The 138,094-nt window shown below is 58.7% G+C and overlaps 4 protein-coding genes, 1 long non-coding RNA gene and 1 other non-coding gene across 16 annotated transcripts in view; 3 read left to right on the top strand and 3 right to left on the bottom strand.

The window, feature by feature from the left end:
• VAV2 (vav guanine nucleotide exchange factor 2) overlaps positions 1-636 on the bottom strand; it is a 111,207-nt gene extending 110,571 nt beyond the window's left edge. Inside the window, exon 1 of the mRNA XM_066366757.1 lies at positions 1-636. This exon is cut by the window's left edge and continues 118 nt beyond it. Coding sequence (XP_066222854.1) covers positions 1-86 — 86 coding nt within the window. The 5' untranslated portion in view covers positions 87-636.
• A 20,053-nt stretch (positions 637-20,689) lies between these two features.
• On the top strand, positions 20,690-25,064 carry BRD3OS (BRD3 opposite strand). 5 transcript variants are annotated; one of them, XR_010749154.1, is made up of 3 exons: positions 20,690-20,780; positions 22,175-22,315; positions 23,285-23,861. XR_010749154.1 is itself a non-coding variant. In XM_066366755.1 (3 exons), exon 3 carries the CDS (start codon positions 23,857-23,859, stop codon positions 24,109-24,111), a length of 255 nt encoding a protein of 84 aa, XP_066222852.1. In that variant the 5' UTR covers positions 20,707-20,844; positions 22,175-22,267; positions 23,285-23,856; the 3' UTR covers positions 24,112-25,064. The 5 variants fall into 5 exon arrangements, 3 of the variants coding, with proteins under 3 accessions (XP_066222852.1, XP_066222851.1, XP_066222853.1); XR_010749155.1 differs by having other exon boundaries at positions 20,707-20,844; positions 22,175-22,215; XM_066366755.1 differs by having other exon boundaries at positions 20,707-20,844; positions 22,175-22,267; positions 23,285-25,064.
• A 4,069-nt stretch (positions 25,065-29,133) lies between these two features.
• On the bottom strand, positions 29,134-95,058 carry BRD3 (bromodomain containing 3). 6 transcript variants are annotated; one of them, XM_066366747.1, is made up of 13 exons: positions 69,278-69,347; positions 50,350-50,575; positions 49,279-49,602; positions 48,342-48,479; positions 46,724-46,871; positions 45,640-45,854; positions 43,384-43,755; positions 40,639-40,767; positions 38,742-38,933; positions 37,422-37,657; positions 32,969-33,261; positions 31,954-32,079; positions 29,134-30,213 (listed from the first exon to the last, which is right to left on the bottom strand). In XM_066366747.1, the coding sequence occupies exons 3-13, from the start codon at positions 49,489-49,491 to the stop codon at positions 30,098-30,100; spliced, it is 2,178 nt and encodes a 725-aa protein (XP_066222844.1). In that variant the 5' UTR covers positions 49,492-49,602; positions 50,350-50,575; positions 69,278-69,347; the 3' UTR covers positions 29,134-30,097. The 6 variants fall into 6 exon arrangements, with proteins under 6 accessions (XP_066222844.1, XP_066222846.1, XP_066222843.1 ...); XM_066366749.1 differs by lacking the exons at positions 50,350-50,575; positions 69,278-69,347 and adding an exon at positions 94,987-95,058; XM_066366746.1 differs by lacking the exon at positions 50,350-50,575 and having other exon boundaries at positions 69,278-69,395.
• On the top strand, positions 69,539-71,632 carry LOC136392880 (uncharacterized). The gene is made up of 2 exons (XR_010749001.1): positions 69,539-69,774; positions 71,264-71,632. It is a non-coding gene; the product is annotated as an uncharacterized lncRNA (long non-coding RNA).
• On the top strand, positions 95,040-117,254 carry WDR5 (WD repeat domain 5). 2 transcript variants are annotated; one of them, XM_066366752.1, is made up of 14 exons: positions 95,040-95,131; positions 98,455-98,649; positions 99,882-99,990; positions 100,269-100,342; positions 100,888-100,977; positions 101,130-101,219; positions 102,095-102,178; positions 106,008-106,063; positions 107,894-107,940; positions 110,019-110,094; positions 110,811-110,844; positions 111,126-111,200; positions 111,987-112,074; positions 115,468-117,254. In XM_066366752.1, exons 2-14 carry the CDS (start codon positions 98,569-98,571, stop codon positions 115,566-115,568), a joined length of 1,005 nt encoding a protein of 334 aa, XP_066222849.1. In that variant the 5' UTR covers positions 95,040-95,131; positions 98,455-98,568; the 3' UTR covers positions 115,569-117,254. The 2 variants fall into 2 exon arrangements, with proteins under 2 accessions (XP_066222849.1, XP_066222850.1); XM_066366753.1 differs by lacking the exon at positions 95,040-95,131 and adding an exon at positions 95,638-95,745.
• A 2,159-nt stretch (positions 117,255-119,413) lies between these two features.
• Positions 119,414-119,539, bottom strand: LOC136396183 (U6atac minor spliceosomal RNA). Its single transcript, XR_010749585.1, has one exon. It is a non-coding gene; the product is annotated as a U6atac minor spliceosomal RNA (small nuclear RNA).
• Between the last annotated feature and the right edge of the window lie 18,555 nt (positions 119,540-138,094).

The following is a 138,094-nucleotide window of genomic DNA, read 5'->3' as shown; positions in this document are numbered from 1 at the left end:
ACGGCCGAGGGCCACACCACCCGGTGGTTCGGCGGCAGGACCTTGCAGTCGATGAGCCAGCGGCCGCACTGCCGCCACTGCTCCATGGCGCCCGCTGGGCCCGCCGCTCAGCGCAGCGCTCGGGCCAAAGTGCGGCGGCCGCGGGGCATCCCGCCCGGCCGCGCCGGGTCTCGGCGGCCGGGGCGGGGCTTCGCGCGGGCGGCCCCCGGTCCCCGCCGCGCCGCGCCGCAGCGCGCGTCCCCTCCTCTTCCTCCTCGGGCTCCTCGCGGGCCGCCGCTCCCGCCCACGTGCGGCCGTGGGGTACACGCCAGACAGTGCGCGGGGTCCTCGGTTCACACACACAAGTCCTCCCGGGCCCCGGGCCGGGCTCCTTGCCGTCGACCGCCGCAACGCTCCGCGATCAGCCCCGCCGGGCGCCGCATTCTGCGCTCGGGGCGCCCCGTGGCCGCCGCCGTTCCTGCCCCGCCCGAGACAAAGGCCCGGCGGGTCGCTCAGCTCCGCGCGTCCCGGGCCCTCGCCGCCCTCGCCGCCCTCGCCTCCGCCGCTGCTTTGTTCGCCCCGCCTGCGGGATCCACGCGCCCCGACCCGCGTTCCGACTCCGAGGCTCAGCGGCTCCCGGGCGCTGGGGGCGCGGGGGCGCGGGGGGCGCGGCCACAGGCGGGGCGGGGCGGGGGCGGGCGCTCGCTTGGCACCTCCCCGCGACCCAAGCGCCGCCCCCGCTCCGCTCCACTTCCTGTCCCACTGCAGTCCGCAAAAGTTGCGGCGGGCGGGGGTCCAGGACTGCCGGCTTGCTACCAGCGGCACCCGTTCTTGGGGAGCTCTGCGCCCGGGGAAGCAACCTCGCCCGTGGAGTGGTGGCCGGTCGCTGTCTCCGTCCCTCCTGCGTTCTGCTCCTGAAGATCAGGAGGTGGCCCCCTACTGCGCTTGGACCTCCTCATGGCCCTTCGGGAAGTACAGACCCAGAAGGGGCCACGGACTGGCCCGAGGCATCACGCACCCTCTCAGCCCATCAGGTGGCCCCTGAGGGATAACTCGAAGCCCGAGGTGCACGGACTGGGGACACACCCAGAACCCCGTTCCTATTCTCCACCCTGGCCTGGGGACCGGCAGGAAGCCCTCCCCCGCTCCTCCCTGCACAAAGGCAGGGATTCCCCTGCTTTATGATCCAGGGGCCACTCTGGCCACTTGCAAAACTGCCCAGAGGGCAAATCCTGGCATCTGAACTGGAATATGTGAGATACGTAATTGGGGAAGAGGGAAGGAGCGGAGGCCAGACCCGGCCCTGGGTCGTGCCACCCACATGCTGGCTACAGGGTCCACTGACCCTGCCCTGAACTCTTTCCTGGGCCACGCCCCGCCCCGGGGCGGGCAGTGTTCTCTGCAGCTGGCTGTACGTGACGGTGGGAGGGCTTCACAGACATAAAGAGCCCATCTGGCAATGAAATGATGTGGGTTCCGGCTCAGCTGTCAGGAGCCCTGGGTTCTCACGACTGATAGGGTAACCTATCTCAGAAGGGCTGGCCCGCCCTGGACACTTGTGGTTTCAGCCCTGTACCTATGTTAGCTGGGGCAGTACTGGGCAGTTTCCCGCGTGCCCCAGTCCCTCACCTCCTGTGGCATTGTTGGTGCAGGAGCCAGGCAAACCCAGAGAGGGTCCCCTGGGCCGTCTGTTCTGAGAACCGGCCTCCGCAGAGAGTCAGACTTGCCTCTTCCCACATGGAGAAAGCGTGGGGCCCCGGGGAGAGAGGTGGGAGGAGCCGGCCTCCGAAGGCACACATGGCCCTGCTGGAAGTGGGTGGCCCAGGCTGGATGGAGTAAAATCAGTCCAAGTGACCAGTGAGCTCCACACTCTCGTCCAGCACCCTTCCTCTGAGAAAATGGGTGTGGCACCCTAGTGAACATGCACAGGATGAAACCTGCTTCGGGGTGAGGGGGTGAGGAGGGTGAGGGGGTCAGAGGGTCAGAGGGCGCCTGCCTTAGCTGAGACAAAAGTATACAATGTCACAGCAGCCCTGAAGCATCGCCAAGAGGGGAACGGAGAGCCTGAACCCCAGCCGCTCCAGCCTCTGCTGGAAGAGCCAGCACAGGCACCTGCCACCACCCCCACCCCCCAGCAGGGCCCCTCCCCCCTTGGGGAATGAGGAGCACCCGCCCACTCAGAATCACCTGTGAGGAAAGAATAGGACCAATTAACCAAACGCTTGAGGCAGCGGCTCCTCCAGCCCCTCACTTGGGATGCCCCATTCACGGTGCCCCATAAATGGCCCGTGTCTCTCTCTCCCACAGGTAGCTCCAGCAACAAGAAAGGGACCTCTGTCCTCACTGCCCCTTGGCCTTCCTGCTTGGGTGGAGAACCAACCAAGTTGATGAGCCCCGGGGCTGGGACGCAGGCCTCGGTCAGCTAACAAGCGCAGGTGGTCATCTGCTGCCCCCTGGTGGGTGTGCAGAGCACTGCCGCTACCTGGCTGCCCCTTGTTGCCGCCACGGCGCAGCTGCACCCAGAATTGTCAAGTCAGGAGAGCCAGACCTCCCACTGTGTGGTCCTGAGCTAGTCACACTTCCCTGAGTCCCAGTTTTTTTAATCTGGACATTGGGGACATTCACCACTCTCTGTTCCTCCCAGGGTCCTTGGGATGCGGTGCAGGCAGGCTGCATGTGAAGGAATGAACAATGGAAAACTCTCCTCTGAACACTTGGATGTCGGGTAAGGTGCGGTCCAGATGTCTGTCAACTCAGGGCCTACGTCAGAACGAGGGGATGCCGTTCCGGAGAGTCTCCCGTCCATCCTTGTGCTCTCAGAGCTGTTCGCCAGGACGCCGGGTCCTCCTCCCTGGGGGGTACAATTCCCATCACATCCTCTGGAGCAGTGGTCCCCAAACCCCAGGCCGCAGACTGGTACCAGTCCATGGGCCATTTGGTACCGATCCACAGAGAAAGAATAAATAACTTACATTATTTCCGTTATATTTATATTTAAGTCTGAACAATGTTTTATTTTTTAAAAAATGACCAGATTCCACCCCTCCCGCAGCGAGGCTCCATTGGAGCAAAGATGGCCCGGGCGCTGGGGATGGCTCCTTGGCCTCTGCCCCAGGGGCTAGAGTGGCTCTGGTCGCGGCAGAGCGACGCCCCGGAGGGGCAGAGCATCGCCCCCTGGTAGGCAGAGCGTCGCCCCTGGTGGGCGTGCCAGGTGGATCCCAGTCGGGCGCATGCGGGAGTCTGTCTGACTGTCTCTCCCCGTTTCCAGCTTCAGAAAAAATAAAATAATAATAAAAATAAAAATACCACAGTTTTTACGCCAGTCACATAATTATATTTTGTGCATTTATCCGTCCCACCCTAAAGGCCAGTCCGTGAAAATATTTTCTGACATTAAACTGGTCTGTGGCCCTAAAAAGGTTGGGGACCACTGCTCTGGACAACGGAGATGGCTTCCCGGGAGCTGAGCTCACAGATGACAAGTGAGTGGTACCCTCGGGCCCACCCTTAGCAGTTAGCTTAGACACCACTTTAGTTAGTTAGTTATGAATGACAGAGAGAGGGACAGATAGGAACAGACAGACAGGAACGGAGAGAGATGAGAAGCATTAATCATCAGTTTTTCGTTGCGACACCGTAGTTGTTCATTGATTGCTTTCTCATATGTGCCATGACCGCGGGCCTTCAGCAGACTGAGTAACTCCCCGCTCGAGCCAGTGACCTTGGGTCCATGCTAGTGAGCTTTTTTTTTGCTCAAGCCAGATGAGCCCACGCTCAAGCTGGCAACCCCGGGGTCTCGAACCTGGGTCCTCCACATCCCAGTCCGACGCTCTATCCACTGCGCCATCGCCTGGTCAGGCTACACCACTTTCTTGAGACTTGTTTGGAGGTTCTAGCAGGGGAGCGCAGCTACTCGTATACCCTTGACCGAAGAACGGTCCTCTCCTCTAGCGGGGAAGGTCGTCCTCTTCGACCGAGCACGCAGCTTCTGGAGGGATGCACATGGAGCGGTGAGGGAGGAAGGGGACACCTGCCTAGCCAGCCAGATCAGACGAATCAACCCTGGCGATCAATGGGGTGACAGATGTCGCAGCCAGATCGCCCTCACATCCTACACCACTTTCTTTAGTGAAGGAAGTCCCTGTGCTGAGTGCCCGGGAGAGTCCAGAGGAGAGGTGGGGACAGGGAAAAGCCAGGGGCACCAACACCAGCCACACATCCCGCCACTCTCCCTGGGTCCCTCAACAGCCTTCACCTGCACCATCCTCACCACCTCCCCCCCTCCGGCCTGCCCTCCGCAGCCAGCCAGGACCCGGTCAAACCTTGGAGAGGTCCTGGCTCCCCTCCCTCACCAGATGAGCCTCAAGTCGTCCCTGGAAGACCTCATTTCCTGCAGCACCAGCCACAGCCTTGGCCAGCATGCCCTCACCACAGAGGCTCTGCACATGCTCCCAGCAGAGGGCAGGGGCTCACCCCCTCCCTGCTGCTGCAGACCCTCCCCCGCACTCTCCCCACCTCCCCCCACCCGGCCTGGTTGGTTGGTTGGTTGGTTTGCTCAGTCTCATCCCTCTGTCAGCTGAGTTGCAGCAGGGACCATCTCCGCCCTGTCCTGCCCTGTCCTGCAAACTGGGCTCGGCCTGTGGAAGGTGGTCCAAAAGAAAAACAGGTGTTGAATGAAACACCAAATGCAGAGGCAGCCCCTTGGCGGAGCACCGCAACAGTGATTCCAAATCCGATGTATCCTTTCACAGAAGACACAGAAATGCATTACCCTGACTCAAAGGTTTGAAAAATTGGTTATATGGTCTATTTATTGATTTGAAGAGTATTTTAACAAGGTTTGTAGCATATTTGAACTTCACATCTGACTGTATAACATCACACTACATAAGATTTGCATCTCATGTGGCACATTATCACTTACAGCTTGTTTTATTCTAACAGTAGTCTTTTTTCTTTTAACTGAGAAGAGAGGAGATAGTGAGACAGACTCCTACATGCACTTCAGTGGAGATCCACCCGGCACCCACCCCACCCACCCCCACCCCGTCTTGGGCCAACGCTCAAACCAATTGAGACACTGGCTGCGAGAGGGGAAGAGAGAGAGAAGGGGGAGGGGGAGGAGAGAAGCAGATGGTCTCTTGGATGCTGTGACCGGAAATCGAACCCGGGACATCCATACGTCGGGCCAGTGCTCTATCCACTGAGTCAACCCACCAGGGCTCTGACAGTAGTCTAGATGGGAACAGCCACTCCCATTCCTTGAGTGCTAGGTGGTTGGCCCGAGGTGCCAACCTTGGTGAGTTGCCTGTGTCCCCCAGCAGTCCGGTCCAAGTGCCAGGCCTCCCGGGCACCTGTGCAAGCTCCCAAGTGTTGATGCTGCTAGAGGCTTCCTTTGCCTGCCTGGCACTTTCTGTTGTCCTTTGACAGGCTGGTTTGGGTGGGTGGGTGGGTGACCAGAAAGAAGGGAAAATGCCATGATGCCTAAAACAGAGAGCTACAAACTCAGTAGCAGAAGGCAAGGCCTTAAAAGGCCCACACGTGCACGCCCCGCCCACTGCAGGACCGGGCTGGAAACTGGCCGTTAGGGACCGGCCCGTGTCTGAGCTGGAGGAGGGAAGGGGACAGAATTGCATGGTGGCTGTCGGGTCCATGGGGGTCCCAGACAGGAGGTCTCTGGAGGGAGGTCAGACGTGCCTCAATGTCCTGCTTCCCCTTCTCTGTGGACAGTCACCGCTGTGGGGAATGACACCAGGCGGCCACTTCTGAGCCCCGCCTGTCAGGGTTCTGCCCTAAGGGCAGGGGAAACACTGTTACCACATCTGTTTTGCAGGTGAAGGTTTGCAGAGCTGGAGTGACTTGCCCCAGGTCAGGCGGAGCCGGGGTGTGGACCCAGGTGTGAAGAGCAGGGTCACCTCCCGTATGGCGTATGGCGCTCCTGCTGACATAAGAGGTCCCAGGGCAGTGGCACAGAGCAGTGGGAGCCTAAGACGTCCCCAGGGCCTCCCGGGGCTCCCACAGGGTCACCCTCCTCGGCAGCCCAGTCGGCAGTCGGGAGCCCTGATTCCAGAGCACTGAACTTGCTCTGCACGGGAATGCCTGTGTCCTCGTAGGCTGAGCCCGGTTCGTGGGCTGGAGAGCTCTCTCTCTGCCTGTCCAAACATCCAAGACCGTTTCCTCCTACACAGGCCTCCTCAGACCACCCCAGGCAGCCAGATCTGCAGGTGGGGGGGGGGGGCTTTCCTAGCCCCCCTCCTCCCCCCAGCCAATGCCTGGGGCTGCTGCTGCTGCGAGGTCCCAGTGCCCCAGGGGGGGTTGTCCCCACAGCCAGGGTCCCAGGCACATTCTGAGAGCTCCTCTTACAAAGGCCTCCCCTGCACCCTCCTCCCATGCCTCCTACATCCCTCCCCACACCCTTCATCCTTCCCACCCACCCCTCCGTCCCTTGTCCATCCCTCCCACATCCGCAGTCCAGAACGTGTTGTTGACTGGACGCAGCTTTGTTCACGGGACAAAGGGAAGTGAATGTTTTGACTCCTCCCGACAGGACTGGGTGAAGGAATTGTTCTCAAATCCAAGGCCTGGCAAACCCACTCACGGCGCAGGCTCCATCTGCAGCTGCCGCGGTTTCCCGGGAAACCACCGGTGGGGAGAAGGACCCTCCCCTGGGAGTCAGACACCACTGCCCGCCCCGCCCCGCTGCCTCTGCCGCCCTGGGTTGTCGGGTGTGGCCTTCGCACACGTGTTGTTTGAAAAGACAAAGTAAGCCCTTTTCACAGCTTGTTGCTTCTTCAACTTTCAAACTTTGCTCAAAGGCTGTCGTCCGCAGTGTGCGCCCCAAATGGTGACCTCGTCATCCTACCGCCACCCCCACCACGGTCTGGGCCCCCTCCTGACAACTGACTGTTGGGGGCCAGTTTGCTCGGAGCCCGCTCGAGGCTCGACCCCTTCTGAGAGGCACCCGTGAGGTCAGGTGCACGTTACCCAACGCAGCTCTAAGGAACGGAAGGGGGATCCCAGGGCTTAATCCGTCAGGAGGCCAAGGAGTCGGGTGTGAGGTCGACTCCAGGTTTCTGCAGGAGCCCTGCCGTCATGGCACCAACAAGCCACCCCCAACAAAGAACCGAGGCAGGAGCCCCGGCCAGCTGGGGGAAGACACAAGCCCCACAGAGCTGGTTGTGAGTCACGGGACCGAGGGGTGACCAGGGGCACCTGCTGCCCCTGACCGTGTCCTTGGCGGGAGCAGCTTCCCAAAAGGAAGGTCAGAACGCAGAGCCAGGGAGAACGGGTTCCCAGCCCCCGCGGGCCCTCACTGCCCCAGGACCTGGCAGGAGGCAGCCCCACCCAGCCGGGGGCCCTGCACGGAGCAGAAGGTCAGCACCCTGCTCGGCAGAGGAGAGGCGCCTGCTGGCCCTGCTGCCCCGCCCACAGCACCAGGGACGCGAATCCTGGAACATTCCCAGCACCCCAAAAAGATACTAACTACCCTTTATCACAAGCTGTGATCCCCAACAGCCCCCCACCCCACCTCCCACACCCCAGTCTCCTTTCTGTCTCCACGGAGCTGTCTGTTCCAGACATTTCTATAAATGGAACCACGTACTTGTGTCCAGCTCCTTCCTCTCAGCACAGTGTCAGGTCTTCACCCGTGGTGGGGGCGCCCACGTCCACAGCACGTCACTCCTGTGTGTGGCACTGGGAGCGGAGTCCCTTCGAAGAATACCGTTCATTGCACCTGGTGTATCTGAAGCATGATCGTCTCAACATGCCATCGGCCTGGAAACATAGCAATGAGCTCATTGCGCGTCCCCCTTCTCACGTTCAAGTCTCCCCAACCCACTGGGCGTTTTACATTCCCCGCACACTTCCGCTGGGACGCTAAGCTCTCATCAGAAACGTTTCATCTGTATTCAGGTTGTCGGGAAACTCATCGTTGAAAGAGTGGGCTGGCACAGCCAAGCGGTTTCAAATATACTTAAAAGTCTGCCAAATGGTGAACTGAGTATCAATTTCAAGTTAATTAAAGTTAAACACACTGAAAAATGCCACTCCCCCGTCGGGCAAGCCACCCTGGAGAGCCCGGAAGGCGCACGTGGCTCGCCGCCACAGCCAGCGTGTGCGGCGTGGGGGGCTGTCCCCCAGCGGCGTGACGTTGCAGGAGGCGTGCGGCTTCTGTGTCCTCGCATGTGACGTGGGTTTTGTCAGACCTGCCCCCACCCCGGGGCGGGGGTCCCATCAGTGACAGCAAGGACTGGACGATGGAGTTCCCTCCTCCGCCACCTCGGAGTAGGGCGAGTTTCGTCTGCTCCCCGGGAACAAGTAACAGAAGCTCTGGTGTGTGTCCGGGTGCTGAGGAGGGCCGCCCTTCCCCCTCCCCCCCAGGGCGTGGCCGCGTCCCGCCCGTCTCTCCCCCACCTGACCCCCCAGGGAGTGACCTCTCTGACCCACAAAGCTGGTCACGCTCCCCGCTGCTCCCTGTGTGTCTGCGCAAAAGTCGGCACGTCCACGCACAGGGCAGCACTGCTCACATCGTTAGTGAGAAGGTGGCACAGTCCAAGCGTCCACTGACAGATGAATGGACAACGCGTGGCCCATGCAGAGGAGGGACTGTTATTCGGACCCAGAAAGGAATGAGGTTCTGACGCGTGCGCGCTACGACAGGAACTCCTCGATCCTCCTGCTACGTGAAAAAAAGCCGGAAGCCAAAAAGGATATCTCACGTGATGCTCTTGATACACAATGCCCTGAATCAGTGAGTGTGTGAGTGAATGTGTGGACAGGAAGAAGACGGCGGTGCTGGGGGCCGGGACTGGGGCCGTGGGAGTGAGTGATTGGCAGGTGCAGAGTCCAATCTGGGGAAACGAGCAAAGTTCTGTGGAGAGGGTGGTGGGGAGGGCGGCACCCCGCGGATGGACGACGTAAGGTCCGTGACCTGAACGCTTAGACGTGGTACGCGGGTCGAGGTCACGTGCTGTGTGTCTCGCTAAGTGAGCACAGGAAGGGATGGTGCGTCGGTACCTGCTTCCGCGCGGAGAGGGACAGAAACCGGCACGTGGAGGGACCGGAGCCAGGCACAGAAAGCCGTGCATCGTGTGATTCCGCTTCTGTGGAACGTCCAGGACGGACAGACCCACAGAGACTGAAAGCAGGTGAGTGGTGCTCGGCCAGGGTCGGGGTGATGGGGGAGAGGGGACGCACTGCTCATGGGCACAGGGTTGCCTTTGGGGGTGGTGATGACCATGGTCCAGAATTGTGGTGATGGGTGCGCTGCTCTGAACATACCAAAAGCCATTGAATTGTGCACTTGAATGGGTGTGTGCGATCAGATGTGAATTACACCTCCGTAAAGCTGTTATGGTAAAAAGCAGCCCTTAGCTCCCATCGCCCTCTGAGCACAGCCAGCCTCCTAGGCACAGTTTTTTAAATTGATTTGGGGTGGGGGGAGAGGAAGAGAGAAAAGCATCGATCTGTTATTCCATCCATTTATGCATCCATTGATTGATTCTTGTATGTGCCCTGACCAGGGATCGAACCCACAACCTTGGCGTATAAGGACGACACTAACCAACTGAGCTCCCTGGCCAAGGCCTGCACACAATTTTTGAGGCCGTGTCCTTGAGCCCATCACAGTCCCCTTCATCTCATTCATGCATTCAATTGAGCCTCTCTGGGCACCCACCATCTCTCCTGCCTCTAGCCTCAGGCCTCCCCTCTCCCTCCCCTCTGGGGTCAAGATGAAGGTCACAACTTTCCCAACCCTCTTGCCTCCGAAGGCTGTTGATTTCATGAACCCCACTCAACTCGGCCTCCAGGGGCCAGACCTTCGAGTCTCCTGATTGTTGTCCTCATGATAAGTCTTTGCCGAGAGCCACCAGCACCGGCCACGCATGGCCCAGCTGTGCCCTGATGCCCTGGCCAGGGAGGGACAATAAGCACTCCCAAGCCGGCGTCCAGGAGCTGCCTGGTGGCTTCCAAGCCACCGCCGCACACCTCCCCCTTCAGACTAAACAGACCCTGTCGTCTGCCGTTCCCCCACACCCAGTGCTCTCCTGCCCCCTGCCCCCCACCCCTGCTCCCAACACGTGGTGTCTGGAGGGTCCCGGGAAGGGGACCCTGGCAAGCAAACATGACTGGCATGCCTTGGCCAGCTGACAACAGAAGCCCAGTGCTGACCATAGGTGCAGCACCGAGAGTCCCTGGCGTGGTGTGGGACTTTCCCCGGCGGTGATGTCGGGGGTGCCTGTGGAAGTTACAGGCTGGGAACAACCCTGAGACTAGCCCCCCTCTCCCTGCCTCAAGGCTACCAGCAGCCTCTGCCTTCCGAGACATCACACCCCCTTTGGGTGTCAGCCTGTGCCGTAGACCAAAGTGTAGGGATCTTAGCTTTTGCTCTCTCTCTCGAAGAGCCATCTAAAAACTACTCTGCACCAGGCCCTGGCCGGTTGGCTCAGCGGTAGAGCGTCGGCCTGGCGTGCAGGAGTCCCGGGTTCGATTCCCGGCCAGGGCACACGGGAGAAGCGCCCATCTGCTTCTCCACCCCTCCCCCCCCTCCTTCCTCTCTGTCTCTCTCTTCCCCTCCCGCAGCCGAGGCTCCATTGGAGCAAAGATGGCCCGGGCGCTGGGGATGGCTCTGTGGCCTCTGCCTCAGGCGCTAGAATGGCTCTGGATGCAACAGAGCGACACCCCAGAGGGGCAGAGCATCGCCCCCTGGTGGACATGCCGGGTGGATCCCTGTCTGGCGCATGCGGGAGTCTGTCTGACTGCCTCCCCATTTCCAGCTTTGGAAAAATGAAAAAATAAATAAATAAAAATAAATAAAAACTATTCTGCACCATTGCCACTCATCTCTCCTCTTGGCCCCAGGCCTTTGTCCTCCAGAACCTGTCACTGGGCTCACTGCAGGTGACCGCAGGAGGGTCACCTTCTGTCCCATTTCCTAAGACCAGTTATGCCTTCATGGCTTTTAGCCACAACCTGGCCGAAGAGCCAATCCTAGAGTCCCTCCGTTATTCCTGCACCGACGTCCGTGGGAGGGTTTGTCTCGGGTTGAATGGTGAACCTCAGAAAGATATGTCCACATCCAGTGAGGGGATTCAGCCGGTTCACAGAACCAGTTTGGCAGAACCGATAGCTAAGTTTCTGTTGAGTTCGGCAACTGGTTTTTAAAATGGCACTTGTACTCAGGGTTCTCTCTAAAGTGGGTGCCTGGGAAGCCATCCAATGTGGAAATCGCATTCATCCTGGCTGGTTGGCTCAGTGATAGAGCGTTGGCCCGGCGTGTGGATGTCCCGGGTTTTATTCCTGGTCCGGGCACACAGGAGACGCACCCATCTGCTTCTCCACCCCTCCCCCTCTCACATCTCTCTCTCTCTCTCTCTCTTCCCCGCCTGCAGTCAAGGCTCAATTGGAGTGAGTTGGCCCGGGCGCTGAGGATGGCTCCATGGCCTCCCCCTCAGGTACTAAAAACGGCTCAGTTGCCAAGCAACGGAGCAATGCCCCAGATGGGCAGAGCATCGCTCCCTAGTGGGCTTGCCGGGTGAATCCTGGTTTGGGTGCATGCGGGAGTCTGTCTGTCCGCCTCCCTGCCTCCCTGTCTCTCACTGAAAAAAAAAAGGAAAGAAAGAAATCACAAATTTACATTCCTTACACTTTGTCAGGTATTATTTAATATTTTTTATTAATATTTTCCAGAGCATTTTATTTTATTTTTTATTTATTCATTTTAGAGAGGAGAGAGAGAGGGAGAGAGAGACAGAGAGAGAGAGAGAGACAGGGGGAAGGAGCTGGAAGCATCAACTCCCATATGTGCCTTGACCAGGCAAGCCCAGGGTTTCGAACCGGCAACCTCAGCATTTCCAGGTCGATGCTTTATCCACTGCGCCACCACAGGTCAGGCCTAAATTATTTTTATTTATTTATTCATTTTAGGGGGGAGAGAGAGAGAGACAGAGAGAGAGGAGGGGAGGAACAGGAAGCTTCAACTCCCATATGTGCCTTGACTAGGCAAGCCCAGGGTGTTGAACCGGCGACCTCAGTATTCCAGGTCGACGCTTTTATCCACTGTGCCACCACAGGTCAGGCTATTTTTTATTAATATTTTAAAACTCTTATAACATAATCTAGTTTTGTGTACCTCTTTTATTGTTCTTATTTAAGTATTAAATGCATGAGATAATAAGCTACCTTTGGGTATATCTTCTTTTATACTTAATACAGTCATTAGGGCGGAGAACCGGCTGTTAAATTCTTTGAATCCCACCGCTGTCCACATCACAACCCGGAAACCTGTGAATGTGACCTTATTGGAAATGGAATCTTTGCCAATGTCATTAACAGGGAGTCTTGAGATGAGATCATCCTGGATTATCTGGCCCCTAAATCCAATGACAAGTGTCCTTACTAGAGACGCAGAGGAGAGACCGGGGAGAAGAGGAGAGGCCCTGTGAGGCCGAGCCAAGATCGGGCGACACAGCCACGGAGGACCCAGCCACGGAGGACCCAGCCGCGGAGGACCCAGCCGCGGAGGACGCAGCCGCGGAGGACGCAGCCGCGGAGGACCCAGCCGCGGAGGACCCAGCCACGGAAGGCCAGCATTGCCGGAAGCCTCAGAAGCCAGGAGAGGATCCAGAGCTGCCGGAGGGGTGATGGCCCCGCTGACCGCTTGATCTCCCCCTGGCCATCCGTGCAGTTGGTCAGGTGACATCGAATACATTAAAATTCATGAGGACATATTTCATATATGTAAAAATATATATACACATTTTAAAAATCCCTTTGGAAGATGCTAGAGCACCAGCTCACGGCTCTGGAAACTGGTAGGCAAGGGGAAGAAGGGAAGCCTGTCTTCTGCCTTCCGAGTACGAACTGTATCCCAGGGCAACCGAAGAGGTGATGAGGAAAGTTCTTCCCTATGGAAGAACTCCGGAAAGCAAAGGCGGAAGTAAAATTAGAATCAGAAACATCACCCGTCTGCAGTCCTTGAAGAAACGAGGGACCCACGTCATGACCATGAATGGCGGTTACAATTATCCTGTGCAAGACGGCCAGGGAGTTCTGTGCATGGTGGGTCAGGCTGCCAAGACCCAAAGCCTCTGGGCAATCTTCATCCTGAAAGAGAGAGAGAAAGCCATGCCAGTATGTGTCTATCCACCATGTGACATGCCGGGCGGGACGTCCCACCACCCGTGAAGGAACCCAGTCCACAAACTAAACCTTAGTCTGATCGAGGCTCTGGAGTACCTGCCGGTGTTCAGAACACACAGAGGCAAGAAGAACACGTTTAATGACACTGTGTGGGGACACCATCAGCCAAACCCAGGAGGTGGCCACTTCTGCCGGGCACAAGACCTGGCTCCTTCAACAACGGAGCAGCCGGGAAGGAAAAGGCCGTAGGAAAAGCATCACGAATAAAGAGAGACGTGAGAGACATTCCATCAAACGTGCTCAGATGTTCGGATCCTGTTTCCAGCACACTAAATAATGACAGTTTTCAGACAATCAGGAAAATGTGAACACGGACCCGATATCAGCTACTACTGAGTAATTGTTGCTTTTAAGATGCGATCGCGTTCCGGTGGTTATGTATGAAAACACCCAGCGTATTTATAGGTGACATAGTACGATGTCTGGCATCAGCTGGTCTCTGTGTTCTCGACACCTATAATTTGCTTCATTTCTGAAATCTTTTCACGTGAAACATGACACTCAGGAAGACGCATGCATAAACCGTAAACGTACAGCGTAGTGCAACGTCACAGAGTGAGGGCCTATGCAACCAGCGCCCAGTCAAGAATCAGATTTTGATGAGACCCCAGCAATCCTCAGCCACGCCCCCAAACCTGCCCCCCAGACTAATGGAAACATACATATCCCTGGCCCACCCTTCCTTACTTTTTCCTGTAGCCTTGCGGACTGCCCATTCCACCATCACACTATCGATACAAGTAGTATCAACAGACGGGTGGGCTGCCTCCCTTTCCTTCCTGCTTTGTTTCTCTGACTCATTTGTAGTGGTTTTTGTTTGTACAACGGTTCCTTCATTTTCGCTGCTCTAGACAGCACCGTATTCCCCGCGCTCATGACGGTGGGTGTGGGGGAGTTTTTAAGTTAGAACAGTTTTAGATTTACAGGAAAAAAAAATTGCAAACACCATTCCATTTCCACACACCCCACCCCTAGTCTTCTTCTCCCCTGTGGACCCCTGACATGAGTCTGCACTTGTTAGAGAGCCGGATATGGAATGATACATTGTATTACTGAAGTCCATGCTTCATTCAGATTGCCTTCGTGTTTTTTTTTTGTTTGTTTGCTTTTAATTTTTTTTTTACTTTATTTATTTATTTTTTAGAGAGGAGAGAGAGAAGGGGGGAGGAGCTGGAAGCATCAACTCCCATATGTGCCTTGACCAGACAAGCCCAGGGTTTCGAACCGGCGACCTCAGCATTTCCAGGTCGACGCTTTATCCACTGCGCCACCACAGGTCAGGCACAGATTGCCTTCGTTTTTACCTAGTGTCTCTAATTTTGTCCCAGGACCCCATATGACATTAGGACGCCGTGTCTCCTTAGGCTCTGCGAGGCTGTGACCGTTTCTGGCTTGCCCTGTTTTTTTTGTTTTGTTTTGTTTTTAAGGCAGAGATAGACAGGGACAGACAGACAGGAATGGAGAGAGATGAGAAGCATCAATCATTAGTTTCTCGTTGCGCGTCGCGACTTCTTAGTTGTTCATTGATTGCTTTCTCATACGTGCCTTGACCGTGGGCCTTCAGCAGACTGAGTAACCCCTTGCTGGAGCCCAGCGACCTTGGGTCCAAGCCGGTGAGCTTTTTGCTCAAACCAGATGAGCCCGCGCTCAAGCTGGCGACCCTGGGGTCTCGAACCTGGATCCTTCCGCATCCCAGTCCGACGCTCTATCCATTGCACCACCGCCTGGTCAGGCTTGCCCTGTTTTTGACAATGTTGGCCGCGACGAGGACGGGTCAGGCATTTCGTAGCATGGCCTCCCGTCCGGATGTGTCTGGTGTGTCTGATGGTTGTTAGACTGGGAAAATGGGCTTTTAGGAAAAAGACCCACAGAGGTGAGGGGCCCTTCATATCACATCCTACCAAGGGTCCACGCTGCCACCGTGACGTAGCACTATGGCCACTATGCTGGCCATGATCAAATGGCTGCCAGGCTCCTTGACCCTGAAGGTACTTCCCGTTTTCTGTACATCCCCCTTTTCTATACTGTCCCTGCACACAGAGTGGCTCTATAAGTTACTGTATTTGGGGATCTTCTGTGGGGGAGACGTGCTTCCTCTCCCTCGTTCACTCACTTACTTACTTATGTATCCTATCAGGATGGAATTTGGATACTTTGTACTTTGGGTGGTACACACCAAGACTACTTGCCTAATTTTGCTGTTCAGATTATGTGGCCACGGGGGTCTCTCCCAGGTTGGCTGCTGGGTCCCTTTGCTGTGACGCCCCCATCACCGTGAGATCTTCCTTGTCTTTGGGGCGGGCGCATCCTCACTTCCTAGCCCGACAGGCTGCTCCAGGCTTCATCTTGTCTGTTTCTCGTCCGAGCCTCCCTCGGCCGTTGCTGCTGTGAGGAGCACTGCTTCCTTTTACGGGAGAATAGCGAAAGCACCAGTGGAGCCGTAGGTGGGGGGCCACGGCCCCTCAGCCCTCTCCATTGACAGATCAAGGAAATGCATGTGTGTACACCAACCTGTGACCATACGGGCGTCTAGAAGCACTTCTATGTGAGACCATCTGCATCTGCATGAAGCTTAACACGCGCTCATCCTCGAGCCTCCCGCTCTAATCCATCCCAGCACACGTCGTTCTAGCACGTCCCCTGCTTACCTGGCACGCCCACCCTCCGCGGGCCATGTATAAATACTTAGCTGTTTAATTCCCATGTACATGTACGGCAGGATCGGAACTCAGAACCCGAACCCCTGTGAGAGTCGCTGTGTGTGTGTGTGTGTGTGTGTGTGTGTGTGTGTATTTTAAGATTTTAGTGATTGGTTTTTGGAGAGAGAGAAAGAGAGATAGAGATGAGGAAGAAGGGAGAGAAACAGGAAGCATCTACTCATAGAAGTTGCTTCCTGTATGTGCCTGGACCTGGCAAGCCCAGGGATTCGAACCGGCAACCTCAGCGTTTCCAGGTCGACACTTTATCCACTGAGCCACCACAGGCCAGGAGAATCGCTGTATATTTTGACGGACAAACACATCGTTAATGTTAAGGTTTGTTTGTGACCCGTTTCAGAAAAACGATATTGTTTTCTGTTCTCTTATAAGTCTCCACTGTTGCTCTCTTCCCGCGTAGGTCGGCAGTCGGCCCGGACTCTCGCTTTGGTGGGACGGGCTCCGGTTCAGCTTTCCCTGGGTAGATCTCCAGTTGCCCCCGGACCACGGACCACGCAGGGGAAAGTCCACACCTCCCCCTCCCCACCCCCCGCCCTGCGTTCCCTCAGGTGCGCTTGTGAACTTCCTCTTTCATTGCATCTGTGTGTCTGTATTGGCACTTGTGCCCCATGGTCTTAGCTGCTGCACCTCTGTGGCGAGTCTGAGACTTCCGAGAAGCAGATCTTCATGCTGACTGTTCCTCAAGGCGATCTGGGCCATCTTTGACCCTTCACCCCTTCACCCGTCTGCTCCTCGATTTCAGAGTTGGCTTGGGGGGGAGGGGGGTTGCAAGCAAAGCAGTCCGTGCTGGTTTAGCTGGGACTGCACTGCGTCCATAGTCAGTTGAGTTTGGAAGAATTGACATCTCTAAATGCTGAGTGTTTCAATCGGTGATGAAGTGCTTCCTTGTAAAGGGTGGGGTGGGGCGGTCTGTGTATGTAGAAGTCTCGAACATTTGTGGTTAGACTGATTATTCCTAGTTGTTTGATACAGTTTGATTTTATTGTAAAAAGTACCTTTAAATTTTTGTTTCTCTTGGGTTTGTACACAACCACAAAGTCAATCCGTTTTGTTCCCTTTTCTTCCAAAGTCCCACTCCCTCCTCCTCGCCCATATATATTTTTTCAGTTTGTTGCATCACTATACTGGGTACAGCTTCACAGTTCAAGGTGACAGTGGGCAGCCTTAGCGTTTTTCTAACCTCGAAGCAGAAGCTCTCAATGTTTTGCTATGGATATGATTTTCTTGTATGATTTTTTTTTGGTAGATACTTTCTACCAGACAAAGTCTATTCTTATTCCTAGTTTTCTAAGAATTTCTTCTAACCACAAAAGTTAAAACTGAACCAAATGCAGACCTGTGGTGGCACAGTGGATAAAGAAAGCATCAACCTGGAACGCTGAGGTCACCAGTTCGAGACCTTGGGTTTGCCCGGTCAAGGCGCATACGGGAAGCAACTTCTATGAGTAGATGCTTCCTGCTCCTCCCCCTTCTTCCTCAACTCTCTCTCTCTCTCTCTCTCTCTCTCTCTCTCTCTCTCTCTCCTATATGTCAAGGCACAGACGGGAAGCAAGTTGATGCTTCCTGTTCCTCCTCCATCCTTTCTCTCTCTCTCCTCTCTCTAAAATCGATAAATGAAATCTTTTTAGAAAAATTGAATCAAATGCAGATATTGAAATGGTTATATGATTTTTTTCCTTCTTTAATATGTTAATGTAAAATGCATTGAATGGATTTTAAAATACGAAGTCAACTTAGTGCTTCCGGAATAAACCCAATCTGGTCACGGTGGTGTGTGTGTGTGTGTGTGTGTGTGTGTGTGTGTGTGTGATTATGTGTGTTTATATCTGCTACATAGGTCCACTATTTTGTCCAAGCTTTTCACCCAGATGTTTATGGATGAGATTAGCCAACAATGGCCCTTTCCTGCAATGTCCTTGTGAGTTTTTGGTGTCAAGGTCAGGTAAATTCATGAAACAGGTTGGAGATTATTCCCTCATTGACTGTTTCCAGCAAAATCTTCGTGTAAGAATGATTTTATTACTTCTTTAAATGCTTCTGGGATTTCTCCACTGTCATCATCAGGACCCAGTGTTGCCTTATGGAGGGTTTTATATTGACAGACTCCATTTCTTTAATAGGACTATTCAAGCTGTCTCTTTCTTCTTGTGCCCATATTCACAAACTCTTTTTCTAGGAATTTTTCCATTTAGTACAATTTACAAATTATTGGCATCAAGTTGTTCACAGTGTTGTTTTATTATCTCTTTAACGTGTATTGCTTCTGTTGTAAGTGCTCTTTAATTCTTCTTTTTGTGTGTGTGGGAGAGACAGAGAGAGTCAGAGAGAGGGACAGATAGTGACAGACAGACAGAAGGGTGAGAGATGAGAAACATCAATTCTTTGTTGCGGTTCCTTGGTTGTTCATTGATTGATTTCTCATATGTGCCATGACCGGGGGGGGGGGCTACAGCAGACCAAGTGACCCCTTGCTCGAGCCAGCGACGTTAGGCTCAACCTGGTCAAACCAGATGAGCCTGCGCTCAAGCCAGATAAGCCCGCGCTCAAGCTGGCGACCTTGGGGTCTCGAACCTGGGTCCTCCACATCCCAATCCAACATTCCATCCATTGTGCCACTGCCCAGTCAGGCTCTTTAGTTCTTAATATTAGTTTTGTGTCCTTTCTGTTTCCTTGAGCAGAGGTTTACTACTTTTATTAGTCTCTTCAGTGAATATATATATTCTGTTGACTTTTGGTAATCATGTGTGTGTGTGTGTGTGTGTGTGTGTGTACTTAATTTCTTCTTTCATCCTTATTGCATTTACTTTATTTAGGTTAATTTTTACTGTTTTTAACCCCTGGCATCTTGAGATGGATGCTTAGCTCTTTAATTCTTTTTTTATTTTTATTCAGTGAAAGGAGGGAAGACAGAAACAGACTCCCACAGGCGCCCCAACTGAGATCCACCCGGCATGCCCTCTAGGAGGTGATGCTCTGCCCATCTGAGGCCCTTGCTCCATTGCAATGGGAGCTATTTTAGTGCCTGAGGTGGAGGCCATGGAGCCTTCCTCAGCATCCAGGGCCAACTTGCTCTAATCAAGCCATGGCTTCAGGAGGAAGACAGAAAGAGAGAGAGAGAGAGAGAGGGAAGCGAGAGGGGGAGTGGGAGAAGCAGGTGGGCACTTCTCTGTGTGCCCTGAACCCAGGATATCCACTCACTGGGCCCACGCTCTACCACTGAACCAACCAGCCAGGGCCTTAACTCTTTAATTCTTAACTTGCCTACTTTTCAAATATATGCATTAAGGCTGTACATTTCACCCCAAACATGATTTTAACTGTATCCCATGATTTTGATATGTCGCATTTTTATCATCATTAATTTAAAATGTGTATTGCGCATTCCTCTTTGACCCATGAGAAATTTATAACTATATTTCTTTTTTAAATTTACTGATTGATTTTTAGAGAGGAAAGGGAAGTGAGAGAGAAACAAAAACGGCAATCTGCTCCTATATGTTCAATCCTGACAGGGGATGGGACCCCGCAACTTTGCTTATGGGGATGATGCTCTAACCAACTAACCAACTGAGCTGTCCCGCCAGGGCTTAATGATCGAATATGTGGGTTTTCTTCTAGCTATCTTTTTTTTCTTTGTATTTTTTTCTAAGTGAGAAGCTAGAAGGTAGACGTACTCCCGACTGGGATCCACCCAGCACCCTCACCCACCAGGGGGCTATGCTCTGCCCATCTGGGGCGTTGCTCATTGTGGCCAGAGCCATTCTAGCGCCTGAGGCGGAGGCCATGGAGCCATCCTCAGCGCCTGGGCCAACTTTGCTCCAATTGAGCCATGGCTGCAGAAGGGGAAGAGAGAGACAGAGAGGAAGGAGAGGGGGAAGGGTGGAGAAGCAGATGGGTGCTTCTCCTGTGTGCCCTGGCCGGGAATTAAACCCAGGACTTCCACACACTGGGCTGATGCTCTACTGCTGAGCAAATTGGCCAGGGCCCTAGCTATCTTTTTATTGTTGTTTTGTAGACTATTTTCCCTGGGACCCTATTTATGTATGACTTTCACGTTTTGAAATGCGTTGAAACTGATGCATGGTCTGGCATAGAGTCAGTTTTTATAAGTGTTCTGTGTCCTTGTAAACAATGAATTCGACAGTCGTGGGCTCAGTGCTCTGTGGATGTCCATTACGTCATTTTCCTAATCATCACTGGGGGAAACACTATAAATAAAACTTCAGTCAGCCCTGGCCCAGGGGCTCAGAGTCTAGAATGGTGTTTCTGCACACAAGGTCACAGGTTCCATCCCCGGTCAGGGCACACAGGAGAAGTGTGCACAACTAAATGGAACAACGAAGTTAATGCTTTCTCTCTCATCAATAAATTCAAAAATATGTGTGTGTGTGTGTGTATATGTGTGTCTTGAAGAGGAATTGAAAAGAAAAAGAAAAAGGACAGAACCAAACGAGAGTCTTACTGGAGCATGACTGGAGGTGGCCAGGATGGGGACCTGGTGACAGGACTGGTGAATTCGAGACCTATTCCTGACAGCGTGCCCGGGGCAGCACGAAATTATTTAAAAAGTAATCGCATCCGTTATTAGCAGTAAGCATGCTAACAGCAAAAGCAACAGCGCTTGAGAAAGGACACAGGCAGCAGCAGGACAAAAGCACTAACTATAAAACGCTCGGACCAACGGTACCGTGGGAGGACCGCGACTCCGCCCGCCCCGCCCCCTCTCCGGCTCCTGCAGGCCCCGCCCACGAGGCGCGCGCTCCGGCCCCGCCCCGAGGGGCGATCGGCGGCTCCGGCTCGTCGCGCGGGCCTGCCTGGCCTCGGCGCTCGGCTGGGCATGCCTGCGGCGCTGCCATGGAGACGCGGCCCTGCGGCCAACTGGTGCTGCGGGGGTCTAGGGCGCTCTTCCCCGAGATCCTGGCGTCGCCGAGACCCTACCGCGCGGGTGACAGCGGCGCGCGCGGGCGGGCGGTGGGGGGAAGGGGACCCAGAATGTTGGGGGCGACAATGAGGATGAGCCATGGGGGCCCCAGGGTGCGGGTCAGGCGAAGGGTGACGCAGGATGCTGACGGGGGGGGGGGGACGATGGGGATGTGTTATGGGGGCCCCGAGGTGCAGGTCGGGCGAGGGGTGACCCAGGATTTCGGGAGGGGGACGATGGGGATGAGCCGTGGGAATCCGGGGTGCAGGTTGGGCGAGGGGTGACCCAGGATGCTGGGAGGGACGATGGGGATGTGTCATGGGGGCCCCGAGGTGCGGGTCGGGCGAGGGGTGACCCAGGATTTCGGGAGGGGGACGATGGGGATGAGCCGTGGGGAATCCGGGGTGCAGGTTGGGCGAGGGGTGACCCAGGATGTCGGGGGAGCGATGGGGATGAGCCGTGGGGAATCCGGGGTGTAGGTTGGGCGAGGGGTGACCCAGGATGCCAGGATGCTGGGGGGGACGTTGGGGATGTGTCATGGGGGCCCCGAGGTGCAGGTCGGGCGAGGGGTGACCCAGGATGCCAGGATGTTGGGGGGGACGTTGGGGATGTGTCATGGGGGCCCCGAGGTGCAGGTCGGGCGAGGGGTGACCCAGGATGCCAGGATGTTGGGGGGGACGTTGGGGATGTGTCATGGGGGCCCCGAGGTGCAGGTCGGGCGAGGGGTGACCCAGGATGCTGGGGGGGACGATGGGGATGTGTCATGGGGGCCCCGAGGTGCAGGTCGGGCGAGGGGTGACCCAGGATGCTGGGGGGGACGTTGGGGATGTGTCATGGGGGCCCCGAGGTGCAGGTTGGGCGAGGGGTGACCCAGGATGCTGGGGGGGACGATGGGGATGTGTCATGGGGGCCCCGAGGTGCGGGTCGGGCGAGGGGTGACCCAGGATTTCGGGAGGGGGACGATGGGGATGAGCCGTGGGGAATCCGGGGTGCAGGTTGGGCGAGGGGTGACCCAGGATGTCGGGGGGGACGATGGGGATGAGCCGTGGGGAATCCGGGGTGCACATTGGGCGAGGGGTGACCCAGGATGCCGGGGGAGCGATGGGGATGTGCCGTGGGAGGGAAGGGGTCCGGGGTGCGGGTCAGGCGAAGGGTGAGGCAGGATGCTGACAGGGGGGAAGGGGAGAACTCAGCAGCAGCCGGAAGTGAGGCGGGACTGAGTGGAGCTGGGGGAGGCAGAGTTCACGCAGAAGGAAAAGTGAACTTGCAAGGCGGAGAAAGCATTTGGTAGGGAGGGATGATTGTGATGCTTCCCTGTTGGGTTTTCACCTGACATCACTTCTTTCTGGTCCAGGGGCCTCCGGATGTCTGGAGCAGTAAGGCAGCAGTGGCTGGGTGAGTCACCAAACCATCCGCAGCCTGGCAGCCTCAGTAAATGCCCTCGCAGGTCGGGGGCTTGTCTGGGAGCAGTGCCTGGTGACCTGTGCCTTTTCAGGTTCTTAGGACTTGTTTCTCTGATACAGACAGGAACCCTCCGATAAGCAGTTTGCCTGGATACCCCCCACCCCAACACACACACCCTCTTTTTTTTTTTTTTTTTTTTCTTTTTTTCTGAAGCTGGAAACGGGGGAGACAGTTAGACAGACTCCCACATGCGCCCGACCGGGATCCACCCGGCACGCCCACCAGGGGATGATGCTCTGCCCACCAGGGGGCGTTGCTCTGCCGGGACCAAAGCCATTCTAGTGCCTGGGGCAGAGGCCAAGGAGCCTCGGATGCGGGAGGGGAAGAGAGAGACAGAGAGGAAGGAGGGGGTTGGAGAAGCAAATGGGCGCTTCTCCTATGTGCCCTGGCCGGGAATCGAACCCGGGTCCCCCGCACGCCAGGCCGACGCTCTACCGCTGAGCCAGCCGGCCAGGGCCCACACACACTCTTAATAAAAGATCTAGGCCTGATCAGGCGGTGGCACAGTGGATAGAGCATCAGACTGGGACACGGAAGACCTAGGTTCGAGACCCCGAGGTTGCCAGCTTGAGCGCGGGCTCATCGGGTTTGAACAAGGTTCACCAGGTTTAGCCCAAGGTCGCTGGCTCAAGAGGTCACTCGGTCTGCTGTAGCCCCCTGGTCAAAGCACATATGAGAAATCAATCAATGATCAACTAAGGAACCACAACGAAAAATGGATGTTTCTCATCTCTCTCCCTTCTTGTCTGTCTGTCCCTATCTGTCCCTCTCTCTGACTCTGTCTCTGCCCCCCCCCACACACAAATAAATAAATAAATAAATAAATAAGTAAATAAATAAAAGATCTAGGATGAGGCTCGCAGTCCAGATCTTTGGAGAGGGGCTGAAATAGCTGAGTATGAGGCTCTGATCCAGAGTTGAGATTCTGTGCATGACACCTGCCATTGCCACCAGAGCCCCCTTGCTCCCCCACACCTGACAGCGTGTTCATTTCTCGCAGTGTCACCTTGGGGAAGAGCTGCAGACCAGCCAGAGAAAAGCCACTGCGCCAAGGCTGGCTCCACACCCACAAGTCCCACCCCACATCACCCTGCTCTGCTGTGAGCCCACCCACCAGGCGAGGGCGGTCCCGGGCACTGCCCTCAACTTCCATCTAGCCGCACAATGTCCTTTCAGTCGGGGGGACGCTGGAGTCATCTTTGCAAGTTAAGCAGTCCAAACCGTGGTGTCACAGTCACAGTAGACACCTGACAAGCTCATCCCAGTCAACTCCACACCTAATAAGAGTGCACCCAGCTGTCACCAGGGAAGGCATCTTCCCAGGTGGTTCTTAGCGGTGTCTTCAGAATGCTCAGAGGCTCCTCTCAAGTGTCCCTGCAACACCACCCTCCAGAGGGTACCACCCACCAATGGCCTGAACCCTGGTCTATACCATTAAGTTGAGTAAGGGACCCCTCAGACCCAGCGGCCAAAAAGCATATTCATCAGAGCACTGAGCACAAGGCGGGCGGGAGGACCAGCCTAGAGCAGCGGCTGCAGGCTGAGGCACCCAGGAGGGAACTCTGGCCAGTGATGAGCGGCCGCGTCCCCCTGGCAGAGAAAGCCCTGTCCGAACGCTACGCCCGGCTGCGGTACAGGGACACCTCCCTGCTCATCTGGCAGCAGCAACAGCAGAAGTTGGAATCTGTGCCGCCCAGGACCTACCTGAGCAGGAGCCGAAGCGTGTGGTACTCACAGTATGGAAATGAGGCCATCGTGGTCCGCGATAAAAACAAGCTTGAGGTCTCCCGGGACACGGGCCAGTCCAAGTTTTGCACAATTATGTGATTCCCGCCGCCCCCCTGTGAGAACGGGCCGGGTTTCCAGCGGCTGTCTCGTGGACTTCGGGGCCTCACGGGGGAGAACGAATCGTGAGTGTGAAGACAGGGCTGTGGTGTTAGAACACCCCCCCCCCAGAAGTGGCTCCTCATCCCTGGGCAGTGTCAGTGCCAGCGGTCAGCCTGACCTCTGAACTGTCTGGTGCTACGGGCATGACCTGGACCGGGCACTCTGCTGGGTGTGTTTTTATGTTAGGGTTCTGATAAATCAACCAAGAGGGGCACCCTGCTTACAAACAACCTTTCCAAGTTTGGTAGGTTTTTATTTCATTTCTTTCGATTACACTTGACATTCAGTATTATCTTAGTGTCAGCCCGTGTAGGTTGTCTGTAATATTCACTTCAGCTTGGTGAAGGATGGGTCAGCTCTAGAAAGAAGTACAGGAATGGGCATCATTATGGTCGAAAATCCACCTGCAGGCTAGGACAGATGTCACTGAGGTAATTGGCCATGCATTTCAGCAGGAACCCAGTTGCACCTGCATCGTGAATTGAGTCACCAAAGTGACCATCAGGTGTGAAGCACTATGGTGTTTTCCACACTACCTTCCATATATTTGGGGACTGCGGGCAAGTGCATCCAAAAAAAAAAAACATTAAGGAAACCGAAAATTACTTTTAAGTTCCACACCATTTCCTTGAAGGGATTTCCACCCTGATCGCAAGGCTGGACGAGGCAGGTTCCCAACACAGTATCTCAGCCTCTGTCCTGAGGCTACAGTTCCCACCATCCACAGCGCCCGGCGATGGGTCATCTCCACACGCAGGCGGCCGAGGCTTAACGTGTGGGCAGTTAGGAGACATTGAAAAAGAACCTTCCATCTGCTGTAGTCGAAATCCGCGTGGCTATGCAAATGTCAAAGCTGGTTTTTATTTTCTAAATAAATACTCTCTAGGACTCTCCTCATGCTCGTATTTTTGTCTGTTCACGCTGTGTTGACCCGGCTCTCCATTTCTAGTAGCATCTGATGATTGCTAAAAGCCCCGGCGCAGAAATGCAGAAGGCACAGCAAGGGAGGGAGCCCTCCCCAGACGGGCAAGTGCAATCACACAGTGACACCCACAGGTGGCAGCCTGCTCCCTGCATGGCTGTGGGCGTTTCTTCTGGTTCAGCTGCTCAGACAACACCAACACTGCGCTCCACCTGCCTTACGGCAGCACTCCTGGGAGCCCACAGGCGGACAGGTGCGTGTCCTCGCTGTCACCGTGCACACAGCAGGCCCCACGCCTACCTGGACACGGTTCTTTTTGTAGCTGGGTGAGCTTGTTAGCAAACAACATCCCAGAAGTAGCGCCGTGGGGTCACAGGGCATCCCCCAACACGTCACATCCGGGGCAAGGCCTGGTCCCTGCTGAGGCATCCTTGGCCAGGGAGTGGCTTCGGGTTGGGAGGCTTGGAGTCACTGCCCATCACCTCCCAGAGGTGTCCCTTGTATTGTGAGGCCTCTGCGGACAGGGCACGCCTGCCCGGGAGCCCTGACTGGAACCACCCAGCAGACAGGCTCTTCGATTCCAGCCCGAAGGGAAAGAAGCTGACTCCGGAGCCGCCCCTGCAGCACCCCTGCACTCCCCACACTGCAGACGAAGCTGGGCCCGCCCGCGGCCAGGGGGGCCCGAGCATGGGGCAGCACCTGGGAGCATGCGCTGCGGCCACGGCTGGTGTCCGCCCGGGTCAGGGGGGCCCGAGCATGGGGCAGCACCTGGGAGCATGCGCTGCGGCCACGGCTGGTGTCCGCCCGGGTCAGGGGGGCCCGAGCATGGGGCAGCACCTGGGAGCATGCGCTGCGGCCACGGCTGGTGTCCGCCCGGGTCAGGGTGCCCAGGTGACCGAGAGGACAGCTACCAGCAAGCTGCTTAGAGAGCGCAGACACTGCCTGCCCGAGGGAAGCCTGGGACACAGCCAGTCCCCCTCCTCAGGACGGTGGCTAGAGAGCAGAGGGGTGACACGTGCCACGGGGCCGCGGGCAGGGTGCCCACTAGCAACCTGGGCGTGGGATGTCATCAGGATGAGCACTGGGCCACCAAGAACCTTTGCCCAGGATGACAACATTCTGGAAAAAAGTGTCAGAACTCTCTTGTGATGCCTCCCTCATCCTCCACTGAAGCCAAGCAGTGGGCCAGCAGGGGAGTGTGTGAGGCCTGGTGCCTTGGAAACCACCCAATCGCAGGCCAAGCGGGAGGGGAGGGTCTTCCCCGGGAGGAGGACAAGCCAGCGAGGACCAGACGACGGATGGCCGAGGGACCAAGTGCCTAAGGGGACAGGCAGGCAACTGGACAGGCGGGATTTCCCCTCTGAAGCAGAAAACGACACTCCCTAAATCCCCGCCCGCGCCTCCAGGCCCAGGCCGAGGGGCGGGGGTACAGAGCAGCTTTGGAGACCTCCTTCGGATGCTCTGGGCGCTCCCACTGTGAGCTGTGGGAGAGCAGGGGGCATGGCGCAAGGAGAGAGAGAGAGAGAGAGAGAGAGAGAGAGAGAGAGAGAGAGAGAGAGCCACTCTGCAGGAAGGAAAGGCATTCAGGGCACTTTTTCTTTTTTTTGCTTTTATTATGAAAACAAAACAAATGCCCCAGGAGAAGGGTCCATGATTACCAGAAACATCAAAGAGTACTTTCTACCATTTTTATTCTGTTGTGTTGAGGCCAGCATCGCAATAAACAAGCTAAAACTACTTACATTGGACTCATTTCTCAGTAACTGACATTTACAGGAATATACTAGAAACGGCACTAAAAAGTTTTAATTAAGAAAAGTTACGGTAAACTTGCATGCACATCATACAGAAAAAGTAACATCTTAAATATAAAAAAGAAAAACTTCCTGGAAGTGTTAACGCGTATTACGGAGCAGGCCTACTCAGGATGGGACAAATCTGGACGCGGTGCCGTTTCCCCAAACAACTATAGAGGACTTGAATCTGAAAAAAAAACAAAAAAAAACAACCAAACAAACAAACAAACCAAAAATAACTCCACAAGAACAAAAACAAAAAAGGAAACATATCTTACAGTGTGTAAGCTGCCCAGGACGCCGCACCTGCCCCTCGGCCCTGGCGGTCTCGGTCACCGCCCTCTCCAGAGCCGTCCGTCCCCCCCATGCCCGGCCAGCCTACTCCACGCCGCTCCCTCCCCTCGGGAAAGCTCGGGCACAGGGCCCTGCAGTCTGGGGCGCTGAGCCACTGCCTGTCCAGCTACATGCAGTCCTCCCGAGACAAGAGCGATGGACATGACCGGCACCCACAGGTGCGCTCCAGGGAGGAGGAGGCGCGGCCGGGCTGAAGAGAGATCAGTTGTGAAGTGTGAACAGAAGAAAGCCTTAGAAACTACAGCACCAACACACCACAACTGCTCAGCGCGACCAGCAGCCCCCGGGGCGCCGCGGAAGCCCGGCCGGCTTCTGGGCTTCTGTCCCAGGCAGGCGGGCGGGAGGAGCAGAGGAGCTCGGAGAATCCGCCGCGTGGCGCATGGAACCAGTGGACAACAAGGCCAGGCTCTGAAATGCTCCCACCGGGCTCAACTCTAGGGCCAGATGCTTCTCCTGCGACTGGCTCCCAGGGGCGAACCTCTGCACCCCCCCCCCCCGCTACCCCTCCCCCCCCAGCACTGAGCGGCACGCTCCATTGAGGTCTCCCGCGAGACCAGCCTGCCAAGCGGGGCCGCGCACTGATCGGTTCCTCAGACTCATCGTTTAAATACGCCATTAAAAACCTGTTTAGAAAACACCTTCGTAAAACAAGGGTAACTTAAAAAAAACAAAAAAGGCAAATTTAAAAATCCACTTATATTTCCATTATAAACAAAACTTAAAAAAAGTTTAACAAACTGGCTCAAAACTCACCAAGTGCCAGGATGAGCAGCAGTACAAGAAATGGTACTCACTCCACCACGCACTCCCTCACCAGAGATCCATCCATCCAGGGTACCCCTGCCCCAAGGGCTGATGCAATCTGAATCAATGTCATGATTTTTTTTTTTAAATCACCACTTATTAGGATACTGCAGACTAGTCCCCCTATCCCTCCAGGAGCGCAGAAAAGAACTCCCCGCCAACCCAAGGCCGGGTCAGCGCCAATGGCTCCACCTCCGGCACCCAGCTCGGTGACGTGCTCCCAGGGTGCCCAGGAGAATGCCCTGTGTCAGCCGTTTCTGTGCTAACTGGGAAATGCTTGAGCAGGGAGCCCTGCACTCCGGTCCTCAGGACGGGAGCCCCCTGGACAGAGGATCATCCCAAACCCCTGCCAGCACAGACGGGACAGAGAGAGCCCGGCCAGGCCATGCCCGTGGCTGGAAGACGGTATGGGCAGAGGGGGCCGCAGCGCCCCCCCCCAGGAGGCCCGGGGAAGCAAGGGGGGCACCCCGTCCCAGGGTCTGGAGGCTGGAAAGGCCAACAACCAGTGCACTCTCGGCCGGAGCCACAACGCTCAGAAACCTAGGTAGACAGTGAGGGGGTGGGGCATCCCTGCACTCAAAGGCTGTTCATGGTAGCCTCTGGAAGAAAATAAAACCAAAACATAACCTTCTGTTAAACTCTGTATATTATTATTATTTTTTTTTTACAATAGAAAGTTAAAAATCAAGACTTAGATTTACTATACATTTTTTTTTCCTCTTCAGATTACAAAGCTTATATTATAATATAACTGGGGTTTCCCTACATTGGTTTCTTTGAAAACAGTCCTAAAGAGACCAGAAGAGCGTACAAAACAACTAACAAACCCAACGAACGGAGCGCGCTGCCGTGGGAAGCTGTCTGGACAGCCGTGCCGTCTCCAAACTCCACACGCACACAGAGCACGAGCGACAACAGAGCCCCGCGCGCGCGTGCATGCGCGCGCGCGCCCGTGGCGGGGCCGAGCACCGGCTCAGGGACCCGGGTAGCACCTGGAGGACCTGCGTGGGCGCTCCTGCAAACCACGTGTCAGAAAGGCCCGCGTCTCTGCCATTTTTGTGTTTAAATACAATTCTTTTGCAGTTGTTTTTCTTTTCTTTTTTCTTTTTTTTTTTTTAAAAAATGACCAATGATAATAAATAAAAGTATTATATATATACATGAAATTGGGACGATGGTTCGGAGTGTGCGGCGGCGCTGACGAGGTGGGGGACACACGGGGGGGGGGGGGCTGGACTTTGCGTAGAAAACTGCTGAACCTTACAAAAGAGTCTCCTGTTTTTGTTTTCTTTTTTCTTTTTTTTTTTTCTTTTTCTTTTCCTTTTTTTTTTTAAGTTGAGGTAAAAGTTTCAGTGTATGAAACCACGCTGCCCACGCAGCCACCGTGCTCCCGTCCCAGGAGCTCCTGACCTCGCCCGGGTCAGGAGGACTCGGCCACCCGCCTCCAGGCGTGCCCACCCTCACCGGCCGGTGCACGCCCTGGCCCAGAGCTGCTGGCCCCCCGGGCAGGGGCCCCCTGGAACCCCCCAACGGTCAAGAGCTCCGGGCTCCAGTGATGAACACAGCACCTTTCTGCAAAGCGAACAGCTTCCAAGTTCCAGAACCAGCTCAGAAAAAACGCCTTTGGAGAAAAAAACAACAACAACAACAACAAAAACCCTCTCTGGACCAGGTCAGGCACGACAATAAAAAAAAAGGGTGGAGTTTTTGCAGGAACGAGCAGGTGACATCCTCCTTGTTTCTTTTCTACGGTTACCAGGTTAGCATCGGAAGGTGTCATCTCCAAGCGATCCGATGCAGTGGCGGAGAAGACTTGATGCGGACCCCACCCCTTTCCCGTAAAGTCTAGTTGTACACACAAGAAGAGACCTTTGACCTATGAAAGCAAAAACTGGGAGGAGGAGACCGTAACACTGGATTAAAGAGAAGCCTGCACACCGTGAACAGAAGTAGTATATTAACCATAGGAGGGACACTGCAGAGGTCGGCGTCTGCGGCGGTGCGGCACCGGCGGGGGCGGAGTGGTGGCCGAGCCCGGTTCTACTCGGTTCTATTCGGAGTCACTGCTGTCCGAGCTGGACCCGCTGGAGCTGCTGCTCCCGGATTCGGAGGAACTGCTGCTGCTGAGCCGCGAAGGGCCGCCAGGGGGCGCCGCGCCCGATTTCTCTGCAGGAGACAAGGCAGGTGAGAGGCACGCCCCCCTCCTCCACGCAGCCCACCCACCGCGTCTTCAGCATCGCTGCTTCCCAGAACATCCACGGGGTCTCGCACCCCAATTCGACGCCAGGGCCCACCCACTTTTGACCCGGACACTTAATAAACAGGAACATATATTGAAAGACATGCGTTTGGGTGGGTGTCTGTCCAGGTTCCTGGCTCGGAGCTCTGAAGACCCTCAGAATTCCCAGAGGGTAAGGATGTCTGCTGTTCTCTCTAAGGAGCTCCTCTGGCTCACACCTGAGTTTATGCTAATGAGCGACTCTGGCCCATGGCCTCCAGATATAGCCTCAGGATGGGGCTGGTCACCGGGAAGACCAGGCCATTAGGAGGGGGGACCTTGAAGCCCCACACCCCCATCTTCTTTGGGGAGGGTGGTACCCAGAGAGGCCGAGGCAGCATCCTCATCCCCGCCCGCCCCAGCTGCTGCTCCTAAATTACATCCTTAATAACAAAGGGAAGTAACGCACTCTCCTGGGTTCTGTGAGCCACTAGCACACAACCGAGCTGGACTGGCCGGTCGGTGGGTCAGAGGTGCGGGAGGCCCAGGACGGGCACCGGAGTCTGAGGTGGGGGGTGGTCTTCGGGGCCAAGGCCTTCTCTGTGAGGTCTGCGCTGAGTAGACAGTGTCAAGACTGAACTGAATTTCTAGCCCTGGCCGGATAGCTAGCTGTTGGTTAGAGTGCCATCCTGATGCACAGAGGTTGCCGGTTCGATCCCTGGTCCAGGCACATAAACAGACCGATGTTTCTATCTCTATCCTATCCTCTCTCTCTAAAATAGAAAAAAAAAAAAACCAAAAAAGTATTTCAGGAATTTCAGGACACCCAGCTGGTGTCGGAGACTGGACAACTGCATGAAAAAAGAGCCACACTCTTGGTGTCAGAAGCGTGGTGAGTAAATATAGCTCAGAGGTCCACAAAACCACCTAATGAGTGCAAGCTACTAAGAGGAACTAATGGGGTGTTGGTGGGGCTGGGCACCCCACCTGCTGGTACATAAAGAGACCCATCAGTCAGGTGGCACCTGGCAAGAGCGATGAGCCACCGCTCTGCCCTTCCCAGGGGTGGTCCAAGGGCAAGCCTCCCAGCCTTCGGTGGAGTGGGCAGGGTGACGAGCCTTCCAGCACTGGGCAGCAGGGCCGGGCAGGGCTGCCCACCAGCTGCTACATGTCCATTAGGATGGGACCTGATGCTGACCACCAGCACCTGGCACCAGCGTCCCCGGGCCACGAAAAAGGCCTCTGCCTTTCCTTACAGGCTCCAGAGAAAGGAGGGAAGGAGTCAAACTACCTGCTCCCCTAAAATAAGACCCTGTAGTCCACAAAGCACAGCGCCTGGGCGGAGTCAGAGCCTCCCTCCACCCGTGACATCAGTTAACACAACGGAACCAACGTTCCGGCCGGGGCAAGCCAGAAAGCTCTCACTGCCGTGTAGGGGACTGGAGGTCAGCCTGACGTCCCCCGAGCCACAGGTCCAGCCCCCCCGACACCACAGCTGGGCCCTTCCAAACAGCCCTCTCCGGGTGTGCTGCCAAGTGGCACCGTTCCGCACGCCTACCCTCCACTCCACCTCCCTGCGGGGCTGGCTCGGTCCCGCTGACGGGGAAGGAAATCGGGGTCGCGTGACCACTCTGGGACCCAGCCCCTCTGGAGGGAGAAGGCACAGGGGACAGCCGGCCTGACGGTACCTTTCTTGGTGGGCTTCCTGCCGCTCAGCTGCCCGCTGACGTCCTGCAGACGCTTCTCCAGCTCCTTCTTCTTTTCCTGAGCTAACTCCTCCTTCGACTTGGCGGCCTGCTTCTTCCCACTTGTCGCTGTGGAAGAGACAAGCTGGGATGGCGACGCGGGGCGCGGCGGGCGAGGCAGGGGCGTGGCGAGGCGGGGGGCGTGGCTGGCGGGGCGGGGGCGGGACCAGCGACTGGCCACCAGGTGCACCCCTCGGCCTCCCGGAAATCCACAGCCCTGCCTGCCTGATGTCACGGAACCCCTGCCCGAGTGTCCTGAGCCCTCGTCCCATGCAGCCCCTTCTATAACTGTCACCAGACCCCTGAGCTGGAGCAGGCCACTCCCACAGCTGACAGAAGCCCAGACAGGATGGGGGGCTGGGTGACACCCCAAGCGAAGGGCAGAGCCGTGACGTTCATCCAACTCACGGCTCCCCTCGCCGTGGCCAGGGCAACCCCTGGCCTCCGCAGAGAGCCCAGTCCACTGCCTGAGGCCACGACCAACTTCCCGAGGGCCAAATGTGCCCTGATCAAAGAGGGTCACACATCACTCCATCCATGCGAAGAGCGAGTGAGGACCAGGTGCCACACGCGGTCACACACAGACTTGGGCATGCTGAGTTCTCCCACCTGCTCGGGGCTCTTCCCACCTGCCCTTCCTATCCTGCCCCAGGACCCTCGTTCCTGTCAGCGAGCCTGGGTCAGTGTGTCCGTCCTGGGAGGCCTCAGGGCCTGCGACCCCGGTCACCAGGAAACCGGTCTACCCTGACAGGGGACCATCAGAAGTCACCCGCAGCCAGGGGGCCCCCGGCTCAGGAAAGCTGTGGCAAGAACCTTAACTGGTCCTTGAGCGGGGCTGGGGGCTGAGCAGGGCCCCCCACCAGCACAGACAGGAGGGGCGAGGGGCCCCAGGACGGCGGGCAGGAGGAGGCGGCGGGAGGGGAGGCAGCGGGGCGCCCAGCTCCCCCCGGCGACTCACAGAACGGCTTCCTCTGCTTCTTCTGTAAACAGGACTTGACGTATCTCTCGAGCTCCCGCAGGGTGGTGGGCTTCAGGGTCTCAAAGTCGATCTCGATCTCGTCGGGGTTGGAGTCCCTGAGCGAGGGCTCCCGGGACTGGATGATGTGCACCACGCGGCCCAGCTTCTCCCCGGGCAGCCGGTTGATGTCCAGGCTCAGCTGCCGCTTCTCGTCGTAGCTCATGGGCAGGCCTTCCTCCTCCTCCTCCGAGTCGTAGGAGGCCGACGCCTGCTTGCCGCCCTTCTTCAGCTGTCTGAGGCGGAAGACAGAGAGCGTCGTGGGGTGCGGCCCCTGCCCCCCTCCCGGGGCCCCTTCCCCTCCAGGACCCGGTTCTCTCACTAAGGGACACGTCTAGAGGTATGCCCCGGGTGGAGGGGCCAGGCTGACCACCCCAAGGGCTGCGGAGACATCTCCGGGAACGGGATGACCCTGCTCCCCAGGTCAGAGTAGGGGCCCCTCCCCCGGAAAACAACCCTCACTCAGCTCCCTACAGGCTTCTCAGACGGCACAGGTCAGAACTGACCTCTGTCTGATCATAGTCCAAAAGCAGGCAGGCTCGGGGAAAGAGGACCGAGAAAGAGGGACCGGGGAAACCAAAACCCAGGTGTATCAGCAACTTCCCGAACGTGTGTGCGTCTAAAAGCCAAGCTTCAGATACACGAAGCAAAACACCAACAGAACGGCCCTGGCTGGGTGGTTCAGTGGATAGGGCATCATCCTGGCATGCCAAGGTCACAGGTTCACGCCCAATCAGGGCACAGACAAGAAGTAATCGATGGCCCTGGCCAGTTGGCTCAGTGGCAGAGCATCAGCCCAGCCTATGGAAGTCCCAGGTTCGATTCCCGGTCAGGGCACACAGGAGAAGCGCCCTTCTGTTTCTCCACCCCTCCCCCTCTCCTTCCTCTCTGTCTCTCTCTTCCCTTCCCGCAGCCGAGGCTCCACTGGAGCAAGGTTGGCCCAGGCGCTGAGGATGGCTCCATGGCCTCCGCCTCAGGCGCTAGAATAACTCCGGCCACTACAGAGCAATGCTCCTGGTGGGCATACCAGGTGGATCCCGGTCGGGCGCATGCAGGAGTCTGTCTCTGCCTCCCTACTTCTCACTTCAGAAAAATACAAAAATAAAAAGGTAATCAGTGAGTGCACAGCTAACTGTAACAACCAAGTGGAACAAAGAGTTGATGCTTCTCTCTCTAGCCTTCCCTCCCCACCTTCTCAAATCAATGGAAAGAAATTTTTTGAAAAAATACAAAAGAACTAAAAGGAAAATGGAAAAATCCACAATGATAGTTGAATTCAATCATTTTCTCTTGGTAATTAATAAAACAAATCAGCGGATGGAGAAGACGCCAACAGTTACCAACCAGATCGACCCGACTGACAAGTTTCTGTCTGTCTGGGTTCTTTTCCTCCCTGACTGACTTTCACACAATCACACACACACACACACAACCACACACACACAACCACACATACACACACACACATATACACACACAATCACACACACATACACACAATCACACTCACACACACTCACACACAATCACACACACATATACACACATACACACAATCACACACACACGCAACTACATACACACACATACACACAATCACACGCACAATCACACGCACAATCACACGCACACGCACACAATCAGACACACACAATCACACACACACACAATCAGACACAATCAGACACACATACACACACAATCTCACACACACACACACACACACAACCAACGGGAAGGGGACAACACACTTGCTTCCCAAGTGCATAGGGAACCTTCACAAATTCTGGGCCATAAAACAATTCTCAACAAACTCAAAAGCGCTGGTCGTCAACCCTAATGCAATTAAACTAGAAATCAATTGACTGAAAAATACCTAGAAAAGTCCCAAAATACTTGGAAACTAAACTACACACTTTTGAGGAACCCACGGTCAAACAGGAAGTCCAAAGGGAAATGAGACAAGTTTGAACGAAATGAAATCACAACAGGGCCAAATTCGCGGGGCATAGGCAGGGCCGCGTCTCGGTGGAAACGCGTATTATTAAATACCATCTATCCCCACGTATAAGATGCTCCATGTATAAGACACACCTTAGTTTTGGGGGCCGAAATTTGGGGGAAAAAACGTATTACAAAAAGTTACTGAATTCAAGTTTTATTCATCATAAAATTCATACCACTCCTCATCACTGTCAAAACTCCCATCCATTAGCTTGTCCTCATATGTGTGTGATGACGAATCACTGTCTTCATCTATTGCCTCGTCCTCAGTTCCATCTATGGCATCTGAAATGCCACAACCACTGTATAAGACGCACCCAGTTTTTAGAGCCCACATTTTTCTGGAAAGGGTGTGTCTTATACATGGGGAAATATGGTATTCTACACAAAAAGGTCTCAGTTGGATCCTCTAAGCTTCTACGTGAAGCAGCTAAAAAGAGAGAAAGAGAGAAAGAGCAAATTAAGTCCAAAGTAAGCAAAAGAAAAGAGGAAAAATAAGACCAGGAAAGAAAAAAAAAAAGCCAACAGAGAAACACCAGCGAAATCAAACGCTGGGTCTTGGAACGGCCAACAGAACTGATCCGTCTCTCTGTCCAGGGGGAAAAAAGACAGGACTTACCACTATCAGGAATGAATGAAAGGATGACCCCTACCGACGCTGAGAGGACAAGGGGACACTACCAACATGCCTTGGCATGGGAACCCACAGTTTGGGTGGCATGCAAGCAGCACCGTGAGGGACACAACCCCCCAGAATGATTTGAAAACAAACAGATAACCTGACCAGTCTTTACATCTATAAAGAGAGTCGAGTTCGTGGTTAAAAACCCTCCAACACCTGGGATCACATGGTCGCTGGCTTGAGCCCAAGGTCGCTGGCTTGAGCCAGGGGTCACTCACTTTGCTGTAGCCCCCCCCCCCCAGTCAAGGCACATATGAGAAAGCAATCACTGAACAACTAAGGTGTCACAATTAAGAATTGATGCTTCTCATCTCTTTCCCTTCCTGTCTGTCTGTCCCTCTCACTGTCTCTCTCTCTATCACAAATAAGTAAATAAGTAAATAAATAAAACCTTCTAACAGTGAAAACCGAAAGGCCCAGATTGTTTCACAGGTGACTTCTCCGAAGTGGTTTAAGCATTAATGCTGACTGTAAAACTACCCCAGCAAGTGGACCAGGAGGAATAGTCCCCAAAGCCAGAGACAGGACAAGAAAACCATCAAGGAGGGAGAGAGGAAGGGAGAGAAACCCCAGGCCTTTCCCGCTGCCCTGCTCCACACGCCCCTCACCTCCCACTGCCCGGGACTGAGGCCTGAGCCCTCTGCCGCCCAGTCCTCAAAGCAGCCTGCAGGCCCTCCATGGCCGCAGTGACCCCGCGGCCTGCAGAGCCAGTCACCTCCAAAGGGGCAGCCTTTCTTCCACTCCCGATCCCACTGAGGGATCTGACCCCTTTTAAAACGCTCCATGACTCCCCTTCATTTGCTCAAAGAATAAGATGCACACACCCCCATGAACCTAGCCAACCTCGCTGCCTGACCCTCTCCCTCTCCCAACCTCAGGGCTGCCCCCTTGCCCTAATTCCCACAAGGAACATGTCTGCAGGCCTCCGTGGCGCTAACCCATTGTTCCTGACTCTAGGAATCACGTACCAACCCTCTGTGGGCAAGCATGCGCTTGGGCAGTTGCCCCCTCCTCCAGGAAGCCTTCCTTCCAGCCCGCTAGAAGAGGCCCCCAGCCTGAGCACCTCCCCCATCCTTGTTGCCACTGTCACCCAGCCTGTCTGCGGCAGGCCTTCCTCAGCCACGCCTGGCCACGGCGGATGGACCGCAGAGCTGACCTGTGCCACGGTGACCCTCTGCCTACCAGGCCGGCGGGAGTGAAGTGCCAAGCGCCCGAGTCACCTAGCCCAAAGTGCCCAAATAAACTCTTGGGCCCAGATCAGAAAAATGTCCCCAAAGTCTCAAGATGCCGAGACCAGACCCATAGGGAGCTGAGCAAACCAGAGCCCATCACCTTCCCAGTCTCCCCTCAAGGTGAGGCCAGACAAGGACCACTGACCCCACCCCACCCTGCAATCCGTGCGGCAGCCCAGGCTCTGAGTGACCAGGACTCACGGCACCCCCACCGTAGGACCGCCCCACGGCACAGGGGCGGCGGGCTCGCCGGGGCGGGCGAGGGCGGGGCCCACCTGCTGGCTCTGAGTGACCAGGACTCACGGCGCCCCCGCCGTAGGACCGCCCCACGGCACAGGGGCGGCGGGCTCGCCGGGGCGGGCGAGGGCGGGGCCCACCTGCTGGCTCTGAGTGACCAGGACTCACAGCGCCCCCGCCGTAGGACCGCCCCACGGCACAGGGGCGGCGGGCTCGCCGGGCGGGCGAGGGCGGGGCCCACCTGCTGGCGGCGGTGGTGCTGTTGGCCTTCTTGGTGGGGGCCTTCTTCTGCGGGGCCTGCTTGGCGGGCGGGGCGGCCTTGGCCTTCTTCTCGTCCTCCGACCTGGCCTTGTGCCTCTCCTTGTCCTTGTCTTTCTCCTTCTTCCTCTTCTCCTTCTCCTTCTTCTCTTTCTTCCTCTTTGGTTTGTTCACGGGGGCCTGAGACAGGGCGGCCAGCTGCTCATGCACGGCCTTCAGCTGGAAGAGAGCGGGTGGCTGAGCGGGCTCCCCAGGGCACGGGCCCCCCGGCCGCCCCGACTGGGCGTGAGGCGGGCCACACCGCGCTTCGGGGACCAGGCAGGCCCAGGAGCGCACCACGGCGTCAGAGCCCCGCTCTGCCCCCCGCCGCCCGTGACCGCCAGCCCTTCGCTGGTCAACTGCCGAGAAGGTGCCCGGTTATGGGCAGCTCAGGGAGCAGCAGCAAGACCTGCCCAGTGAGAGAACCCCTCGGCCCAGGGCAGGGGGCAAAGGAAGCACTCGATCAGTAGCAGCTGACGTGGTTCTCATTCGTTTTTATTTGTCAGATGAGGCAGACAGAGGCTTAAGTGGCCAAACAAAGGAGATGTTCAGACGGTGGACGGAGAGGACTGGTCAGACTCCGCACGATCGTGGTGGACGCGTGCTAACCGCTCCCCGCAGCTGGTCTTGGCCCCAGGGCCCGCGCGGGGCGGCCACTCTCCAGCCTCCAGCAGGTGTGGGGCTGAGGCCCCAGGGCCGTCTTCCGGGCAGTGTCATCTCTAACAAGGATCAGGTGCCAGTCCAGCGCCCACCCCACTCTGGTGACCGCGGGGCCATCTCCACTCTGCTCTCTTCTCCCTGACAGAAGCCCCGTAAACCAAGCGCCGTGTACATCTTTCTCAACTCTTCAAACGCCTCCAACAGCAGGGAGCGTCAGTCCCATTTTGCAAATGAGGAGAGCGAAGCAAGGTACACAGTGGTCAGAGGCCGGGGCAGGTCAGCCTCGCCCCCCAGGGACCCTCCCCCTGCAAGGTGCTCAGAGCGAACAATCCCCCATCCCCAGGTCCCTCTCGGGACCCTCCCGGGACCCTGCCGGGAAGGACGGCTGTGACTGGGTGCAGAGGGGACACGTGGCTGGGTGCAGAGGGGACACGTGACTGGGTGGAGAGGACACGTGACTGGGTGCAGAGGGGACACGTGACTGGGTGCAGAGGGGACACGTGGCTGGGTGCAGAGGGGACACGTGACTGGGTGCAGAGGGGACACGTGGCTGGGTGCAGAGGGGACACGTGGCTGGGTGCAGAGGGGACACGGCAAGACTCACCTGCTCCTGCAGCTCTGCCAGCCTGGTGGCTCGCTCCTCCTCTGAGTCCGAGCTGCCGGAGTCCGAGGAGCTCTCCTCGCTGCTGCGACTGCTCTCCGTGCCCTTGCTCACCACCGGGGCCGCGGGGGCGGGCAGCGTGGGCGCCTCTGCCGGCTCGTCGGGCATCTTGGCAAACCGCATCTCAAACACGTCCTGTGGGAAAGCAGGGGCCACCTGAGGTCCTGGGCCACCCCCGGGGCGGGCCCCCAGCATCCCGAGACACCCTTGGGGCTGGACTGTAGCTGCTCAGGTCAGACCCTGCGGGGAGACAGCCCACCTGGCTGGCTCCCCTGTTGCGAGGTCCGCGGCCCCAGAATCTGGGTCACATGTCCCTGTTGTTTACAGTAACGCTGCAGCACACAGCTCCCTACAGTTAGGTCCAGAAGTTAGCCCAAAAGGCAGAATCTTGTCCTATCAGAACTGGCTTCAGAAAGCGCCCTGCAGCCCCTACACAGCACAGGCCCCGGGCCCTGGAGCACACCGTCAGCAAAGGTCCCTACTCCCACCCCCCCACCACCTCCCACCCACCCCGCTCTCCCTGGTGGTCCAGGCTGGCGTCAGACAGGGCCGAGCAGCCCTGAAGGGAGACTTCACTTTGCCAAGTTCACACACCCGAGTTCAGCCAGGTTCACACACCCGAGTTCAGCCAGGTTCACACACACAAGCGCCACCACACTGAGAAGGTGTCAGCTCCCAGCAGAGCCCGCCCCGGGTGCTGGCCCCAGGACTCTCCCCTCCCAGGAAAAACGTCCTCAGAGGCACACGGCCACTCCAAGCCACAATCAGGTCTACTCTCGGCCAACGGCCTCACCAGGCTGCTGGACTTGCTTACACACTTACACACTTACACACACACACACACACACACACACACACACACACCCTGTGCAATGACTGCACAGCCGCCGGCAGTTAGCACGCTCAGCCTCTGCGGCCACACGGCTGAGAACAACCTTCCGCAGGAACAGAGCCAGAGCCAAAGCCAAAGCCAGAACCAGAACCAGAGCCACTGGCCTGGCTGCCCTGTCCACGCCCCGTCTCTCCCCCCGGGGACTGCGGCACCGTGCAGTGAAGCACTTTGCCGAGGCCTGTTGCTTCGAGGAACAGCAGGCACAGACGGTCTCGGTAAAAACCGTGGGTCCTGGGGGCTTCTCCTGGGTGTGCTGGGACCACCCAGACCCCTCACCCTATCATACACAGAGGGCTGGGGAGAGGCCGAGGGCAGGGCCCCCACATGGAAGGAAAGGACGAAACCACAGGACCAGGCAGCATGAGCTCGTCTGAGCTTTAGTGACGGGGACCATGAGCCCTCCCCAGGGTTTTCAAAAGGGGCTCAGCAAGGAACCAGGGCCACCTTAGGGAAGTGGTCTGGGTCTTGTAAAAAGAAGACCTCCCAGGAAAAACGTCCTCAGAGGCACACGGCCACTCCAAGTCACAATCAGGTCTACTCTCGGCCAACGGCCTCACCAGGCTGCTGGGAGAGAGGTGAACGGGGAGAGGTGCCCACAATTCTTACTCTAGACTTTAAAATGACGGGTCTTCTCACCACACAACATTTAAAAAACATCGATGCTGTTCTTGCGCAAATACCAGCCCACACGATCCTTGGTGAAGGGGAATAAGAACAGATTGCACGCATACACTAAAACACGTGGGCAGCAGCCAGAGGCAGGAAAAGGCGCTCACGCACGCACTGCCGTGTGTGAGGCTGCTCTGCTGGACGCCAAGTCCCGCCCCCGCAGCCAGACAAGCGTGGGAGGTCCTCTGAGACATCCGTCTCTTTCCTAGAATCCCACCTGTGCCCCCAGAAGGACCCTAACCCTCCTCCTGCCCCCCCCCCGAGAGCGCCAAGGGTTACCTGCAGCTTCCTGGCCATGGCCACCACCTCGTGGTCTGGCGGGTTGTACTTGTAACAATTGGAGAACATTAACCGGATGTCAGCCGCAAAGCCCTGTGCGTCTGGGTACTCGCGGCTGTCCATTTTCTTCTGTAACACACAAGCAACCGAGCATGAGGGGCATCACCCAGGAGATCCCAGTGTCTGCCAGACCCCGCCTGCCCCTGCTTGGACGCGGAACCCTCCATGGGGCCTCCGCCAGCCACCCAGACCTCGACTATGGGGGTGGGGGGGCTCAGAGAGGGAGGGGAGGAACAGCGCTGGACAGGAAGTCTGACTTCTGCAGCCACCACCTCACACCTTCCCCAAAGCTTCCAGCTCTAGACACTGGGTCATCTGTCACCGGCCAAGGTCCCTCACAGCAGGGACCCCAGGGGGACAGGGAGCTTCCAGGAAGTTGCTTTAGCAGCACTGGGGGAGTAAGGGGGGCACTCAGTTCATGAAATGAGACATACAGTTTTTTCTGCATAAAAATCCAGGTCTTGTCAGCCAGCTGCGCCCCCACCCCCACCCCATCCAACAAGAACACTGGACTGTCCCAGCAGGAAAGTGGGCGGAGGTAAGACAATAGGGACATGCAGGAAGGAATGGCCACCAGCGAGGGACGCTGCAAGGTCACGGCTGAGAACGAGCTGGTGGTGGGTTAAGAAAAGGCGCAAGGGGCCCTGGCCGGTTGGCTCAGTGGTAGAGCGTCGGCCTGGCGTACAGGGGTCCCGGGTTCGATTCCCGGCCAGGGCACACAGGAGAGGCGCCCACTTGCTTCTCCACCCCTCCCCCTCTCCTTCCTCTCCCTCAGCGAGGCTCCATTGGAGCAAAGATGGCCCGGGCGCTGGGGATGGCTCCTTGGCCTCTGCCCCAGGCACCAGAGTGGCTCTGGTCACGACGGAGCGACGCCCCCTGGTGGGCAGAGCGTCGCCCCTGGTGGGCGTGCCGGGTGGATCCCGGTCGGGTGCATGCGGGAGTCTGTCTGACTGTCTCTCCCCGTTTCCAAGCTTCGGAAAAATACCAAAAAAAAAAGAAAAAAAAAAAAGAAAAAGGAAAGGCGCAAGGAGCCTCCATCCTGTGAGCCACGCCCCTCCTGCGAGCCACGCCCCTCTCCTGCGAGCCACGCCCCTCTCCTGCGAGCCACGCTGCTCTCTGGGGGCAAGAGCCCAGCGGCTCAGCTAAAGTCTTGGGAGAGCCAAGGCCTGGATTCCAGCGCTGGCTCAGGGCGGGTCCCCACCGCTCTGGCCTGGGTCCTCTGTCCACAGCAGGGTGTGAGAATCCTCTTTCTGAAAGACCCCGTCCCTGCCCCTGCATGGCCTCACTCCCCAGCTCCAGGCCAGCCCTTCTCTCAGGGGTACAAGGGCCTGGGTGGGGACAATGACCCAAGAGCACAGCCTTGTTTGGTGCTGAAGGACCCCAGAGCCAGGACCCCACACACCCCACCAGGAGAAAGAGCCTGAGACGGTACCCCTGGGAGCCCGCATGGTCAAAACCCGCCCGGGAAGAGCCAGCTCCGTGGAGCTGGACGCTACCCAGGGCGCTGGAGCCAAACCATTTCCAGCAACTACCCCGGGAAAGATGGTCAGCTCTCCAGCTGCCTCTGCCCTGCTGGAGTATTTACAGTGACCCTCTGTGCATGTCACTCACCCGGTAAAAAACCTACCTAAACAAAGGAGCTGACATGGCTGGCTCCAGTAAGGGCAGGAAGAGGCTCGGAGACAGGCCTGCCAGACTGCAAGCAGGTGCACCAGCACCACGGCCAGGTCCGTCCTGCCCCTGATCCAGCACCGCCCCCGGGGAAGGCAGCAGCAGGAGGTGCTGCCCAACGAGGCAGAAAGACTGAGACCGCAGCCCACCCAGGTCCAGGCCTCACTGGTGGAAAAAAACCACCGTCCCCTCTGGTCACTGGGTAAGTTACATAATGTCTAATCACCAAGCTGCACATCTGAAACTAGTATAATATTGTATGTCAAATACATATCACTGAAAAATTAAGAACGATTAACTTTGGGAGAGAAGAAACGGCCACCCCTTTTGCGGGGGGCCCTTACCAGGGCCATGCGGACGGCTCAGGGAGGAGGCGGGTGACACACGGCCCTTTGCCAGGGGCGCTCCTCAGGATGCCAGAGGCCAGGCCGTCCTAGCACTCTCCCCAAGGGAGAGCAGGCCTGCTGGAGCCCAGGCTCAGGGGCCCCCTCTGGGCCCGCTCAGGGACACCCTCTGGAGGCCACCCCAGCCCTCAAGCCCGGCATGGCCTGCTCTTGGCCTGAAACCCCTTCCAGCCCGGACAGGGGATCCCTCTGGCACAGGAAGGCCGGGTAGAGGAGCTCCGGGACCGGGCTCTTGGTTTCAGTTCGGGGCCCACGTCTGTCTGGTGCGGGGTTAGGCCGCCTGTGAGAGCCGCCTTGCCTAATGTCACAGAACCCTGCAAGTACTGCAGTTTGGGAGGCGGGAAGGAAGGCGAAAGGAACGAGGAGACAGGGAGCGAGGGACGAGATGACGAACTAACAGAACACCCCCCTCCCTGCTCGGGGCTGGCGGGCAGCCCCAGGGAGCCAACAGTGACCCCGCCCCGCCGAGCCATCCCCAAGCGGGCAAAGACATGGGCACCGCCACAGACCCTCAGGTCAGGAGAGCAGAGAGGGCCAAGCCCGCCGCGCGCGCGAACGCACGCACGCATGCACGCACGCCCGCGTGCCGCCCGCGCGCCCGCCCGCGCACCTTGACGGTGCTGAGGTCCATCGGGTGCTTGATGATGTCATGGTAGTCGTGCAGCTCCAGGGCCTCGGCGTCCACCGGCTTGTAGAAGGGCCAGGCGTAGGCCGCGTGCTTCTTGGACAGCAGCTCCTTGAGGATGCTGTCGCAATGCCGCAGGTGCTCCGACAGCTTGCCCTTCTTGCCCGCGTGCTGGGGCACCTCGCCGTCCTCCAGGTCCTTCTTGGGCGGCTTAATGGGCCGGCCCCCGCTCTCCCGCCGGGCCACCACCTTGGCCTGCTTAGGGTCCGACAGCGGCGGGGGCGACTCGCTCCGGCTGGCAGTGATGGCGGACGTCGTGGGCGTGGTGGTGTCTGCTTTCCGCTTCACGCCCTTTTTCTGCGACAGGAAAACCCATGGTGAGCGCTGGGAAGAAGGACCTGGAGCGCCACCTGCCTGCCTGCCTGCCAGGCGCCGAGCGAAGCCATGCTGTGCTCGGCTGTTTCCGTCCTCCCAGCTGCTCCCCCTGCGCAACGGGGGGACGGAGGCTCAGAGAGGCCGCGTCGCCGGCCCCAGGTCACACAGCTGGTCGTGGTGAGGCTGGACTCGGAACCTGCCCCGAGCTGCGCCCTCTCCCTTGGCCCGCGGGGCTCATCACAGCCCTGAGCCGTGAGGCACGGCATGCAATCCTCCCGCACCTAACCAGCCCCCAGGCCGCGCTGCACCACGCTCTCCAGACTCAGGCATGACCGACACGGCACCATGACTGTTCCTCACCAAGCGGGACTCGGGCTCGGGGGCAGCAGAGACAGAAGGACGGTCCCAGAGAAGGGCCTCACAACTGCTGCCCCGAGGACAACCGTCTAGAGTGGGAGAGGGGAGGCATGCCGGGCAGGGGAGGGGACGCAGGCAGCAGCAGCAGGTTTGGGGCCAAGGACTGCAGGGCTGAGTGAGTGGGCAGGTCGGGACTTGACCCCGAAGGCAGGGACCAGCCAGAGCTTCCCACGAGGAGAGGAGACAGCGTGCGGCTGCCCAGAGCCCTCAGCGGGTGAGTCCAGGGCCGACGTTCCAGGGGGACGCGTCGGGGAGTGAGCTAGGGGGTCCGGGCCTGCGGGTCTCTGCAGGCACAACGACCGGCCCTGGGGCCCTAGAGCACCGCGTCTGAGTTCTAAAGTCGAGGCTCAGTGTGTCCCCGAGACCAGCAGGCAGAGGGGCCCCTCTGAGCCACAGCCGAGGGCCACATAGGGGTCTACCGTCTAGAGCGCCACCAGGGTCACAGCCCCAGCCAAGCCGCCGCCCTCAGGCTGCCAGGGGCGCGAGCCAGCTCTCCGCAAACACTTCACAGGCACCCACAGGATGCCAAGCGCGTGCCGCAAAGGCCCGGGGTGGGTAGGCTCATCTGGCCATGGCAAACAGGGCATGCTCCAGAAACAGCCAGGCGCCACGGGGCGGCCTGGCCAGGCGCCGCCCGCCAGCGCAGGCAGTGAAGGCCGGAGGGAGGAAGAAGCAACGGGGGCGGCGTGTTACCTTCGGGGAACCATTAACCCCTCTGAGCGCCTGCTTCCTCATCTGTAAGATGGGGGAATACGGCCTGCCCCAGAGGGTCGCTGTGAGGGTCAAATCGGAGAAGATGACACGCGTCAGTGGCTGCCCAGGGCCTGCTCGTGGCAGAACGGGGAACTGCTGTCCGGGCCAGCCCCAGATCCGACAGGGCGCGCCCGCTCCGAGCCCACGCTTCCCTGCGCGAGATGCTCCCAGGCCGGCAGGGGCGCAAACACGCAGGGGCCCACAATAACAGACACAAGACGCAGGCAGAGGTGACCGCCAGAGCCGGCTCCTCAGGACACAGCAAGGCCACTGCAGCCCGCACACTCACGGCTGGAGGTCCGGGTGTGAGCAGGGGCGGAATGAGGTGATACCCACCCCCACCCCACCCCGGCCCTCCTCTCACACACCTTCCCCCTGGACCCACGCAGCCAAGGCCAGGGCTTCAGGCCCAGAGAGGCGAGGGTTCAAGAGCAGCCTGCCCTCACCAGCTGTGTGACCTGCAGCTCCCTGAGCCCCGGTCTCCTCGTCTGCATTAGAAACGGCGGCACAACCCCGTGGACACAACCAGAAGAACCACTCCAAAGTCACATGCACCAGACGCCCGGCAAGCAGGTCGGCGGCCAGAAAAGGTGGCAGAGCCCCAGCCTCCCCGTCCTGCGCCTGCCCAAATCCAGGAACCCTGACCGGGGCTCAGACCCCAAGCTGACCTTGAGCCCCTCCCCCCAAGACGCTCACCTTGACAACGGGAGGCGTGGGAGGGACCACAGGGATGATGGGTGTCGCGGGAGGAGGTGGGGCGGCCGCCGGGGGGACGGGGACCGACGTGACGTTTGCGGTGATGGTTGGCACGGGGGTGGCAGCAATGACGGGCGTCTGGGAGACAGTGGGGGGCACGTTCTGAAAGGGGGTCGCTGGGGAGACAGAGGACACGGCCGCCACCTGCTGCGTACCTTGGGGACAAGGAAAGGAGGTTGAACGGACCAGGCTCTACCAGGCAGATACGAATGCGATCCTTCCAGAAGCTTCCATGACCATCCCCTCCAGATGGTCCTGATACCAGAGAACACACCAGATGCCAAAGGAGCCCCTCTTCCCGAGACCAAGGACCCTGAGCCTCAGCTGCAGGCTCACCCAGTACACGAAAGACCCCCCCCGCTTCCGGCCAGGACTCGAGTCTGAAGGGGGGAGCCTGGCAGGTACAAGCCAGGCTGCACCGGAGACGTCGGGGTTAACTCAGACGCCATCAGTCACCACGTGAGCAACCTGGACGGAGCTACTCAATGACCCACAGTCCCAATCTGCACACAGGCATGGCCGGCCGTGCCGGCGACCCGCTGGGCCTCTCTGGAGGGCTGGGCCGCCCCCCAGGTGTTCCAGACTCTCAGACCAGGTGAGACCCCAGTGCGACAGACGACTCGTCGCCACCACACTCCCCAACAGGGGCACAGCCCCCTCCTGCCACAGCACGCACAAGGGTTAAATAACCAAACCGAGGAGGGCACAAGGGACTGTCCAGGCCCCAGCAGAGGTGTCCCGAGAGCCAGGGCTGGGAGGAGCAGCACGGAGACACGGCCAGACCACAGTCTCCTCCCCAGAGGCAGACCGTGCCCCCACCACCACCAAGGGCCAGCCTGCCGGCCACACAGCGGAGACCCAGAGCTCCCAAGTCCGTGTCGTCATCTCGTCATCGCTGCCCGGACTTCACCGACAGGGAACTGAGCTCAGAAAGGGGCCAAGGGACCCACAGAGACACAGCCTGTGGGGGGGGGGGGGTCCGCATCAGGAACAGAACGACCACGCCCGCCCGCCCGCCCTTTACCTGCACTCTGGGCTCCCGCAGCCGGCTTCCGGCCTTTGCCCTTCGGAGCAGGGGGTAGTAATTCAACTTCCTCCTGGGGCATCTGGGCCACTTTCTGCAGAAAAATTTTCTCTAAGGCTTGGGCCATTAGCACTATGTCATCTGTGGGCTGAAGACACGGGGAGAGCCGAGGTTACACGCTGGGGAAGGAGCCGTGCGCTGGCAGAAGACAGAGCCGGCTCGGCTCGAGAGGACCCGTCCTGCAACACCTCGGGGACGTCCGCGCGGCCGAGCGAGGCCAAGGAGTCCACTGCAACGCGGAAACTCTTCAAGTAAGCATTCAGAAGACCATGAAGACAGAGAAAACCACCCTTCACTGATTCCAGGGACAAAAAGAGAGCCTGTGAGGCAGCTGGTCAGCTCAGTCGGTTAGGAGAGCGTCGTCCCAAACCGAGAGGGCAGGTCCGATCCTCGGTCAGGACCCACGCAGGACGCAACCAAGGACACTCAACTCAGCGGAACAACTGAATGCTTCTCTCCCTCCCTCCCTCTCTCTCTGTCTCTCCCTTCCTCTCTTTCTCTAAAGGCAATCAATAAAAAATAAGAAATAAAATTATTTTTAAATTTAAAAAGCAGAGCCTTCCAGGACAAAAAGAGAGCCTTCCACCCAGCCCTCTGCCCCGTCCATCTTGACATCACCGTGAACACAAAGACCCCACACGGCTAGGGTCACAGGGAACTTCCCTAACGTGCTCTCCGTGCTGAAAACCCTCCTGGGGACATGTCCCCTGTTGTACAGTGTTCCACGTCATCTGGGGCAGCTGTGTGTGGACGTCACAACACATTCAGCCACCGCTGGCTGCTGGGTGTGCAGGGGCTGGCATTTTCCACCCACGTGAGCCTGCACTGACTCCTTCGAGATCTCTATAGGGACAATGCCCAGGTCCAAGAGTGCAGATGTTCAGAGTGTTTGGCTGGGCCCTGGCAGGGTGGTTCAGTGGATAGAGCATCAGCCCGGTGTGAAGACCGGGTTCAATTCCTGGTCAAGGCACATGTGAGACGTGACCATCTGCTTCTCTCCCCCTTCCTCTCCCCCTTCTCTCCCTCTTCCCTTCTCACAACCAGTGGTTCGACTGGTTCCAGCATCAGCCCCGGGCCCTGAAGATAGCTCAGTTGATTCGAGCATCAGCCCCAGACAGGGGTTGCTGAGTGGATCCCAGTCAGGGCGCACGCGGGGAGTCTCTATCTCCCAGTTTGGTCTGTGTCATCTTCCCCTGGAAAGGCTCTCACTTCCTGCAGTGGGGACGTGGCCCACACAAGGCAATGGCTCTCAGGTGGCCAGCGCATGGGGCACGCGTGTGGGGACTGGGGTCAGAGTATGACGGTGTGACATGCGCCTGTCCAAGAGCAGCTGCAGAGCACCCTGGCCAGTCCCAGGTGTGTCACACACACACACACACACACACACACACACGAGTCTCCCGCAGGCTGACAGGCAGCTCAGAGGGGCAGTCCCAGGTGTCACACACACACACACACACACACACACACACACACACACACACACACACGAGTCTCCCGCAGGCTGACAGGCAGCTCACAGGGGCACCCTGGGCCCACGCCACGCAGACCTCCTTACCTTGTTATAAATATAACAATTTGTAAACATCGTGTTGAAGTCCTGCATACATTCACTTGCGCTCCAATAATAATTGTTTTCTAGTCTCTTCTTAATAGTCCCCATATCCATTGGGTTTTTTATAATTTTATGATAATCCTAGGAAAGAGATTTTCAGAGGCGTTACTAACAGACTCAACTATTTCGTGATTCCCTAGAACAGACAGCGCACGCGGTGCGGTCTTCTGGGCTGAGCTGGGCACAGGGCTGGGCCCAAAGCAGGTGACGCGGTCACCGAGGGCAGGTGGGCGGCCCTCAGCCAGCTCTGATCCTCTCGCCTGACAAGGGGTCCATGTGGAGGGGCCATTCGCAGGGGTGCACAGAGCTGCGGCACTGTCCACACTCTGCAGACGGGGAACGAGCCCCCGTCCACACGCCAAGCCTCGCTCAGGGGCCCGCAGGTGACTGGCGCTGAGCTGGGTCCAGAACCCAGCTACCAAGTGCTGATCCAGGGCGTCCCCCCTTGCAACATGCAGGGTGCTCTATTGGGGCCCCAAGAAGTAAGCCACAGGACAGCAGGTCGGCACTGAGCGTCAGCTGGGGCGGCCTGCCCCGGAGAGCGGACTGCACCTGCTCTGAGCGTCTGACCTCCCGTGGGTGACCCTTTGCTCCCGAAGCCTGTCACCTCCCACCCCTTCTCCCCTCCTCCTTCACTGTGAGGCCAGGGCTCTCCCTGCCCCTGGGCCGGCCGGCCTCCCTTCTCCAACACTCCTAGTAGCCCCTCTTGCCCCTTGGTCACTGCGGGCTGTAAGGCGTCACCCCGACTAGAGGCAGTGGCTTTGCCTGGCTTGCTGGCAGCAGCTGCATCTCGGGCACAAACTGTGCCAAAGCCAGGAGGGCAGCCCTTCTGCAAGCTGGGGCCGCAGGGGGGCAGGTGGGCAGGGCGGAGGGCACTCACGGGCAGGTTCAGCTTGATGGCGTCCACGGGCTGGTAGAAGGGCCAGGCGAACTGGTGTTTCCAGAGCGTCTTCACCACCACATTCTGCATGTACTGAAGCTGGTTGGTCTTGCGGCCCGGCTTGGCGGGGTTGGAGACCTCCGGCGGGGGCGGGTTGACAGGGCCCGGGGCCACCGGCATCCCCGCGGGGGTGGCCGTCGTCGTGGCGGACATCCTCCGGAGGCTCGCTCACGGGCCGTCAGGGCAGCGGCTCAGGGAGGCCCTCGCTTCCTCTGTGCTTCCCGCAGAGGCGACATCCCACTTCCAGGCCCGACCAGGCGACGCCTGCGGGGAGAAGAGGCAGGAGAGAAAAAGGCCGATGACCCTGCGCCCGCCACCGCCACGCCCCACACCCCCGCGTCCTCACAGCGCAGCACCTGCCTTGGCCTTGGTCAAGCTGACCGGCCACTGAGCCGCTCTCTCAGCTCTCAACGCCGGGGGGACAGGGAGACACGATGACAGGAGATCACATGAGCCTGGGCCGGGCCACCCGCCCCAGCAGGTGGGGAAGCACAAGGGTGGGAAGCTCGCAGGCAGGGCCCAAGGACCCGACCGGGCGACCCGCCGATCCAGCGCACTGCCCGCCCACCGCCCGCCTGCCAGAGCTGACGCTGTTCCTGGCCGTGACTTTTTTAGGGTGCGATTCACAGATGGGAGCGCTACAACGTCAGCCAGGCAGAACCCCTCTGGGGCGCGGCCGCGCACCAAGCGGAGGAGGTTCCACCGTAACCGTGAGAACCGGCTCTGGGTTTGTGATGGCAGCCAGGTGCCGGCCCTCAGCCAATCCGGAGAGGGGAAGGGCGGGCCTGGCCCCGCCCCGGCCTTCTGGCCCCGCCCCCGGCCTTCTGGCCCCGCCCCGGGCCTGCTGGCCCCGCCCCCGGCCTGCTGGCCCCGCTCCCGGCCTGCTGGCCCCTCCCAGGGCAGAGCGGGGAAGGGGCACCACCACAGCCCCTGGGGTCACTAGGAGACCACCTTCAGGGACACACAGGACGCCCAGCGTCCCACAGGGGGGAGCCAGCGCCCCACGTTCACCTGCAGGGCAGGCTGACGGTGGTCCTGGGGAGGCTGCAGGTGGAGCCTGATCGCCAGAGGCCCCTGCGTCTGTGGCCACGCTTACGCTTTTCTTGCGTATTTGAACTTTTCGCACACACGTTCAGATGGCTCGGGGCTGGTGGCAACACCTACCAGGCGAGGGGCTGGGCGGCTTTTGGGTTCGAACCCACCCACACGCCCCGCCACTCTCAGAAGCAGCTGAAACCTGGAGAATCCCGGAGCTGGTTAGCACCCTGCGGGAACCCTGCCATCTGCCAAGGAGGCGTCTGCACCACGAACACCGGCTGGGGGAGGAGGTGCTACAGTCCAGGCTGGTCCCCCAGAGAGCTGGTTGTGAAACTCGGACTGGCCCAGGATTCTTCCCACTGCAACCCAGAGTGAAGCGGGCTCACAAAAGCCTTCAGGCACGCCTGACCAGACCGTGGCGCAGTGGATAGAGCGTGGAAGTGGGATGCAGAGGACCCAGGTTCGAGACTCCAAGGTTGCCAGCTTGAGCGCAGGCTCACCAGCTTGAGCTCGGGGTCGCTGGCTTGAGTGTGGGATCATAGACATGACCCCATGGTCGCTGGCTTGAGCCCAAGGTCGCTGGCTTAAGCAAGGGGGGCACTCGGTCTACTGTAGCCCCCTGGTCAAGGCACATATGAGAAAGTAATCAATGAACAACTAAGGTGCCGCAACAAAGAACTGATGCTTCTCATCTCTCTCCTTCCTGTCTGTCCACTCTTATCTTTCCCTCGCTCTCTTGCTAAAAAATAAATAAATAAATAAATAAAATAAGCCTTCAGGCACCTTTCTCCCACTGAGCACGCCTGCGCTCATTTGAGGAACTCCGGAACACCCACCGGCCGGAGCCCCGCCTGTCACCTGGGGAGCCCAGCTCTCCTCCACGCCCTCCTGAGGTGAGCTGGCCGGGTCAGCGCCGGGGTAGCAACCCCAGGCCAGGGCCTCGGCGGGGAGGTGCTAATGGCACTGAGGCTGCTTCTTCGCCCACCAGACGGAAAGCTGCTGAGCCTGGCACCCACCACCAGCAGGTCTGCAAACCCAAACAAGCTCGGCCAGGGTCTGACCGCTCACGTCTAAGCACCACGCCTCCTGCTGGGATCCCTCCGCGAAACGCCCTGGGGGCCGCCCGCCCCACTCAAGACCCTCCAGAGGCTCCGCCGCTCGGGATACGAGTGCCATCCCTGCTCGGGTCTGCAGGGCCTGCGTGACCAGTGGCACATCGCCCTGTCCTGGCTGCTGTGCCCTCCTCACTCACACCCTCGCCTCCTGCAGGCCTTCCTGTGCCAACGCCACACCCCCACACCGGAGCCAGCGTCCCGGTGAAAACCCCAGCTCTGTCCCTCACCAGGCGGGAGTCAGTCCTGCCCACAACCTCCCCACAGGTTCTTTGAGACTGAAGGAGGTGGACACAGAGAGCGCTCAGGCCAGTGCTGACCAAGCTCCAAGGCCTGCACAGCCCCGGTCTGGCGGCTGCGGTGGCTACCGGGGCGCGGACGCCCGGGAGCTCCGGCAGGGAAGGACGGGCCGCGTTCCCCCGAGCTCCCAGGGCACGGCCAGCCCCCGGGGGTCAGGTGGGTAGGCAGGGGCCCAGTACCTAGAGCTGCTCCATGGCCCAGGGAGCCAGGAAATAGGATACAGGCAGAGACTGAAAAGGACCTAGGGGGCCAGGGGACCCGCGGGAGGGCCCAATGCTGCCGACCCAGGGGGAGCCAGGCCTCTCCGAGCCCGAGGGGAGACAAGCTTGGCCTGGCCCTCAGCCTGCCTCCCTCATCCCACCCCCGCTCCACACCTGCAGCTGGGCAGGAAGCCAGCTCCAGCCACAACCACAGGACAGACCACAGGACAGAGCCCTGTCCTGGAGCAGGAGCCAGGAGCAGCAGCTCAGAGGCTCGGAAGCCCGCAGGCGCCGTGAGCCTCAACCGGGCTGGCAGAGGGGCCTCCGGGGTTCTGTCAGGCACCGGACCAGTTCAAGCGCCCCTTCGGCATTGCCAACGGGGAGCCAACGGCCGTGCTCAGGGCTCTGGGTTTGCTGCCTGGTCCTGCACACGCCTGCTGATGCCAGCGGTCACTACAAGCCACGGGGAGCCCTTCCACAGCGGCCAGAATGAAGCCCGTCTCCAGCTCTACCTTAAGGGGTCTGGGGCTCAGAGGGGTACAGGCAGCAAGTGCCCACCTGGCACGTCTGGCCAGTGGGCGCCCCTCCCCGGTCTGCGGGGACTGCACGTACGATGAGGGCTCCCCTCTTCCGCAGAGATAAGTGCCACTCCCAACAACCCCAGTGACACAGGCAGTCACCCTCAGGCCCCTGCAAACACACAGCCTCCGTCAGGGTGGCAGGGCCGCCCTCCCCACCTTCCACAGTTCCCCCCCAGCGTGTCCTCTGTCCCCGGCACCGGAGCACAAGAGGCTGGAAGGGCCCCACACGAACCCCTTCCATGCCAGGTGCCAGGGGAGGGAGACTGGCAAAGGCACAGCCTCGGAGCTTGGACAGGACAGGCCCCCCGGGCGAAAGCATCCTCGGTAAGCCACCCCAGCGAGGGAGAGAGACCGGGAGGGCTCCCTGGCCATAAACGTGCATAAGCCACCCTGCCCTGTCCCCACTGAGACGGCAGACAGACCAAAGAGGTCACCCTGGTCCTGCCGAAGCAAACCCAGCGTCACTCCTTCTGACGGGGCCCAGGCCCAAGGTCCGGTCACCTCCAGGCATCTCTCCCGGCAGCCAAGGTGGACACAGCGAACACCTGGCCCTGTCTCTCCCCCAGACCAGACGGCGACGCCGCTGGTGCAGACAAGGGCAAAGGAGACCCGCAGGCCGACAGGGGGCCCGCAGCAGGGGACAAGGAGACCACGGGCACCCGGGCACGGCACAGCCCGGCCCCCAGCACCCGCCGGCCCCCAGGGGCTGCCCTCCCTCTTTCTGCTTTGTTTCTGCACCGGTGAGTTCTTCTCCTTAGAACACGTCACCTTTGCAAACAGAAAAAAAGAGTGAAGGATTTCCTACTTTGACAAAACTCTCCGACACAAACCAACCACAGCTGGGCACTCGGTCAGAGGCTCCCACGTCAGCCCTGGGTCAACAGTCCAGCATCTCAGAGCTCTGTCTCCTCCTCCCAGGTCTGGAGACGCTGCCCCAGCAGCACGCGGGACAGGCCCAGCCGCTCAGGGTGATCCCTGAAGGGGAAATCGGAGGACACATTCCCTAAGAAGGAGCTCAGGGCCACCACACCGCGGCCGGGGCACCCGGGCTTCGGCAGGGCCACCAGCCCCTGGGGTCCAGCGGCCACACCCACCCCCCACGCAGTCCGGACGGCCGCCGGACAGAGCCCAACACAGCCCGCTCCTCAGCGCAAAGCAAGGGCGCCGCCCCCAGAGGAGCAGCTGTCCCCTCAGTCGTCCGGGTCTGGGTGGGGGTGGCGGCCACATTCCGAAGCCGAGCAGGCAAAGGCAGCTTCCAGAAAGAAATGAACACTTAGACCAGTCACTGAACTTCCCACCGGGTTCAGCCCTGAACGGAATGAAACTCAGGCACGGACAGGGACAGAGACAAAGGGAGGTGGAGGTCTAAACCCCCCCAAGGTGAAAAACATTAGTTAACTCATTTTAAAGAGAAGGCGGTGGCCCTGGCCAGACGGCTCGGTGGGTCAGTGTCGTCCCGATGTCTCACGGTTGCAGGTTCGATCCCCCTGTCAGAGCACACACAGGGACCCACCCACGAGCGCACGAACAGGCGGAACAACACATCAACGTTTTCTCTCTAAAAACAATACATCGACAAATAAATAAAACCACGAGTGGTCGCCAGTCAGGGTGGCCACGGCCCCCACCTCCTCCAGCACGCTCAGCAACCGCCTCTCCGTGACGCGGGGCTGCCACCAGCGGCCGGGTCCCACGTGCACGCCTTGCCCAGTGAGACTCTCGCACCACGCTCACCCCCACTACACTCCGGCCCGGACCTCCCAGGCCACCCTCCTGGGGGAGGCCGGGTGGGAGCAGACAGCGGAGAGAACACTGAGAAATACGTGGGCGGCCAGCACAGCCCCGGGATCTTCACCTCTGACGGGGGAGGTGCCCACGTGACCCCCGGGGGTCAGGGCCGGGTGCCTCCCCCGCCTGGCTCCCGGCACGATAGGTGACCACAGGGCATGAGAACAGGCAGATAAAGGACAGGATGGCCCTGCCACCCCCAGCCACCAGCCCCCGAGGACCAGGCAGTGCCCTGGGGGCAGGCCTGGGCCAGCAGTTCCCCTTCCCAGAGCCCCAGGTCAGGGTCAAACAGCTGGCTGGAGAGAAGAGGGTCACACAGAGGGACAGCGAGGAGCCACCCGGGGTCTGCCCAGCCAGGGTTCAGACCTGGCTCCCTCTCTGCGAACCACCCCACATCGCAGCGGACAGATTCCGAGCGCCCAGCTTGGCTGTCACACATTAAGGGCTCCCAACCTGCCCGGGGACAGAGAGACATGGGTATCGTGGCCTCCAGACCCCAGAGCCTGTGCCCTGAGTGGGTTTACTGGAATCACCTGCTGAACAGGAGTGGAGGGACATGTCCTTCAACGCCAAGCACCTGATCATCTCTGGACCCAATAGGAAGATGGTGGTGGTGCGGTTTTTTTTGTTTATCTTTTTTTATTTTATTTTTTGTATTTTTCTGAAGTGAGAAGCAGAGACACAGACAGACTCCCGCATGCGCCTGACCGGGATCCACCCGGCATGGCCACCAGGGGGCGATGCTCTGCCCATCCGGGGGCGTGGCTCTGTTGCAACAGGAGCCATTCTAGTGCCTGAGGCGGAGGCTACAGAGCCATCCTCAGCGACCGGGGCCAACTTTGCTCCAATGGAGCCTTGGCTGCAGGAGGGGAAGAGAGAGACAGAGAAAGGAGAGGGGGAGGGGTGGAGAAGCAGATGGGCACTTCTCCTGTGTGCCCTGGCCAGGAATCAAACCCAGGACATCCACACGCCAGGCTGATGCTCTGCCACTGAGCCAACCAGCCAGGGCAGTGGTGCAATCTTTTTTATCTTTAAAAGCCCCTACCTAGGCCTGACCAGGTGGTGGCGCAGTGGATAGAGCGTCAGACTAGGATGTGGAGAACCCAGGTTCAAGACCCTGAGGTCGCCAGCTTGAGCACGGGCTCATCTGGTTTGAGCAAAAAAAGCTCACCAGCTTGAGCCCAAGGTCGCTGGCTCAAGCAAGGGGTTACTCGGTCTGCTGAAGGCCCACGGTCAAGGCACATATGAGAAAGCAATCCATGAACAACTCAGGTGTTGCAATGCGCAATGAAAAACTAATGATTGATGCTTCTCAGTTCTCTCCGTTCCTGCCTGTCTATCCCTGTCTCTCTGACTCTCTCTCTCTGTCTCTGTAAAAGAAAAAAACAAACAACCCCCTCTACGTCTGCATTTCAAAACTCTACCTCACCAAAAGGAAGAAGGTGAACCCCCATCTTCCTCGGGCACTCTGGACCCTGAATGCCCCACTCCCGCAGGAACCATGAAATCTGGGGGGAAACTCCCTCCTTGCCTGGCCGGGAAGAGGACCTCGGTGTGTGCATGGGGGTGGGGGAAGACTCAGATGGAACAACCCAGGAAGCGCAGGTCCAAAGAGACTCCAGCACCTTCCGCCGAGACACCACACACGAAGTCCGTCAACTTCGAGTCTGTCTCTAACTCCCACCTGCCCCAGGCAGACACAGACAGTGGCACCTTCTGGGGGTCAACGCGTAGGCATGCAGATTCTTGGGCGTCAGAGCCCCTGACCCACTTAGCACGGCTGGCAGGAAGGTGTGCAGCAAGGGCACAGCACGCTCCGCACCCCCTGCCGCGTGGGGGCCCACCACAGGCCCACGGGGGCCGCGCCACCCCAGAAAGCTACCTACTGCACACACAGCTCTGCCCCTGTGCGGCCAACCCTCCCGGCCACGGTCCCGGAGGCCCTGCCGCTCCGAGGGGAAGAGGGGTTCCTTCGGGGACAGCCAAGCGCCCACCACCAGGCAGGGATGGGGCCCAGCGTCCAAGAGGGAAATGGGGGGGGGCTCAGAGAGCCACCCAGGCCCCCTGCCAAGGACGGGAGGCGGCACGTACAAAGCTGGGTGAAAGTCAGACAACCTGCCTTTGACACCAGAGGATCCGAAACTACCCAGAGCGGAAACTCAGACAAACCACAAAGCCCTCGAACATCAAGCAAAAAAAAAAAACGAAAAACCAGACCTGGGCTTCCAGCAAGATCCTGGAGGGCCCGGAACGCCAAAGGGAGGTTTCCAAAGTAGGCGGCCAGCAGAGTGGTGCGTGCTGACCAGCCACCGTGCTCTCCATGCCGCTATGAGAGGCCCCCCCCCACCCCGTGCTGGACTGCAGGGGTGGGAGTGGCCAGCCCACAGGGAGGAGCCCCCCAACACCTGGCCCGTCCCCCAGCTAGCTGCGAGGCGGGGCTGGCCCAGAGGACACCGCCCACCCCTTCCCAAGGCAGGTCCCTGGACTTGGTCTCAGGGACCAGCCTCCTCCCTGCAGGGGGAGGGGAACCCGGACTACAGCACAGAAGTCCAGACCCCGCAGCCTCCCTCAGGCCAGAAGGACGCATCCGTGTCCTGGACAAACGGGGCAGTGGGTGGAACCTCTAACCAGCTGCCACTATAAAAACAGCCAGAAAATTTGGCTGCAGCCGCACCTCCTGCCACGACGCCAAGCCTGGGCACAACCGCAGGCAGACCTGGGTGTTCTTAGACAGCTGACCCCCAGGGGCTGCAGAGGCTGCTGGGCTCCAGGCGCTGGAAGGAGGGGCTTCCAGCCACAGCGGGGGGTGGGAGGGTGAGGCCCGGAAAGATGGACTCCGGCCCTGATCATGGGGCTGGCCCAGCCCAGAGCCGAGTCCTTATTTGGGCCTGGGGTTGCAGGAGGGTCATGAAGGGGCAAGCCACGGGTCAAAGGAGAATGTGGACAAAGGAGCCTCGGGAGGCTCCCAGCTTGGGGACGTCTGAGGGTCTGCGGGGCGGGAATCCAGAGAGGAGAGGAGGTGCGTGGCGGACAGTGCCCACGAGGGGAGTGGGCAGAGCTGAGAGCAAAGCCAGGGAGCGAGGACCCATCTCAGTAGGAGGGTCCGGTGGCCAGGACGGGGGGCAGGGCCTGACCTCTCCTCTTCCCGGCCCAGTGCAGAAACCCCACCAGCTGCGAGAGTCGCCTTCAACATGATTACAGGTTCCTGGGGGCTCACTCTTTGCACCCCTGAGGAGGGGGGCTCCCTGCTTTGCCATCCCAGCCCCGTCTTCCTGTGCCCTGTCCCTGCCCACCATGGCGGGGGCGGGGGTCACATGAGCTCCACTGTCCAGGTGGAGGCTCAGAGGTGAAGGGACACAAGGTCACCCAGCCAGACAGCGGCAGAGCCGGGCCCTGGACAGACCGTCTGCCCCACATCAGAGCCCCCCCTCAGCACCCCTCGGAATCCTGTCAACAGTTGTCCTGCAAGGAGCTGAGGCCACTGGAAGGGCCCGTGTGAAGGTGGCTGCCCGAGCTCCCAGACGCCAGGGGGCCTGGCCTGGCCGCCTCTGCAGGCATGCGGACCAGCAGCCCCACTGGAGCCTCAGGGCCTCAGGAAACCCGAGCCGAAGAGGGCGGGGCAGCTTCCGTGACGGACAGAGCCACCTGCCTCCTTCGGTGGGGCCAGGAGAGGGGACCCAGGGGTGGGCAGACAGGCAGGAGAGGGCCACCACCTTCCGGCCCCAGGAGCACACCCCGCCCAGGTGGGAAACAGTGCCACCTGCCGTTGTCACCCACGCGGCCTCTGCCCGCAGCAGGGCGCCCCGACCGAGGCCCCAAGCTCACCTGGGGTCTATCACACCTGCTCTCCAACAGCCAAGACCAGGTCCCAGCAAATGTTAACCACTATAAAAACACCCAGAGAATCTGGCAGCGGCCACACCAGGCCTCCGGCCACAATGCGACCAGGGCTGGTGTTCTCGGACAGCAGACCCCAAGGGGTGACACGGGATGCTGGCATCCAGGCACCGGACAGCCTGGAAGGTGGACACGGGCCAGATCACGGTGGCACTTCCTCCAGGTCCAGAGGACTGTCCTAAGGAACCGGGTCCGTCCTGCCCCGGAGGGCCCGGCAGCGTGGCTCCCTTCCCGACAGCCCCCGTGTCCTCTCACTCCACACCCACGGCAGCCCCGAGGCCCCGTGTCCTCTCACTCCACACCCACAGCAGCCCCGAGGCCCCGTGTCCTCTCACTCCACACCCACGGCAGCCCCGAGGCCCCGTGTCCTCTCACTCCACACCCACAGCAGCCCCGAGTCCTCTCACTCCACACCCACAGCAGCCCCGAGGCCCCGTGTCCTCTCACTCCACACCCACAGCAGCCCCGAGTCCTCTCACTCCACACCCACAGCAGCCCCGAGGCCCCGTGTCCTCTCACTCCACACCCACAGCAGCCCCGAGGCCCTGTGTCCTCTCACTCCACACCCACAGCAGCCCCGAGGCCCCGTGTCCTCTCACTCCACACCCACAGCAGCCCCGAGGCCCCGTGTCCTCTCACTCCACACCCACAGCAGCCCCGAGGCCCCGTGTCCTCTCACTCCACACCCACAGCAGCCCCGAGTCCTCTCACTCCACACCCACAGCAGCCCCGAGGCCCCGTGTCCTCTCACTCCACACCCACAGCAGCCCCGAGGCCCCGTGTCCTCTCACTCCACACCCACAGCAGCCCTGTGTCCTCTCACTCCACACCCACAGCAGCCCCGAAGCCCCGTGTCCTCTCACTCCACACCCACAGCAGCCCCGAGGCCCCGTGTCCTCTCACTCCACACCCACGGCAGCCCCGAGGCCCCGTGTCCTCTCACTCCACACCCACAGCAGCCCCGAGTCCTCTCACTCCACACCCACAGCAGCCCCGAGGACACCCCGTGTCCTCTCACTCCACACCCACAGCAGCCCCGAGGCCCCGTGTCCTCTCACTCCACACCCACAGCAGCCCCGTGTCCTCTCACTCCACACCCACGGCAGCCCCGAGGCCCCGTGTCCTCTCACTCCACACCCACGGCAGCCCCGTGTCCTCTCACTCCACACCCACGGCAGCCCCGAGGCCCCGTGTCCTCTCACTCCACACCCACGGCAGCCCCGAGGCCCCGTGTCCTCTCACTCCACACCCACGGCAGCCCCGAGGCCCCGAGTCCTCTCACTCCACACCCACAGCAGCCCCGAGGCCCCGTGTCCTCTCACTTCACACCCACGGCAGCCCCGTGTCCTCTCACTCCACACCCACGGCAGCCCCGTGTCCTCTCACTCCACACCCACGGCAGCCCCGAGTCCTCTCACTCCACACCCACAGCAGCCCCGAGGCCCCGTGTCCTCTCACTCCACACCCACAGCAGCCCCGAGGCCCCGTGTCCTCTCACTCCACACCCACGGCAGCCCCGAGGCCCCGTGTCCTCTCACTCCACACCCACGGCAGCCCCGTGTCCTCTCACTCCACACCCACGGCAGCCCCGTGTCCTCTCACTCCACACCCACGGCAGCCCTGAGGCCCCGTGTCCTCTCACTCCACACCCACGGCAGCCCCGAGGCCCCGTGTCCTCTCACTCCACACCCACGGCAGCCCCGAGGCCCCGTGTCCTCTCACTCCACACCCACAGCAGCCCCGAGCCCCCGTGTCCTCTCACTCCACACCCACAGCAGCCCTGTGTCCTCTCACTCCACACCCACAGCAGCCCCGAGGCCCCGTGTCCTCTCACTCCACACCCACGGCAGCCCCGAGGCCCCGTGTCCTCTCACTCCACACCCACGGCAGCCCCGTGTCCTCTCACTCCACACCCACGGCAGCCCCGTGTCCTCTCACTCCACACCCACGGCAGCCCTGAGGCCCCGTGTCCTCTCACTCCACACCCACGGCAGCCCCGAGGCCCCGTGTCCTCTCACTCCACACCCACAGCAGCCCTGTGTCCTCTCACTCCACACCCACAGCAGCCCCGAGGCCCCGTGTCCTCTCACTCCACACCCACGGCAGCCCCGAGGCCCCGTGTCCTCTCACTCCACACCCACGGCAGCCCCGTGTCCTCTCACTCCACACCCACGGCAGCCCCGTGTCCTCTCACTCCACACCCACGGCAGCCCCGAGGCCCCGTGTCCTCTCACTCCACACCCACGGCAGCCCCGTGTCCTCTCACTCCACACCCACGGCAGCCCCGTGTCCTCTCACTCCACACCCACGGCAGCCCCGTGTCCTCTCTCCTCCACACCCACGGCAGCCCCGTGTCCTCTCACTCCACACCCACGGCAGCCCCGTGTCCTCTCACTCCACACCCACGGCAGCCCCGTGTCCTCTCACTCCACACCCACGGCAGCCCCGTGTCCTCTCACTCCACACCCACGGCAGCCCCGTGTCCTCTCACTCCACACCCACAGCAGCCCCGTGTCCTCTCACTCCACACCCACAGCAGCCCCGTGTCCTCTCACTCCACACCCACGGCAGCCCCGTGTCCTCTCACTCCACACCCACGGCAGCCCCGAGGCCCCGTGTCCTCTCACTCCACACCCACGGCAGCCCCGTGTCCTCTCACTCCACACCCACGGCAGCCCCGTGTCCTCTCACTCCACACCCACGGCAGCCCCGTGTCCTCTCTCCTCCACACCCACGGCAGCCCCGAGGCCCCGTGTCCTCTCACTCCACACCCACGGCAGCCCCGTGTCCTCTCACTCCACACCCACGGCAGCCCCGTGTCCTCTCACTCCACACCCACGGCAGCCCCGAGGCCCCGTGTCCTCTCACTCCACACCCACGGCAGCCCCGAGGCCCCGTGTCCTCTCACTCCACACCCACGGCAGCCCCGAGGCCCCGTGTCCTCTCACTCCACACCCACAGCAGCCCCGTGTCCTCTCACTCCACACCCACAGCAGCCCCGTGTCCTCTCACTCCACACCCACGGCAGCCCCGAAGCCCCGTGTCCTCTCACTCCACACCCACAGCAGCCCCGAGGACACCCTGTGTCCTCTCACTCCACACCCACAGCAGCCCCGAGGCCCCGTGTCCTCTCACTCCACACCCACAGCAGCCCCGTGTCCTCTCACTCCACACCCACGGCAGCCCCGTGTCCTCTCACTCCACACCCACGGCAGCCCCGAGGCCCCGTGTCCTCTCACTCCACACCCACAGCAGCCCCGAGGCCCCGTGTCCTCTCACTCCACACCCACAGCAGCCCCGAGGCCCCGTGTCCTCTCACTCCACACCCACGGCAGCCCCGAGGCCCCGTGTCCTCTCACTCCACACCCACAGCAGCCCCGAGGCCCCGTGTCCTCTCACTCCACACCCACGGCAGCCCCGTGTCCTCTCACTCCACACCCACGGCAGCCCCGTGTCCTCTCTCCTCCACACCCACGGCAGCCCCGAGGCCCCGTGTCCTCTCACTCCACACCCACGGCAGCCCCGAGGCCCCGTGTCCTCTCACTCCACACCCACGGCAGCCCCGTGTCCTCTCTCCTCCACACCCACGGCAGCCCCGAGGCCCCGTGTCCTCTCACTCCACACCCACGGCAGCCCCGAGGCCCCGTGTCCTCTCACTCCACACCCACAGCAGCCCCGAGGCCCCGTGTCCTCTCACTCCACACCCACGGCAGCCCCGAGGCCCCGTGTCCTCTCACTCCACACCCACAGCAGCCCCGAGGGCCCCGTGTCCTCTCACTCCACACCCACAGCAGCCCCGAGGACACCCCGTGTCCTCTCACTCCACACCCACGGCAGCCCCGAGGACACCCCGTGTCCTCTCACTCCACACCCACAGCAGCCCCGAGGACACCCCGTGTCCTCTCACTCCACACCCACGGCAGCCACGAGGCCCCGTGTCCTCTCACTCCACACCCACGGCAGCCCCGAGGCCCCGTGTCCTCTCACTCCACACCCACGGCAGCCACGAGGCCCCGTGTCCTTACTCCACACCCACGGCAGCCCCGTGTCCTCTCACTCCACACCCACAGCAGCCCCGAGGCCCCGTGTCCTCTCACTCCACACCCACAGCAGCCCCGAGGCCCCGTGTCCTCTCACTCCACACCCACAGCAGCCCCGAGGCCCCGTGTCCTCTCACTCCACACCCACGGCAGCCCCGAGGCCCCGTGTCCTCTCACTCCACACCCACGGCAGCCCCGAGGACACCCCCGAGGCCCCGTGTCCTCTCACTCCACACCCACGGCAGCCCCGAGGCCCCGTGTCCTCTCACTCCACACCCACGGCAGCCCCGAGACCCCGTGTCCTCTCACTCCACACCCACGGCAGCCACGAGGCCCCGTGTCCTCTCACTCCACACCCACGGCAGCCCCGAGCCCCCGTGTCCTCTCACTCCACACCCACGGCAGCCACGAGGCCCCGTGTCCTCTCACTCCACACCCACGGCAGCCCCGTGTCCTCTCACTCCACACCCACAGCAGCCCCGAGGCCCCGTGTCCTCTCACTCCACACCCACAGCAGCCCCGAGGCCCCGTGTCCTCTCACTCCACACCCACGGCAGCCCTGAGGCCCCGTGTCCTCTCACTCCACACCCACGGCAGCCCCGAGGCCCTGTGTCCTCTCACTCCACACCCACGGCAGCCCCGAGTCCTCTCACTCCACACCCACGGCAGCCCCGTGTCCTCTCACTCCACACCCACAGCAGCCCCGAGTCCTCTCACTCCACACCCACAGCAGCCCCGAGGCCCCCGTGTCCTCTCACTCCACACCCACGGCAGCCCCGTGTCCTCTCACTCCACACCCACAGCAGCCCCGAGTCCTCTCACTCCACACCCACAGCAGCCCCGAGGCCCCCGTGTCCTCTCACTCCACACCCACGGCAGCCCCGTGTCCTCTCACTCCACACCCACGGCAGCCCCGAGGCCCCGTGTCCTCTCACTCCACACCCACGGCAGCCCTGAGGCCCCGTGTCCTCTCACTCCACACCCACGGCAGCCCCGAGTCCTCTCACTCCACACCCACGGCAGCCCCGTGTCCTCTCACTCCACACCCACAGCAGCCCCGAGGCCCCCGTGTCCTCTCACTCCACACCCACGGCAGCCCCGAGGCCCCGTGTCCTCTCACTCCACACCCACAGCAGCCCCGAGGCCCCGTGTCCTCTCACTCCACACCCACAGCAGCCCCGAGGCCCCGTGTCCTCTCACTCCACACCCACAGCAGCCCCGAGGCCCCGTGTCCTCTCACTCCACACCCACAGCAGCCCCGAGGCCCCCGTGTCCTCTCACTCCACACCCACAGCAGCCCCGAGGCCCCGTGTCCTCTCACTCCACACCCACAGCAGCCCCGAGGCCCCGTGTCCTCTCACTCCACACCCACGGCAGCCCTGAGGCCCCGTGTCCTCTCACTCCACACCCACGGCAGCCCCGAGTCCTCTCACTCCACACCCACGGCAGCCCCGTGTCCTCTCACTCCACACCCACAGCAGCCCCGAGGCCCCCGTGTCCTCTCACTCCACACCCACGGCAGCCCCGAGGCCCCGTGTCCTCTCACTCCACACCCACAGCAGCCCCGAGGCCCCCGTGTCCTCTCACTCCACACCCACAGCAGCCCCGAGGCCCCGTGTCCTCTCACTCCACACCCACAGCAGCCCCGAGGACACCCCGTGTCCTCTCACTCCACACCCACAGCAGCCCCGAGGCCCCGGGCACTTCCGAATCCCACCCTGAAAGGCCTCCTTTCTCGCCAGAATGTCAACCTCACATGGACGCAGGACACCTGCCACGTTGGCGCCTCCGGCCTGGCCAGGCAGGGCTCCCTGCTCGCCCACGGGGGTCCAGGCCAGCCCCACGCCTCACTCCTGCAACCTAGTGTCACTTCTCGGGGCAGCCCGGCCTGCCCCCCGGCACCTGCCTGGGGACAGGGCACCCGCGGCACCGAGTGACCCTTCCACAGGGCTGGGAGGGAACAGGAGACCCACAGCTCGACGGGGAATGTCTTCAGGTGAGCGAGAAGGACGGCGTGACCGGCGTCCAAACCCTGTCCCTCTGTCCTGGAGAAGACAAGGAGGCCCGTCCCCCCTGGCTCGGGCAGTCCCCCAGAGGAACCCAGACATCAGGCAGTCCTGCTACAGGGACCCGACCCTGTGGGCACCAAGGCCCAGCACCCCGGAGGCTCCACTGACCCCAGCACCTTCTAGAACAAAGCTGCGGCCAGGCGTGCCGGGGCCAGGTGCTGCCACGGACACTGTCCGGTCCAGTCACAGGAAGGGAGCCGGGGGCACTCCGGGGCCCCCTCCTCCTGGACAGCCTGCGGAGAAGCCAACCCACGTCTTCAATAAACCACCAGCAGCCAGGCCTGCGCGCAGAGCCGGGGCCTCGGGAGGTCACTGCTGCGCGACAGGGCCCTACACCCCTACACCCTCTACACCCCTACACCCGATGTGCCCCGCACAGCTGTGCCAGCCTCTCCAAAACTGACCCGCAGACCGCAGAGGGGGAGGGGCAAGCGTCTCATACAGAGCAGGGGACCCGAGGCATCCATCTGGCCACCCTCCGCCTGCTCAGGGTGGGGTGCAGACTCCCACCGAGGCGCAGACCCCCCCCCCGGAACTGATATCCAAACAGAACTCCTTCCCATTCCCAGCCTGATGCAGGTGCCAGCAAGCTGGCGCTGGGGAGACCGGCGCGCACACCACCCCTGAAGACACGGCTGCTCCCACAGGTCTCTTGTCCTCTGCGAGGCGTCATCCTCAGACCCCTGGCAGTGTCCCCCCAGAAAGGGGTCCCTTGTCCTGACATCCCACGTAATCGATGGGGAATGAGGCCAGGAGAGCAGGGTCCCAGGGCTGGGAGGCCTCGGAGCTGAGATGCCTGGGCAGCAGGAGAGCGAGCCAGGAAGCCCAGGGCCACTGCCCAGGCCTGATGTCCAGGGCCGTAGCCCTGCCCACCTCACTCCAGCCGCCTCTCGAGCCCAGAGCGGGACCAAGGATGGCGCAGCCCTCGGTCAGTCGGGGTCTTTGGTCGGCTCTCATGCCCACCCCTACGAACCCAGACAGACCGCCCAGGGGTTCACACCTTTCCAAAATCAGGTGCGCATGCCCTCCTGCCCACAGGGAAGGCTGCCCAGATCCTGGAGCCCTGGAGAGGGGACAGCACAGCCCCAAGCACAGGCAGCGCCAGTGGTCCCACCCTGCGACTCTGCCCCCAACGACAACGCCCACGCCCGGGCTCCCCGAGGCCGGGCACCCGCCTGCCCACCGCTGAGGCAGTACCCACCAGGGCTGGGGTGCTCATGACGGCCCCCTGTTTGCGTGCTTACGACGGTCCCCTGCTTGCGTGCTTACCAGCAATCCCTGCAGGCCGCCCTGCCTGTCACCCCGTCTGCTTCTCGGCTGGCCTGCATGGCGGGCTCCCGTCACCCCAGCCAACAGTGCCACAGTCAGCCACGGCTCCCCACCCTGGACCTCCCAGCGGCGCAGCTGGCACATCCTGGGGGCCGCTAGGATGACAGAGCGCAGAGCGGCCGTGTGCCTTATCTGGAGTCCACAGCCAACAAGCCCCAGCCCGTCCCCCACGGCTCCTGGCACTGAGCTGGCACCAGAAGCGCCCAGTCAACGTTCTCAGGACGGACACACCCCAGCCCCAGCTCCTCACAACGGTTTAGTACCTGTGACACAGGTGCCCCCACTCTGGCCCCGTCCTCACCCCCTAAACATCACTTCTGGAAATGCTGTCACACTGGTCCCCAAACCCAGCTTCGCAGCACATGCTAGAAAAACCTGACCCTGACTCAGGGATGCGAAATTGTCACTGCACTCGGGGGACGATTCCCAAGGAGCTGGGAAAGGACTTTCCTGAACACCTCACGGACTCCTGACAGCTGTCCCAGCACTGAAGGGGGCCTGTGGCAAGGAGGGGGGTGCTGCCTCCGGAACACCTTCCAGCGGACTCGAACTCGAGGTGAGAATGGTCTTAAAGAGGAAGTAGAAGCACCTCTTACAGAAGAGTTAAAACCTAGTGAGGGTCAACACTCAGCCCACCGGCCACGGAACCACAGAGCCAAAGCCTGTTCTGTCGTCCCTGCTCTAAACCACCCCTCGGTGAAGAATCCCAAATACGTGACTTGACCTGTAAGAGCCCCAAAGCCCTCTGATGGCAGGAGCACGAGAAGCCAGGGCACGGGTGCGGGCAGCCAAGGGCCTGTGAGCAAAGGGATACTGAGAAGGGTCGAAGTGTCGGTCCCCAGTTGGGCGCCTGGACAGTGATCAGTACCCCGGACCCAAACAGCTGTTGATCTTGAAATAAAGGGGATGTATCTCCAGGCAGTGGGATAGAGGGTACGTAAGCAGAGCTGAGTCGCCAGGGTCCCTGCCCTCCCCCCACCAAGTTCCCAGAAGGCAAATACACAGCACATAGGACAAGGACCAGACGCAAGGAATCAGACTTTGACAGCTTCAGCGGGGCGATCAGTCAGGGACACAAAAGAGGAAACCCAGGCCACTCACCACCCATCCTACTGAGCCACCTAGAAATGTCCCCCAAAACCAAGTCACCTGCAGAGGTCTCAGACAAGTTCCCAGCCGCAGCTGTGTGTGAGGGAGTGGGCTTTGAGTCTAGGGGGGTTCCACTCATCACCCAACTCCCCACGGACCTTCGGGGGAATGCTGCTGTCCCAACGAGAACAGGACCACCAGCAGGGGACAGAAAGCCAGCCAGACAGGCTGCTGGGCACTGAGGCAGAGACCTGCTAGTCCATTCCACTCTGGGGAGGTGGGGGGGGGGGGCTCAGGTCAGTGTCCCCGAGGGAACACTTTGCCACCAAGAACCAGGAAGCGGCCAGGGGCACTTCACCACCGTCAGCTGGCAACTCGCGAACCAGGAGGAAGAGGGCGCAGGAAGGAGGTGGTTGCTTTTTCACACAACACACCCCCCTGCTTTCACTTTCTGCCCACGGGCTGCTGGGTGAGTCAAAGGCGGGAGCAGAATGTTTACAAACCCCTTTATGCAAAGCTCTCTTCCCAACCACGCGTGAGCTGTTGTCAAAGAAAAGCAATTACTCTACTTCCCCAAAACAAAACAAACATCACAGCCGGGGCGGACTGTCTACCTCCTGGAGCCTGTTAAATCCCTCCTCCCTGGACCCCACCCCCACTGCCCCGTGGCAGGCCTGGGGCTGCACCGAAGCCACCGAGGAGCCGCTCGGGGGACGGCTTTCCAGACACCTGGGGCCCAGGCATGGGGGCCCCCAAGTTACCAGAAAGGTCAGCGAAAAACAGCCGCCAGCCGCCCCCCCCCCCCACCTCCCCGCGTGGCCTCCCATCCAGCCGCGCGGTAGCGTCCAATCTTTCCAGACCTGGAACCGCCAGCCATATCAAGGCCTCAAGACAGAAAAGGGCAAACACAGACCTTTATTTGCAAATGAAAGGCTCGCATTCAGGGCTGGGGGGGGGGGGGCAGGGGGGCGGGGAAGGAGTCCCTAATTCCTGAGGGCTCATCCTTGCAGGGGGTTCCGACTTTTCCTTGATCCCCTAGGAAAGCCAGAATGTACTACAGCCTCTGGAAGAGGGCCACGCGGGGGCAACCGCCCACGGGTTTCAGGCTTTCCTCAGGAACAGACCCCATTTTAAAGGAAAGAGCAAAGGGAAAGAACCTTCCTTCTGGTCCTCACTGGGGGCGAGAGGGAGGTAGCACCTGAGGGGCGGGACACCCCGCCCCCAGCCAGGTAGTTAGCCCACTGATACAGACCCCACCACCACCACCACCACCGCCACCGCCATTAACTCGGCAGTCAACCCAGTTAATGCGGGGCACAGGGTGGGGGCACTGGTCATGAACTTCTCAACAGAAAACTATCGGCCAAAGAGAACGGTTGCCGGACACTTTAAAGATGGAGCCCACGGGAGAGAACTCGCAAGATAAACCCAGAGACCGTCTAGGTGGGTCTCGCAGACCCAGTTCAGGGCGCTCACTTTATCTTTCCAAAACTACCGCGGGCCCCGAGGGGAAAGGAGGCCTCGCACGGCCTCCACCCGGCCCTGCCCCAGTCTGAGCAACCGGTGGAGAGAGGGCCTGCCTCCCCCCGAGCCCAGCTTTATTCACGGGAGCCCACTAGATGGTGTGGACAGTCGAGGTTTGGGGTGAACACTTCTCCCCGATGGGTTTGTACCATGCTGTCACGCCGGTGCCCCCCCAAACACACACAAACACACACACCGAGTAGGAAACAGAGGAAGCGCCCCCGCTCCTCCCGCTCCCACTCGACCTCGCCCGGGTTAAGCGCTTTTCTGGCTGATTTCAAAATGGGAACTGCACCTCGTCCTGGCCTGGTTGCGCCAACCCTGCAGAGGGGCTCCAAGTCAGCAGCGGGCCCCTAACTCTTACAGGGCGCTGCCCCCGAGCCACGGCGCCCGTTGCCGGGCGGCTGCGCAGGACCGGGGCTCGGGCCGGGCCTCGCCCCCCGCCCCGGCTGCGTCGACTGCCCCAGCGCGAGCCTCGCGGCGGCGGCGGCGGGGAGCCACGGCGGGCGGGGCGGGCGCCAGGAAAGTGGCGCCTGAGCGCACGGCGCGGCCCGGGACGCGCCGCGCACCTTCCCCGCCGCGTCCTCTCCGATTACCCCCTCCAAAAGATGGCGGGCAGAGGAAAGGGGGGAAAAAATCCCTTCCGTGAGGCAGGGCGCGAGGGAGGCGGCAGGCGGGGGGCGCGCGGGCCGTGCCAACTCCAGGCTGCGCGCCCCGAGCCCGGGCCGCGGGCGGCGGGGAGGCAGCGGGCGGAGGGCGGAGGGGAGGGCGCCCGGGCCGCCGCGCTTTGTTGCATCGTGGCCGCGCACAAAGGCGGTGGCGGCGGCGGCGGCAGCCCGGGTGCCCGGCTTCCCCGGACGCGCTGGCGGCCTGCGCGGGGGGCACGGGGCCGCGCCGCCTGGCCCGCCCAGCCCGCCGCCGCCCGCGCCGCCCGCCGCCCCGCGCGCGCAAGGAAGCAAGAGAAAGGCGTACTTGGCCTCGGCGGCTCCAGCGGCCGTCCCCTCCCGGGCCGCGCGGCCGGCTCCTCTTTGGCTCGCCGGCCCCGGCAGCATAATAGACGCGCCGAAGCCGAGCAGGGCTCATGCGCTGAGCCGCGGCGCCTGGCGGGAGTCGTAGTCCGCGGCCGGGACCGCGCCGAGGCTGCCCAGGGGAGGCCGCGGCGCGCGGACTACATGTCCCGGCCCCGCCGGCGCCGCGCCCCACCCCGCGCGCCCCCGCCCGCCACCCGCCCCGCGGACCCGGCCGCGAGCGGGCCCGGCCCGGGGGGCGCGCTGGGGCGGAGCGCCCGCCCATCCGCACGACCCCGGCGGCGAGGCGGGGACCCGAGCGGCCCTCCCTCCGGCGCTGAAGATGTGCGCCTAGGACGAATTTCCTGGTGCCCCCGGGAGGCGTAGAAAAGGCGGGAGCGCGGCCATCATCCGTCTACTCGCCTACTGACCGCCACCTGCACCCGGGTCTCTGAGCCCGGGGTAGGAGGCCGCCCTGGAAGTGGGCCGCGCACCTGCGGGGCGCCCTTGTTTGTAAACAAACCGCGCTCCTAATTAGCCTGGCGGGGGCGCGCGCGGGAGGGTAGGGGCGGGGCGTCGGTGCGCGGGCAACGCTGCCCGCCTCGGGAGGAGCTGCGTTCCGCTGTGCCCCCCTGTACCTACCTTCTCCTATCCACCCACCGCATCCGCCTTTCAGACCCTCACCATCTGGGACCAGGGAAGCCTGAGTGCCCGGACTGGCGAGGAGCAGGAGATGTTCCCTACTCTGCATAGAGACCTCGCTCCTGGTCTCAGTTTCCCCATCTGCTCAGTGAGGGCAGGCATGAGATCAAAGGTCCCTATCCTGAGAGTCCAGCAGCGGGTCACAAAGGTAAAAACGAGGATCCCGGCCCTTTTTCTGTAATTGGAAAGGCTCAACTTGTGGACACACGTTTAGGATCTTGTTTTAGATGGCAATTATTCGTCTGTATACATAAGTACATTTTTATCCAGCCATATATATATATATATATATATTTTTTTTTTTTTTACAGAGACAGAGAGAGTCAGAGAGAGGGATAGACAGGGACAGACAGACAGGAACGGAGAGAGATGAGAAGCATCAATTATCAGTTTTTTGTTGTGACACCTTAGTTGTTCATCGATTGCTTTCTCATATGTGCCTTGACCGTGAGCTTTCAGCAGACCAAGTAACCCCTTGCTCAAGCCAGGCCTTGTCCCCATCCTGCCAGCTGGGTCTCATTCTCTTGGACACTCGGGCACTCGGGCCATCAGGCTGGTCCATGGAACTACTTAAAAGAGTCCACCGCACTTCGCCATGAGGCCAAAACAAAGAGCTTCTCCACCTGGTCTTGACTTGGTAGAAGCTGCCCCTGACCAGCCAGGTTGTCTGTTCAGGCTGCTAACTCAATGGCCAGAATGCTGATGACCCTCCTGGGGCCTCCCACTGACCAGAGGAGGAGCCCAGGTCCTGCCTCTCCCTTCCCCGCCCCCACCAGGCCCGCTTGCTCACTCATGGGTAGCCCAGCTGGCTTAGCGGAGTGATCTGTGCGGCGGGAGGGGTCTGAGGATCAGAGTCGCCAGAGCAATGGGACAGACACTTGCACTTGGGCACCTCGGACCCTGGGCTCGGCGCTCCTAGTGCCCAGGGCAGGAGCCCCTCCCTGAGACCTCTTGGGAAGGAGGTTCTGTCTTAGGAAGGGACTCCGGTGACCCTGCGTATCCCCACCAGCCACTGCTCTCTCCCTGCCCCGCCTCTTGGAGTTTCAACACGCCTGAGGTTAGGCCCCCAGCAGCTGCTGAGCGCCGGGAGTGGGGTCGCTTAATCCCGGCAACCCCGTTTCCTCCTGTCAAGGGGGACAGAAATAGGACCTGCCCCTGGGACTGGGGGGAGGAAGGGAGCGGGTGGGAAAGGTGGGGCTTGTGGCCTCCCTAGGTCTCTCACTGCTCTGCCTCCGTCTCCTGCTTACAGGACGGACCAGCCCGGCTGGCTTCTCTCCTCCAGAGCGGCAGCTCCGTGAGGGCCGGGCTCTCTGTCCCCAGGGCTCACAACAGGTCTGGCACGTCATGGACACTCAAGAGATACATGCTGTCTGACCAGTGGTGGCACAGCAGATAGAATGCTCACCAGAAACACCGAGGTCGAAACCCCCACGGTCGCCGTGTGAGCACAGGCCCGCAGCTTGAGTGTGGGGATCATCGTCAACATGATCCCAAGGTTGCCTGCTTGAGCCGAAGGTCACTGGCGTGAGCAAGGAGTCACTGGCTCAGCTTGAGCCCCGCCACCCTGCCATCAAGACACATATCGGAAGCAATCAATAAACAACTAAAGTGAAGCAACTACGAGTTAATGCTTCTCAATCTGTTTTCTTTCTCTCTCTATGCCTCTTTCTCTAAAAATCAATAAGTAAAATAAAATAAAAGCTCACAAACTTGGACCCAAGGTTGCTGGCTCAAGCAAGGGGTTACTTGGTCTGCTGTAGCCCCACGGTCAAGGCACATATGAGAAAGCAATCAATGAACAACTAAGGTGTCGCAAAGTGCAACAAAAAACTAGTGATTGATGCTTCTCATCTCTCCGTTCCTGTCTGTCCCTGTTTATCCCTCTCTGTGACTCTCTGTCTCTGTAAAAAAATAAAAAATAAAAAAAAAATTAAAATTAAAAAAGGGTGGCCGCGAGGCAAGGAGAAAGGTGGTGGTCCTGCACCCAAGTCTCAGCCTCCTCATCTGTAAAATGGGAACGACAAACACCTACCTCTTAGGATTGTTGCAAGGACAGATGAGGTGTGAGTTCTAACCGGTAACATAGGATTGTTGCAAGGACAGATGAGGTGTTAGTTCTAACCGGTAACATAGGATTGTTGCAAGGACGGATGAGGTGTAAGTTCTAACTGGTAACACAGGATTGTTGCAAGGACGGATGAGGTGTAAATTCTAACTGGTAACACAGGATTGTTGCAAGTTCGGATGAGGTGTAAGTTCTAACTGGTAACAGGATTGTTGCAAGTTCGGATGAGGTGTAAGTTCTAACTGGTAACATAGGATTGTTGCAAGTTCGGATGAGGTGTAAGTTCTAACTGGTAACAGGATTGTTGCAAGGACGGATGAGGTATAAATTCTAACTGGTAACATAGGATTGTTGCAAGGACGGATGAGGTGTAAGTTCTAACTGGTAACATAGGATTGTTGCAAGGACGGATGAGGTGTAAGTTCTAACTGGTAACAGGATTGTTGCAAGTTCGGATGAGGTGTAAGTTCTAACTGGTAACATAGGATTGTTGCAAGTTCGGATGAGGTGTAAGTTCTAACTGGTAACAGGATTGTTGCAAGGACGGATGAGGTATAAATTCTAACTGGTAACATAGGATTGTTGCAAGGACGGATGAGGTGTAAGTTCTAACCGGTAACATAGGATTGTTGCAAGGACGGATGAGGTATAAGTTCTAACTGGTAACAGGATTGTTGCAAGGACGGATGAGGTGTAAGTTCTAACTGGTAACACAGGATTGTTGCAAGGACGGATGAGATGTAAATTCTAACTGGTAACATAGGATTGTTGCAAGGACGGATGAGGTGTAAGTTCTAACTGGTAACACAGGATTGTTGCAAAGACGGATGAGGTGTAAATTCTAACTGGTAACACAGGATTGTTGCAAGTTCGGATGAGGTATAAGTTCTAACTGGTAACATAGGATTGCTGCAAGGACGGATGAGCTGTAAGTTCTAACTGGTAACATAGGATTGTTGCAAGGACGGATGAGGTGTAAATTCTAACTGGTAACATAGGATTGTTGCAAGGACGGATGAGCTGTAAGTTCTAACTGGTAACATAGGATTGTTGCAAGGACGGATGAGCTGTAAGTTCTAACTGGTAACATAGGATTGTTGCAAGGACGGATGAGGTGTAAGTTCTAACTGGTAAGACAGAACGTGCACATGTTCCTTCACTCTCCTCAGGGGCACCAAGGGAGGGTGTGGCGCCTGGCACGCCTGCTTCCTGGCAGGGCAGATACAACAGGGGGGAGCGAGACAAGGCGCCAGCTGCCCTGGGGCTGACCTACGTGCGGGGGACCCCCAGGCTATTATAAATAAAACACGCAGGAGCCTGACGGTGGTGCTCAGGGCTACGGAGAGAAATCGAGCCCGGAGGGAGCCAGGGAACTGGGCTTTATGGTCACAGCAGCTCAGTCCAGGAGGAACGAGGGTTGTAGGTGATTTCATTTATTTTTCTTCTTGATCTTTGTGTCCCCACCCCCACCCCCAGGGGCAAACAGGTTAATATTATGCAATGAAGCTGAGTGAAGAAAGGGGTGGCCTGGGAGGTGCTCCAGGTTGGGTCTCCTTGGGATCCCTGTGCAAGTTTTAGGTGCTCCTGGCATTCCTAGGACTCGGATGGCTTCAAAGGTGATGGTGGCAGTCCTTCCAGGCTTTCCCACTCCCAGGAAAGCTTTATGCATAATGGCCTGTGACAACTTTACCCTGTCCTGTCCCCTCCGCATAGCACGTATGTCGGAGATGGAACCCCAAGACTATAAAATAACGTGTTTAAGATTATTGAAAACATAAAATAAATATTTACATTAAAAGACTAAAAAAGTGGGCCCTGGCTGGTTGGCTCAATGGTAGAGTGTCGGCCTGGCATGCAGGAGTCCCGTGTTCGATTCCCGGCCAGGGCACACAGGAGAAGTGCCCATCTGCTTCTGCACCCCTCCCCCTCTCCTTCCTCTCTGTCTCTCTCTTCCCCTCCCACAGCCAAGGCTCCATTGGAGCAAAGTTGGCCCGGGCACTGAGGATGGCTCTGTGGCCTCTGCCTCAGGCACTAGAATGGTGCCTGGTTGCAAGAGAGCGATGCCCCGGATGGGCAGAACATCGCCCCCTGGTGGGCATGCTGGGTGGATCCCGGTTGGGCGCATGCGGGAGTCTGTCTGATTGCCTCCCCGTTTCCAACTTCAGAAAAATACAAAAAAAAAAAAAGACAAAAAATGGATTAAAAAAAAAACAAAAACCCTAGCCTGCCCTGGCTGGTTGGCTCAGCGGTAGAGCGTCGGCCTGGCGTGCGGGAGACCTGGGTTCGATTCCCGGCCAGGGCACATAGGAGAAGTGCCCATCTGCTTCTCCACCCCACCCCCTCCTTCCTCTCTGTCTCTCTCTTCCCCTCCCACAGCCAAGGCTCCATTGGAGCAAAGATGGCCCGGGCGCTGGGGATGGCTCCTTGGCCTCTGCCCCAGGCACTATAGTGGCTCTGATCGAGGCAGAGCGACGCCCCGGAGGGGCAGAGCGTCGCCCCCGGTGGGCGTGCCGGGTGGATCCCGGTCGGGCGCATGCGGGAGTCTGTCTGACTGTCTCTCCCCATTTCCAGCTTCAGAAAAAAAAATACAAAAAAACAAAACAACAAAAAAAAAACACCCTAGCCTGACCAGGCAGTGATGCAGTGGATAGAGCGTTGAACTGGGATGTGGAGGACCCAGGTTCGAGACCCCGAGGTCACCAGCTTGAGCGCCGGCTCATCTGGTTTGAGCAAAGCTCACCAACTTGGACCCAAGGTCGCTGGCTTGATCAAGGGGTTACTCGGTCTGCTGTAGCCCACAGTCAAGGCACATATGAGAAAGCAATTGATAAACAACTAAGGTGTCGCAACGAAAAACGGATGATTGATGCTTCTCATTTCTCTCTCTCACTTCCTGTCTGTCTGTCCCTCTCTCTGACTCTCTCTGTCTCTGTACAAACAAAAAGACACATATGAGAAGCAATCAATGAACAACTGAAGTATGCAACTATGAGTTGATGCTTCTCATCTCTCTCCCTTACTGTCTGTCTCTGTCTCTCTCTATATATAAAAAATAAAAATAAAAAACTGAGCCTGACCTGTGGTGGCGCAGTGGATTAAAGCGTCGAACTGGAATGCTGAGGTCGCTGGTTCAAAACCCTGGGATTACTTGGTCAAGGCACATATGGGAGTTGATGCTTCCTGCTCCTCCCTTCCTCTCTCACTCTCTCTCTCTCTCTCTCTCTCTCTCTCTCCTCCTTCTCTCCTCTCTAAAATGAATAAATAAAGTCTTAAAAAAATTAAAAAAAAAAAAGAAGCAACTACTACGAGTTGATGCTTCCTGCTCCTCTCTCCCCTCTCCTTTGTCTTTCTTTCTCTCCTCTGTCTAAAAAGAATAAATAAAATCTTGAAAAAGAAAATCAATCAACAAAATTTTTTTTAAAAAGAAAGAAAAATTGAGATGCTAATTGTAACCCCTAGTAGGGCAACCAATCAGAAAATTATATATGTATCATAAAAGAGGAGAGAATGGCACCTAGCTAATGTCGACGTCAATACAGAAGACAGCAGTGGGGGAGGGAGGCGCAGGGCAAAGGTAAGACGCTGGACCAGGTGGTGGACGGTATAAGGCATCGACCTGGGACACGAAGGACCCCGGTCCGAAACCCCGAGGTCACTGACTTGAGCCAGGGGGTCACTGGCTTGGCTGCAGCACCCCCTTCTGAGAAGGCACTTATGAGAACGCAATCAGTGAACAATTAAAGTGCCACAACAAAGAACTGATGTTTCTCATCTCTCTCCACCCCTGCCTCTCTGTCTCTATCTGTCCCTCTCTGTCCCTCTCTGTCTCTGTTGCCAAAAATACAACAACAAAGCAACCTCTACCAGCTAATGCTTCTTGCTCCTCCCCTGCCCTTTCTCTCTCTCTCTCTCTCCTCCCTCTAAAATCAATAAATAAAATCAATAAACAAATAAAAGAGAAAGGATAAGACATACAAAACATGGATGGTGCCTGACCTGTGGTGGCGCAGTGGATAAAGCGTCGACCTGGAAATGCTGAGGTCGCCGGTTCGAAACCCTGCACTTGCCTGGTCAAGGCACATATGGGAGTTGATGCTTCCTCTCCTCCCCCGCTTCTCTCTCTCCTCTCTCTCTCTCTCCCCCTCTCTCTCTCCTTTCTAAAATGAATAAAAAATAAAAAAAAACACGGATGGCAAAATGGTATGAGTAAGTGCTTCTGTATAACGCCATTAAGTGTAAATGGGTTAAATGACCCAATAAAAGGCAGTGATTGATAGAATGTATAAACAAACAAATATATAAAAACATGACCCAACTACAGTATTTCCCTCATGTATAAGATGCACCTTAATTTGGGGGCCCGAAATTTGAAAAAAAAAGTATTACATAGTTATTGAACTCAAGTTTTATCATAAAATTCATACCACTCCTCATCACTGTCAAAACTCCCATCTATGAGCTTGTCCTCATCTGTGTCTGATGACAAATCACTGTCTTCATCTATTGCCTCGTCCTCAGTTCCATCTATGGCATTTGAAATGCCACAACCACTGAATAAGACGCACTCAGTTTTTAGACCCCACATTTTTTCGAAAAAGCGTGCATCTTATACCTGGGGAAATACAATATATGCTGTCTGTAAGAGACTCACTTCAGAATGAAAGAAACAAATGCAAGAATAGAAAGAGACATTTGATTTAAACAGTAACCAAAAGAGAGCTGGTGTGTCTATACCAGAATCAGACAAAAATAGGCGTTAAGACAAAAAACTGTCATTAAGTGACAAACACATTCTATCATGATAAAGGACACAATGAATCAAGAACATATGACGATGATAAGCTCTGTCCAGATGGCTGGTTGGTTAGAGCACTGTCCCAATAGGCAAAGGTTGCGTGATACCAGGTGAGGGCACATACAGAAACAGATCAATGTTTCTGTCTGTCTTTCCCTCTCTCTTCCTTCCTTTCTCTCTAAAAGCAATAATAATAAAAAGAAAGCCTGACCAACGAGAAGTAACTACTATGTGGTGATGTTTCCTGCCCCTCCCTTCTTTTTCTTAATTTTTTAAATTTTTTTAAAAAAGATTTTATTTATTCATTTTAGAGAAGGGGGTAGAGAGAGAGGAGGGGGGAGGAGAGGAAGCATCAACTCCCATATGTGCCTTGACTGGGCAAGCCCAGGGTTTTGAACCGGCAACCTCAGCGTTCCAGGTCGATGCTTTATCCACTGCGCCACCACAAGTCAGGCTCTTTTTTTTTTTTTTAATTTTTAATGTTTATTTATTGGTTTTAGTAAGAGAGGAAGGGAGAGAGAGAGAGAGAGAGAGAGGGAGGGAGGGAAAGAGAGAGACAGGAACCTTGATCTGTTCCTGCATGTGCTCTGACCAGGGATTGAATCTACAACCTCTGTGCTTCAGTACGATGCTCCAACCAACTGAGCCACCCACTCAGGGCCCTTCTCTCTCTCTCTCTCTCTCTCTCTCTCTCTCTCTCCTCTCTCTAAAATCAAGAAATAAAAATCTTTTAAAAATAAATTAATTTTAGCCTGACCTGTGGTGGCGCAGTGGATAAAGTGTCGACCTGGAAATGCTGGGGTCGCCGGTTCGAAACCCTGGGCTTGCCTGGTCAAGGCACATATGGGAGTTGATGCTTCCTGCTCCTCCCCCCTTCTCTCTCTCTGTCTCTCTCTCCTCTCCCTCTCTATCTCCTTTCTAAAATGAATAAATTAAGAAATAAAAATAAAAAAATAATAAATTAATTTTAAAAAATTATAAAAGACCATATAGTAATAAACATGTATGCACATAACAACAGAGTCCCAAAACTTATAAAGCAACACCTCACTCTCTTTCTTTTTTTTATTTTATTTTAGGGAGAGGAGGGGAGGCAGATAGACTCTTGGATACACTCTGACTGGGATCCACCCAGCAAGCCCACTAGGGGGCGATGACATGCCCCTCTGGGGCCTGTTGCTCCATTGCTCAGCAACTGAGTTATTGTTTTAGTGCCTGAGTTGGGGGCCAACAGAGTTATCCTGTGTCCTAAGGCCAACTCACTTGAACCAATCGAGCCATGGCTGCAGGAGAGGGAGAGAGAGAGAGAGAGACAGAGAGAGAGAGAGAAGAGGAGGGGTGGAGAAGCAGATAGTCACCTCTCTTGTGTACCCTGACCAGGAATTGAACCTGGGACGTACACACACCGGGCTGAAGCTGTACTGCTGAGCAAACTGGTCAGGGCCAAAACCTCACTTCAATAACTAGACAGAGCCCAGCAAGGCTACAGATGACTCGAATAACAAATAAAGTAACTAGACACATATGGATCACTCTATCCAACAACAGTAGAAGACACATTTTTTTCAGGGCCCCGTGGAACATTCTCCAGGATGCAAAACAAGTCCAAATAACTTTTATTATTATTTATTCTTCTTGTATTTTATCGAAGTGAGAAGTGGTGGGGGTGGGGTGGGGAGGAAGCAGACAGATAGACTCTCAAATGTGCCCGACCAGGATCCACCCGGCAAGCCCACCAGGGGGCGATGCTCTGCCCATCTGGGCCATTGCTCCGTTTCAACCAGAGCCATCCTAGCACCTGAGGCAGAGGCCATGGAGCCATCCTCAGTGCTTGGGCCAACTTTGCTCCCATGGAGCCTTGGCTGCAGGAGGAGAAGAGAGAGACAGAGAGGAAGGAGAGGGGGAGGGGTGGAGAAGCAGATGGGCGCTTCTCCTGTGTGCCCTGACCAGGAATAGAACCTGGGACTTCCACATGCTGGGCCGACGCTCTACCACTGAGCCAACCGGCCAGGGCCAGTCCAAATAACTTTTAAAAATTTAAAAACCATTCAGAGTATCTCCTTGGACCATAACAGAATGAAGTGAGACATCTATGACAGGGAGAAAATTTGAAAATTCACAAACATGTGGAAATCAGACAACATAGCTCTTAAACAAGCAATGGGTCAAAGAGAACATCATAGAGAAATTGGAAAATACAGGATGAATTTAAAAAAATCCAAATATATCAAAAGTTATGGGGTGCAGTGAAAGCAGTGCTTGGAGAGAAATTTGTAGCTGTCAATGACTATATTAAGAGAGAGGTAATATTTCAAATCAATAACGCAGGCCCTGGCTCTCAGTCGGTGAGAGCATCGTCCTGAAACACCAAGGTTGCGGGTTCAATCCTAAGTCGGGCACATACAGGAAGTGACAAATAAATACACCCACAACTAAGTAGAACAACAAATGAATGCTTCTCTCTTTCTCTCTCTCTCTCTCTTTCTCTCTCGCTCTCACTCTCTCTCCCCTTCTCCCCCTTCCTTTCTCTGTCTCTCTAAAATCAATAAAAAAAATTAATAACCTACACTTCCACCCAAAGGAACTAGAAAAGGAATAAACTAAAACTCACAGCAAGCAACAGGAAGGAAATAGTAAAGATTAGAGCGGAGATAAATAAAATAAAATATAGAAGGACAACAGAGCCTTGAGCAGGTGGTGGTGCAGTGGATAGAGTGTTGGACTAGGACGCAGAGGACCCAAGTTCAAAACCCTGAGGTCACTGGCTTGAGTGTGGGCTCACCAGCTTGAGCCAGGGTTGTTGGCTTGAGCGTGGGATCATAGACATGAGTGATCTCATGGTCGCTGGCTTGAGCCCAAAGGTTGCTGGCTTGAGCAAGGGGTCAAAGCACATATGAGAAAACAATCAATGAACAACTAAGGTGCCGCAACAAAAAATTGATGCTTCTTTTTTATAGATATATATTTTTAAATTCTATTTATTCATTTTTAGAGAGGAGAGAGAGAGGGAGAGAAATAAAGAGAGAGAAGGGGGAAGGAGCTGGAAGCATCAACTCCCATATGTGCCTTGACCAGGCAAGCCCAGGGTTTCGAACCAGCAACCTCAGCATTTCCAGGTCCATGCTTTATCCACTGCACCACCACAGGTCAGGCCAAAAATTGATGCTTCTTATCTCTCTCCCTTCCTATCTGACTTTCCTATCTATCCCTCTCTCTCTGACTTTCTATCAAAAAGAAAAAAAAAAAAAAGGGAAAGAAAGACAATAGAATCAGCTACACTAAAAGTTGTGGGGTTTTTTTGGGAGGGAGATTAGTTAGAATCATCAAAACTGAGCCTTTAGCTAGATGGAGGCAGAAGACAAGAGAGAAGTCTACTGTCACCAGAATCAGGAATGAATGTTTACTATTGACCTTACAGGAGTGACAAGGACTGTTGGACAGCAGTATGAGCAGTTGTAAGTCAACACATCCGATAACCCGGGCGAAATTTAGGAATTTCCTCTGGGAATGCACAGGCTACCACACTGTGATTCGGGAAGAAACGCAAAACCCTAATGAACATATAAGTGAAGACACGGTGGAATTAGTTCATCATCAAGAAAGTCCTACAGCCTGACCAGGTGGTGGCGCAGTGGATAGAGCGTAGGACTGGAATGCAGAGGACCCAGGTTCGAGACCCCGAGGTCGCCAGCTTGAGTGCGGGGTCATGTGGCTTGAGCAAAAAGCTCACCAGCTTGGAACCAAGGTCGCTGGCTTGAGCAAGGGGTTGCTCGGTCTGCTAAAGGCCTGTGGTCAAGGCACATATGAGAAAGCAATCAATGAACAGCTAAGGTGTCACAACAAAAAACTGATGATTGATGCTTCTCATCTCTCTCCGTTCCCTTCTGTCTGTCCCTATCTATCCCTCTCTCTATAAAAGAATAAATAAATAAAATAAATAAAAATTAAAAAAAAAAAAAAAGAAAGTCCTACAAAATTTACTAAAGCCCAGGACCAAATGATTTCATGGGCGAATTCCAACAGAATGCTTACAGAAAAGATGAATGCCAATCCTTCTCAACCTTTCCCCAAAATGGAGGAGGTGGGCGAGCAGGTCCTTATCACTGACAAGGCCACTGTCACCCTCATCCCACAGCCAGACAAAGCGATCACGAGGAAGACGCCCCTGAGAGTCTGGCTGCTATGCCCCTTCCCCGGGTGTCCGGGCGGACAGGTCTGTTCCCTCCGGAGCCTTGGCCACTGCAGTCTCACTTTGCAAAAGAGCATCATCACTCTGTGCAGGGTCTCCAGGGCTTGCTTCTCTCTCAGTATGCTGGGAGTGACCCTTCACAGAGAGCACCACGGTCCCCCAGCTGCCTCAGTCGTTCGGTGGCAGCGGGCTGCAGAAGGAAGGTCCCAGCATCCTCAAGTGCCACGGCTGACATTGACACCGCCCCCAGGGGTGGACAGGTAGGTCACCTCCACTGATTTCCCCTCTATACCTGAGGCTGCTGGGAACCCCACCCCCACCCCCCAGGACGCACTGGAGCGCTCTGCAGCTGTTTCCAGGGAAAGGACCCGCGGAAGGATCTGCGGTGGGGTCTGCGTGCTAACCCGGCACTGAGGTTGGTTCCTGACAGCTTGAGCGTGAGACTCTGAGCCGGATAGGGAATCCGTGTCTGGGGTTAGAACCATCCAGAACCACCCTGTCCTCCCTACCCCCAGCTCAGGTGGTTAGTGTTGTGGGTTCAATCGCCAGGTCAGGACACATTTAAGAATCAACTGAGGGAGGTATAAATAAGTGGAACAACAAAGTGATGTCTGGGGCTGACCTGTGGTGGCTTAGTGGATAAAGTGTCAACCTGGCCTGACTAGGCGGTGGCTCAATAGATAGAGCGTCGGACTGGGATGCGGAAGACCCAGGTTCGAGACCCCGAGGTCGCCAGCTTGAGCGCGGGCTCATCTGGTTTGACCAAAAAGCTCACCAGCTTAAGCCCAAGGTCGCTGGCTCAAGCAAGGGGTTACTCGGTCTGCTGTAGCCCCATGGTCAAGGCACATATGAGAAAGCAATCAATGAACAACTAAGGTCTCCAACGAAAAATTGAAGATTGATGCTTCTCATCTCTCTGTTCCTGTCTGTCCCTGTCCGTTCCTGTCTATCCCTCTCTCTAACTTTCTCTCTGTCTCTGAAATAAATAAATAAATAAACACTGGAAAAAAAAAAAAAAGCGTTGACCTGGAACGCTGAGGTCGCTGGTTCAAAGCCCTGTACAGTACTTGTCTGGCCAATGAACATATGGAAGTTGATGCTTCCTGCTCCTCCCCCCTTTCTCTCTCTCTCTCCTCTCTAAAATTAATAAAAAATTTAAAAAATTGATGTTTCTCTCTCTCTCTAAAACAAAAAAAGAAGTATCTAGAATCATCTGCACCCCACCCACCCCTCCTGCCCCACCACCACAGCGAAGGGCCCCTCCACTTCCCAAGGCGCCTGCCCCTCTGTCTGTGGGCTCTGGGTGGGGCAGCGGGAGGGGCGTGGCGGCCACGGCTCAGCTTCCAGCTCTGATCCCCAAGGTCCGGCTCCCACAGGAAGGCAGCTGGGAGCAAGCAATCCCAGGCCTCGGACAGCCTCAACCAGTTCCCTGCAGGCTCTAGGCCAGGGGTCCCCAAACTATGGCCCAAGGACCACATGCGGCCCCCTGAGGCCATTTATCCGCCCCCGCCGCACTTCCGGAAGGGGCACCTCTTTCATTGGTGGTCAGTGAGAGGAGCATAGTTCCCATTGAAATACTGGTCAGTTGGTTGATTTAAATTTACTTGTTCTTTATTTTAAATATTGTATTTGTTCCCGTTTTGTTTGTTTTTTTACTTTAAAATAAGATCTGTGCAGTGTGCATAGGGATTTGTTCATAGTTTTTTTATAGTCTGGCCCTCCAATGGTCTGAGGGACAGTGAACTGGCCCCCTGTGTAAAAAGTTTGGGGACCCCTGCTCTAGGCTATTGGGATTTAAGGACCTGGGAGGATGGACAGAATGGGAGGCAGGCCGGCCCAGGGATGGGGGGAGCTGGCTCGGAGCTGGCTGCCCTGGAGCCCGGGCACAGGCTTTGGACTTTGGCCCCTGGGTCCCCTGTGTCAGCTGTTCTATTTCAGGCCCATTGCTCTGCTAGGGAATTCTCAGTGAGCGTGGGAACCTAGGAAGGGGGGGCTGGTGGGCGGGCTCCGCTCCAGTGCCCGGGGAGGGTGCTCCCTAGGCAGGCCCGTGTCCCCCTGGAGAACGTGCCCCGCCTCCTGAGACAGTCCTGGCGTTCCTGGCTCTTATCCCACAGACACAATTCGTGAAAACCTGGAAAGGACCCAAACGGGCAGCCGCGGGAGGGAGCGGATGGAGCGGGCTGCGTGGGGGGAGCGGGGAACGCGGAAACCCCGGCTGCGGGGCTGCTGGGAGCCCCGTGACCGTGACCGCGTGTAGAAACGGTGTCTGCCAACCGACAAGGGCCAGGCGGCTCCGGGAGACGGAGGGAGACGTCGGAGGCCCCTGGGTCGTTCCTTTCCTTGCTGTGTGGCCGTGGGCTAGTCGCCCAGGCTCTCTGAGCCTCCATTTCCCTCATCTGTAAACATCAGAGTATCTACAGCCGCGTTGGGGACTCAGGGAGACGGGGTTCCCAGGCCCTTGGCAAGTGAAAGGCACACAGTAGGCGCTCAGGCCGAGCAGCTGCAGGGGTTTTAATAGCAAGGACAAATGGAAATAGTTTGACGTGACAGGGAAACAGGTGGAACACTGGCAGCCAAATTTATATTTCTTAAAAATGACCCCGTGACCCGCTGCCACACAACAGCTCCCCCCCAAAAAAAAAAAAAAAAAAAAGAAATCTAAAGGCTTTGAGAAAAAATCCCCTGGCTTTGCGGGCCTCTGATTTCCACTTGCCAGTCAGTCACAGGGCCTGTTTCTTCCTCACTGGTTGGGACCTCTCTCTAACCAGAGGGATTAAGCCCGGCCGCCGGCCAGGCGGGGAGGGGATTTGCGGACCGGAACAGGTGGGGCCTGGTTTGGGAGTGGGGAGCCGCATTCCAGGGATTCCTGCTGGGAGAGCAGAGGCCCCGCCCGCCTCAGGCCTGCCTGGAGCCTGGAACACCCCGCGCTGCTCGGAGGGGGCTCCCTGAGACACCCCCTTCCCCGGGCCTGGAGTCGCGGCGAGCCTTGAGGGGGCAGGCATTTAGTTATGGGGACTTGGAAGCAAATCCTGGTTTACATCCTCCAGGAAGTGGAAGCAGACATTCCCGGGTTCTCCGGGAGGGTGGGTCTTCTGTAAGCATGGACGGCCTGCCCCTCCCAGCAGGGCGGGCCCTGTGGCCTGAGCTGGGTGTTTGGAGAGGTGGACGACAGAGGGCCAGGGGGCCAGGGGGCCGGCAGGGACAGGAAGGGACAGAAACATGAGTCTGGGGACCTTGAAGAAGTGACAGTTCAAGTCCGTGGGGCTGAGGGCCGGCCGGGAACGAGGCCTTTCAATTTTTTGTTGTTGTTGTTTTGTTTTTAAGATTTTATTTATAGATTTTAGAGAGAGAAGAGAAAGGGGGGGGGGGATGTTGGAGCAGGAAGCACCAACTCCTAGTAGTTGCTTCGGGTATGTGCCTTGATCGGGCAAGCCCCGGTTTCAAACCGGCGACTTTAGCATTCCACGTATGAAGCCAGTATCCATGGCCACCATCACAGCCACCCGGCCCATGCAGGTTCACATTGAATTCGGACAGACGGTAATGAAACAACGGAGCCAAGAACTGGTAGGCCATCATCTTTAATCCTAGCTTGCACCCAGCGGACAAGTAAAAACACACACTGGGCTCCAAAACCCACTCACATTCAGTGCTCACAAAGCTATTGACTTATCCAAGTTTCCTGGAATCAAAGGTATCTAGCTCACCAGCCTTATTCACCTCTGTTCCCCATCTCCTCCTCTCTCTACAAATTCTGCACAAATTGGATTCCCCTCAGCACTCCACCATCTTGGCTGCCTCTCCTATCTTCCACGTGACCTTTCTCTGCTCTCCTCTCTAATGCTAATCTCAGGAATCGGGAGAGCAAGGTCCCAGTCTGCCCCACTTTATAGAGCAGAAATCAAAACCTTTAATCCAATATACAAAATAGGGAAGTCTCTAATACAAAGTCTCTTATCTGAGGCATGATGGGATTGCACCACCCCACATCAAAAAGGGTGGGAAAGGCTTAGTCCTAAAACCAAGCCCCAGGCTACAAGGATCCTGCCTACCCACAGTCCGCCCCCAGCACACATTAATAGCACCTGGGCGATGGGCTTCCATGTGGGCAGCACCACCTTTAACAAAGTGAGCATAATATATTTTATCTGCCCAACAGCAGGTCAATGCTCTATCGGCTGCGCCACCACAGGTCAGGCTAGGGCAGTGGTTCTCAAACTCATTACTCAACAGAGCCAAATATCAACAGTACAACAACTGAAATTTCTTTTGAGAGCCAAATTTTTTAAACTTAAACTATATAGGTAGGTGTAAAGCCAGTATCTAAGGCCAGGGCCACTATCACAGCAGCCTCCTGGCCCATGCAGGTTCGCATTGGATTCGGACAGTCGGTAAAGAAACAATGGAGCCACAAACTGGTGGGCCATAGTCTTTAATTCTAGCTTGCACCCGGCGGGCAAGTAAAAACACACACTGGGCTCCAAAACCCACTCACATTCAGTGCTCACAAAGCCACTGACTTATCCGAGTTTCCTAGAATCAAAGGTTTCTAGCTCACCAGCCTTATTCTCCTCAGTTCCCCATCTCCTTCCTTATCCCAGATACAAACTCTGCACAAACTGGCATCTCACTCAGCACTCCGCCATCTTGGCTGCTTCTCCTGGCCACATGGCCTCTTTCTGCTCTCTGCTCTGCTCCCTCTGCTCTCTCATGCTAATCATCCCAGGAACCAAGAGAGGGTAAGCTCCCGTTCTGCCCCTATTTTATAGTGTAGAAATCCAAACCTTTAATCCAATATACAAAATAGGGAAGTCTCTAATACAAAGTCACTTCTCTGAGGCATGATTGGATTGTACCACCCCACATCAAAAAGGGTGGGAAAGGCTTAATCCCAAAACCAAGCCCCAGGCTACAAGGATTCTCAACACACATTAATATCACCTGGGCAATGGCCTCCACGTGGGCAACGTTATCTTTTACAAAGTGAGCATAATACATTTTATCTGCCCAACAGTAGGTACATTGTTATTAACTTAATTAGGGTACTCCTAAACTGGCCTTTGCTAAAAAACGTCCTCAATCTGAGAGCCGCATGTGGCTTACAAACCGCGGTTTGCTGACCACTGGCTAGGGGCTTTGAGTTGTAAAATGAGATCACCTTAGAGAGTGGCCTCAGGAGGGGAGATGATGCAGGGACATGAGTCTGGGGGTGTCCCAGGGGTGAGAGGGAGAAGACAGTGAAGGGATGGGGCCATGGCGGAGGGGCACCCACGGGCCAAGGCTCCGGAAAGAGAGAATTCGGATTAGGAGAAACTCCACCATCGGTGTCAAAAGCAGATGCTTCTTCCTATGTCACCTGCTCCTTTTGTGCCTGGGACGCGGAGGCCAGAGGAGACAGTGGAGGATGGTGGCGCAGTTGGGGCTCAAGATAGCTTTTCTGGATGCCAGGGTTGAGACTGCCCCCTGACTCAGGTTAGCTGAAGGCCCCACTGGGACACAGGGATGGAGGAAGAGAGAGCAGAGCCCAAGGAGGGGGACCTGGGGACACAAACCTCCCAAACCCGCTGCCCTGTCACAGTCACCAGGGGAAAAGGACCATATAACACAGAACGCACTGATCTGGGCCAGCGAGAGCCTTGGGCTCTCTGGGGGAGGTCAGCAGCTCCCTGGGAGGGCCGCCCGGTGGGGGGCGGGGGGGGGCAGTCGAGTCTGGAAATCTGGTGAGCAGCTCCTGGAAGCCCTGGGTCCTGGCCATCCCCCTGTGTCCCCTGGTCTTCCAATACCCTACCTCATCAACTGGCATTGGAATCCAAAACTGGGGGCTTGGCCGTTAAAGGGCCAGGGCTCCGCCTGACCTGTGGTGGCGCAGTGGATAAAGCGTCAACCTGGAAATGCAGAGGTCGCCGGTTCGAAACCCTGGGCTTGCCTGGTCAAGGCACATATGGGAGTTGATGCTTCCAGCTCCTCCCCCCTGTCTCTCTCTCCTCTCTCTCTCTCTCTCTCTCTCTCTCTCTGCCTCTCTCTCTCCCTCTCTCTCTCCTCTCTAAAAGGAATAAATAAAATAAAATAATAAATAAATAAATAAATAAATAAAGGGCCAGTGCTCCCAACCTGGAGCATCAGAGCTCCTGCCACAGGGCCAGCCCCTCTGCCACCGCAGGGAAAGGCCTCTTGGGGTCGGCAGTCCACTGTCCCTAATGCAATATGTATCACTGGGTGGCTAGATATGGCTTCTCAAAAGCTTCCAGTCGTATAAGAAGGTGATATTCATTTTTATTGATTGATTTTTTTAAGAGTGGGGGGCCACCAATTTGTTGTTCTGCTTAGTTATGCACACTCATTGATTCATTGGTTGAGTCTTTTTTTTTTTTTTTACAGAGACAGAGAGAGGGATAGATAGGGACAGACAGACAGGAACGGAGAGAGATGAGATGCATCAATTCTTCGTTGTGACACCTTAGTTGTTCATTGATTGCTTTCTCATATGTGCCTTGATCACGGGCCTTCAGCAGACCGAGTAACCCCTTGCTCAAGCTAGCAACCTTGGGTCCAAGCTGGTGAGCTTTGCTCAAACCAGATGAGCCTGTGCTCAAGCTGGCGACCTCGGGGTCTTGAACCTAGGTCCTTCTGCATCCCAGTCTGATGCTCTATCCACTGTGCCACCGCCTGGTCAGGTTCATTGGTTGATTCTTGTATGTGCCCTGACCAGGGATTATACCTACAACCTTGGAATGTCAGGACGATGCTCTGACCAACTGATCTACCCAATCAGGGGAAGAAGGAGATGTTCTTTTTCTTTTTTTTTTTAAGAGAACATTTAAAAAAATTATTTATTTATTCATTTTAGAGAGGAGAGAGAGAGAGAGAGAGAGAGAGAGAGAGAGCAGGAAGCATCAACTCCCATATGTGCCTTGACCAGAGAAATGCAGGGGTTTGAACCGGTGACCTCAGTGCTCCAGGTTGACACTTTATCCCCTGCGCCACCACAGGTCAGGCTAAGAAGGTAATGTTCTTAATTTAAGCTCTGCCACCACCAAAGACCCTCCCTGGACTGCTCCTGTTGACACATGTTGCTCTCTTCTTTAGAGACCCTCAGCAGTTGCTTTTCATTCATTATCTCATCCATCATCCATCCATCCATCCATCCATCCACCCACCATCTATTCATCCATCCATCCACCCACCTGACAAGCATCACAGTGTATTGTGTAGCCTGCTGGTTAGGAGTGCAGCCTCAAGCTGGTACTGACTTCCATGGTTGTCTCCACTCTCTCCGAGTCCTTGGGCAGCTTCTTAATCTCTCTGAGCCTGTTTCATCCTTGAGGAAGGGAATGAAGGCCCCCCATTTCACAGGCTTGTTGTGAAGGTGCAAAGAGATAACTAACATGAAACAAAGTTACTGGGGAACTGAGCATGCAGATGCTCCTCCACCTGCTCCTCTTACCCTGTGGCACAGGCCAAGAGTGCTGTGACAAGGAGCTCAGCCCAGCTCAACCAGGAGACAGGTCGAGCCAGGAGTTACCAGGGAAGATGAGTGTTTCCACTAGGAAGAGATGGAGGCAGTAAAAATGTCACCAGGAAGCCTGACCAGGCGGTGGTGCAGTGGATAGAGTGTCAGAGTGGGATGCCGAGGACCCAGGTTCGAGACCCCGAGGTCACCAGCTGGAGTGTGGGCTCATCTGGTTTGAGCAAAAGCTCACCAGCTTGAGCCCAAGGTCGCTGGCTTGAGCAAGGGGTCACTCGGTCTGCTGAAGGCCTGTGTTCAAGGCACATATGAGAAAGCAATCAATGAACAACTAAGGTGTTGCAACACACAATGAAAAGCTAATGACTGATGCTTCTCATCTCTTTGTTCCTGTCTGCCTGTCCCTGTCTATCCCTCTCTCTGACTCTTTCTCTGTCTCTGTAAAAAAATATATATATTGTATATAAAATATAAAATAAAAAAAAATAAAATAAAAATGTCACCAGGAAGACTCAGGGGGTGCCCTGGCCAGATTAGAGGTTAGAGCATCATTCCAGTGCAGAGAGGTTGCCGGTTCAATCCCTGGTCAGGGCATATACAGAAAATGATGGACAGAAACTGATTGATGCTTCTGTCTTGCTCTCTCTCTAAAATGAAAAAAAACAAACAATAACACACACACAAAAACAAAGCTCAGGGAAGAAAAGCCAAGTGAACCTTGGCTGGGGAGGGAGCGGGGTGCCCTTGAGGAGGAGGAGAGGCTGGGGAGGGAGTGGGGTGCCCTTGAGGAGGAGGAGAGGCTGGGGAGGGAGCACTGTGCCCTTGAGGAGGAGGAGAGGCTGGGGAGGGAGTGGGGTGCCCTTGAGGAGGAGGAGAGGCTGGGGAGGGAGTGGGGTGCCCTTGAGGAGGAGGAGAGGCTGGGGAGGGAGCACTGTGCCCTTGAGGAGGAGGAGAGGCTGGGGAGGGAGCGGGGTGCCCTTGAGGAGGAGGAGAGGCTGGGGAGGGAGCGGGGTGCCCTTGAGGAGGAGGAGAGGCTGGGGAGGGAGTGGGGTGCCCTTGAGGAGGAGGAGAGGCTGGGGAGGGAGGAGGAGAGGCTGGGGAGGGAGTGGGGTGCCCTTGAGGAGGAGGAGAGGCTGGGGAGGGAGTGGGGTGCCCTTGAGGAGGAGGAGAGGCTGGGGAGGGAGGAGGAGAGGCTGGGGAGGGAGTGGGGTGCCCTTGAGGAGGAGGGGCTGGGGAGGGAGCACTGTGCCCTTGAGGAGGAGGAGAGGCTGGGGAGGGAGTGGGGTGCCCTTGAGGAGGAGGAGAGGCTGGGGAGGGAGCGGGGTGCCCTTGAGGAGGAGGAGAGGCTGGGGAGGGAGCACTGTGCCCTTGAGGAGGAGGAGAGGCTGGGGAGGGAGTGGGGTGCCCTTGAGGAGGAGGAGAGGCTGGGGAGGGAGCACTATGCCCTTGAGGAGGAGGAGAGGCTGGGGAGGGAGCGGGGTGCCCTTGAGGAGGAGGAGAGGCTGGGGAGGGAGTGGGGTGCCCTTGAGGAGGAGGAGAGGCTGGGGAGGGAGCACTGTGCCCTTGAGGAGGAGGAGAGGCTGGGGAGGGAGTGGGGTGCCCTTGAGGAGGAGGAGAGGCTGGGGAGGGAGCGGGGTGCCCTTGAGGAGGAGGAGAGGCTGGGGAGGGAGCGGGGTGCCCTTGAGGAGGAGGAGAGGCTGGGGAGGGAGTGGGGTGCCCTTGAGGAGGAGGAGAGGCTGGGGAGGGAGCGGGGTGCCCTTGAGGAGGAGGAGAGGCTGGGGAGGGAGCACTGTGCCCTTGAGGAGGAGGAGAGGCTGGGGAGGGAGCGGGGTGCCCTTGAGGAGGAGGAGAGGCTGGGGAGGGAGCACTGTGCCCTTGAGGAGGAGGAGAGGCTGGGGAGGGAGTGGGGTGCCCTTGAGGAGGAGGAGAGGCTGGGGAGGGAGCACTGTGCCCTTGAGGAGGAGGAGAGGCTGGGGAGGGAGCGGGGTGCCCTTGAGGAGGAGGAGAGGCTGGGGAGGGAGTGGGGTGCCCTTGAGGAGGAGAGGCTGGGGAGGGAGCACTGTGCCCTTGAGGAGGAGGAGAGGCTGGGGAGGGAGTGGGGTGCCCTTGAGGAGGAGAGGCTGGGGAGGGAGCACTGTGCCCTTGAGGAGGAGGAGAGGCTGGGGAGGGAGTGGGGTGCCCTTGAGGAGGAGAGGCTGGGGAGGGAGCACTGTGCCCTTGAGGAGGAGGAGAGGCTGGGGAGGGAGTGGGGTGCCCTTGAGGAGGAGGAGAGGCTGGGGAGGGAGCACTGTGCCCTTGAGGAGGAGGAGAGGCTGGGGAGGGAGCGGGGTGCCCTTGAGGAGGAGGAGAGGCTGGGGAGGGGAGGGTACCCAGAGAGGCTCATATTGTCTGGTTGATTCGACAACCTTGAGAAATGCTGTCTTCATAAAAATTGTTCATGGCCAGACCAGGCGGTGGTGGTGCAGTGGATAGTGTTGGACTGGGACGCAGAGGACCCCGAGGTCGCTAGCTTGAGCAGGGGCTCATCCAGCTTGAGAGTGGTGTAGGGCCAGGGGCCACCCCCATCATGGCAGATGGTAAAGAAACATTGGAGTCAAACAATGGTGGGCCATTCCGTTTATTAAAGTCTCGCAAGGGTGGACGAGCAAACACACAGAGAACACCGCTTCCCTCTCACTCAGAGCTCCCAACCAGGAGAATCTTCTCTGGTTCCTCCTAGAATCAAAGGCCCTCACAAGCCTCAGTAGGGCTCCCAAAGCCCCTCAGCTCTCTGCATCTGCACTCCTTCCGTTCCTCTGCAAAAACTGCTTCTTCTTCAGCCCTCTGCATTCTCTCTACTCTCCCTGCAAAACTACCCAGGGCCCACAAACACCCCTCCTCCAGCAAACATTAGCAAAACAATGGCCCCTCCCAAGCAGGAATGAAATCTGCCTGTTTGCAATCAACTGCCTTGCTCTGAGGGAAAGCACACACGTGGCTTTCCAGCGCCATTTTTTAACAATAAAAATGAGCACACTCAAAAAATACAAACTTTGCCTGACCTGTGGTGGCGCAGTGGATAAAGCGTCGACCTGGAATGCTGAGGTCACCGGTTCAAAACCCTGGGCTTGCCTGGTCAAGGCACATATGGGAGTTGAAGCTTCCAGCTCCTCCCCTTGTTCTCTCTCTCTCTCTAATAAAAAAAAAACCGAATAAAATAAAAAAAATACAAATTTTACAAACTCATCTGCCCAACACGCGGGGTCACTGGCTTGAGTGTGGGATCATAGACATGACCCCATGGTCATTATCTTGAGCCCAAAGGTTGCTGGCTTGAAGCCCAAGGTCGCTGGCTTGAGCAAGGGGTCACTCATTCTGCTGTAGCTGTCCCCCAACCCTGGACAAGGCACATATGAGAAAGCAGTGAACAACAAAGGTGCTGCAATGAAGAACTGATGCTTCTCATCTCTCTCCCTTCCTGCCTGTCTCTCCCTGTCTGTCGCTCTCTCTGTCTCTGTCAAAAAACAAAACAAAACATAAAAATTGTTCATGGAAATGGGTTCATTCACCAATAAGCTCTTGTTGGCCAAAGCACAGCTGATGTGTTCTTCTCTGTAGTTTTTTTTTTTTTTAATTGATTTTAGACAGACAGAAACACACACACAGGAACATGGATCTGTTCCTGGGTGTGCCCTGACTGGAGATTGAACCAGAAACCTCCGGGCTCCAGGGTAACACTCTAACCCAGTGGTGGTCAACCTGGTCCCTACCGCCCACTAGTGGGCGTTCAAGCTTTCATGGTGAGCGGTAGTGGAGCAACCAAAGTATAAATAAAAAGATAGATTTAACTATAGTAAGTTGTTTTATAAAGATTTATTCTGGGCCCTGGCAGGTTGGCTCAGTGGTAGAGTGTCGGCCTGGCGTGCAGGAGTCCCGGGTTTGATTCCCGGCCAGGGCACACAGGAGAAGTGCCCATCTGCTTCTCCACCCCTCCCTCTCTCCTTCCTCTCTGTCTCTCTCTTCCCTTCCCACAGCCAAGGCTCCACAGGAGCAAAGTTGGCCCGGGCGCTGAGGATGGCTCTGTGGCCTCTGCCTCAGGCCCTAGAATGGCTCTGATTGTGGCAGAGCGACGCCCCAAGATGGGCAGAGCATCGCCCCCTGGTGGGCCTGCCGGGTGGATCCCGGTCAGGCGCATGCGGGAGTCTGTCTGACTGCCTCCCTGTTTCCAGCTTCGGAAAAATACAAAAAAAAAGATTTATTCTGCCAAATTTAGCGAAAATCCGATATAAAGTACTTGGTAAGTAATCATTATTATATGCTTTAACTTACTGTAACTCTGCTTTATCAATTTTATAAAGTTATTTTTCTACTTTATAAATCACCATTACTGTGGAACTGGTGGGCGGTTAGAAAATGTTACTACTAACAGAGATACAAAAGTGGGCAGTGGGTATAAAAAGGTTGACTACCCCTGCTCTAACCAGCCGAGTATTGGGCGGGGGCTCCTTCTCGGAAGTTTTTATTCTCTCTTCCATTTCCACCTGTGATTTTCTCAGCCTGTTGACTCTTTGGGGGTGGGAGGATAGAAATGATTTAAAATTTAGACAAATTTTTAAAAATTTTTCGTTAAATCGTGCTTGGCTTGTGGCAGTGGCTAAACCATCCACCTAGAATGCTGAGGTCACTGGTTGGAGACCCTGGGCTTGCCCGGTCAAGGCACATACAACAAGTAATCAATGAGCAACTAAAGTGAAGCGGCTATGAGTTGATGCTTCTCATTCCCCCACTCATCTCCGTAAAATAAATAAATAAAATCTTTAAAAAAAAATTGTTTTGTTGTTAAATCTCTTGACCTGCCGTGTTATTTGGTTTCAGTATTTTAGCTATGACTGCAGGGATGGGTTGCAAAAACACTCAACAAAGTTAAAAGGTTTTCTCATTTTCACTGGTGGTTTCCATCTGCTGGAGGAAGGAGGTGAGACTAATTCACCTGGGAACTTGGTTTGAGTTCTTTTTTTTATTTTTATTTTTTGTATCTTTCAGAAGTTAAAAGTGGGGAGGCAGTCAGACAGACTTCCACATGCGCCCAACCGGGATCCACCCGGCATGCCCACCAGGGGGTGATACTCTGTCCATCTGGGGCGTTGCTCTATTGCAACCAGAGCCATTCTAGCGCCCGAGGCAGAGGCCACGGAGCCATCATAAGCACCCGGGCCAACTTTGCTCCAATGGAGCCTTGGCTGCGGGAGGGGAAGAGAGAGATAGAAAGAAAGGAGAGGGGGAAGGGTGGAGAAGCAGATTGGCGCTTCTTCTGTGTGCCCTGGCCAGGAATCGATCCTGGGACTTCCACACACCGGGCTGATGCTCTACCACTGAGCAAACCGGCCAGGGACTGGAAGTATGTACTTTAGATTTGGCACTGGGATCTGGGGTGCACATGTGGGGGGTGACCCTAGACTAAAGGAGGAGGTAGGTCTGGTAGATTCCCTTGGCAGAGTTTGGATTTGTACCGAGAGCATGAGAAGCCATCTAAGTCTTAAACTAGGGTGTGACAGATTCGAGTTGTGGTTTAAAAATATCTCACTGTGGCCCTGGCTGGGTGGCTCAGTGGATAAAGCGTCATCCCAGTGTGCCAAGGTAGCGGGTTCCATCCCTAATCAGAGCACTAGGGAGGAGCAATCAATGAATATACCACTATAGTCGAACAACTAAGTGTCGCAACAAATTGGTTTCTCCCTCTCTCTCCCTCCCAACCCCGTCCCTTCCTCTCTCTCTCTCTCTCTCTCTCTCTCTCAAATCAATAAGTAAAATTAAAAAAAGAAATTCTGACTGTGCTTCATTCAGGGAGTCTGAGAAAGGCCAGGTGGGAGGCGGGACCAGGGCAGGCAGGTGGATGGAGATGCCCTTCCTTCTCATTGAGAACTGGTTTGGTTACCTTCTGGAGTCAGGGGCCAGCGCTGCAGGTGAGGAGGTGAGTAGGCCTCCAGGGCACAGAGATCCAGAGGAGGCCGTGCTGGGGCCAGACCGGGGTGGGGGTGGGGTGGGGGTGGGGTGGGGTGGTCTGCTGCCCCTGCCTCCTCCTCTGGAAGGATCTCCAGACCAGCTGCCTAGCCTGTCTTCCCCGGTATGTGTCTATGGCAACTACACAGCTCTCACTTCCCTGGGCCTTTCCGTTTCAAATGCTCTGTCCTTTTGTTCGCACAGCAACCCGGGTCATATCCGGTGTTCCCCGTTGTTTTTTCATCGGGGATAAAGAAGAGACTGCTTGTTATTCTGTCCGTGGGCCAGGGTTGGGGCACGGAGCTGGGAGACCATGACCACCACCACTTCCGAGACTCTGAGACCCACGTGGGTAGCAGAAGTGGCGCAGTTCGGGGGAGCATGCTCTGGACTAGGCGCCTGCACGGCAGCCCCGATTTTCCTTATGCCCCTGAACCCCCCTCTCTGGGCCTCCCCTTCCCCTGCGTAACTGACATCACCTGGCAGACAGCGTTGCAGCCTGCAGGCTGTATTGTCCCTCCTTGTTTGCAGGGAGAAGCAGGTGCGCTCTGCGCGAGAGCTGCTGGGCGCAGAGCCGGCATTCGGAACCTTTTGGAGCTCGGGGTCTTTGCTCTGAGTGGGAAGGTAAGGGTCTCTGTCTACTGGAGGTGTCCCGAGCCTTGGAGACACTCTGCAGAGAGCATGGCCAGGGCCGGGCTCGATGCCCTAGACGCGCCAGCTGTCGCTCTCAGAGCGCGACTCAGGAGGGACGTGAGCTCAGAAGAAACGTTAGCCACCCCCCACCCCCACCCCCGCCAGCCCTCGATTCCCGAAGGGGAGAACTTGGCTTCTCCCTGGGGGCGCCGTTTCACGGCGAGCTCAGGGTGTGGGCATTCGAGGAGGACACTAGCCCTTTGAGGTAGTGCCTTTATATTTCAGTTTTTAGAAAGCGCAGGAGAAGAACGGCCTGCAACGGGCCACGTTTGGGGTTCAAGCTTTTTAAGCAGGAAGCACGTATAGCACACTGTCCCTTTAAGGCGTTGGGCCTGCCCGAGGCATTCTGCCCCTCGCCGCGGTCCGTAGCGCCTCTCCGAGAGGCCGGCTTTGTGCGCTCGCCCCGCCCCCAGGCCGCTTCGGCCATTCCGCGCAAGCGCACTGCGGGCTCCGCGCCGCCTCGTCGAGCTCGGCCCCGGCTCCCGCCCAGGCGGCGGCTTACCCGACTACCGGCGCGCCTGCTCCCGCCCGCCGCGGCCCGGCAGGTAAGCGGGATGCCTGGCCTGCGGACACGCGCGGGGTGCCGACGCCGTTGCATCCCCGTAAACCGCTGCCGCACGTGTCCCGGCGGGTCCGGCCTTGGCCCAGGTCCCGGCCCGCCGGGGCCCCTCGGTGCAGACACCCCGCGCGGCCACGCCGCCTCGCCTTCCGGGTACCCGACCCGCACCCCGGCTCCGCACCGAGCACGCGGGCCCCTCCCCTCCCCGGAGCCCCGCCCGCGTGGCTTCCCCCCCGCACGGACCCCTAAACGGTTCCCTGGGGCCCCCCACCCCGGGGGCGCTGCCCCGTGCGCCCCGCTCCCCAACGGCCCGGTGACAGCCCCTCAGCCCGGGGACTGCGCCTTCGTTCTGCAGCCAGCCTGCGTCCATCCTTTCCTCTGGTCTCCATGGCTCCTCCAAAGAGAGACCCCAGAGCGACGCGGGCCCCCCCCAGGCCGAGCCGGCGCCCCCAGCCCCAGGGCCTGGCCGGGGCGCGCACGGCCCTGTCCGCCCGCGGCCGCGGGAGCGCACCCCCCAGCCCGGCCGCTGCTCACGCTCAGCCGGAGGGGGCCGGGCCCCGGCTCTCCCCTGACAGCCCCGGGTCCCAGGATGGGGGCTCGGGGCCGCGGGGCCGCTCCCGGGGAAGGACGGGCGACCAAGGACTGAGACCCAGCAGCCAGGTGGGGAGGGCCGTGTTCCCCGTGGGGCTGGCCCCCTGGGGGAGTCACCAGGTGGCCTCCCGTCTTCCCAGCGCTGTAGGCCCAGTGTCTGCGGCTGGACCCGGGAACCTGCCTCTTACAAGCAGGCGGGAAGCACCCCGAAGTCTTTATTTTGGAGCTTGGCCTTTAGGTGGAGAGGCTCACCCGGGCGGGAAGCCTGTGGGCAGGGAGCCTGTGCTCTGGAGGCCAACTCCAAATTGTCATTTGTGTTCACCTTCTCGGACTCCCTTTCCAAGGAGCTCTAGTTCCTAACCAGCTTCCCAGTTTCTTGTAAACAATCGCTGGACACAGAACCAACCACCTGAGTGTTTAGGAGAAATGCCAGGTTTCCCATCCCCTCTCCCCTTAGGTCGGAACTTGGGACAGAGTCAAGAAACCCTATCCTTTCTTTTTTTTTATAAATAAATTTTTATTTTAATGGGGTGACATCAATAAATCAGGGTACATATATTTAAAGAAAACATGTCCAGGTTATTTTGTCATTCAATTCTGTTGCATAGCCATGAGAAACCCTATTCTTAATGAAAAGTCCTGCTGATATTTTTTGCTAGCCCCGGGTGTGGGTGGATGGGGCTGGAGCTGGGAGGGGTTGGGCAGCCAGTGTGCTAGTGTGTGTGTGGCCTCCCCTCCCCTCCTGGTGGGTCTCGGTTTTTATGCTAAAATGAGCTGCCCTGAGCCCCCCAAGTGAAGCCTCTTGTGTTCCCAACTGGCTCCTGGCTTGGGCGCCCAGGGGCCCTAGTTGTCTCAGCCCTGTGTAGTCTGACATCCTCTGGGGCTGCGTGTCCAGCTCCTCCCTCCTCCGGCTCCTGCAGCCCACCGAGGGGAAGACAGCAAGAGATAATAATCACCAAGTAGCCTTTACTGAGCGTCAGCCCTGTGCCAGCACCTTGCCCCGCAGGTGTACCTGACCCGCCTATCCCCAACCCTCCTCTCCCCTCCCCCACGCCAGCACTCGGGTTTGGGATCCGTCCTTGCCGCAGGGGCAGGTGAGGCCTGGGACCAGCCCTGGCTGCCCGCGGGCTCTGCACAGCTCTGTTTCAATGTCATCCCTCTTCCTTCTCCCATGTAGAATTTTTTTGAGACATGGTGTTTTTGGACAGCTTCCATTTCACCTTGGTGTGACAGAGAGCTTGTACAAACTTTACTTTTCAGCTCCAAGCAAGGGTTTAAGTGGCGTGTGAACGCGCGGATGGCGGCTCTGGCTTCCCGGGGTTGGGTGGCCAGTGAGGTTTGCGAGAACATCTTTTGGTGGCTCCCCTCTGTGTGATGCTTTCCCTCGCTTCAGAGCCACCTGGCGTGCTTCTGGGAGGTGTATCCAGGGACGGAGCTCTGGGTGCACAGCCTTTGGGTGGTTTTCATTGTGGGGGTGAAACCTCACGGAGCTGGGGCCCTTCCCTCCTGCAGGGTGAGCCTGGCCTGAGGCTCCGAGCAGGCTGCAGGCTCTCCCGCAAGCAGGGCTGCCTCAGGGCCGTCTTCCCAGCTGTGGCTGTAGCCTCTGGAGGACATCCTGGAGGCAGCTTGTGTCCGCAGCCTGCACCTGGGGACAGCGAAGCCCTGGCCGTGTGGGGGGTGCTCTTGTGTTTTCAAAAGTGGCAGTTTGCAGTGTTGTGTCAGTTGGGACACATTTGAGGATTTGGGTTGAGTTCTCAGAGTTGTAGGTCCCCAAGCTCAGTCATTTGGCTAGTTAGTTTTCTGACTAGAGAAGCCTTCGGGTTTTTTTGTTTTAACGTAGAAGGGTGCTTGGAAGAAAACTGTGTTTTGTTTGCCTGGGCCTTGCTGCATTCCTGCAGACAGGGGCTACAGAATAGGAAGCACCCAGTTACCAGGGGCCCGAGCTGGGTGTCTTAGCGTCGCAGCTGAAAAGCATTAGCAAGGGGCTGGGTTAACACTTAGTTCCTCAGTTTGGAGCAGACTCTGCCTCAGATACGTGGTCAAATGGCTTTTATCCCTTTTCCTGGAAGTTAATTTTTAAAATACGGTTTGCTTGTTGGCCTAGGTCCCCGGCTGTAAGTGTCGATTAGCAGACAGCCCTTCCCACTCTGCGTCTTCTGTGTGGAGCTGTGCGCCTCCCCGCCTGGGTCTCCCTCCCCGCCCGCTGGGCCTCAGAGCCATGGCAACGGAGGAGAAGAAGCCGGAGACCGAGGCTGCCAGAGCCCAGCCCACCCCTTCGTCCTCGGCCACGCAGAGCAAGGCGAGTCCCGAGGGCTCCTGGGGGCTGTGGGGGCACCTCGACCGCGGGACCCTCGGAAGTATCGTTTGAAGCCCCTCGGTCTGTTCTCCCTCCTCAGTTAAATGTTGCCAGTTTTTTTTTTTTCTTTACAGAGACAGAGAGAGAGAGAGAGAGAGAGAGGGAGGGAGGGATAGACAGGGACAGAGAGACAGGAATGGAGAGAGATGAGAAGCATCAATCATTAGTTTTGTTTTTTTGTTTTTTTTTTTCATTTTTCCGAAGCTGGAAACTGGAGGCAGTCAGACAGACTCCCGCATGCGCCCGACCAGGATCCACCCGGCACGCCCACCAGGGGGCGATGCTCTGCCCATCCCGGGCATCACTTCTGTTGCTACCAGAGCCATTCTAGAGCCTGAGGCAGAGGCCATGGAGCCATCCCCAGCACCCGGGTCATTTTTGCTCCAATGGAGCCTCAGCTGCGGGAGGGGAAGAGAGAGACAGAGAGGAAGGAGAGGGGGAGGGGTGGAGAAGCAAATGGGCGCTTCTCCTGTGTGCCCTGGCCAGGAATTGAACCCGGGACTTCCGAACGCCAGGCCGACGCTCTACCACTGAGCCAACCGGCCAGGGCCTTTCATTAGTTTTTTGTTGTGACACCTTAGTTCATTGATTGCTTTCTCATATGTGCCTTGACCGTGGGCCTTCAGCAGATCAAGTAACCCCTTGCTCGAGCCAGCGACCTTGGGTCCAAGCTGGTGAGCTTTTTGCTCACACCAGATGAGCCCACACTCAAGCTGGCGACCTTGGGGTCTCGAACCTGGGTCTTCTGCATCCCAGTCCAGTACTCTATCCACTGCGCCACCGCCCGGTCAGGCAAATGTTGCCAGTTTTATTCACTGACTGTGGCTTTCCTGCCTTGTCTTCTGGGGGAGGGAGGGGTTTAGCAGCCCCCTCGCTGATAGCCCTGATTATGAGACTAGGACCCAGACACATCTGTTATGAAGAAATGGCTCACAGCTCTGACCTAGACAGCAAGCAGCCAGGCCCAGGGAGACTTAGGCAGGGGCTGCAGGAGGAGGAGAAGCCCAGGTGTAGATGTGTCCAGTTGGTAAGTTGACGTCCCAGTGGAGGTGGGGTGGGCACAGGTAGGTCTGAGCTCGAGGTGAAGTTATGGAACCAAATCCAGACCAGTAGGCCGTTGAGTTGGATGGTTGGTGGTGGTTCCTTTCTGCTAATGAGTACTGTCTTTTCAACAGCCTACACCTGTTAAACCAAACTATGCCCTAAAGTTCACCCTGGCCGGCCACACGAAAGCTGTGTCCTCTGTGAAATTCAGCCCGAATGGGGAATGGCTGGCAAGTTCGTGTAGGTCTCAGTGGGACCTCAGCTGCTGGGAGAACCTGGTGGGCGGTGGGGGCCTTGCTCTTTGACACCCCCTGGGTCGTGCAGCGTGGGCGTGTCTGCTGGCGTCCTTGGTTAGGGATAAAGAAGTCACTCCCTGTTGAGATTGTGTCTGTTGCCACTCTGAGCGGCCGGGGTGGGGGCTCCTTCACCCTGCTCCCGGGGGGCGTGTGTGTGGAAGCCCAGAATTTGGACGCTGGATGACGGGGCAACCTTGGTTCCTTGTTCCTTGTTTCTTCCAGCCGCTGATAAACTCATTAAAATTTGGGGCGCCTACGATGGGAAATTTGAGAAAACCATCTCCGGGCACAAGCTGGTAGGCATCGGCCCACACACTGAGGTTGACGGCTGCTAGCGTGTGCGCGGGCCCCTCTCCCGGGCTGGCCGGGTCGAGATGTTGAGTTTCCCCCAAGTTCTTTTTAGTAGTTATTTGCCTCTTTCCGTTTCCCCTTCAAATACAAGCAAAAGTGTATCTAGAAAGTCACCGAGGTAGAAGAATGAGCCAGCTGGTCTGTGTGGGCTCAGGAGGCAAGTTACAGAGGCATGAGATGGGCCCTTGGAGCGTAGGGCAGAGAGGGAGACAGACAGACAGACAGGACACACGTTGCCTGGTATTTCAGCGAATGCTTAGAGTTCCTGAGACAAGTCTGTGCCCCACCGTGAGGCCTGGCAGAGCCTCGAGCACGTGCTCTTCCTCGGGGCCCCGTGTGGCCTGCCTCCTGTGTGGGCAGCGCTGGCCGGGGCATTTCCAGAGGGGCTGATGCCGTGTGCATCCTCAGTGGGATGGTGGGCATGTGACCTTGGTGGGCCAGTTGTATTTTGTCCCGTCAAGGACAGTGACCCTTCGTGTTTTCTCCCCAGGGAATATCAGATGTGGCGTGGTCGTCGGATTCTAACCTCCTCGTTTCTGCCTCGGATGATAAAACCCTGAAGATATGGGATGTGAGCTCGGTAAGCCGCCTCTGGGTCCCCCTCCTAGAGGAGCGAGCGTAGGTGGAGGAGGGGCGTGTGCTGTCGCAGGCTTGGAGGGTCAGGCGTTGATGGGTCAGCGGGCCCCACTCTTCCCGTTCCTGGGGTAACAGTCTAACAATGCTCCATTTTAGGGGAAGTGTCTGAAAACCCTGAAAGGACACAGTAATTACGTCTTTTGCTGTAACTTCAACCCACAGTCCAATCTCATCGTCTCAGGCTCCGTGAGTGTGCAGGGAGGTGGGAGGGCTTTGAGCCGTTGCCGTGCAGCGGGTGAGCTCGGAGCCCCTCCGCGCTGCCTGGGGGGTGGGGGTGGGGGGCCGATGCCGTGCAGCGGGTGAGCTCGGAGCCCCTCCGCGCTGCCTGGGGGGTGGGGGTGGGGGGCCGATGCCGTGCAGCGGGTGAGCTCGGAGCCCCTCCGCGCTGCCTGGGGGGGGGGGGTGGGGGCCGATGCCGTGCAGCGGGTGAGCTCGGAGCCCCTCCGCGCTGCCTGGGGGGGTGGGGGTGGGGGGCCGATGCCGTGCAGCGGGTGAGCTCGGATCCCCTCCGCGCTGCCTGGGGGGTGGGGGTGGGGGGCCGATGCCGTGCAGCGGGTGAGCTCGGAGCCCCTCCGCGCTGCCTGGGGGGTGGGGGTGGGGGTGGGGGGCCGATGCCGTGCAGCTGGTGAGCTCGGAGCCCCTCCGCGCTGCCTGGGGGGTGGGGGTGGGGGGGCCGATGCCGTGCAGCGGGTGAGCTCGGATCCCCTCCGCGCTGCTGGGGGGGGGGGGGGGGGGGGCCGATGCCGTGCAGCGGGTGAGCTCGGAGCCCCTCCGCGCTGCCTGGGGGGTGGGGGTGGGGGGCCGATGCCGTGCAGCGGGTGAGCTCGGAGCCCCTCCGCGCTGCCTGGGGGGTGGGGGTGGGGGGGCCGATGCCGTGCAGGGGGTGAGCTCGGAGCCCCTCCGCGCTGCCTGGGGGGTGGGGGTGGGGGGCCGATGCCGTGCAGCGGGTGAGCTCGGAGCCCCTCCGTGCTGCCTGGGGGGTGGGGGTTCTGGGGTTCTGGAGGGTCCGTCTCTGCCTCTCCTCCCTGGGGAGTGGCTGTAACCTCTCCTTTTGTCCTCAGTTTGACGAAAGCGTGAGGATATGGGATGTGAAAACGGGGAAGTGCCTCAAGACCCTGCCCGCCCACTCGGACCCGGTCTCCGCGGTAGGTCCCCCGACTGTAAACGCCGTCCTGACCGTCAGCCCGCAGTGCGGTGTGGTGCGCAGAGGTCGGGCACTGGGGACGCCGGTGATCTCACAGTCCTGTGGAAGGACGGGGTTGTAGTGTGGGGGTGTCCTCAGACCGAGCCATGAGGACGGGGCGGTCAGCCCTGGAAGAGGGGCCGTGCTCTGGGAAGGGCGTTGGGGTGAAATGTGAGTTCAGACAGCAGGTAGTGCTTTGACTGGTGGGTGGTGGCTGGAGGCGGGCGGGGCTGGCCTGAGGTGGGGAGAGCTCTGGGCAGGGGGCCTGCAGGGGGCGGCGCTGGGGAGCGCCCGCGGCCTGTGGTCCTGCCGTTTTGCAGGTGCCAGCAGTGTGTGCCGTGAGTGGACAGGAGGCACACTACACAGTCAGAACTGCTCCATTTAAAAATGGCTGAGGTATCTCTGTAGCAGAGAGCCTGCTGTGGTTCTTAGGCACCTTGGCCTTTGGGTGGAGCGGGAATGACGCAGACGGTGCCCGGGTGACTGAGCGCCGGCCCTTCCCAGTCTCGGAGTCGTGGGGCCAGCGCTTTCAAGCACTGTCGGCCGGGAGAGGCCGCTTTGCGTGCCGAGACCTCAGTGCAGGACGCAGGGGGTGGGGAGGGCCTGGTAGAGGCCGCTGGCCCGGCTGCTGCCTCTGCCTCCAGTGTGGAGTCGCAGTCCTAGCAGAAAAGACTGTCACACAGGGACACGGTGACCTCGGGTGACACCGTCCAGGAAATGAGTTGAAAGCATTCTGTCTGCAGTACAGAAGTCAGGGATGGCTGAGGAGTGTTTCTTTTTTTTTAAAGGCAGTGCAGTGAGGGGGAGGTCAGTCTCCTTGTTCCCAGCCTGCAGGTGGCGCTGCCCTAATGCTGGGCTTTCAGTCCTGGCCCTGCAGCTGTGCTCCTGGCGGACAGGAGTGGTGCTGGGGGTCGTGGGGCGCTCCTGGTCCTGTCCCGGGCCTGCGGCTGTGCTCCTGGTGGACAGGAGTGGTGCTGGGGGTCTGGGGGCTCCTGGTCCTGTCCCGGGCCTGCGGCTGTGCTCCTGGCGGACAGGAGTGGTGCTGGGGGTCTGGGGGCTCCTGGTCCTGTCCCGGGCCTGCGGCTGTGCTCCTGGCGGACAGGAGTGGTGCTGGGGGTCTGGGGGCTCCTGGTCCTGTCCCGGGCCTGCGGCTGTGCTCCTGGCGGACAGGAGTGGTGCTGGGGGTCTGGGGGCTCCTGGTCCTGTCCCGGGCCTGCGGCTGTGCTCCTGGCGGACAGGAGTGGTGCTGGGGGTCTGGGGGCTCCTGGTCCTGTCCCGGGCCTGCGGCTGTGCTCCTGGCGGACAGGAGTGGTGCTGGGGGTCTGGCGGCTCCTGGTCCTGTCCCGGGCCTGCGGCTCTCCTCCTGGCGGACAGGAGTGGTGCTGGGGATCTGGCGGCTCCTGGTCCTGTCCCGGGCCTGCAGCCCAGACCTCTGCATTGTTTCTGTGTGACTTGCACTGTTTGAGCAGCTTTGCTGCTGGTGGGATTGTCCCTGCAGGGGGAACTTGAGGAGTGAACCTAGTGTCCCAGTCCCTATGTTGAATTTTCTAATGGATACATTCTTTTTTTTTTTTTGTATTTTTCTGAAGCTGGAAATGGGGAGGCAGTCAGACAGACTCCTGCATGCGCCCAACCGGGATCCACCTGGCACGCCCACCAGGGGGCGATGCTCTGCCCCTCCGGGGTGTCACTCTGTCGTGACCAGAGCCGCTCTAGTGCCTGGGGCAGAGGCCATGGAGTCATCCCCAGCGCCCGGGACATCTTTGCTCCAGTGGAGCCTCGGCTGCGGGAGGGGAAGAGAGAGACAGAAAGGAAGGAGAGGGGGAGGGGTGGAGAAGCAGATGGGCGCTTCTCCTGTGTGCCCTGGCCGGGAATCGAACCCGGGACTTCCGCACGCCAGGCCGACGCTCTACCACTGAGCCAACCGGCCAGGGCCAATGGATACATTTTGGGGCTGGACTCTGCAGTGGGCTCCCTCCCAGTGCCCCCCCCCCTTAGTTCAGCCAGTCCTCTCCTGCTGGGACTTCTCTGTACCAGCCAATTACAGATTACCTTTGTACTTTGTGTTAGTTTCAGGTGAGCAGCCCAGTGGTTGGACACTCATACTTTCTGGTGTTCCCCCAGTAGTTCCGGTGCTGACCCGGCCACACAGAGTTGTCACAGTATCGACTACCTCTCCTGTGCTGTACTTGACCCCCTGTGATGTGTCACTTTCAGGGTGGACAGCCTTCCCCACACCCCATGGTCCCTTGCTGCAGCCGGGGGCCTGTGTTTCCTTCCTCGTCACCAGTGTGTCTGCCTCGGTGCTTCTGCATGAGCCCACTCCGTCTCCAGGTGTCCCTCCATAGAGAACTTGGAGGGACCGTCCCCCTGAATTGAGACATGTCCTTTGTCCTCCCTGCTGGGTCCCTCCTTGTTGCCTTCCTCACTTCTCAGCGGCACTGAAGAGTGTTGGCCGTCTCCTCGGACGTCCAGCCTGGACGAACCACCTCTCTGACCCCTGAGCGTGGGTTGAGTCGTGGCACTCGGAGGTGGTTGGGAACAAGCGGGCGTTGCAGGGTCATAAAGAAAAGGGCTGAGGAAGCAGCCAGGCAGGGACCGTTGCTAGCGGTGCCACACGGGCAGCGGCCGGGGCTGGGGACAGCCGGGAAGCCTTGGTGCGGCTGGAGAGGCTCCGCCACCCCGCCACCCCGCGCCCCGCTGCCTGTGGCCGCCGAGCCCGAGTCCAGGTCGAGACGTGCTGTCAGAGATGCTTTCAGGGTCGAGGACTTGGAACAGCGGAAAAGAGTGTCAGGTGTCTTGTAAATAGCTTCATACTGAGGACACAAGTAATGTTTCAGGTCTAGTGGGTTAAATAAAGCTGTCACCGAGCCTGACCAGGCGGTGGCGCAGTGGATAGAGCATTGGACTGGGACACGGAGGACCCAGGTTCAAGACCCCGAGGTCGCCAGCTTGAGCGCAGGCTCATCTGGTTTGAGCAGAAGCTCACCAGCTTGGACCCAGGTCGCTGGCTCGAGCAAGGGGTTACTCAGTCTGCCGTAGCCCCCCCCCCCCCCCCCCCCCCCCCCGTCAAGGCACATATGAGAAAGCAATCAGTGAACAACTAAGGTGTCACAACGAAGAATTTCTTTCCTTTTTTTTTTCTGAAGTTGGAAATGGAGGCAGTCAGACAGACTCCCGCATGTGCCTGACGGATCCACCCGGCATGCCCACCAGGGGGCAATGCTCTGCCCATCTGGGGCATTGCTCTGTTGCAACCAGAGCCATTCTAGCACCTGAGGCAGAGGCCATGGAGCCGTCGTCCTCAGCGCCCAGGCCAACTTTGCTCCAATGGAGCCTCAGCTGTGGGAGGGGAAGAGAGAGACAGAGAGGAAGGAGAGGGGGAGGAGCGGAGAAGCAGATGGGCGCTTCTCCTGTGTGCCCTGGTCAGGAATCAAACCCGGGACTCCTGCATGCTAGGCCGACGCTCTACCACTGAGCCAACTGGCCAGGGCCCACAACGAAGAATCGATGCTTCTCATCTCTCTCTGTTCCTGTCTGTCTGTCCCTGTCTATCCCTCTCTGACTCTCTCTCTGTCTCTGTAAAAGAAAAACCTGTCACCAAGAGGGGTAGGTGTCCGAATGGGGTCTCGCGAGCAGAGCGGCAGCACCCCAGGTGTGGGGGGAGCTGGTTCCCGGCAGGATGGCACCCGGCGGACGGGCATCCTGGGGAGGCAGGAGGGCTGGTCAGGGAAGTCGCGATCTGTGTCGATGGCTGAAAATTGACCTTCTTTCCCATTCCTCACGCTCAGGTTCATTTTAATCGTGATGGGTCCCTAATAGTGTCGAGTAGCTACGACGGGCTCTGGTAAGTGGAGGGTTTCCTTCTTTATGTAGCAGGTGTCTGGACGGCCTCCTCTGGGCCTGGCTGGGCCTCTGGGTGTGTGCCCGGCCTTGCTGGCGGGGAGGAGCCAGAGCCCCTCTGCCTGGCATCCCACTGAGGAAGGGTCCACACCCAGTGGGTGAATCCTGACAAGCCCCACTGCGGGGTTGGTCGGGCAGCCGCTGGCCCAGGTGACGGCCGAGTGGAACTTCTGTTACAAGGGAGGATGGCAGTACAGCTGGGAATGTTCACATTTAGTAAAATAAGATAAAATAGCCACATAAATGGCACATGCGAACATAGCAGAGGAGAAAGTAGGCCTTATGTACGGGTGTTACAGCGAGGGCTGCACTGGCTGGAGGCCTTCGTCGGAGGCTGCTGGGTTTGGGCTAAAAACCCTCTGACTCCTTCGCTGTCAGGAAACACCTGATCAAAGGAGTAGTGACTAGAGGAGCGGGGAGGGCGTGTCGGGCAGATGCAGCAAAGAACGACATCGACCAAAGTGGGTTTAGAGCTGGAGCTTTGAGCTGGGGGGGGTGGGGACATGACGAACCAGGCGGGCTGGTGCCTCCAGTGGCGGCCCAGAGGTACGGGGACACCGGGGTGCCAGGAGAGCTGAGCCCAGAGGTACGGGGACACCGGGGTGCCAGGAGAGCTGAGCAGGTACGGGAACACCGGGGTGCCAGGAGAGCTGAGCCCAGAGGTACAGGAACACCGGGGTGCCAGGAGAGCTGAGCCCAGAGGTACGGGAACACCGGGGTGCCAGGAGAGCTGAGCAGGTACGGGGACACCGGGGTGCCAGGAGAGCTGAGCCCAGAGGTACGGGAACACCGGGGTGCCAGGAGAGCTGAGCAGGTACGGGAACACCGGGGTGCCAGGAGAGCTGAGCAGGTACAGGAACACCGGGGTGCCAGGAGAGCTGAGCCCAGAGGTACGGGAACACCGGGGTGCCAGGAGAGCTGAGCAGGTATGGGAACACCGGGGTGCCAGGAGAGCTGAGCCCAGAGGTACGGGGACACCGGGGTGCCAGGAGAGCTGAGCCCAGAGGTACGGGGACACCGGGGTGCCAGGAGAGCTGAGCAGGTACAGGAACACCGGGGTGCCAGGAGAGCTGAGCCCAGAGGTACGGGAACACCGGGGTGCCAGGAGAGCTGAGCAGGTACGGGAACACCGGGGTGCCAGGAGAGCTGAGCAGGTACGGGAACACCAGGGTGCCAGGAGAGCTGAGCCCAGAGGTACGGGAACACCGGGGTGCCAGGAGAGCTGAGCAGGTACGGGAACACCGGGGTGCCAGGAGAGCTGAGCCTAGAGGTACGGGAACACCGGGGTGCCAGGAGAGCTGAGCCCAGAGGTACAGGAACACCGGGCACTGGGAGAGCTGAGCAGGTACGGGGACACCGGGCGCCAGGAGAGCCGAGTGCAGCACGTTGCTTAGACTGACAGGGGACTCGGACTGCATGCCTGGTGTGTGTGTGCGTGTGTGCGTGCGGGCGTGCACGGAACAGCTGAGCTGCTGGGCCTCCCCGGGCCGAGGAGGTGGAGGGCCAGTCCCTTCTCCCCGGTGGTTTCCCCCATTATGGACGCGCCCCTCGTGGAAGGGGAGCTCAAGCATGCCCGGGTCTGTCTGCACGCCACGCCCGCTGTCCCCTGGAGCGCGTGAGAATGGTCCAGTACAGGGAATGTGGGAGCGTGAGGGCATGAGACTGCGGGAGGGGGTGGGGGGTGGGCTCTGAGCCCGTGTCTGACTGAGAGCGGCTGGGACACAAGCGCCTGCTGGACCTTGCTTTTCAACAGTTTTTTGTTCTTGCTTTGCAGTCGGATCTGGGATACCGCCTCGGGCCAGTGCCTGAAGACGCTGATCGGTGAGTGCCAGAGCCTTTGCTTTTGGGGTGTTTCCTCCAGGGGACTGTGCTGGGTCAGCTGCTTCTCCCCTGAGGTCCCGTCCCCCATGGGCTCCTTCCTGACTGCGGTCGGGGCCCCGCGGTGTCCTCTGCAGGCCTCTGAGCCACTCGACTCTGCCTGTGCCTGTGGGCCCCGCGGTGTTCCTCCTGGGCCTGCGTGGTGGGGGGGGCTGGAGCGGGTGTGGAGGGGCCGGAACAGGGCGCCGCAGTCACTGCAGGTGGCAGTGGTCCCTTAGGGGTGAGGGTTCTAGGCGAGGGTGTAATGACGGGCTGGGCGGGCTCCTGCAGGCGTGGGGTGTCTGCACAGGGGAGCAGTGGGCCCTGCAGGGCCAGCTGCAGCGTCTGGGGCCCGGGCAGGTGTTAGCCAGGGGGATGTTGCTGTGGGGAGGGCTGCTCACCTGCGTCAGCCTGGAAGCTGTTCCCAGTTTGGGGCAGGCGGTCACTGTGCGGAGGGGACAGCCCACCGGGGGGCGGGCTGCCCCTTCCGCTATTCTGGTGGCTGTCACGGAAGCACCTGAGGTTGTGAGTCTGGTGGGGGGTGGAAACAGCACGCCTGACCTCAGAGTTCAGGAGCAGAGTCCAAGGCCATGGTCTGCAGGCCGGGTTTCCCCTGGGCCTTCTCGCCGTCCTCACAGTTGTTCTCTGTGCCTGGTGTCAGAATCTCCTAAACACAGGTCAGACTGGGTCAGGGCCCACCAGACAGGCCTCACTTCACCTGAACTGCCCTTTGGAGGCTCTGTCCCAGGTACAACAGGGGCTTAAAGTGCTGGGCTTGTGACGTGGGAGAGAGTTTGGGGAGGACCCACCCAGCCTGCACAATAGCCTGCACGGTTTTCTGGTTTTGTGGGACCACCCTTATTTCCCACAGTGACGTCCCACTCTGTTAAAGTGTCTCTTTGGAGGCCTGGTGCAGCCATCTCTGCCTGGTGACACGCTCGCTGTCTGTTATGTTAACGTGTGATCTGTTGGCCGTCCTGTGGCTGAGCAGAAAACGGAGGCCCAGAGAGGTCACTTAACTCGCCCAAGGCCAGCCGCGAACCAGAGCCTCAGGACGGCCGGGGTGTTGGGCAGCGGGCAGCACTCCCCTCCCGTGTCTCGCTTCAGGTCTAGGAGCTAGCCCTCGCTGGCCTGGCTGATGAGGCCCGGTGGTGCTTTGCCCAGGGGCTGGGTTGGAACTGGCGGCACTCTGCACGTTGCCTGAGCACTCGGCCTGCCTCCCCGTGGGGTCCCTGGCCCGAGGGGGGCTGTGGCGGCCTCACGCCTGTGCTCGTGCCTTTTTCAGAGTCTGGGACGAGTCGGCAGCACCGGCCCCTAGTGCGCGGGGACCAGGCTCAGGCCTTTCGAGGTGGTAATGCCGTTACTGGGGTGCTCGGGACACCGGCCTCCCGCTCCCTCACCAGGGTGCACGCTCCCGGTCCTCCCACCCACCAGGGAAACACTGCTCCCAGCGTGGGGATCACAGGATGGTCATGTGGCTGGAGGTGCCCCCCTCCTGTGGGCCTCTGTGAGGCCACCCTGTCTGCTGTGAGGGTGATAGCTGGGACCGCATTCCTGGAGCTGCTGGGGGTCAGAACGAGGGTGTGGGCACAGAGTGAAGCCTCTTTCTAGAGGGACTTGCAAGTCTTTGCTGTGACTGGATCAGGAAGGCACCCAGGTCACTGTCGCAGTCCTCATGGTCTCACTGTCCGGGCGTGTGCGGTGTCTCCCGTGGGGAGGTTCGTCCTGAGTCCTCGCACCGCGCTGGCAGGGGCCTGGCGGCCTGCGTGTAGCGGCACAGGCCCTGTGCTCCCACAGCCCTCGTGCCCCAGGGGTTGTTGCGCCCCATCAGGCCCCCGTGGGCTGAGAAGCACTGAGAACAGGCTCTCATGAGGGGCACAGCGGTGGGTGAAGGGAGGTGCACAGGCTCCTGAGGACTCCGTGCAGGGTGGTGGTGTTGGCACGGTGGCAGTGGCCTCACTCGGAGCATCTGGAGCAGGGTGAGGGTGGTTCCTGCGGGGGCTGAGGCCCCGGTGCCGTCATCAGTCTGACTCTCCATGCAGATGACGACAACCCCCCTGTGTCCTTTGTGAAGTTCTCTCCGAATGGCAAGTACATCCTGGCTGCGACCTTGGACAAGTAAGTGCTCCTTCCTCCCGGCCTGCGGGGGCGGGGGTGCCATGCTGGCGGGCTCTCCTGTGGGCTCTGTCTGAGGTGACTGTGCCCAGCACAGCCCCAGCCCCGCTGGAGTGGAGCATGAGCTCTGAGCTGCTTCCTGGCTCCTTGCAGAGCCTCTGCCTCCCCTGACGGGGGCGGGGGGCAGACCTGTCACTCATCCGTTCAGCTGTCACTCATCCGTTCAGCTGTCACTCATCCGTTCAGCTGTCAGCCGCCTGCGCCGGGGGGCGGGGCAGCTCTGGCTCTCCTGAACGCACAGCGGGCCCTTCGCTGAGGCCTTGCCTGGGCCTCAAGCTCGTTTCCTCCTTGGCACCTGTATGTGGGTGCCTTTCTGCCTGGAAGGAGAGGGGTAGAATTACACTCCAGGATGTTCTGGACATTTCTGGAATCGGGGCTCTCCACGTCCCTTTCTAGTGGGAATGAGATGCCCGCTTAGTGATTTAGGGAGCACAGGTCAGCTGTCTCTGAGCTGTAAATATTTGGGGTTCCTCACTGTGCTCCGGGGAGGCCTCCAGTCCCTGGACTCTGCACCCTGCTGAGCCCCGGCTCTTGGGCCCTGGGAGGGGGTTCCGGCTTTGCTCCAGACGTGAGCGCAGCAGAGGGGGGCTCAGTGACCGCAGACAGGCCTCCCGAGAGACCCGGGAGTGTGCGTGTGACTGAGCCGCTCTGCCTTCCAGCACGCTGAAACTCTGGGACTACAGCAAAGGGAAGGTGAGCGCGGAGCCCGGGCCGGGGTGGTGGGGTGGCCGAGGGCCTGTGGAGCCGCCGTCCCGGAGCTGGTTCGGTGCAGGTGTCTCCCAGACGTGGGCTTGCATTTGTCGGTGTGCGGGTCACACCTGGAACCGAGGGGTCTGTGCTGCAGGCGTGGGCGGCTCTTGGGAGCTGGGTTAGCGGCTTAGAGCCCCTGCGCCGAGGGCGGGGCCGGGGCAGGGGCGGGGCCGGGGCGGGGCCGGGGCAGGCCCGATCCCACTGCGCCCTGTCTGTCCCTCCAGTGCCTGAAGACGTACACCGGCCACAAGAATGAGAAGTACTGCATATTTGCGAATTTCTCAGTCACCGGCGGCAAGGTAGGTTCTCCAGCCTCCTTCCCAGCGTGCCTCCCGAGAGCGACCCCGCCACCGGCTGGTACACGGGTACCTTCCCTGCCACAAAACAAGAGTTTTCTGTGTGGTTTTTTTTTTTTTTTTTTTTTTTTTTACCCAAATGAAGTCACACAAGACAAACCATTGGTGGTTCTCACTTGGATAGGGGTGTCTTTACTCGTCTGCTTCGGGACCTGCCCCGTTCAGTAACAGGTGGAGGACTCTGTGGCGAGACGTTATGATGACATCAGCGGCTTCTGTCCTTTTTTTTAAATTTTATTGATTTTGAAAGAGAAGCATCAGCTCAGTTGCTTTGTTTTAATTGTTCACCAGTTGCTTCTCATATGTGCCCTGACCAGGGAAGCCCAGGGCTAGGAGCCTCAGCGTTCCAGGTGGATGCCCTCTCAGCAGGCGCTGCCCTTGAAGTGTGGACACGGCACAGCTGTCCGGGGGCAGCTGGCTCAGGGCCATCCTGCTGGGGCCGCCCCCCTGGTCTTGCCTGGAGCTTCTTAGTCAGGTAGTCCAGGTAGAGTGACTGCAAGGAGAGGGTGACACTCAGCTGAGATGTAAGCAATACAGAAACTTAGCGGGGATTCCAGAAGACATGTTACAGCTCAGACACCCCACACGTGGCACCATTCCTGAGTGGTGCACGGAGGGTGGTGCCGGCCTGGCGGGCGTGAGGAGGCTTCGCCACTGGGAGGGTGGGCGTGAGTGTGGGGTGTAAAAGTCATCTCCCTGCACCCCCTGCGCCCCCCTGTGATTACCTAGTGGATCGTGTCTGGCTCAGAAGATAACTTGGTGTACATCTGGAACCTTCAGACGAAGGAGATCGTGCAGAAGCTGCAGGGCCACACAGGTGAGCGTGCTGCAGGGCCACACAGGTGAGCGTGCTGCAGGGCGGGCAGGTGCCACACAGGTGAGCGTGCTGCAGGGCGGGCAGGTGCCACACAGGTGAGCGTGCTGCAGGGCGGGCAGGGCCACACAGGTGAGCGTGCTGCAGGGCGGGCAGGTGCCACACAGGTGAGCGTGCTGCAGGGCGGGCAGGGCCACACAGGTGAGCGTGCTGCGGGGCGGGCAGGTGCCACACAGGTGAGCGTGCTGCGGGGCGGGCAGGGCCACACAGGTGAGCGTGCTGCGGGGCGGGCAGGTGAGCGTGCTGCAGGGCGGGCAGGTGCCACACAGGTGAGCGTGCTGCGGGGCGGGCAGGGCCACACAGGTGAGCGTGCTGCAGGGCCACACAGGTGAGCGTGCTGCGGGGCGGGCAGGTGCCACACAGGTGAGCGTGCTGCGGGGCCACACAGGTGAGCGTGCTGCGGGGCCACACAGGTGAGCGTGCTGAGGGGCCACACAGGTGAGCGTGCTGCGGGGCCACACAGGTGAGCGTGCTGCGGGGCGGGCAGGGCCACACAGGTGAGTGTGCTGCAGGTGCCACACAGGTGAGCGTGCTGCAGGGCCACACAGGTGAGCGTGCTGCGGGGCGGGCAGGTGCCACACAGGTGAGCGTGCTGCAGGGCCACACAGGTGAGCGTGCTGCAGGGCGGGCAGGGCCACACAGGTGAGCGTGCTGCGGGGCGGGCAGGTGCCACACAGGTGAGCGTGCTGCAGGGCCACACAGGTGAGCGTGCTGCAGGGCGGGCAGGGCCACACAGGTGAGCGTGCTGCGGGGCGGGCAGGTGCCACACAGGTGAGCGTGCTGCGGGGCGGGCAGGTGCCACACAGGTGAGCGTGCTGCAGGGCCACACAGGTGAGCGTGCTGCAGGGCCACACAGGTGAGCGTGCTACAGGGCGGGCAGGTGCCACACAGGTGAGCGTGCTGCGGGGCCACACAGGTGAGCGTGCTGCGGGGCCACACAGGTGAGCGTGCTGCGGGGCGGGCAGGGCCACACAGGTGAGCGTGCTGCAGGGCCACACAGGTGAGCGTGCTGCAGGGCGGGCAGGGCCACACAGGTGAGCGTGCTGCAGGGCGGGCAGGTGCCACACAGGTGAGCGTGCTGCAGGGCGGGCAGGGCCACACAGGTGAGCGTGCTGCGGGGCGGGCAGGTGCCACACAGGTGAGCGTGCTGCAGGGCGGGCAGGGCCACACAGGTGAGCGTGCTGCAGGGCGGGTAGGTGAGCGTGCTGCAGGGCGGGCAGGTGCCACACAGGTGAGCGTGCTGCGGGGCGGGCAGGGCCACACAGGTGAGCGTGCTGCAGGGCCACACAGGTGAGCGTGCTGCAGGGCCACACAGGTGAGCGTGCTACAGGGCGGGCAGGTGCCACACAGGTGAGCGTGCTGCGGGGCCACACAGGTGAGCGTGCTGCGGGGCCACACAGGTGAGCGTGCTGCGGGGCGGGCAGGGCCACACAGGTGAGCGTGCTGCAGGGCGGGCAGGGCCACACAGGTGAGCGTGCTGCAGGGCGGGCAGGTGCCACACAGGTGAGCGTGCTGCAGGGCGGGCAGGGCCACACAGGTGAGCGTGCTGCGGGGCGGGCAGGTGCCACACAGGTGAGCGTGCTGCAGGGCGGGCAGGGCCACACAGGTGAGCGTGCTGCAGGGCGGGTAGGTGAGCGTGCTGCAGGGCGGGCAGGTGCCACACAGGTGAGCGTGCTGCGGGGCGGGCAGGGCCACACAGGTGAGCGTGCTGCAGGGCCACACAGGTGAGCGTGCTACAGGGCGGGCAGGTGCCACACAGGTGAGCGTGCTGCGGGGCCACACAGGTGAGCGTGCTGCGGGGCCACACAGGTGAGCGTGCTGCAGGGCCACACAGGTGAGCGTGCTGCGGGGCGGGCAGGGCCACACAGGTGAGCGTGCTGTGGGGCGGGCAGGTGCCACACAGGTGAGCGTGCTGCGGGGCGGGCAGGGCCACACAGGTGAGCGTGCTGCAGGGCCACACAGGTGAGCGTGCTGCGGGGCGGGCAGGGCCACACAGGTGAGCGTGCTGCGGGGCGGGCAGGTGCCACACAGGTGAGCGTGCTGCGGGGCGGGCAGGTGCCACACAGGTGAGCGTGCTGCGGGGCGGGCAGGTGCCACACAGGTGAGCGTGCTGCAGGGCCACACAGGTGAGCGTGCTGCAGGGCCACACAGGTGAGTGTGCTGGAGGGCGGGCAGGTGCCACACAGGTGAGCGTGCTGCGGGGCCACACAGGTGAGCGTGCTGCAGGGCGGGCAGGGCCACACAGGTGAGCGTGCTGCGGGGCGGGCAGGGCCACACAGGTGAGCGTGCTGCAGGGCCACACAGGTGAGCGTGCTGCAGGGCGGGCAGGTGCCACCCGCTGCAGGCAGCTGGGGGGTAATGGGGGGGGGCACGGTGTGTCAGTGTTGGCTGCCTGGTCCTGCCTCTTTTTGTGGCCCTCTGGTGGCCGGGGATGCCCCCTGTGTGGGAGCGGCTGGCCAGGGCCCCTCCCGCCTTCAGCCTCTTCCAGTCCAGCTGGCCAGCAGCCCGGCTGCCCGGCCACGAGGTCCGGCTCCGTGGCTTCTCTGTGCACATGACCTGTGCATTGGTGCGTGTCCGGAACGGCACAGGGCGTGGACGTCTGCTGGCCGTGCAGAGGCTCCGGCTCCTTAGGGGAGTGGGCGCCCATCTCCCAGGCAGCCCTCTCCTGCCCCCTCAGCTGAGGGGTGCCCTCTGCCCCTGCTGGCCGCACCCCTTCCCTCCTGCACCTCACTTCTGCAGTCAGTAGAGGGCGGTGTGCCGGACCCCCCCCCCCAAGGCCTCTGCCCCGCCTTCCCTCCAATATGGCCTCACCCTGGAGAGATGGGGACTAGCCTGGGCCTGCTCCCTGCGCGGGGCTGGGCACTTCTCCCAACCGCCAGGCCGGGGCTCGGTGCTTGTTCAGAGACATGTGAGGAAGAGGTCGAGTTCAGGGGTTCAGCTTACATAAAATCATAAATGCGTTAAGCTGGTCAACTCCAGGTGCCAGCTCGTGAGGTGTGACGTACCGCCCTGGGGGGACTTGCTCCATATGCCAGAGCGGCTCTGGGCCCAGGTAAAGGGGCGTGTTGTCCATGCAGTGAGACCACCTGCAGCTGACCACTGGTGTGACCTCCGTGTGCTGCCGCACCAGGCCCTCCCTGGGGCCTCTGCTGCCCGCTCCGTCCCCTGGGCCCCCTGGGCTCGGGTGTGTGTTAGTGTTGGCAGCGCCCTGACGGCTTGTTGCCCTGAAAGGCTGTGCGCGTCAGTGGTCAGCGCTGGGCGCGGCAGCCCGACCCCGGGGTTGTGGAGCGGGTCCCTGCACCAAGGGGAGCCGTGTTGACAGTGTCTTGTTTCCAGACGTTGTGATCTCGACGGCATGCCACCCCACGGAGAACATCATCGCCTCGGCCGCCCTGGAGAACGACAAGACCATTAAGCTGTGGAAGAGTGACTGCTAGGCCCGGTGCCGCGGGCTGTCGGGAAGGTGACCCGGATTGGCGAGGAACGAGTGTCTCGAGGGAGAGCGTCCCCTGGTCCCGGCTGGTGTCTGGTGTCTGGGAGGGGCCTGGACTTGAGCCGCCTCTGAGGACGACTTGGCCGAGGTGGGGAGTGTTATCAACAGAAAGTTCTAGAAGGTGACATTTCTTGCCAATTCCTCTCACACTGTCTAGGGAAGTGTTCTAGTCTGTATTGTGTTCAGTCAACAAGAAGTTTAATTTTGTATCACGAAAGGGTGAGGTGAAGTCCAGTTATTGAGTTATGTTTTTTCCCAGTAAATGTTCTGTACTGTTCTTGATGTTTTATTACCCAGTGCAAGCGCTGTGACCAGTCACCACCCGGCGTCCTCAGCCCGGTCTCTGCAGGGTCCCCTGGTCTGTCCCATAGATGCTGCCACGACACGGCCCCACTGCCACCCAGCCCTGCCTGTAGTAGTTCCCTCTGTGTCTTAGTCTGGGACACAGACCCTGCGAGGCCACGTCTGTGTGAAAACCCCTTGTCCCTGTGTGATGGCATGGTGGTGTCCCCGTCTGTGTCCCCGGTGTTCACCCGCAGCGCAGGCTGTAGGAGAGGTCACTCTGCACGGCGTGGTGGCTTTCTCGTACGGAGCTTGTCCTCACTGCTTTTGTGTGACAGTGTCACGGTTGGCAGGAGGAGCAAGGACTTGGTAAGGGACAGGTGTCCCCAGGGAGGCATGCTTCTGTGCTGCAGAGGACCGGCCGACCCTCCCGTGGGGCAGGGCCGGGATCCCAGGGGCGCGACTTAGTTGAGAGCCCACCGCGCTGAAACGTCCTGCTGAGGGTTGTCCACAGCTCACCCAGCGGGCTCTGCGGTGCAGGAGGCCTCGGTGTCTCGGCTCAGGCTCGGGTCTGGGGCTCAGGCTGGTGCCGCCCTCCGTTGCCCGCCTGAGACCTGCCAGGCTTCTGGGCGTCCACAGCGGCGCGGGAGCCGGCTCTGTGCGGGGCGTGCCTGTGCCGTGGTGGGCGTGGGGCCAGGACTGCCGAGCCAGCCACGGGGACCCCCTGCGTGCAACAGTGTCCCCCCCTGGGGTTGGGGCCCAGTCTGCCAGCACCCTGACCTTTGGTGGAGGGGGGGAACGCGTGCCCACCTGGGCTGGGCGTACAGACGCCGACATGACCGTCTGGACCTCTGTCCCCTCCCGGAGGCCCCGGCTGCTGGCGGTCAGGACGGGGTCACGTGGATGAAGTCTGCAGGGCCTTCACGGGGCGGGCTGCCGAGGAAGTGGGGGTCGCCCGGATGGGCTTCCTGGGGACCCTCTGGGGGCCGCGTGCGCAGGGTGACATGACGGTCGTAGAGGCACCTGGGAGTGAGCTGTCCCTGTCCCTGTCCCGCAGAGGTGGGCGTCCTGCGGCTGCAGAGTGGGGGGCGCACCGCAGGCTTTGTGGGTGAGAAGGCTGAGGTCCCTGTATTGCCGTCTAAGTGGCTTTTCTGTGGGGTTTCCCAAGGCACATCGAGGGGCCTTCCATTCTGTTGGTTCTGGTGTCAGTCTGCCCCTGGGGGGGGGGGGGGTGTGCGGAGCACCGTATCCTTGAATATAGTGTATTTTTTCTACATTGGAATTCTCTGTTGTAGATTTATGTAAAAATACATTCTCTTTTTGGAAATAAAGATTTTCATGTCTTGTATTTTTGTCCCCTAAGGATTTTTTACCTTAACACGTGGCTGTTACTTGGGGTGGAGTCAGCGGGGACTGTTCCCTGCTGGGCGCCCTGGCAGGAGCTTCTGGTTTATTGTTTCTGTTGTTTTTTTGTAGCTTTTGTTACTATGAAAGTTGTGTATTTGTGCTAATTGTCAACAGTATAAAACAGTATAAAGGCAAGAAATCACCCAGATTCCTGTGATCATCTTGGGAAACATCTTCTGGTATATTCACTAAAATCAAAACATTTTATTAAAGAAAATTTACTTTTAAAAGAGTTATTGATTTTTAGCCTGACCTGTGGTGGTGTCGCCGGTTTGAGACCCTGGGTTTGCCCTGTCAGGGCACAAATGGGAGTGGATGCTTCCTGCTCCTCCCTTCTCCCCCCCTTCTCTAAAATGAATACATTAAAAAGTTATTGATTTTAGGGAGAGAAGAGAGAGAAACATCTCAGCTTGTCATTCCACTTTGTGCACTAGTGGGTTCCTGTGTGGCCCTGACAGGGGACCCGGCTGCCAGCTGCAGCCTTTGTGCACCCCCTGCGCGGTGTTCCCTCCAGCTGAGCTCCCTGGCCGGGGTGGGAGCTTCACAGATCAATCACCGTGGAGAAGATCCTCCTGCCCCAGCTGTCCAGCTTCAGAAACCTTTAGGACACTGGTTTGTGTGCCCCTTCCCCAGTATTGAGTATAAATCCCAGGCATTTTAGTATTTAAGCTGTGAATATGCAGCATTTCTAAAAGAAACTTCTTCATAAACATGACCACAGTACCACAGCCACACCTGAAATATTCTTTAATCAAAAATATTCAATATCTGATTTCCTCAGTTGTCAATATCTTTAAAAATATGTATACACATGAGCGTATACACGGGGATGTACACAAACGTTTTTTGAATGGGCCCGGGAAGACCACACCTGCATGGGGTTGGTTGATCTCTGGGTCCCTCCATTTTCCTCCCAGCAGCTCTGGAGACCAAGAGTTCCCCCTGTAGGCCCAGGTCTGCGCCTGGACCCCTGCTCCTGCTTTGCCCAGAAGCCTGGTGGGCGGTGGTGTGTGCAGCATTTCTTGTAGTCGTCCATCAGGTTGCTTTTACTTAATGTACAGCTTCCTAGGTCCTTAAATGGGAGCGGCCTCAGCGGTTTGTGCTCAGGACTTAAAGAGGGTGGGACGCCTTCTTAACTCTTAGGTTGCCTTTCTGTGGAATTTTGTGTGTAGGAATGTAAGGACCGGAAGCATCGTGTTGGCCTTATTGGTGTGAGGCACTCACCTCCCTTGTGCATGGCTGTCCCTCTGTCGCCTTGGGGAAAGCAGGAAAGGACAGTGGGTGCTGAAGGCCCAACAGTGATGCCCGCTTCTGTGCCACGGCCAGGGGCCCCTTGGGTTAGACCCTGGGCCCACGCCCAGGGGGCCTGGGGAGAAGCACGAATGGAGGGAGGGAGGCAGGAACAGGGTGAAGGGGAGATGCTTGCCGAAGCTCTTCTGAACTCCGCAGCGAGGAAGCCTGGAATTGTCCCCACCAATTCACAGAATACAAACCCCACCCCAACACAGTACACAACCATGCCGCAGCGAGTTTGCGAGTGGATGCAGAGCCGGCAGGCGTGCTGAGCACCCACAGGGCAACAGTCATTCCTCTGGGCACCGTTTCGGTATTTCTGTGGATGCCAGTTGTGCCGCCGGCTCCCTGCGGTGTCAGATGTACAATGGCCGAGACCGGGGTGGGGTGTGTGTGGGGGGGGGGGGGGGAGGGCTGCACAGAGGACACCAGGTAACCGGCCGTCTTAAATTTTGGCCTATTTCCGAGGTCGCAGACTTTCCTGACATCAAAAGGCTGGTGTGCACAGAGGAGGGGGTTGCAGATAAGGCCTTTGGGGGAGGAAATAACTGGAGCACGCGGAGCTCGGGAGGAAGTGAAGACACACCTGAGCCAGGTGCGCTGGTGCAATCCAGGAGAGTGCAGATCAAGTCTATGAACATGTCAGGCGACTCAAAAGAGTAGAGAGGGAAGTCACACACGTGTGTGCACGTCTCACGCAGAGGCCTACCGCCCACGCGTGTAGCGCACCCGTTAATCACCCAGTCCACTGCATTAAGTCAGTGTGGGGTGGGAAGAGAAGGGAGACGCCCCACCAAGAAAAAAAAACAAAAACAGTGGTTAGATGCCACGAAGTAGGTGGCAATGCCTTAACCGTATGCGTGTTGTTAGGCCCGAAAGCCTCTTCCATCCTTGTCAAGGGGAGTGCTAACCTTCTCTCCTTTCATACAACACGCCCCACTACTCGCACGGTCGCTATTTAAAGACCCAGACTCAAATCACTTTTTGCTCATGGTGACTCTGGGCGTGTGTGTTTTGGATGTAATAAAGTTCGTGAATCTTACTACGATCCCTCCACTCACCGTTATGCACACTAAACCGCTTGTATTATTGATTTCAGCGTCTGGGAGAAACCTGTATTTTCTGTGCTCTAATATATTCATAAATTCAGCCAATCAGAGGCTGACAAGAACACCCGGAAGTCCTCAGCGTCCTCCCCCCTCAAACTAGATTGTCCCGGAAACAAAACAGCCCCATGCCTCGCGGACGGTCGGGAAACGGCTCGGCACTTTCTACGGAAATGGAAGCGGCTTGCAGCGAATCAGACGACGAGGAAGGGAGATCGGCTCCACGGACTTCCGGACGCGGCCCTGCGCTTGGAACTGTGGGGGCCGGGAGGCGGGGACACTGGGGCTCCTGGGCCATCGACCCGCACGTGCACCGCGCCCGCCCCCTGTCGGCTGCTGCGCATGCCCGGTGCCGACCTAGGGTCGCAGGTTCGATTCCCGGCGCGGGCCGGGAAGCTGCCGCCGCTTCTCCCATCTGCCTTTTCCGCGGGGTTTTAAGATTTAAATTACGATGCTTCGGGTTCTGGGCGTCCCCGCAGAGTGGACGCTGGGTCGCTGCCGTTCCCTCCCGTCTTTTTCGCTTGCGCCGCGGCCCCTCCCCAGGCGGGGACCGGAGGCCTCCGGACGTCCGCGGGCGCGTGTACCTGGGCGGACGCGCGTGGGCCGCGGGAGTCTTGCGTGGCCGCGCGCACAGGGCTGCATGCGTGCGTGCACGTGCGTGCGTGTCCTTGTGCGCGAGCCCGTGTGTGCATGCACGGGTGCCCCTGGGCGGGCACGCCCGCGGGCGCAGAGTGCACGGCGGCCAGGCACGCCCGCGTGGCCGCACACGCGCGGGCACGCACGACAGCACGTTAGGGCCGGGATGGACGGAAGGGGGGCGGCGCCGCCTGCGCCTGGGCCTCTGGTGCCAAGTGTCCGGTGAGCGCTCGAGTCGCAGGCAGAGAGCCGCCGGGGTGTGCGGGAGAACTGCGCTCCCCGGGGCGGACCGAGTGCGGAGAGGGGCGCAGGGCGTGGGTGGCCAGCGGGCGGGCAGGCATCCTGGGAGCTTCGGAGCTGGGAGTGGGTGCACCGTGCAGCCCGGGCTCGTCCCTTTCCTGCCCAGCAGACGCGCTCCCCACGGACAGCAGGTGGCTCCCGAGGAAAGGTGTGGGGCAGGAGTGAGGCTGTGACGCGGATCCCAGCGCGGTGCTGCACACGGGAGTCCTTACTGAGCTCTGACGGTGTGCCAAGGCCTGGGCAGCTCTGCACAAGTGTCCCTCGTTTCACTCCCCACGTCCCACAAGGAAGGTTGCCGTCAGCATCCCTCTTCTATAACCTAAGACAGTGGTCCCAACCCCCGGGCCGGACCGGTACTGGTCCGTGGGCCATTTGGTACCGGTCTGCAGAGAAAGAATAAATAACTTACATTATTTCCGTTTTATTTATATTTAAGTCTGAACGATGTTTTATTTTTAAAAAATGTCCAGATTCCCTCTGTTACATCCGTCTAAGACTCACTCTTGACGCTTGTCTCGGTCACGTGATACATTTATCCGTCCCACCCTAAAGGTCGGTCCGTGAAAATATTTTCTGACATTAAACCAGTCTGTGGCCCAAAAAAGGTTGGGGACCACTGACCTAAGACACAGAGAGGCCAGAGCGGTTGGTTAACTTGCAAAATTACACCTCCGATGGGGCGACAGATGGGTGTGGACCAGGCTGTGGGCCGAGGCCCTTGTCCACTCGTGCCGGACTCTGGTGCTCCACAGTTGGGTCCCTGACCCTGTGAGCTCCGTGCCTCCGGCCCACTGGGCCCCTCAGGTTTGGTCACACAGGGGCTCCGTGTAAGGTGGCCAGGTCCCAGTGACATGTTCTGCGCTTCGCCAGGCCACGTGGGGGCTCCCACTTCCCTTGGGCCTGCGACTCCTGGTCCCCCTGCGCTTGGAAAGGGCAGCTGGCTCCTCTGCCCCCAACTCCCAGATGGAGGAGATGGGGGTGGGGGGGTTTCTGTTTAGCCCTGGTGAAGCCTCAGACTTCTCCCCTGGAGTGCCATGGTCGAGTTGCTCAATAAGACACAGGACATTAAACTGAAACTTCAGATCCACAACGAATAGGGTTATGTCCCCCCAATTTTTTTTTTTTTTCTGAGGTTGGAAACAGGGAGGCAATCAGACAGACTCCCGCATGTGCCCGACTGGGATCCACCCAGCACGCCCACCAGGGGGAGATGCTCTGCTGCAACCAGAGCCATTCTACTGCCTGAGGCAGAGGCCAAGGAGCCATCCTCAGCGCCTGGGCCAACTTTGCTCCAATGGAGCCTTGGCTGCAGGAGGGGAAGAGAGAGACAGAGAGGAAGGAGAGGGGGAGGGGTGGAGAAGCAGATGGGCGCTTCTCCTGTGTGCCCTGGCCGGGAATCGAACCTGGGACTCCTGCACACCAGGCCGACGCTCTACCACTGAGCCAAACGGCCAGGGCTGTCCCCAATATTTTATGGGACATACTTCCACGGAAACTCAAATTTAACAGAACATCCTGGCTTTTTATTAGCTAAATCTGACAACCTTGGTAAGGGGAGGGACAGCTTGTCAGTTCCACCACCAGGCAGCTTTCCCAAAGCCTACTCTGCGTGAGTACCACGTAGTCCTGTGTTAAATAGAATTGCAGACTCCCCCCCACGCTCGTGAGAATGAGGCCTGGGGTGGGGGCAGGGGCGAGTGGCATTTGGTCCTTTGTCTTTGTTGAGGGGGCTGGTGGGATGGAGGTCCGCGTTCTCAAAAGTCAGAAAGTGCGGGAGGGAAAAAGAGAGGGTCCAGGGAAGGGAAGTAAATAGAGGGAGAAGAGGAAAGCCAAAAATAAAAAGAAGAAACAAGGCTGACCTGTGGTGGCGCAGTGGATAAAGCGTAGACCTGGAAATGCTGAGGTCGCCGGTTCGAAACTCTGGGCTTGCCTGGTCAAGGCACATATGGGAGTTGATGCTTTCCAGCTCCTCCCCCCTTCTCTCTCTCTGTCTCTCCCTCTCCTCTCTAAAAAAAAAAAAAAAGAAGAAACAAGGAAGGCAGAATGGCAGGGTCCCGGGCTGTCGCCGGGCTCCCCCTGGCTGCAGCCTCTGGATTTGCAGGCACAGAGCTTTGAGCCCGGGGCTCTGCAAACCCTTCCCCTTCCAGTCCTCATCCCAGCATGTGACCAGCGTGTGTTGAATGGTGACTCCATGCTGTGATCCTGGCCGTTCAGAGCAGAAAGCCTGTGTCCGCCGGGTGTCACAGTCTCATCTCCAGGCACAGGTGGCTTTGAAGGGCTTTCCAGACCCCCCAGTGAAGTCTCTGTGCTGGATCCTGAGAAAGGTCGGTGGGGGTGGGGGTGGGGGTGGGGGTGGGGGTCAGGTCTCAGGCAGCTGCGGGGAAGCCTGAGGCCAGCTGGGACCCCCCAGTGTGGGCGTTTCCCCCGCCCCCGCCACGTGGATGGTCCAGGTGTGCCTTTTCTCCACAATTCAGGAGGGAGGCCCCCCCCCTCCCCCCCGGCCAGCGCGGGGGAGCAGCTCGGTCCCACAGCGTCAGGGACTTGGTGGTGGATTAGAGCTAACCCTTGGCTGGGGGAGTTTCTCTTGTACATCCGTCTTGCTGGCAGCGCCCCTGGCTGCGTGGGGTGGGGTGGGGCTGCCCTGCCCTGCTCACTCCCCACCCCCCCAGCCCGTTCACAGACCTGCCTGCTGGCCAGCCAGCCCCCAAGGGCCTTTCCAGGTTCCTGGGAGGGGAGAGAAATGATCTTCCCAGGAGCAGCGACAGGCCCTGAGGACTCATTGCCTTTTGGAACGGAAGGCCTCCGTGACCCAGGACCCTCCTGGGGCTGTCACGAGCCTTTCAGAGTGACTGCTGGGGCCCAGAGGGTCAGCCCCAAGGCCACTGCTAAAGGCCACCACGCAGAGCAGGGCCCTTTGGAATTGGGGGCAGCCCTGACCTGTGGACGCCCCTGTCCGCCAGCCCCTGTCCTGCTGGCCTTGGAGCGGTCAGGGGTGTTCCTGCTGCTCTCCGGGCTTGGGTCTCTGTGGGAAGGGGCGCCCTAAGGCTTGGGCTGCACCTCAGCCAGTGCTCCTGTAGGGGTGCAATGCTGGTGGGTAGGCTGGGAACACAGGCCCTCTGGGATGGGGTAGGGGTGAGTGGGGCGCCGTGCTGGGCAATTCCAGAGGTGTCCACCAGGGGGCAGGGTTGCACCTCTCAGGGTCCCTGCCCTGCCTGTCCTGTCCCTGGAGGTGCCAGGGTGCCAGGCTCAGTAGAGGCTGGCTTTTGCTGTCCCATTTTCCAGTTGGAGAAACTGAGGCTCAGGCTGTTGACAAGACTCCTGAAGGTGACACCGTAGGTGCGGCAGGCAGTGAGGTCTCTTGGGTCCTCAGAGGCTCCTGGAGACCTTGGGGTGGGGGAGAGGCCCCACTATAACACACAGAGTCTCCAGGTGTGGGCGGGTACTCCTGGCCTTCGTTCTTTCAAAAGTCAAGTGTTTTTCTCTGTTACACGTGGAAAGCTTGGTCATTGTGTGCACCTTTAATACCAGACAGGAGCTAAACCACCCTCCTCTTAGCAAGCGCCCATTTGGGTGGGCACAGGTCCTTCCGTTTCTGCCAACAGGACTCACACTGTTAACTAGTTTCCTCTTTCCTGTGACAGAGTCCTAGCGTTGCTTTGCTACAACCCTGACGCTCAGGGTGCCCAGGGCAGGACCCCAGGAGTCCTGGTTGCCCGTTTCAGTGGCTCTCCCTGTCGGGAGCTTTGCTGTACAGGGCAGGAAGGAAGGTCCAGTTAAGGCCTTTTTGGTGAATAATGTTCCAGGTTCTTCCCCTTATTCATAGATGGTCTAATATAGGATATTACTGGCCTCCTTTCTCTCTGTCTCTCTCTTTCCCTCCTGCAGCCAAGGCTCCATTGGAGCAAAGTTGGCCCGGGCGCTGAGGATGGCTCTATGGCCTCTGCCTCAGGCACTAGAATGGCTCTGATTGCGGCAGTACGACGTCCCAAGATGGGCAGAGCATCGCCCCCTGATGGGTGTGCCAGGTGGATCCTGGTCAGGCGCATGCGGGAGTCTGTCTCTCTGCCTCCCTGCTTCTCACTTCAGTAAAATACAAAAAATAAAAATAAATAAATAAATAAAAGAGGACATTCCCTGTGACACCACCGCCCTCCCTCTCGTTCTGTGTTTCTGAGGATGGGACATAACTCTAGGTACGAAGTGCGATTTCTTTCTGCCCCGAGAGCTGTTAGGAAGTGGAGGCTGGGTTGTTGCTGGGGGTGGGGAGGGGGATTCAGTGTTTCAAGCCCGTTTTTCCTCCTCTCCGCATCCTACGGGCTGGGAGTGTGATGTCCCCAGCCATCACTCCCAGGGGTCCTTACAAGGGACTTCCCCGGGTCGCTTGGCCAAGCCTGAACGGAGGGCGATGACCGCCCAGGGGGAGGGGCCTGTCGTCAGTGGCTGCTATTAATAAAGTGACCGCTGACCCTCGGACGTGCGGAAGGAGGAGGGGGCGGGGCGTTCCCAGGGTGGGCGTGGGGCCGGAGGCCTCTCTTGCGTGACGGGGCAGCCTCCAGAGCGCCGGCTCTGCCCTGGCCTGGTGGCCCCGTGGCCCCGAGGCCCCGGTGTGCGGAAGCTCTGGTGCACCAGCTCGGGGCTGCCCTTCCTTCAGGATATAAATATCTCCCTGCCGGCTCCCCAGAGGCGGCCTGAGGGCCTGCGGGGGCGGGGAGGGGCTCGGACCTGTCACGGGTCCTTCGGGAGCCGGCTCACTGGCACTCGTTCCAGAACTTTCTGTCGCTTCTAGGCCCCCGAGGCCGGGGCAGAGGGTCCGGTTTTATTCTCTGCCCATCCAGTTTGTGGCTGTGGGCTGGGACAGAGGAGGGCTGGTGTCTGTCCATCTTCCTCCCGGGAGCCCTGGCTGCGGCTCCAGAGACGGGGAGGATGTGACCTGGGCGACAAGCAGCCGGTGTCTGGTGTTTGCTACCTGTGCGGCCCACCCTCTCGGCCTCGCAGTTCCAGGAGGGGGAGACAAATGATTAAACAAGTCACTACAGGGACACGCTGGCCGGCGAGAGGACACCGGGCACCCTCGCACTTGGTCCTGGCCCAGCGCTGTGCCCTGTGTGTCCCGTCTGCACGCAGCCCTGCGGCCCCTGTCCCATAGGAGACCCCGAGGCTCAGAGGCCCCCTGCGGGCCTCACGTCAGCAAGGAGTCACGTGGGTCCCCTGGCTGGGCTTGTGGACTGTCCCCACCAGGCTGCGGGGAGGTGATGCAGGGGTGGGGGCTCTGCCCCACCCCCCCAGTTGGAGACCCCCTGCTGGAGGGAGGTCCAGGGTTCCCAGCCCAGTAAGAGGACCGAGATTATTTGTGGTGAAGAGTCATCGTCCCAATAATGGTTCTCTTTGTCCCTGTCTGTGTCCCCCAGAGGGGGGGCCCGGGGGGGGGAGCACAGCCTCTACATCCCCCTCCCCTGGCCGTCCTGGCCCTGGGGTGGCGGGGGTGGCGGGGGACTCAGAATGCGGAAGCACTTAGACTCCGCGGTGTGGGGCACCCAGACCCACCCTTCACAGCGAGACTGGAGGAACTTAGCTTAAAAAATGCTGTCAGACGAGCAGGGCTGACCCCGGAGGAAAGAGGGCGGTGCCAGCCCTCTGCCCCTCCCAGCAAGGCCAGTCACAGCCACCCCGCCCGCAGAGGGCCCACTGTGTGCAGGCTGGGGCGCGGGGCTCACACCTGCTATTTCTTTTTCTTTGTTTTTTTTTTTTAGGGACAGACAGGAAGGGAGAGAGATGAGAAGCATCAATTCTTCGTTGCGGCACCTTAGTTGTTCATTGATTGCTTTCTCATATGTGCCTTGATTGGGGGCTCCAGCAGACCGAGCGACCCCTTGCTCATGCCAGCGACCTTGGGCTCAAGCTGGTGAGTCTGTGCTCAAACCAGATGAGCACACAAGCTGGCGACCTCGGGGTCTCGAACCTGGGTCCTCCGCTTCCTAGTCTGGATGCTCTATCCACTGCTCTGCCGCCTGGTCAGGTCACACCTGGTATTTCTGCTCCTGGGGCCCAGGCCTTGCTTTCTCCACGGGACAGAGGAGAAAGCCGAGGTTCAGAAAGGTCCCCCAGCTGGCAGGGCACAGAGAGGAATTTGAAAGCAGGCCTGAGTCCCTGCAAAGCCCAGGTTTGCCCCTACTTCTGTCCAGAGCTCCGCCCCCACCCGGGGGTCCGGTGCCACCCGTGGCCAAATGCTTTGGGGAACCCACTCGTAGTCCCTCAGACTAGCACTCAGGTGCGAGAGGCTCTGAGGCGCCGGTGTGGAAGGGCTCTTCCCGTTGCTCACCCAGTGTGTCCCAAACTCCATGACCTGGAGTAGTGCCAGCGACACCCCGTGGAGCGAGACACCCCGTGGAGCGAGACACCCCGTGGAGTGAGGGCTCCGTGGAGCGAGACACCCCGTGGAGCGAGACACCCCGTGGAGTGAGGGCTCCGTGGAGCGAGACACCCCGTGGAGCGAGACACCCCGTGGAGTGAGGGCTCCGTGGACAGGAGAGGCCCCGAGGAGGACATGGTAGGACGTGAGCCCCGGAAGGGAGAGTGGGTCCCTTGCTTCCGCCTGTGTGGTCTGTCCCAGGCAGGGCTGGGACAGTCCCCGTGAGGGTGGGTGTTGTGCTGCGACCCACTCTGGGAGCCTCGGGGCTCTGGCCCTGTCTGCACCCTTCAGCTGTGAAGTGGGTGGGACACAGCGCCCGCCTTGCAGGGCTGTTTGGGGGACACACAGGAAGACCCCGCCAAGCGGGCGTGCGGAAGACCTACTGTGTGCTTTGCCCTGCACCAGCCCCCCCCCCCCCCCCCCCCGACGAGAAGAACCCCCATGAGAGGGGCCTGGCCTCCCCTCCTGGAGCTCTAGGCTGGGGGAACTGGCAGAGAGCATGTGGCTCCTGGATTAGGTTGGTGACAGTCCCTTGATGGCTGCAGGGTCTCCTTCTAGCAAACAGGCCAGCACCCCCTGCAGCCATCACCCCGCCGGCCACAGCCCCCCGGCCACAGCCCCCCGGCCACAGCCCCCTGCAGCCAGCACCCCGCCGGCCACAGCCCCCTGCAGCCAGCACCCCGCCGGCCACAGCACCCCCCCCCCCGGCCACAGCCCCCTGCAGCCAGCACCCCGCCGGCCACAGCCCCTGGCCACAGCCCACCCCAGGGTGCTGCCCAGGCTCCCCGCAGGGACCGCGCCTCTGCTGGCTGAGGGACGCGGGTCTCTCCTCTCTTCCCGTCCAGTCCTCTTGTTCATGTGTCGGTCCTGCCGCAGCCTCTGCTCACCTGGGAGCTGGTGGCCTCCGCACTTGGCCCCTGACCTTAGGACTCTGGCCCCTGAGCTCCTCTTCCCTTCCAGCTGGTGTCCAGGGTGGGCCCGAGGGACCCGTCTGCCCGGCCTGACGCTGACTGCGTGGTGGGCACTGCGGCCCCTCCTCCTGACGTCCCCTGGGACCTCCGCGTGGAGGCAGCCAGGTGGCAGGTGGCAGCCCCCTCTGACTGCAGCACTGGGCTGCCCTCCTCCTCAGCCCTCCTTCCTCCGTGGGGTCTCCGGGACCCCTCAGTCGCCGGGACTGCCACCCTTCCCTTGGGGTCTGGGTGCCGGCAGACCCCACGCCTTTCCCCTCTGAGCACCTGACCTGCACCTGCGGGCACCTCAGCTCGGTGTGTCCAACGCTGAAGTCTTGGCTGTCCCCCTGCCCGCTGCCCCCAAACTGGTCCCCCCCCGGGTCCCCGTCCCAGCCTGATGCCCCTTGTTCCCGGAGGTTGAGGGGTCGGGGGGGAGGAGAGAGCGGCCCCCACACCTCCCTACACCAGGTGAGCGAGGGAGACGGGGCTTCCTGGCAGGAGCTCAGAGGGGCCTCAGCCAGCGCCCCACCCGTGAGGTCTCGGCACTGGACAGTCACGTGGCCTGTCCGGGGCAGCGCCGGGCTGCGCTCTGGTGTGCGGGCGTCCACCTGAAGGACAGGTGCAGGTCGAGGCCGCTCCCTTCCCTTCCGGCTGTGACTCGGGGGCGGCACGCAGCCTGGCCGCCAGCTCAGGGGCCCTGTGCCCGTGGGGTCCAGCTGCCTGCTGGGGGAGGGGGACCAGATTTGGTGTTGGGTCCTGAAGGTCGGACATTAGTTCACTCGGTTAGAAGGCGGTCACCTGGCGGTTCCCGAGGCCACAGCCCGTCACTGAGCTGGGGACAGAGGTGGCACTGGCCCCTGGAGGGCCAGGTCGCAGCTAGGCTCCAATTTCACCCTCGAGCCCACCGGGGTGGGGGTGAGTCAGGTGCCACCGGCTCCTTCACAGGTAAGACGTGCTCCCAGGTGAGAGGCCCGGGGTGGGGTGACCTGCTGGAGGTCACGCAGCTGGTCACGGACACGGCATGACTAATGCCTTTCTGTGGCTTTCTGGGCCCCCTGCACAGCTTCGGGAAAGCGCTGAGCTGGTGCTTTGTTCTTCGCGAAAAAGAGAATTGAACATTCATTCTACAGAAACCCCCCAGAAAAGTGGAAAAAGAAAATCAGGCCCTGGCCGGTTGGCTCAGTGGTAGAGCGGCGGCCTGGCGTGCAGAAGTCCTGGGTTCGATTCCCGGCCAGGGCACACAGGAGAAGCGCCCATCTGCTTCTCCACCCCTCCCCCTCTCCTTCCTCTCTGTCTCTCTCTTCCCCTCCCGCAGCGAGGCTCCATTGGAGCAAAGATGGCCCGGGCGCTGGGGATGGCTCCTTGGCCTCTGCCCCAGGCACTAGAGTGGCTCTGGTCGCAACATGGCGACGCCCAGGATGGGCAGAGCATCGCCCCCTGGTGGGCAGAGCGTCACCCCTGGTGGGCGGGTGGATCCCGGTCGGGCGCATGCGGGAGTCTGTCTGACTGTCTCTCCCCGTTTCCAGCTTCAGAAAAATACAAAAAAAAAAAGAAAAAAAGAAAATCAATTGTACCTTCCAGAGGCCACCCGTGTCCATGTGTCCGGGTCTCACGTGGGGCCGTTTCCCTGTGGGTGTATTTCTTTGTCACCACGGTCATACCTAACTCCTGATCCCCTCCTCCTCCGTCATGTGATCGGCCGGGAGACCGGCCAGGTAACTTTGGACAACCACGGGGTATCCCGTGGTATAAAAGTTCCACGATTTGTCTACCCCTCCCCCGTGAACTGTCTTGACCGTTCTTGTTATTTTTCTGTTTGTTTGTTTTTTCCACACAAACACCAGCGATCAGACAAATCTCCCTGCCCACTTCTCTGATGGAGAAAGCCAGGTGGACTTCCCACGCCACCGGGAAGGCCCACGTGGGGCTTTCTGTGCGTGACAGTTGCCATGTTTCCTTCCGGGGCGACGGGCAGGGAAACCTGAATGCCTTTCCCTCCACCTCGTCCCTTTTTGGTAAGAACGAGAAAAACCAGTGCCTCGTTCTACAGGAGGGGGAAGAGGCGCCTCAGGTCTTCTGACTGTTAAGTCGGAGATAAAAGTTTGAGGGCGTTCCCCCTAAGGCGATGGCTGTGTTTATTTCTGTGTGTGTGCATTTGTAGGGATCCCTGAAATAGCAATAAGAGCCTCTCATTCGGCTGTTCTGTGTTGCAAATGTTATTTCTCAGTTTGTCCTTTGTCCCTTCGCTTCGGCTACAATGTGTTCTTTGCGTGTGAACGTGAACTTTTCCCTCTCGCTCCGGTCAGTTGCTGTTCCCTTGGTGGTGGTCTCCGCGTGGGTTGGAGGAGGGAGCCTGCCCCTTGGCCGGCTGGAGGACTTGGGGGCTCCTGGTGGCTTTCGGACAGGGGGTTCCTCCTCGGTGCCATTGAACTCTTCCTGGAAAGGCGCTTTGTGGTGGGACGGTCCGGGGTCATGCCTTTGGCGCTGGTCAACCTAAACAGGACGTTCCGGGCAGTAGCAGAGATTCCTCTGTTTGCTGGGGAGTCCAAGTCACGTGCGGGCGGGCGGGGGTGGGCGGGCGTAGGGAGACGGGGTAACGCCCGATCGGGGAGCCGTTTTGACGAAGCCCTTTGTGGCTCCGGCCACGATGGCGGGGCAGGCAAGTGCGGTCGGTGCTTGAATCCTCCCACGGCCTCGTGCGGGACTCTGGTTCCACTACCATGCAGAACCACCTGCCACCTCGCTGGACAGAGTCCCGCACGAAGGATACAGAGAGGAAGCCCCCCGGGCTGGCGAGCAGCTCGCCCACGAGCGACCGTGTCACGCTTCAGCTCCAAACCCAGAGAAGTGGCGAAACCGGAGGGGCAGCACCACAGCCGACGTCGGAGCCAGAGGGGCACTGGTCACTCCCCGCCCAGTGCCCAGCGGCCCGAAGAGACCACGACCCTAACTCCCTCAGTCCCTGTGATTAGTGACAGCCCCCCATATAACCAGCTCATCCCCCAAAAGCCACCGGGGAGCTGGGACTCTCTGAGCACCAGCTCCCCTGGGTCTCCGGGCGTGGGCCGCTTCCGAAAAAGAAACCCTTACTTACTTTGCTGGAAAAAAAAAAAGCCTTTTGAGTTAAAATTCCACTTCCTTTTTCTCTGCCCCAGCTCTCAGCTCTCCGGTGTCTCGGAGAGTCCTCACGGAGGGGGCGTGGCAGGGTCACGGAGGGGGCGTGGCAGGGTCACGGAGGGGGCACGGCAGGGCCACGGAGGGGCGTGGCAGGATCACGGAGGGGGCACAGCAGGGTCACGGAGGGGGCGTGGCAGGATCGGGGGGGGGGGGCAGGGGCGTGGCAGGGTCACAGAGGGGGCATGGCAGGGCCACGGGTGTCCACGGTGGACAGGACCCTGGGCCTGGGCGTCCCCCACCCGACCTGGGGGCTCCCCAAAGGCAGGCAAGGAGGAGGGTTCTTGAGCCACTTCCTGTCCGTTCTGTCCATTGGGTAGCAGTCATGTTTGCTCCCGACAGGACCTGCTTGGCCACTTGGGTGGGGGCCACGGCTGATGTCTTTTCTTCAGACCCACTTTACAGATGGGGAAACTGAGGCCTGGCGATGGGACCAGGGTGCTTGACGTCACCGAGCGAGGGAGAGGCCCTGCTCCTGCCTGGGGTGCTCTCTGCCCAGCGTCCCCGGACTGCGGGGACACACACTGCCCTGCTCAGGTGTGGTCACTCTCCTGCCTCCAGCTCCTGCCTGGGGTGCTCTCTGCCCAGCGTCCCCGGACTGCGGGGACACACACTGCCCTGCTCAGGTGTGGTCACTCTCCTGCCTCCAGCTCCTGCCTGGGGTGCTCTCTGCCCAGCGTCCCCGGACTGCGGGGACACACACTGCCCTGCTCAGGTGTGGTCACTCTCCTGCCTCCAGCTCCTGCCTCCTGAGTGGGGTGCTCTCTGCCCAGCGTCCCCGGACTGCGGGGACACACACTGCCCTGCTCAGGTGTGGTCACTCTCCTGCCTCCAGCTCCTGCCTCCTGAGTGGGGTGCTCTCTGCCCAGCGTCCCCGGACTGCGGGGACACACACTGCCCTGCTCAGGTGTGGTCACTCTCCTGCCTCCAGCTCCTGCCTCCTGAGTGGGGTGCTCTCTGCCCAGCATCCCCGGACTGCGGGGACACACACTGCCCTGCTCAGGTGTGGTCACTCTCCTGCCTCCAGCTCCTGCCTCCTGAGTGGGGTACGGTGCCCCAGCCCCGGGGCCTGGTCGCCAGGGTCACACTGGCATGTGGTCAGTGCTCAGCTGATGATGAGAATAGAATAGAAAAGGGCTGAATTCGGACCCTGTTTGGTTTTCTTACATTAGCGGTTCCCAGAGGCTTGTGGTCTGGGGACAAAGCAAAAATTTAATGGCTTTGGTGATGGGCTCTGTTGGGACAAGTACCCCTGCCCTCCCAGATGTGTAGAGCTTCAGCCACCCAGGAGGTGGTCAGAGGGCCAACGCCCCAGGGACGCCCCGGAGTGGGCTCACCTCGCAGGTCCCCACCGCCCCCTGGGTGGCAGGGATGGCATCCACGTCGAAGGTTCGTGGACTCCTGGGAGCCAGGTGCCTTGGACAGCGCGGCCCCAGGTCCTACAGCCTGCTTTCAGTTCCCCTCTCTGTCTTCCTCCAGTCGGAGTCTCAGTGTTGCGTCTGTGAAGTGGGTCTGCCCGTCCCACCCCCACTGGTGAGGGTCCCTCTCTGTCCACCGCTAAGCATCCTGTGAGCACCGGGTATTATCTTCACCCTGAGCACTTTTTCTATCCTCACCGGCCGCTCCTGGTTCTCCTGGCCCAGGGAAGGGGTCAGCTGATGCTCCGAATACCGTGTGCAGACTTTGGGCCGTGGATTACCGAACCGAGGAGGCGTGCCATCCGGACCCACCGCCAGCCGGCCTCGGCTAACGCAGGCTGGTCCCAGCGCCGTGTGCCAGCCTCGTCCTCTGGCCCAGCCAGCAGACAGCCGCTCCCGGCCAGTGCCCAGAGACTGTCCACCGGTGGGGCCCCGGGCGGCGGCCAGAGGAGGCCCAGTCACCGCCAGCACCAGCCATGGGGCCCCGTGGGGTCCTCTCAGGAGGCAGGTGGGCCGTGGGAGGGTGGTGGCACGAAGCTGGGGTGTCCCTGGCCCAGCCTTCTCAGACAGAAAAATGGTGACCCCAAAGTCCTAGGGGGGTCAGACGGAGCTGGCCCTGGAGTCAGGCTTCTTGAGCCCCCAGCAGAGCGGGACCCTGAGCGAGGAGGGAGTTTGGGGGTGCAGGTCCCGGGGGCCCCCGCCCGGTCAGCACTCAGGCTGGGCAGGGTTGGGGAGGGAACCCCAGGAACCCAGGGCCCATCTCCGAAGCTTTCAGGCACTTAGAGTGTTTGATTTTCTCTCCGTCCCTCCTGCTGGAAGCCAGTTAATCAATAGAAGAAATCTCTCATGTCACGCCTCTCCGAGCCCCGCGGGCTCCTGTGAGATTGATTAACACAAACATCAATTTCTCGGGCTGCGTGCCTCCGAAAACACGGCGCTTTTTCAGATTGAATTGCTACCGTGCGCCCGGCGTAAATAAGGGATTGGGAATAATGTGGGAGATTTGTTACTGTGAACAGTGCTGTGGCGGGGGAGGGGCCTGGCTTCCCTCCGCACTGGGGGGGGGGGGCAGGAGAGGGGACGAGGGAAGGGAAGGGAGGGAGAAGGGGAAGCAGGCAGAGAAGGAGGGAGGGACAGACAGGCCGATAGGCTGAAGGAGAGGAGGAAGCCAGAGCCCGAGGTGGGTGACAAGTCACAGAATCGTGGGGAGGGAGCTTCTAATGTGTTGTTGTGCGGCAGCCAGGGGAAGGTGCTGCTGGTGTGGCAGCCCGCTGGTGCGGTGGCCTGGACCCTGGGGCTGGGTTCCCTCCGTCCCTCCGTCTCTCCCTCCTTCCCTCCTTCTTGTCCAGTGCAGAGAGACCTGGGGGAGCCGGCTCAGTCTGGGCCTGGTGGGCACAGGAACCGAAGGTCCTGCCAGGTTGCCTGGGCAGTCAGAGGCCAAGGAGGGCCAGAGCCCAAAGCTGGAAGCTGGAGACTGGAAGCTGGTGTCCAGGCACAGGGACCGTGGCCCATCCGAGCAGGGGGTGTTCAGGCCCCAGAGCCCGGGCGGCTACTGCACGTTAGCGCCCCCTCTGCTGTGACCATGCCGGGGTATTTGGTGCCCATCCCCTCCCTGGCCAGCCTGGGTCCCCTGCCCGCACGGACACCCTCAGCTGGCTCCCCAGGCTGCCCCGAGCCTCTGTGCGCTTTGGTCCCCCGCAGCCAGGGGTGTCACGGGATCCAGAACGTGTGTGTGTGTGAACCACAGGTAATTTTAAATTTCCTCAAAGCCGCATAAAAAAAAAAAGTAACAAGAAACCAGTGAAATTAGTTTCAATATTATATTTTATGTAACCTAACACACTGCGTATATATACGATCGCCTAACAGGCAAGGAATATAAAACCATGATTTATACATTTATTTATTTTTTTCCCCGCGAAGTCTTTGTGATCAGGAATGCGTCTCACACTCACAGGGTCTCTGTTTGGGTGGCCACGGGGAAGGTGCCCCCTGGGTGGGTGTCTGTGCCTATACCCATGCCCGGGTCATCACTGATGGCTGCTGGGTGAGGCCGCTCATTCAGGACTTGCCGCCACTTGTCCCCAAAACACAGCCACGTCCTTGGTTCAGAAACACCAACACGCCCCAGGTTCTAGAGGGTGAGGAGAGAGCAAGGGGCCCGTGGCAGGGTGACCTGAGCTTCCCAGGAGCTGGGCGCCTCGGCTTGGACCCTGGCTTTCTGCGCTACTCCTTCCTGCAGCCGTCTTCCCTGAACTCGACCACACGGGCCAGACCCCTGCCCTGCAGCGTCCGTCCTGACACAGGACCCTGCTGGCCAGCTGACCACGGGGAGTATGGAAAAGCAATCATCACACTCCCTAGTTTGGACTCGGGAATGTTGTGGACTCGGGAGATATTGATCAGGGCATGTTGGCCCCTGGTCCCCGATGTGTGTACAGTGAGGGCCTTCTGACGGCTGTCATCGTACTTGTTCGGGACACAGAGGCGCAGAGGTGAGAACTCCCTCATCCTAGAGCAGGCGTCCCCAAACTACGGCCTGCGGGCCGCATGCGGCCCTCTGAGGCCATTTATCCAGCCCCCGCCGCACTTCCGGAAGGGGCACCTCTTTCATTGGTGGTCAGTGAGAGGAGCACTGTATGTGGCGGCCCTCCAACGGTCTGAGGGACGCTGAACTGACCTCCTGTGTAAAAAGTTTGGGGACCCCTGTCCTAGAGCATGGGTTCAGGGGCTCTCGGGTGCCAGCTGCTGCCCTTAGCGCTGCACCAGGGGGATGGCCCGAGAAGGACTGACCTAGATGGGACACCTGGGATGGCCTGGTAAATTCTCACGCATTCCCTCTCTCTTATTTTTCTGAAGTGAGAAGCAGGGAGGCAGTCAGACAGACTCTCGCGTGAGCCCCAACCAGGATCCACCCAGCATGCCCACCAGAGGGCGATACTCTGCCCATCTGGGGCATTGCTCCATTGCAACCAGAGCCATTCTAGCGCCTGAGGCAGAGGAAGTCATAGAGCCATCCTCAGCGCCCGGGCAAACTTTTGCTCCAATGGAGCCTTGGCTGTGGGAGGGGAAGAGAGAGACAGAGAGGAAGGAGAGGGGGAGGGGTGGAGAAGCAGATGGGCGCTTCTCCTCTGTGCCCTGGCCGGGAATCGAACCTGTTACTTCCACACGCCGGGCTGAGGCTCCACTGCTGAGCCAACCGGCCAGGGCCTCTCTTTCTTCTTTTTTTTTCCAAGTGAGAGGAGGAGAGATAGTGAGATAGTCTCCTGCATGTGCCCTGACTGGGATCCACCAGGCAACCCCCTGTCTGGGGCTGATGCTTGAACCAACCAAGCTATTCTCAGCACCTGAGGCTGACGCTCAGACCAATCAAGCTGCTGGTTCTGAGAGAGTACGAGGGAGAGAAGGGGGAAAGATGGGGAGAAGCAGATGGTTGCTTCTTTTGTGTGCCCTGACCAGGAATTAAACCCAGGATGTGCATACTCCAGGCCAATGCTCTATCCACCGAGCCAAACGGTCAGAGCCCTCAGTCATTTTCTCAACTCGAACGGCTTTTTTGGGGATTGGCCTGGGGCATGTGGTATCTCCACCAGGATTCTGGATGTGGGGTCCCAGAGCCCCAGACGGTGCTTCCCAATCCCTGATATCCTGTTTGTGTGGTGCAGCTAAAACCATGTCTAGGGGAAAATTTATAGCTTAAATTTATTTAAGAAAAATTTATAGTTAAATGCTTATATTAAAAAAAAAAAGAGCCTGACCAGGCGGTGGAGCAGTGGATAGAGCATCGGACTGGGATGCGGAAGACCCAGGTTCGAGACCCCGAGGTCACCAGCTTGAGCCCAAGGTCACTGGCTCAAGCAAGGGGTTACTTGGTCTGCTGAAGGCCCACGGTCAAGGCACATATGAGAAAGCAATCAATGAACAACTAAGGTGTTGCAACATGCAACAAAAAACTAATGATTGATGCTTCTCATCTCTCCGTTCCTGTCTGTCTGTCCCTGTCTATCCCTCTCTCTGACTCACTGTCTCTGTAAAAAATAAATTAATTAAAAAAATTAAAAAAAAAAAGTGATCTAAGTTTCTACCTTGAGAAACTAGAAAAAGAAGCAAATTAAATTCAAGGCAAACAGAAGGAAGCAAACAGTCACAAGCGGAAATCAATGACACAGAGCACAGAAAGGCATTAGGAGAAAATAATGAAACCAAACTTTTCTCTAAAAAGGTCGTATATCCTTGACAAATCTCTAACAGAACTAAATAAGAAAAAAAAAAAAGACAGGAGACACAAACTGTCCAAGTTTAGGAATAAAAAAAAGGGACATTACTACAGATCCTATAGCTATTAAGAAGGATAACAAGTGATATTACAAACAATTTATACCCATAAATCCTATGATGTAGGTTAAATAGGCAAATTCGCTAAAAGACATAAGCTACCAAAACTCACTAACAGTCCCATAGATAGTAAAGTCTGATACACGTTCAAGAGTTGGTTGTTTAAAGTCTTCCAACAACCACAGACTCTAGACCGAGAAGAGTTTCCTGGCAAATTACCCAAACATTTAAAAGAGAAAGAAAGAATACCAATTACACACAATCCCTTCCAGGAAATAGGAGGAGGAAACAGCTAAAAAATTCTCAACAGAATATCAGCAGATCAGATCCAACCGCATCCAAACAGAATAACTCATCACGAGAAGTAGGATGTATCTGGCGAATGCAAATCTGGTTCAACATTCAGAAATCAATCAATACGAGTCACCATATCAACACATTAAAGAGGAAAAAACTTACGCTCATTTAAAGAGATGTAAAAAGGCATTGGATAAAATTCAACATCTGTTTATGAGGAAAAAAATCTTTTAAAAAATGTATTGATTTCAGCGAGAGAGGAAGGGGAGAGAGAAAGAGAGAGAGAGAGAGAGAGAGAGGAGACAGGAACATCGAGCTGCTCCCGTGTGTGCCTTTGTTTGGGACACGCCGACAACCTCTGGGACGACGCTCTAACCCACGGAGCTATCCAGCCAGGGAAAAACAACAACAACCAAAACCACTTTTAACAAACCAGAAAGAGAACGGAACTCCCCCAGTCTTACAAAGGGGGCCCACTAAAACCCCTACAGTGAAGGTCATCGTTAATGGTGAATGAAGAACGGCTATAGTCAATAAGTCAGCAAACTGCAACGTTGGCGAGAAGAGGGAGCCCCCATGCACTGTTGTTGGGAAAGCAAGAACGGAGTTACCTCAAAGAATAAAAAAGTGGAACTGCCTGACGACCCAGCGATTCCACTTCTGGGAATCTATCCAAAGAAAACGGAAACAGCCCTGTGGAAGGATGGAGGCACCCCCGTGTTCACCGCAGCGTTGTTTACCAGAGGCAGGCATTGGAGGCAGCCCCAGTGTCCCTCCGTGGAGGAGTGGAGAAGAAAGCACGGGGTGCGTTTATACAGTGGAATACTACTCGGACGTAAAGAAAAAGAAAGAAAGAAAGAAAG

Source organism: Saccopteryx leptura, chromosome 2 (assembly GCF_036850995.1).
Source record: "Saccopteryx leptura isolate mSacLep1 chromosome 2, mSacLep1_pri_phased_curated, whole genome shotgun sequence".
Classification (NCBI taxonomy): Eukaryota; Metazoa; Chordata; class Mammalia; order Chiroptera; family Emballonuridae; genus Saccopteryx; species Saccopteryx leptura.
This window is presented reverse-complemented; position numbering and strand designations above follow the sequence as displayed.

Excerpts from the sequence above, each read along its gene's own strand:
- WDR5 (XM_066366752.1), top strand. The coding sequence starts at position 98,569 with ATGGCAACGGAGGAGAAGAAGCCGGAGACCGAGGCTGCCAGAGCCCAG. Across the intron at positions 106,064-107,893 it reads AGTAGCTACGACGGGCTCTG|TCGGATCTGGGATACCGCCT; the intron begins GTAAGTGGAGGG and ends CTTGCTTTGCAG. Across the intron at positions 110,095-110,810 it reads CTGGCTGCGACCTTGGACAA|CACGCTGAAACTCTGGGACT; the intron begins GTAAGTGCTCCT and ends TCTGCCTTCCAG.
- BRD3OS (XM_066366755.1), top strand. The coding sequence starts at position 23,857 with ATGAGCGGCCGCGTCCCCCTGGCAGAGAAAGCCCTGTCCGAACGCTAC.
- BRD3 (XM_066366749.1), bottom strand. The coding sequence starts at position 49,491 with ATGTCCGCCACGACGACGGCCACCCCCGCGGGGATGCCGGTGGCCCCG. Across the intron at positions 38,934-40,638 it reads CCATGGCCAGGAAGCTGCAG|GACGTGTTTGAGATGCGGTT; the intron begins GTAACCCTTGGC and ends GCTTTCCCACAG. Across the intron at positions 33,262-37,421 it reads AGCACCACCGCCGCCAGCAG|ACAGCTGAAGAAGGGCGGCA; the intron begins GTGGGCCCCGCC and ends CTTCCGCCTCAG.